Source organism: Aquila chrysaetos, chromosome 8 (genome assembly GCF_900496995.4).
Source record: "Aquila chrysaetos chrysaetos chromosome 8, bAquChr1.4, whole genome shotgun sequence".
In the NCBI taxonomy this organism is placed as follows: Eukaryota; Metazoa; Chordata; class Aves; order Accipitriformes; family Accipitridae; genus Aquila; species Aquila chrysaetos.
This window is the reverse complement of record NC_044011.1, coordinates 2852386-2967079: the sequence shown is the minus strand read 5'-3', so window position 1 is coordinate 2967079 and position 114694 is coordinate 2852386. Positions and strand designations below refer to the sequence as shown.

The following is a 114694-nucleotide window of genomic DNA, read 5'->3' as shown; positions in this document are numbered from 1 at the left end:
TTTATGTGCTAAGAACTTATGTACACAAGCACTGTAGTCAAAGGAGGCTCCCCGGGAACAGCAGTTGGTCTAGATGTTTGCAGACTGTCCTTTTATTTCATCGTATTGCTAAATATTTATTTCACCCATGTCTTACTGATCCCTCTAAGGTAGCATGAAAATGGATATGTGTGATATATGCTTGCATTTATAATTCTTACGCTGTTTTCCGCGGCCTAAGGCACTTTACTGTGTACTGCAGCATAAGAGCCTTATAATGCACAGTTTACACACATTTGAAAGTGAGAAACTACATAAAATTTTCCACCAAAAAGGAAACACAGCTTTTGTTTTAATTCCCTTTCCTGAAAAACCTGCTAATCTCCTGGGCAGAGTGCGAAAGCAGACTAAAAGTACCCTGTTGAAAGGATCTATTAATTATTATCTTTCACTTGGAGACCTCTGAACAGGGTTGTTACTGTTTATTTTAATCAACCCAGGCAGCAGTAGCATAGTTCCCTTAGATATTTTTAAACTTGTTTCTGCACAAAGGAGAAATTTGCAATAACCCTGACACTGATCAGTTGAGGATGTCTTTCCAAGAAACTACACATCTCACTTTTCCTGAGCTAGGTGCCTGGTTTCCCAAAGGGTCACTGAAGCTTTTTTAAGCTGAATTGACTGCTTGCAGAGTCTTGGCTTGAAGGTTAATAGGGAAGCACCCACCCTACTCCTTCAGGGACAGTAGAATTGATTGATTTTTCTGATATGCCACCAAACTAATGTGCTTTCCTAGGATAAGAAGAGGCATTGAGGGCAAGAATGAAAATCTGATGACCAGTTTAAAGATATGCATGCACATAGTCTGTTCAGAGTTAATGCTGTTAAAATTATTACCCCTAAAGAGAAGCCAGTTATTGATACTGCTGGACAGGTATACCAAGTTCATTAGAAGTACAGGAATAAATCATGGTATATCTCCGAGTAATACAGAAGGCTGCTGCTTCGAGGGGATTTTTTTTCATTCATGTATCACTTGAAAACAAGAAATATATAAAGATTTGATGGGAATTCTTGTCTGTAGGAAAGCAGGAGGTTCTTCAGGTGAGCTGCAAGAGAATTACTACATTTGTTTCCTACTTTAGAGTAGAAGGTATAGGAATGAAACCATCTTAAGAGCAGAGATTTTGTTTCTCCTTGCTGTTTACCATGGTCCAGCTGGAAAAAATGGCTAGCAGGCAGTGTTCAGAAAGCCACTTGGGTGTTTCCAGACACATGCAGGCTGTCTCAGGGTTTTTTTCCCCTAACACAACTTGCTGCTAATGTTGAGGTTACAGCCTTCATGCTGAGAGGGATTTGGTGATGTTGCACCTTTCATTCTTCAACCTGTAATTCCAAAATCAGTTGTGGAAAGATTTGGAGATTTGTTGTGTGTGTGGTTTGGGAGGGGGGTTGTTTGGGATTTTTGTTGTTGTTGGGGTTTTTTTTGTTTGTTTGTTTTTATGCAGCAATAACTAATTAGTAAAATTTCTTGAGTAGCATGGGAAGGTTATGAAAATTAGTTGTTGCTCCATTCGCAAGTTGTAATGCAGCGTGTTTCTCAGAAATGCGTACTAACGATTTTTCCCTACGTGAAAAGTTGGATAACATATTAAAAGAAAGGGGAAGGATGGGCATGTAGGGAGCTAAAATTTTCCAACTTTCAGCTTTCTCCTGAACCCCCATTGGAGTTAATACATTTAGATTTCTAATGAGGGCTGATACTAGCAAGAAGTAAAAGGAATTAACAAAGTGAAGTCAGGAGACAGCTGTAGCATAAACATCAAGTAGCCAAACTGCTGACAGCCCCCTGCCACCAGTAACATTGAAGTGAAAAAAATAGTGAGGATCCGTTATTGTTGCTTGTATCGGACTTCTTATTTGACCTGAACAAAAGCAAGTGTGTTATGGTTAAGTGCTGTTCCTGTTTACAATTTTAATTTTGCAATTTCATCTTCGGATTGCTTCAACTCTGTTTTGCCTGTAGTCTGAGAAAAATAATCAAGGGGCAACTGATAGTGGAACGTAACGTTGTCCTTCTCAGTCATTCACATGTGCTGCTACTGTGTGCTGCATGTTCAAGGGGGTATGCGAGTTAAAAACTATGAGATGTTGTGTTCATGTCTGTGAATTGTCAGCTGCAAAATAATTCCGCAACCGTGCATTGGCATGTCTGAGAGCTTGCAAAATGAAAGACTGAGCATATTGCAAAATAGTTTCCAGTTTTGCTTTTCAAACAGGAATTCAGCCTTCCTTCTTCCCTGAGTAACTTGATGCAGGGCAATGAATTGAAGTGTTGTTTGCGTACTTTCCCTATAAAATATTGGTATGCTTTCATCTCCTTGCTTAAAACTCTCGGCCTCCCTCCTACACCCTCTGAGAATTACTTAATATCTTTACGAGGAAGACAACTTTCTTAATAAGCTGTGATAAAACTAGGAAGCTTATTAGAAAAGAGCTGTTGTAAAAGAGAACGTACTATTTCAGGGTTTCCAGTGGTGGTTACTTGTGTGTCTACTTGAGCAGCCCGTGTGATTAAATTTAGTGTATTACTGTCAGATGAGTAAATATCCCTGTTCTGCAGATGTGGAACTGAGAGACCTGCCTGACATTATGTAAGCGAGTGACAGCTGGGGTAAGAGCTCTGTGTTATTTCTGATCCAGACTACTGCCCTAACCACAGGATCACAATTTCCCTTTTCAGTTCTTTTCAGATTTTCTACATAATATCCTCGCTAAGGTTTTTCAGACAGTGGATAGCGTATATTATAATAAAGGAGATAAGAATCACTTGCCTCTTACTTTGTGGTTATATTGAAGCTACTACGTACAGGCAAAAAGCTGTGAATGCAAAAAATAGCAATTGGGAAATCTTACTCATCTCACGATGTGTTTCTGATCGCATAAGCCATGCAGGGAACAGAACATAGCCAGTGTTTCAGCTGGAGATGTCTCAGAATAATGATACATAAAATTAGTTCAGACTGAAAAATGATTCCTTCCAAGACAGCCCAAGCATGAAGGTATCGGCTTTCTGTTAAGCCTTAGATATCATTAATAGTCCAAAGGTCTTACGACACTTAAAATGAAAGCCTGCATCCTTTTTGAAGGCTGGTTTGGTAACTGCGCTCTGATTCTTATGTAACCTCTGTAATTTCAGCAGGTTTTAAGGTATCTTGCACCTCCCTTTTGCAGAGCAGTTTCTGGAGGGTGCTAAAAGAAAATGCATCGCATGTCAACAGAGAGGTTGAATTTGATGTTAGCTGCACGATGACCTTGTTCCCAGGGGCCAGAAGGAGAACCAGTGCATTGAGAAATGAGAGCGTCAAGGAAGCATGTTACCTAACTGTCCATGCTAGTTGCGGGTTTGTAATGGAAGATGATTCATCAGCCATCACCAAGGAAACCGGGGAGTGTGTCAGAATATACTAGTTTACGAAGAGTTAGAGTTGTTATAGAATCATAGAATGGTTTGGGTTGGAAGGGACCTTAAAGATCATCTAGTTCCAACAAATCATATATTTGGTAATTTGGAGTTGTTAATTCATAGGAAAATTCCTGCTTGGCCTGAGATGCTGTCTTGTGTTCTGTGAAAATTTAAGCTTTTTTGTTACTCCCAGAAAACAACCGGATTATTATACAGTGTCTCATGGATTTTAATTAACTCATTTTAGGCATATATTTTCATTGATTACAGTAATCCATCCACTCTGCCTACTGTTTAAAAAAATAGAGAAATAATGTTAGATTGTCACCGAAGATAAATTCAGTGGTTTAAATTAATTTAAGCTAATGTAACTTGCGATACGTTATGTTGCTGTCATAGCTCTTGGCTTTTCCCATCCCACAGAGAAATCATTCCCCGGGGGGCTGAGATTTAATCTATGTCCTTTCTGTTGAGGAGGAGACAGACCTGCAGGAGGAACCGTTTGTGGAGGATTAGCCAGGAGATGGCAGCGGAGGGAATCACTGCCTGCTTCTGAAGAAGCAAATGAAGTGGATGAAGGAGGGCAGCTTGCTCCTCTGACGGTAGCAATGTTGGAATCTGTGCACGAAGTAACTTAGTGAATTAGAAAACATTTCCAATTTGCCGCTTGTTTCTAATTAATTGCTAATGTCCCTGATCTCTCAAATTTTCACATTGCTTAAGTTGTATTTCCCTAAATATGCTCAGCAACTTGAGGCTGCAGTGAGAGATTTGTCACCTCTGTCAGTCTCTTTAGAAACCATTGTGATGATTGGTGTCAGTTGTTATACTGGATGACTGGCAAGGAGTAGGAGGATTTTTAGACTTGGGTTTAAGGAGATAGAGATTGAACTGACTTCCATGTGAAAGAATAGGATTTCCAGCTGACTGAGTGCAATGTGTTTTACAAAGTGGGCTGCAGTTATTGAGAGCATCATCTTGCTCTGCTCACCAGCATGGTGGTGTGAGAGCAGCCGGAGTGGCTGATACCGCTGACCTGTAGTGTGTGGAGACAGTCGACATTATCTGTGCATCTCCTGCCACTTCAGCAGAAGCTTATCCACCTGATAAAAAGCCCTATCTTGTTGCCTGGGTTTCCTGATTTCTACATTCTACTGTTACATAGAACAGAACATATAAAATACTTTGACTCCTGATGGGTGGTGAGCTAACCGCTCCTCTAGGAAGTCCTTGTTTCTTCCTTAGTGACTTTTAGCATTAAATACAAAACTGAAGCCCACATCAACAGGAGAAAATTAGGGAGACCTCAGCTCGGACTGCTGTAGCCTGCACTAAGCAGAGTTGGCCACTCTTTGTCAAGTGTCCTCACTGCTGCACTGAGGGGGACTCGCAGAAGGAGATGCATGGGAAGGTCACCCCACATGGTGAAATGAAATGAATGGAGTTTGCTTTCTTCTTGCTTGATAGTTCTTGAGGTTTTTCCTGATTTTGGGGCATATAAATGTTATTTGGCCACCAAAAATTTAGTGCTATAAAAGAAATACTGTTTATTAGAGAATACTGTGTTGAGGATTGGAGTTTCCTTGTCCATGTGCCTTGAAGTCTGAGCTATAGTGATTAGCTCCCCTTGTAAGTAAAGGAAAGCTTCAGTTTTACTCAGAGCTTCCCCAAAATATGTATTGCAGACCATGGCCACCAAGGAGGTCTGACACAGGCAGCCAGATGGATTTCACAGCGGCTACCGAGCTAGTCTTAACCAAACTTCTTGTGTGTGCTGCAGGATGGAAATAAAGCGGGTGGGGTGGGACAGACAGACAGCTACATGGACGCTGTGGGCTCAGGGTTTGCTTATGTGCTTATGCAATCCACTTGTTGGTTAAAAAACAGGAGGACAAACTTGGAGAGAAGTGTGCATCAGTGTATTTCTTGTAGCGCGGGGATGTTACACCCATTGTGGGGAATCCGTGTGTTCATAAGAGTGTTGCCTGTCTGTTCAGGGGTTGCCAGGAGCCAGGTCAGCCCAATGCAGAAAGCGCTGTCCTCACTTGCTCTCCAGGGTTCTTAACAGTGGAAAATCACTGGGATACAGGATCACCCTTGCCAAACTCCTCCGTCTGTGATGTTTCTGGAATGATCTTTGCCCCGCTGCCTTTCAGTGGGAAGGAGACAGGAGGCAGCGGAGAATTTGCCCTTTTGAGTTTCCCACTTGCCTTGTACCCACTGACAAATCGCTTGAAGGTGGTCGGTCTCCTGTGTCAATAGGAGCTGGTGTAACTCCAAAGGGGGGGGGTAACGCAAAAGGAGAAACGGCAAAACCCACGCTGTGCAGAGGAAACGGGGTGTGCTCTGCATCAAAAAGCCAGAATGTCTCAGACTAAATAGGCAATAAAATATTTTCTTGATAACCAAGGCTGTTTCTCAGGAGAGGCTAGTGACTCAGGCTATCAGTAGGTAGAGGTTGCTGTCCTTTAACAACTGGGAGTAAGGGCTGTTAGGAAAGGGCTTGGAATAGCAACGGTTTGGCTGCAGAAATGCTCTGAGCTCTTCTCAGCTTGGGCTGGAACTGAATTTTGCCAAAATGGGGAAACTGTAGAGCATTGGGGGGTTACAGCTTGAGAGCTTGGGCAACGTGGCATTCCCCAGAGCAGCCAGCACAGGGGCAGACGGCTCTTGTCCAGCCCACGTAGGGAGCAGAAAACTGTGGTTTTTCCAGACCCTTTGAATTCTGTTTGCGTCCTTCCATTCTTAGACATTTTTAATTAAAAAGCAACACAAAACCCAACCTCTGGTGCTCTCTTTAACTACATGTTTTTAAGCCCATGCTGCTGCGTCCCCTCCCTGCCCACACCCTCTGCCTCCAGCCTTTGAACAAACTGGCCTTTTTTTTTTTATCACAGGCGACTTCAGTACAAATTAGACATGCTGCAAAACCGAAGATACCACTTAAACACCACGCCGGAGCCAAGGAGAGTATTTAGAGGTGTGGACCACGCTTGCTGGGGCTGCCCTGCTTCTGTGCCTGGCCAGACACCCTGCAATTCGGTGTCCCAGGGCAGAGCCAGCACCTAAAATTAGCCTCGGCTCCCCGCCCCGGGCTGTGGGCAGCACCTCGGCCCGGGGACGGTGCCTCTGGGTCCCCGGAGCTTGGGGGGGTGCCTTGTTTTTGGGGCAAATTTGTGCTTTTTTCTTTTCTTGGTCAGAGCCTCCACGCACCCCTTGGTCTTGGGGGTTGCCCCCTATGCTCACCCCTTGTTTTGGGGCCAAATGGCTAAATTCCAGAATTGCTCTATTGGCTATTTTTAGGAGGGGTTTTGTTCCTTGTTGCCGATTTTGCAACTTCGGGGAGCAAACCCTGCGCTAACGCGGTATTAGCGGGGAGGGCGGGGGGAAGAGCGCGCTCAGCGGCTCCCCCCTCCCTGCGGAGTTGGGGGCGTGGTTCTGGCGGGCACCGCCTCCTTTGATACGCGCCGCCGAGGCTGCCATTGGCTATCCGGGTAGTGACGTGAAGGGACTGCGGTTGTTCCGCGGAGGCGCGCCGCGGCTCCGTTTGCGTCGCTTTAAAGGGGCCGCGCTCGCTGCAGCCCCGGCAGCGGCGCCGGCCCCGCCGCACCGGACCGGACCGGACCGCGCTCCCCAACCACCGGTGCCCGGCCCCGTTCACGGCCGAGACGCCGGGCTGCCTGCACACCCACCGGCACCGGGACGAACCGGGTGCTCCCGGGAGGTTCCGACCCGGTAAGGAGGCTCCGGGGGCTGATCAGGCGTGAGTCTGCACCGGGGCGGCCGGTACCGGGAGGTGCCGACCCGGTTAGGAGGCTCCGAGGACCGGTGCGCCGGGTCTCGGCACCGGGAGATGCCGATCCGCTACGGCTGCTGCCGGTACCGGGAGGTGCCCAGTCGGTGGGGGTCTCCGTTGACCGGGAGCGGCTGGTGCCGGTACCGGGAGGTGCCGATCCGGTAGGACCCTGCGGTGACCGGGGCGGCTGATGCCGGTACCGGAGAGTCCCCACCCGGTTGGACTCTCGGAGGACCGGTGCGCGACTGGTGCTGGTGCCGGTACCGGGAGGTGCCGACCGGGCAGGATCCTCCAAGCACCGACCGTGCATGAGTCAGCCCCGTTACGGCTCTCACCGGTACCGGGAGGACCCGAGGAGCGGCCGTGCGTGAGTCGGCACTGCTCCCGCTTCCCGGGCAGCAGGCTGGCGGATGCCGGTACCGGAGCCGGAGCAGCAGCCGCTGTCCATTCCGGTACCACCGACCGCAGGGAGCTGACACCGGGCCGGTACCGGCACCGGTACCCGGGAGGGCGAAAAGCCGCAGGATACGTCTGCCCAGGTACGGCTCCGGCACCGCAGGCTGGGAATCCGGGATCCAGTTTTGGGACTCCCACAAAACCAGCCGTCAATCCAGCAGCCCGCCACCTGCTAACGGCAGCGTTTTGGGGCCAAAACCACCTGTTTCAGGGGTTTTTTTTGTTGCTGTTGCAGAGCAGAGAGCTCTGGTCCCGACGGCCGCAGCGGGAGCCTTTGGCTGCGGTAACGCCACGGCTTCCTGGCAGGCGGCAGGAAAAATAAACACCATTAAAAAAAAAAAAAAGGACCATCCCCATAACCCGAGGTGACCGGCCGCGGCGTCAGCCGTGTGGGCGAGCAGGGTGAGCCCTGGCCCCGGGGAAGGTGTTCCCATTCCCGTCCCTGTTCCCCTTCGCCCCTGCCAGGGGGATTTGGGATGAAGCAGGAGCCACGGAGCACAAGAAGGGGCGAGGTGGCACCTGGGTGCGTGGAGGGGGTCAGGGCTGGCTGAGAAACCCCTCCGAGCTCCGCTGTCCGGTGATTTGTTATTTATTTGCTCATTTGCTTCTGTTTCGGGAGCCGTGTGGATGGCTAGGGATGGGAACGGGTCGGGTTTTATTCCGGGAGCGGTGAACTTGTCTCATGATCCTGATGACACGCCTGGTGGTGCCCGGGAGGGAGGTTTTCCTCTCCTTTGCTTTTTGGGCAGCAGGACTCTGTCCTCTTGTTTTGCCATTAATACTGTCCTAGGGGGTGGACAAACGAGTTTGCTAAAGGTCAGTGCTTGGGTTTTGAGTTAAAACTAAAAAAACCCCATGTTTTACACACCAAAAACATCAAGTGGTTTTATAAGGTTAAAAACAGGCAAGAGCAGAGTATGCCAGGTGATTAAAACCAGCCCAGGGACTGTGCCCGCAATTGGGAAATGCCCCCGTGCCCCTTCGCTTTTGAGGCTCAGCAGTTCCCGGCTCCAAAATCAGGTGCTGATCCCCGTCCGCGCTCGTTTGGGTGCGATGGGGGCTCACGTAGGGCCTGATCCTGCGGCAAAGGGCGGGTGCGTAGCGCAGTGCTGCTCCTCTCCATGCAGCTCGTCCTGCGCTGAACCCATTACGGGATTAAGCCCGAAGTCGCACGGCGGTGCAGAGGTCTGCCGGGACGCGCAGCAAGAACTGATCTGCAGAGATGAGGAGGGGAGCAAATATTGCTGGGCTTCAACCTTTCCTCCCTGGCCCTCTTCGGGGCACAAAGATCCTGGGGATGGCTGGAGGTATTGCCAGAGGGGAAGAAAACATTGAGATTTTGGGGGATAAACTACCCTGGGAAATTATTTTTGCCGTGAGCCCAGCAGCTCACCGCTTTTATCAGGCTTATTTTGACCCTCATCCCAAATTCAGTTTGTTTAAACCTTTATGTTTGCTGTGATTAATGAGCAAATATCTGTTTTATTTTCTGTTCCAACATTCAGGCTTTGCATAATGTTAGGAAGCGCGGCCGCTTTTCTTTTATTTTGGAGGGAGTCCCTTTTTTGCAGAAGGTGGACGGACGCGCTCCCGGGAGGCAGCCGCCGGGTGAGTCATTTCCGCGCAGAAATAGCTCTGCTGGAAGCGGTGACATGGTCCTGCAGGGATTTCACTTCTTCCTTCCCCGCATGGAGCCGGCTGCTCCATCCCACGCCACTAGCGGTGTGCCCACGGGCACCGCCGGCTCCTGGCTGGATTTAACAGGGTAATTTAAGGCTGGGAGATTTGCAAAGTATTTTTTTTCTCATCTTTGCTCTCCTCCTGCGCGGGGCAGAGTCAGGGTTTGAGGTGGCCGCTGCCAGACCCCACAGCTCAGCCTGCTTGTCTTTAGCTGGAGAAGATGAGCGCTGGTTTATTAAGAGTCGCTCCTAACGCTGGTATCTCCTTTTTCGGTATGACAAGGGGAAAACAGCACACGGGGGAAGGATGTCATTTGCCCAACAGCCCCCTGAGGCCAGTGGTGAGAAATCCCATCCCCGGACCTTTATTCCCTAATTAACGCTGGCTTAGATTTCAGTTTCTCCTTTGCATAAAAGCAATGCGCATTTTGATACAATTAATAGCAGCGTTGGGGATGGCTGAGAGCAGAAGGCGGCTTTTGCAGAAGCGTGGCAGGAATGCTCCGATCTCCTGCCGGTAGATGGGGGCAGCAATTGTCCAAGCTGACTTCACGGATTATCGTTTTCCTTAGAAATCCTGTAGAAAATGGTCTGGTGGCTTCTTTCCTCGCCCACGACGGAGAAGCTGCTGTCAGGGTGCTTGGCTCAGAGCCCTGGGCTGGGAGAGGCTCTGGGCAGCAGCGGTGGCAGTGCCGGAGACACTGGGGCAAGGAGCCTGGTAGAGCAACTGATTTTGTTTTCCAGCTCTTGGGAGCAGCTGGATTTATCCCTGCTGGAGCTATTGGTGCCCACCGTGCTTCAGGGAGAGCAAAGTGATTCCGGGGAAGTGGGGAGGGGAGGCGAGAGCTCACAGGGAACTCTGCTGAGGACAAGTTAATGTGAGATCAGGGTGGCTGATGCTACTTCTGACCTCGTGCTGGTCAGCTCTAGAGGGAGGCAGAGCTAAAATAAGCCAGAAGAGACCAAACTGGCTTTTCCCCAGCTCGTAGGTCAGGTTTTTTTACGTACATAACAAAACGTTAATTCAGGAGAGGTGGCTAAATGGAAGGTGTTTGGGGAACCTCAGCTGAAAAGCGCTAAAGGAACGATAGATTGCATGGAGGTTGCTGCTGAGGTCTGTGTTTGACCTCATCTGCCCGAAATCCAAGGTGTGTGCTGTTATTCTTTACTGTTTTGCAAAATGCAAAACCTTTGGGCCCAGAAGAGCTTTTTTGGGGCGGGTTAGCTCCCTATGTCCACATCATCCCTTACAGCTGCCTGTAATGGTGTCCACGGGGTTAACCAGCCCTTCCAGCGCTCTTTCCCCGTGCCACTGCATTGGTACCGCAAAGTCTCCTTAAGGCTTAGACCCAAATTATTTTCTCACTGCTGGCAGCTCTTCAGAATATAATGACAAAAATTACAATTACTCTTTCATGTTTAATCTTTCTTTTTTTCTCTTTCCCTTGGTTTGGACCTGAAAATCATGGTGGCTAATCCCACCCCCAGGCTGGCTGTAGCATTATTTGGCTTTTGATGGGTGCTCCTACAAAGAAATAACTAGCGTTGGGTTTGAAGATTTCCCAAAAAGTTGCTTTTACAAGATTTCAACCCGGGGTTTAATTTTGAACGCCCGCTTCCTTTTGCAGTGTGCCACCTTTGAGTTGCAGTTGTGGTTTATTATTTTAGCAGAGTCATGAATCGCGTTTGTGCCCAAAATAGTTTGATGCTGGGCATCAAACCAGACAAATCCCACACAAATCACCTTCAGCTGAAAAACTCTTCCTGTTGTCATGCTGATGACAAAAAAAATCTTTGAAATCCTCCTAGCCTCAGCTAAGCCGAGCTACTGGTGCCCAGTTAAAATTTCCCGTGTCCCAGTGTGTTATTCCTCCCGCTAACCTCCCGGCTGAGTTTTCAGCCGGGTTTGGCTGCGAGGTTGGTTTTTGGAGGTTTCCCATCACTCTGCTTTGATCGCTGTGGACCACAAGAGGTCGGCAAAATTCAGGAGACGTAACTTGGGCTCTGCCTTTGCTCTGGGGCAGCAGACTGGCACATCCTCACCCGAGCTGTCTGGGCACCCAGTTTCATTCCAGGATAATTACTCCATTAAAAGAAACACCCCAAACTAATTATACTGGAAGAAAATCAGGGCAATTTTGGAACAGGGCATGCGTTGCCAGGGTTATTGCCGAGCCATTCTGCTGGCTGCTTTCATGTGCGGCAAAGCCCTGGCGCTCGGGGGAATTAAGAGGGATGAGAAGCATTAAACGGGGTCTGCCCGCTCGCCCTGCTCTCCGGAGACTCCTTTAATTCCTCCGTTCCTGGTACAAAAGGTCCTGAGCCTGGGAGTTTGCTGCGGGACGTAGAGCCCGGCTGTGCCGTGCCGTTTGGTGCTGTGCCCGAAGGTGGCAGCTGGGGAAAACCCAAGCCGTTAACCAAATTCCCCCTTCTTTATGGTTTGCAGTCAGGAGAGCAGCCCGGCGAGCCCTAAGCGCTGCCTTCAGCAACACGCTGCCTGCAGAGTGATGGTCTTAAAATGAAAAGGTGCTGTGAGGGCGTCGGGCTGCCATGCCTGTTTAAGGTCAGTGCCATTCTCACTCGTCTTGTCCTCTCTGAACGGGGTTGTTCCCTCTCTTCTCAGGGGCAGGGAGCAGGAATTGTGTCCCCATCCTGCAAATCTCTGGCCGCGGGCGGCACGGGAGCAGCCGGGAGGTGAGCGGGTGCTGCTGGGGCCATCGTGGCTTTAGCCGAGGGGAGCAGATGGGCACCGGGAGGCTGGGCTGGGGCTCACCAGCTTTGCACCCTTGTTGGCAGAGTGGGTTTATTTTGGTTTTAGAGCAGGGCAGGAGGTGGCTCCGAGTTATCCCGGGCTTCTCAGGAGCCTGCGGAGCCCAACCCAGGGAGAAACTGCATCTAGGTGATGGAGCAAAAATCAACCTGCAAAATGTTTTCATCTGTCGGGAAGAGCCAAACTTGTCCTGGCAGCAAGAGGGGTCTGCAGGGACACAAAACCCTTTTCAGAGGTGGGACGGGAGCAGGTTGGGGGGGTAAACCTCCCCCCTTCCCCACCGAGGACCCTCCCCGCACAAACCACCCCAAGGCACAGTCCGTCCTCGTCTCCCTTGGGAGGACGTGTGCGGCAGTTGCTCGGCCCAGTGACCGCCTTGACGGCAGGACCAGGATTAGCAGTGACAAAATGATCTCTTTATAGGCAGGATAAACGCCTTAGGGCTGGGGCTGAGGTATGTCAGCAGGGGATTAGCCCCCCCCGCAAGCCCAGCTGGGCTAATAAGCTGCCTGGGGGTAAGGTGGCCAAGGAGCATCATTCTGCGGCGCTGGCAGCCTCTTGCTACTGCGGTTGCCACCATCGCTGTGCCAGGGCCGAAGCAAAGTGCCTTGAACTAACGGCTGGGCGTTATCCTTCCACCTCGCAGGGTGTTGGTATGGCCAGCCCCCGGCCTCCCAAATACCTCCTCGTCTTCGATTTCGACGAGACCATCATCAACGAGAACAGCGATGACTCCATCGTCCGGGCGGCACCAGGGCAGGCGCTGCCGGAGCACATCCGACAGACCTTCCGCGAGGGCTTCTACAACGAGTACATGCAGCGCGTCCTGGCGTACATGGGGGACCAGGGGGTCAAGATGGGGGACTTCAAGACTGTCTACGAGAACATTCCTCTGTCCCCTGGCATGCCAGAGCTCTTCCAGTTCCTCTCCAAGAACCACGAGCTCTTCGAGATCATCCTCATCTCTGATGCCAACATGTTCGGCATCGAATGCAATCTGAGGGCAGCCGGTTTCTACTCCCTTTTCCGCAAGATCTTCAGCAACCCGTCTGGTTTTGACAAGAGGGGGTACTTCACCTTGGGGCCCTACCACAGCCATAAGTGCCTTGACTGCCCGGCCAACATGTGCAAACGCAAAATCCTAACAGAGTACCTGGCGGAGAGAGCCCAGGAGGAGGTAGAGTTCGAGAGGGTCTTCTACGTGGGAGACGGTGCCAATGACTTCTGCCCTTCCGTGACTTTGACTTCAGCTGACGTGGCTTTCCCGCGGAAGGGCTACCCCATGCACCGAATGACCCAAGAGATGGAGAAGCAGCAGCCTGGAGCCTTCCAGGCCACTGTTGTCCCCTGGGAGTCAGCTACAGAGGTCGCCCGCTATCTCCAGGAGGTCCTCAAGAAGAAGTGTTGAGGCTGGCTCAGAAGAGACTTGCATACTATAAGCAGCTGGGAAAGGAGAAGACTGGCGGGGGGGTCGCACCGTGTACCCCACGCTCACCGGCACTGCTCGCTCAGCCCCCGCTCCCGGGTTACTTTCCTGCCTTTCCTTCTCCAAGCTCCTTTCTCTCTGGCAATTAAAGCACTTTCTCTAGGTCCTCCCTTCTCCTTCCCCTGCCATGCTGAGATGATGCCTTCTCTATGCAGCTCGGACATCTACTCCACCGTGGGTGTTTGCCAACACTAATGGTGATTTTTTTGTTGTTGGTTGTGGTTTTTTTTTTCCTTTCTTTCCCTTTTGACTTTACAAGAGCAATTCCTAAAAGACCAGAAGCCGGCTGGGCCCTGCACATGCTCCCTCTTACCTTCATCCTCCTCGCCTGCCTGACCTCCACTGGCCACGCCAGAAGCTGCGTGCTGTTGCCTTGAACCTGACGCTTGAGGTCTCCTTGCCTCTTCGTGAGGCCACTGGAAATTTAATCTGGGAAATTCATGCTGCCTGAGCTCCCCAGTTTGCCCTTCATACCCTGCCTGAGCAGGGCAGCTCCTGGCTCAGCTGCTGAGCCTTGCGATGGAGTAAATTGTCCCTTGAGACTTTACGCTCTGAAAAAAAACATGACGTGAGGGACAGGAAACCTTTTGGAAAGGTGGTACCTTGGAAAAAACCTTTAGTGCCCATCCCCACCCACTTGCCCAGAGCATGGGCACAGCAACCGCATCCCGCTGCGGGGAGGAGGACCTGCCCTTGCCTTCCACTTCCATCCTCTGCTTCTGCTTGCAGGGTAAAACGTCCCCCATGTCCCCAGGGTGGACAGGTTCCTCCTCTCTCTAAGCCATTACCAGTCACGTCCTTGTGTTTGCTGGATCGTATCGAATTCCTCTTAACCCAGGGGTTGATTTCCCTCCTGACCTCGTCGAGAGGTGCCAAACCTCCCCGCGGGAGGTGCGGTGCTGTGAGCACTTCTCCTGCCATCGGGTCCCTGGAGGCCAAAACCCCTGTTCCCCTGCCCCGCTGCAGTATTAATTGCCCCTTCTAATTGCACTCTGCAGGGGGGGACCCACAGTATTCGCTGCTCTCTGGTGTTGGCTTCTCCTGGATTTATCCACAGCCTTACCGGCCCCCGAGGGTGGCTCGTAATTCCTCCAAAGCGTAGAAACCCTGACAGCAAATCTGAGCAGTAAGGAAATAACCAAAGCAGCCCTGAGTTGTTCCTCTATTTCATTTCCCCTGTCTTTGTTCTTCCTCCTCTGGACCCTCTTCAACTGTGTGGAACTTAAAGCCATGGAATTAAAAAAATACATATATATGTATATAGATATATATCTATATATTGCAGATACACATGTTGTTTGTATCCAGGACATAAACCTGGGTGTGAAACAGCTCTCTGAGTTGCACGTACATGTTGTTTCTCTTCCTTGGGCTGGTGAAAGTTGCGGGGGGGATGGCATTGGAGGGGGAGCAGCAGAGCAGGGCCAGGCTACAAGCGATGATCTGCAGGGGACCCTATGGGGACCCCTTTGGTGCAGGATTGGGCCCTGGCTCATCCCCCTCTGCGTCTCAAGCTGATGGGGACGGCAGGCAGGTTCCCTGGGGCCACAGCCGGGTGCTGCTCTTCTCCTTGTCCCTGCGGGTGTTCGTCCCCGTCTCCTCTATCTGGGCTTTGGTCCTGTGCCGCCCTCGCTCCGGGGCCGGGAGCATCACCAGGGTCAGCCCACGGGATCACCGTGCCGTCCGCCGCGTTTCCATCAGCTGAGAAAGCTGCTGCGTCCCGGTGCTAAACCTTCCAGGCACCGATAGCAGCCAGCGCTGCTGTCGTTAAAAACACAAAGAAAAGCAAGATGGGAAAGGGACCGGGCAGGGGGATGCTCTGGGTGCTGGTGGGTGCCGGCAGTGGCACCCGGTCCAGCTGCCCGTGCAAGGGCTGAGCTGTGCGGAACCCCAGCTGCGCAAAGCCGACATTGAAAGGCAAAGCAGAGCCCTGCTCGGGATGATCCGGATTGGGGGATTTGGGGGGGGGGGGGGACTGCCCGACCCCGGCGCTCAAAAGGGCTCCACGTAATTGCCGGGGAAGAAACCCACTTCCTCGCCCATGACGCCCTCGCACCAGCCGTCCGAGTACCGCCGCGTGACGAAGAGGAGGGTGCCGGGCTGGAAGGAGAGCTCGTTGTCCTTCTGCCGCGTGTAGGGGTAGAGGGCCACCACTGTGAGAGGAGGGAGAGGGGACAAGCCACCGCCGGGGAGGACGTGAGCAGACCACGGCATCGCTCGCCATCCCAGCCCCGGCCGATGCTGGGGCAGAGTTGGACCCTCAGTGCCATGGTTGTGGGCAGGGGTTCAACCAAAAGCACCGTGGCAAAGAGATCGGGGGGGGGGGGGGGGGGGGGGGATCCACCGTACCTTTCTCCAGGTAGCTCTCCGGGACCCAGGGGGGGTCCTCTGCGGCAGGGGGTGGTGGTGGTGGTGGGGCCAAATCCTCAAAGTCGGGCAAAGCTGGTGGCGGCGGCGGCGGCGGCGGCTCAAGGTCATCGGGGGCTGGCAAAACCCCGCCAAAATCGATGGGGGATGAAGGGCTCCATGGCGGGGGGGAGAGAAGCCACATACAGCCCCCCCACCTCCCCACTAACCCCCATCATGCTGAGCATCCCTGGACCACCGAGCACTCACCTGGGGGCATGAGGTCCAGTGGGGGCACAGCCAGGTCCCCCAGCGGTGGCGGGGGCAGGTCCCCGGGCAGAGGTGGGGGCGGCGGGATGGCGGCCGCAGGCGGTGGCGATGGCCCTGGCAGGGAGGGGAGCGGCGGCGGCGGCACGGGGATGCCTTCAGCGGGGGCCGCCGGGGCTCCGCTCGAGCTGGGGGGGGTGGAGGAGTGGGGGTGTCAAGGTGGGAGGCCAGGCTGGGGGGGGCTGGCTTTGCCCCCCCCACTCTTTGAATACAGACACTTGCTCCATGCCGGGATGGGGTGCCGCTCGCTGCGGTCACCGTGTGGGCAGGAGATCCCGGCATCCATGTACAAACCCTTTCCCCACCCTGTGCCTCAGTTTCCCCATTGGGGACCCTCTCTGTAAGGGATATTTTTGCTCTAAAGACAAGCACCGCCCAGGGTAGCAAATCTCCCGCTCCCCAAACCCCATCTTTTTCATCAAAACCCCTTTGCAGCAGGACCTCCCCTGAGCAGCGGGGTGACAGTGGGTGCTCTGGGCTCTCCCGACCCCCCCCCAGGCCCTCCCGACCCACCGGGCAGCGCCGGTACCTGATGGATATCAGCGAGGAGGTGGAAGAAGCTGCGGAGATCTTGCCCTCGGGAACCACGGGTGGCTGGATGGGCTCAGGGGCACGGGTGCTTCTCCTGCGGGCAAAGCGGCCGCTGACCCCCCCCAGCCCGGCTAGCGGGACCCCGGATGGGACCCCAACGGCTAGCCCCATGCCATGTGTCACCGCTCGGTGACACAGAAAAGCAAAGCCCCCGACCCCGCACCCATCCTCACCCCAGGGTGCCCGTAGCCTGCGTCGCCGATTTGATCCCCTTCCGAGCCAGGGTGCCCGTGCGGGACAGCTGGGTGCTGTGATCCTGCGGGCACAGGGAGACACGGAGACGTGACAGGCGATGGTGGCCGCAGCTTCCCCCGCAAACTCGTTGAGCCCCAGAGGGCTGTGACACCCCCATTCCCCCCCCCCCCCACACACACACACACCTCCAGGGGAAGCAGAACCCCAAGTTCTCTGCTGGGCCCCCGCCTCGATGGGAAAAGCCGAGCGGAAGGAGCCAGCGGCTCTGCGGTGCGGAGGCAGCCGAGAGGCGCCCGCCACCGTGGGAACCACGTCCCCAGTGCCACCACTTCCCTTCCAGCCCCACGGCGGCTTCGCTGGGGGCTCACGCCTGCGAGGGTGCCAAAACGACCCCCCCCACCGTGGGTGCCTTCCTGCACGGGCGGTTTCGGTGCTGGGAAAGGCACCGTGGGGGTGAGAGCGTCACGGGGCTCAGTACCGGCCCCAGCGGTGCTGATGGCTTTTGCTGAGCGTTGTGTGCCTCAGTTTCCCTTTGCTGTATTGGACCATGTCCCCCCCTTCCTTCCCTGCGCTGGGACCACCAAGCCTCAGCGGGATGAGTCCCGGAGTGGGCTGCAGGGCACAGAGAGACCTCGCTTCTCCATCGAGGAGGGGTTTGAGCCCATCTGTGCACCCATCAGCGCACACTGGGGACCAAGAAAGCCCATCCAAGCCCCCTCATCCCTGTGGGACATCTTCCTAGCCCCGGGCTGACCTTTATGCCGTGGCCGATGCCATCCAGGACACTGAAGTTGAGGGGTTTCCTGTAGTAGGGCTCCAGGCAGGGTGGGCTGGGGGGGGGCACGATCTTCTGGTAGGATGGGAACCTCTTGCTGACAGTCAACGAACCGATCTCCCGGCGAGACACCTTCTCTTTGTGCATGTCAACCCTCTGCAGAGATAACACTGTCCCCACTGTCCCATCCCAGGTTCTCCTCGCCTCCTGCTGCCTCCTCCAAGTCCCACCACCCTTCCCAGCCACATCTCCCTGCCTCTAAGGGAGGGGTTGCAGGGAAGGATCAGGATTGACCCTGAACCCCCCGGCCCAACCGAAGCCACAGGGGCAGATCCTGCTCTGCTCCACCACAGCAGGGCGAGTGATGCCCTTGATGCCACCACAGCGGATCTGGCCCTTCCTAAAGCAGGGGATGGGGGGACAAGGCAGTGGCGGGGGGGGGATGTGTGAGCCTCGGCCACCCATAAGCTGTTTTCCTGCTGCTTCCAGTGTGACCACGGGCTCCCGTCTCTTCCCGTGGCTGGAAAGGCTCCAGGTGGCTTCCAAGAGCCAGGAAGAGGGCGGGTGGCTATGGGACTCCGCATCGGTGTCCCTAAGCTCCGGGAGGACAAGGCCAGGCCCCAGCAAGGGGAAAGCGTGGCAGCCAGCCCAACGGTCCGAGCCCCATCACTCCACTTTGGATCTCCTCTGAGATTTCCCGGGCAGATCCTACGGTCCCCTCCACTGGGATTTGCAAGTGCCCACACTGGGAGAACACCCCAGAGACCAGTTTCCCAGCCCCAGGTAGACTTGTCCCCCCATGACGCGTTGGGTGACCCCCCCACCACCACCCAAGGAGACGGTCTTGCATTTCCACTGCAAGGTGATGCTACGGCGGGGGGGGCTGACGGGCTCTTGAAGCTGCGGGGAAGGAGGGTCTTCAGCCCCTTCGAGCTGCCCAAATCCCTTTCCCAGAGCCCACCCCCTTCTCAGGACCCAAATCCCAGTATGCATCGGCACCGGTCGGAGGATGGTCCCACCTGGGCCACGCAGGTGATGTCGGCTTCCACCTTCCGCACCTCGGCCGTCTGCAGGTCCAGCAACCGGAGGAAGGCGGTGGCCAGGCTGCTGACCTGGTAAGTCACGCTGGCCAGGGACTGCGTGCTCAGCGCCATCGTTTCTTCCAGCGCCTTCCGCTTGTCGCTCGCCTGGAGGGGGAAAACCAGTCGGTGGGATGAGCCCACCCTGTGCAGCCACCGCTACCCTCCGTCTTCACACGCTGGAGTCACACGGTAGCAAAGATGCTTCCTTCTGCTTTCCAAATGCATCAAACTTCCTCCGGCTCCGCCAGGACACACGGGCACCTGTCAGGCAGCGGTGCTCGGCTTTTCCAGCACCAGGGATTCACCGTGATTCCTCCCTGGGATGCTGCCGTTTCGGCAGGTGCCAGAGCCAAGAGCCGGGCTCAGTCTCCGGCCACCCTTGGGGACAGCCGGCCATGCCACCAGCTGTGCTGGGGACAGCGTCTCAGTTCTCTGAATAGTTCAGCACGTTTCCCCTTCAGCTCCGCTCCGGCGGGTCCAATCCCTTGGGAGCAGCCTTGGGTCTGGCTTGAGCCAGCGAAGCCGCTGACACAGATTCTGCAAAGCACACAGGGAACGCTCCCGGCCAAGACACTCTCCCCAGCAAAGAGGGCCAGAATGAGCCTTTTCCCTCCTATTTCATCCCAAAAGCTCCTGCCCCCCCCCCTTCCCTCAGTGGGGGCCAGGCAGGGAGGAGGAGGGACACCGACAGCAGCAGAGCTTCACGCTTGCTCTGCGTGTGCAGGCACCCAGCTCGCCTCTGCCCTGCCAGGAGGCACCTCTGAAACCCTGGGGACAGCCTGGGGACAGCCCAGGGGGGGACTGGTGTCCCTGGTCCCCTCCCAGGGCTTCTCTGGAGGCATCAAAGCCCCGGAAGACTCTCCTTTCATCCCAAACCCACCCTGAGAGCTGAGCAGAAAAGCTGCTGTGCAGCAAGGGGGGAAACTGAGGCAGGAAGGAAAAAAAAACCCGAACAGCGGCACGCAACGCTCGGTAGGAAGCTACCAGGGATGCTCAGGCTCCCATCTCCGAGTGCAGAGCCTTCACCATCACCCACCAGCCACCCCTCCAGGACCACCATCTCACCAGGGCTCCCGGCTGTCCCCAGCATCACGCCCAACCCCAAATCCGCAGCTCGTCCCGCGACGTCCCCGTCCCCCTTACCTGTAGGTAGTTGCTCTCGCAGTAGTCGGCGACCCTGTGGAGGTTGCAGTGGTGGTCGCGCAGGACCTGCCGGCCTGCCGGGATGTCACGCTGCTGCAGCTGCTCCAGCTCCGACATGATGCCGGGCTCGGTTCCCACTTCCTCCCCGGCCGCCTCGGCGCTGGGTTTTGAAGCTCGCGGCCGTGCTGACGCAGGGCCTGCGGGCGCCGCGGCGTCCCCGTTCCCCCCAAGGGACACCCCGCAGGGATGGAGACCACCCTGGCCACCTTTACTGGGGGTGGCGAGGAAAACCAGCGTGGCCCCAGCTCCATGAGGGATGCGTTGGGGGGGGGGCAGCCCCCGGCCACGGCCGGTGGTCGCCCCACCGGGGCAGGGGCTGAGAGCAGCTGCGACGGCGGAGGATGTGAGTCACGGAGGAACCGGCAGCGCGGGGTGGGGGTGAGCGACTGAAAAAGATCCCGACCCCCCATCTCTGCCACCGGCGCCCACCCTCCATGAGCCGCTGCCGCCCTCCCGGTGGGTTTGGGGCCGAGCCAGGAGGGCGATTCCCTTCCCTTTGCCTTTATCAGCCAGGCAAGAGATACGGCCAAGGGCAGTGCTTCAACTGCCAGGTCCTCCTCCCTGGAAAAGCCCTGCGCACCCTACGCAGCATCGCTCCGGTCACCCGGACCTCGCTCAGCTCAGGGCACCAAGGGATGTGACAAGTGACCCCACGGAGGCACCCGTCCTTCCTTTGTCCGGGACGGCGTGTCCTTCTCCGTGCTTTGCTAACAACGTTTCACATCCCCACGGGTGAGGCTGTGTGGAGGGCAGGAAATTCCCACTTTCCCAGTGCTTGGAAATCCCCCTCCACCCTCTCCTCCTCCTCCTCCTCCTCCCGCAGGTGCTTCCTTGGGGTCTCTGGGGCTCTGTCCTCAGCCCCACCGACTTTGCTCTGGCCAGACAGGAGCAAAACCCACGTTAAGGGCTCAGCCCTTCCTGAGCCCGCAGCCCCACCAGCACAAGGACAAGGGAAATGATGAATTTCCTCCAGCACCGGCCCAGCTCCTCACACCCTGAAGGACCGAGAGCCGCCCGAGCTGCTCCCGGCCCTCGACGAGGCTGCGCCAGCCCCCCGACGTCCCCTCGCCCCAGCTCCCCTCCTCTCCATCCCCTCCGAAACTCAATGAAAGCTGCTCCGATTCTCACAGGGGTCAGTCCCTCTGCCCCAGCTGGGGCAGGACCCAGACACCCATAGCAGGGGCTCAAGGGCTTCCCGGGTGCCCCAGCCACCCAGTCCCACAAAGCACTTCTCCACCTCACCCTTCCTCCCCCATCCTCACCACCAATTAGCCCGGGCTTTGAGGCTAATTCCCAACACCTGACCAGCTTATTCTCCTGAGTCTATTATCAGCTTAAGGACCAAAGACATCTGCTCTCCACTACCCTCCCAGAGAGCTGAAAGAGTCTTCAAGCCTGGAGCAAGAGAGCAAGGGCTCAGTCAAAGCCTGGAGCAAGAGAGCAAGGGCTCAGTTGACAGTGTCTCCTCTCGGATGGATCTCTGAACGTCTCTACTGCTGAGAGGGGCAGCCCCTTGTCCCCAGAGGTAAGTGGCTTTGCTCCCTCCAGGTACAAATGGCATCGTGGGGTCCACCTAGTTTAGGAGCCACCTTCTCTGTGGGTCGGTATTATAGCTGTAACACAGCTTTCGGCTCCTCGCGCTCTGCCACCAGCATCTCCCGGGGTTGGCTGTGCCCCAAGGGCATCGATAGAGAGAGGAGCACTCAGCACACATGCCATGAGAGGAGCTGCAGAAAACCAGCAGGGTTTGGGACACACAAGCCTGATGCCTTCCAAAGCAGGGCCAAGGTACATTTCAGCTTAATCACATTTACTTTTTTTATTTAAAAGGTTGCGGCCAGGCTTTTAAACCCAAGTTTTAAGACAGGAACAAATCTCAGCAGCACAGGCCAGCTGTGCAGGAATCTCACATAACTCTTGGATGGGCTTTCATGAAAAAAGAGCTGGGCTTTTCCAACCCAGGTGGCCCCAAAAACTTTCAGTCCCAACAAGCAATGCCTCTGCATTCAAATAGGCGAGTTCACAGCAATGAAGGGGACGTAATCCATGTTATCGCTTACCTGGGGGGGAAGGGACAAGAAGAAAAAAAAAAAAAAAAAAAAAAAAAAAAGCTATTTAGTTCCTTAGAAAACCTGCAAAGACGCTTTTGCCCAGGCACAGGACCCTGATCAGGAAGGTCTAGTTTGCAGACCTGGGCATCCAGGCTGTCCTACAAGGCTGCTGCGCTGATGGCCCCAAGGCAGCGGCTTTTCTCAAGGCTCAGCTGGCCCCACTCAGCTGGCCACCTCATGTCTTGAGGAAACGGCCTCCGTGGTAGCAAAGTCCTCTTTAAAAACCACGCTGGATCCTCCTCTGCTGCCCTCAAAGTGCATCTGTCACTCAATGTGCCTGCTGAGAACAAGCAAACAAAAATCTGGTTACAGCAGATGTTACAAGAAGGATTTTGAAAGGTGCCTCCTGCCTCGCTTTTCTTTTAGCATCAGCCCATCTCTCACCATGGGGGTAGCTGAGACGTTAGCAGTGTTTGCAACACTATTAGGGCTGAAGCAATAGTCCTAATGTGCCTTAGGAAAAGCCCAGCTATACGCTAATAACGAGCCATTTCCCTGCGGTTACAGGGCAAAATGGCTCAGGACATGACAGAGAAGGAGCTGCTCAAGATGGAGCTGGATCAGCTGAAGAAGGAAGTGAAGAACGAGAGGCAAATGGTGAGTCTTCCACCCAAAACGCAAAGGGGCCATTCCCCAGGGTAACTTTTCTGACCTGATCAGCACGATTGCTGCAAAGGAAAAGCTTTGCCCATGTCCCAGAGCCCAGGGGCTGCAGCCCCGCACCTGGTGAGGCGCCCATAGCACCCTGGGGACATCCCATGCTGGGTGGGATGTTCATGGCCATGGTTCCCCTCTCTTGGCTGCACAAATGGGTCTGTAGGCAGCTGACGAGCAGGAGCACAGCTCTGCAGTGAGGATTCGATCCCATAAACCACACGGAGTGTTTCTTTCCTTGGCAGGTCTCCAAGACTGGCAAAGAGATCAAGGAGTACATCGAGTCCATGGCGGGCGAGGACCCGCTGCTGAAAGGAGTCCCCGAGGACAAGAACCCCTTTAAGGAGAAGGGGGGCTGTACGATAAGCTGACCCCCTGCTGCTGTCACCACCGGGCACAGGGATGTTCCCATGTGTGAGCCAAGACTGTCAGAAACCTGCTTTCCCTGTAGTCTGACCTCGGCACTGGGGAATCCAGAACCAAAGCATAGCGCATCTAAAGGACAGCAAAAGGAAGAAAAAAGAGGGGGGGAAAAAAAGAAAACAAAAGAAAAAAAGAAAAAAAGGGAAAAAAAAATTACCCCACTGCCACCGGAGATGAGGTTCAGCAGCCAGTGCAGTGTGTGCTTTTGTGCTCTCATGGCTGATCTACATTTGGTTTCCTGCAAGCAAAACTTCTGCATTTTTTAGCAGCCAGCAGCAAATGGGGCTTTAATGAAACCACGGAGCTCTGTCTGGTCTCAGACTTCTCCAAGCAGCCCAACCCTGGAGCCGAGCCCCCGCTTGCAGCAGAAAAGCCTCCCAAGCAGGACCTTGCTCACATCAGTTTCCCTCGGTGCCTCAGTTTTCCCATCTGGCACAGGAGGCCAATACCCACCCCACTGCTTTGAGGCTTCCAGGGGTCTGAAGCTTTAGTCTCTTCATTCCCATGCATCCCCCCAGCTGGTGACCGCCGCTGCCCACCACTCCGCTTCGCACCCACCATGCACCTCACATCAAGAACCAAGGAACGGCTAGAGCAGGGCTGGGTGGGCTTCACCCAACACAGGGTAGGGCGTGTGAAGAAGCGAGGCCCCAGGCAGCTTGTTTAAACCCTCACCCAGCCTCTCGGTCTAGCTTCCTTCCCTGGAAACCCCCTGGCAGCCGTGGGAAAGCAAGCCCAGGACTGCCAGGTCCTGCCTGTGACTGGGGTAGCTCCAAGCACTGCCTCTGCTTCGTCAGCTCCCGTCTGCTGCTACAACCAGGCCCCATATGGGCAGAAGGGCTGCAAAGTCTCATCCCACCATGTACCATTAGTGATGGAGATGACTCGGAGCAGGCAGTTTGGGGGGCAGCAGCTCCTTGGAACAAGACAGGACTCCCCAAGCTGTAAGCTAGCAATGCCAGGCCATGATCCTCCTGCTCCCAAGGACAGCTTTTTTCCTAGGACAAATTTCATCCCCTGCTTGATAGAAAAAAGCACATCAGCTGGTGCACAGCCAGCTTCTGAGTTCAGTAGGGTGATACTTCAAGGAAGATTTGTGGGGTTTGTTGTTTGGGGGTTTTTTGAGGGATGTTTGGGGTTTTTTGTTCTTGTTTGTTTTTTAAATCCATTACAGCTACATATTATCTTTGGGAAAACTTTTCAAAACTTCCCCAGACAATCAACCCCAAACAGAAGCAGCAGCTCTTTTTATTTCTCAGGTCCTGTCCCTGCCGCAGGCTGTCCCTGCCGCAGGCTGTCCCCATCCCGCTTCTGCTTCATGCTCACCCACCTCTGACATCGCAGCAACCCTCGGGACCCACGGTGAAACACTCCCCTGAGGCTCACAGAGCCTCTGCTTGGAGGTTACACGTGTCCTATGGCAGATTTAGACATGGAGAAGATGATGGCTGCAAACTCAAGGCAGGAACAAACCTATTCCAGCCAGTGTTTGGGAAGAGGCCAGAGTGTAGCAGATACCTGCTGCATGGTGGGAAGGGTGCAGGGTCTACGGCAATGCTGGTGGCTGCTGCTGGAGCTCCAGGAACGTGTGGAGATGGGCCTGGGACTAGTCTAAATGCTATGCTTGCAGGGAAATTGCTTTTGACCCCACCTGGAGTGGCATTTTCCTGCTTGCCAGGCCACTGCTTGATCTCATCGATGGACCGGCCCTGCTCAGCGCTGCGTCCGTGGGGCCGAGGGCGTCCCGTGGCACTTCAACCCCAGAGACACCCCAAGCCGGGGGGTTCCCTGGCAGAGCACAGACACAAGGAAAAGAGGCTTTTCCCCACCGCTCCCCTCCGCAATACCTCCCTAGCCAAAAAAAAAAAAAAAAGACCAAAAAAATAAAGGTGGTTTTGTTCTCTCTTACAGATGCTAAATAAACCTGCCAGCTCGAGCGCGGCCTCTGTCTTTCTTGCAGCAGCGAGGGGCAGGGTTGCAGGGGCCGGTGGCCCTGAGGAAAGCAGCTTCACCGGGGTCCGGCTCCTAGGCCAAAGCAGAGCACCGGAGCTCGGGCTGCCCCTAATCTGGGGCCGATAACCCGGATGCGGCCCGGTTTCCTGCGCTCCGAGGGGATTGACCCCGTTAATCGATGTTAAACGGCTGGAAACCTGCGTCAGAGCCGGCTAAGCCGCTGCTGAAGGGATTCGGGACGCTTCTGGCCCAACAGAGGCTTAAACCAGGGCCGGGCCTTTGGGGTCGGTCCCCGCCCCGAGGCCTCTCAGGCCGCCCACCCGCGTTCGCGAAACGCGCGACGGCCTCCACACGGTGTCGCGACACTCTAACGCGGTGGGAGGCGGAGCGGAGCGCCCTTCCAGCCAATAGCAGCGCTGGGAAGTAAGAGTGTCAGCCCGCTCGCCCAATCGAAGCTAAGAGAGCTCCCGCCGTCCTCTGCTCCGCCCCGCCGCTCCCGCGCATGCGCCTTGAAGAGCCGGCGCCCCCGCACAAAATGGAGCCCGGCGGGGACCGGGAGGCCGTAGGGATGGGGGGGACACACACACACCCCCGGTGTTTCCCCCGCCCCCGTTCCCGGTTGCCGCCGGACCTCCCGCCGCGTTACCGGCACGGCGTCGTAGGAGGTGCAAAAAGAACACGAGGTCCCACCGAGATTTGAACTCGGATCGCTGGATTCAAAGTCCAGAGTGCTAACCATTACACCATGGGACCGCTACGTCCACAGCCCGGCCCCGCGCCCTCAGTCTACCCCACCGTTCACGGGTGGACCCCCCCCCCCCCCCCGCCGCGTCTCACCCCGGGCCGGGTCCGGGCCGGTGTCCCCCCCCCCCCGTGTCTCACCGTGGCGATGGGGCTCTGCTTCCCACCCACCCCCCCTCACCACCTCCGGTACCGCCCGTGCCGGTGTGGCGCGTCCGTGTTGCCTCCGCTCCGTGCCCGGTTTGGGGGGGGGGGAGGACACACACACGCGCGACTTTCCCGTGTCCCACCGCCCCCCCCCACGTCCACCGGCAGCCTCCCGGGAGGGTCCGGAGGCTGCAGGGCGGTTGGGGAGCAGCACCAGTTTGGGGGGGGGGGGGGGATTGCAGAGACTCCATCCCACCTCTCCCAGCACCCCCATTAAAGCACCACACCGGCCCCGTTTGGGTGCTACCGGCCCCGAGGACAAGCCGTAACATTTTCGGGGATGGCCCCAAGCTTCACCGCTGCCACCCCCCTCCTTGTCCCCAACCCTCAACGCCCATTTCCTCCCTTTATTTCTCTATTTTTTCTCTATTCCTCACTTTATTTCTCTATTTTTCCCTCATTTTATCTCTTTATTTCTCTATTTACCCCTTTATTTCTCTATTTTTTCTCTATTCCCCCTTTTTTTCTCTATTTTTTCCTCATTTCACCTCTTTTTTTCTCTATTTTTTCTCTTTATTTCACTATTTTTCTCTATTTCCCCTTTATTTCTCTTTTTTCCTCATTTCACCTCTTTTTTCCTCTATTTTTTCTCTATTCCCCCTTTTTTTCTCTATTTTTTCCTCATTTCACCTCTTTTTTTCTCTATTTTTTCTCTTTATTTTCAATATTTTTCCTCATTTCTCCCTTATTCTCTTTTTTCCTCATTTCACCTCTTTTTTTCTCTATTTTTTCTCTATTCCCCCTTTATTTCTCTATTTCCCCCTTTATTTCTCTATTTTTTCCCCCATTTCAACTCTTTCTCTATTTTTTCTCACTTCCCTCTTTCTGTTTTTTCTCAATTCCCCCTTTATTTCTCTATTTCCCTCTAGTCCCCCTCTATTTCTCTATTTCCCTCTAGTCCCCCTCTATTTCTCTATTTTTCTCTAGTCCCCCTCTATTTCTCCTCTTTATTTCTATATTTTTTCCTCCCCCCCCAACTCCATAAAAACACACACACACTTTTTTTTTTTGCTTGTTTGTTTTTTTTTTTTCTCTTTATTTTTTAAAATGAAACAGTGGAGTAAAGCGGTTTGTGGCAAAAAAAAAAAAAAAAAAAAAACCAAAACACAACCTCGCTGGAAGAGAAATGGAGCCCACGTCCATCCGTAATCCCAACTCCACATCCAAGCCAACAAACTGCCTCACGCGAGGGGACAAGGGAAGAACACGGATTAGAAGAGGCAAGGAGGAGAGGGAGGGGGAAAAAGGTGAAAAGAAACAAATCAGCTGAAAAGAGGAAAAACAATATCTTTACAGGAAAGTACAATTTTTTTTTTCTGAATAGCCTGAAATTGTATCGGGGCGGCTGCCGGCAGGAGCAGCACCCTTGGGTGCACCCGGTCGGTGGATGAGGAGGTGCTGGGTGCTCCTGGCGTTGGGGCGCAGAGTGATGCAGCACCCCAAATTCAGCTCGATCACCCCTCTCGTGCTGCCATCAACCGGCTGCCGCCATCCTGCCCCAAAAAGCCGCTGGAAAAAAAAAATAATAATCAAGCATCGCCTGCGATTCCCCCAGCAAAAAACGGGGTTCAGCCCCCGCCGGGCTGGGGAAGCGAGGAGGATGGAGGTGTACTGCTGATGGAAGAAGTAAATATCCAAGTTCAAAAGGAAAAAAAAAAAAAAAAGTAATGGAAGATTGAGCATTAAAAAAAAAAAATAATCAGTCACAACCAAACATTTCGGACTGCTGAGGTCTGGAGCTTTTACAACTAATGGCCACTTTAAAGTGAAAAGAAAGCCCATAAATTCTATTTTTAAAGAACATTTTTCTTTGGAAAAAGAGAGTAATTTTTATTTTTTTTTCCCCTAAACTACAGCATGTGGAGTTGCCACTACCTAGTTTTTAATCTATTGTCGCTAAGAGGTAGATAAACAAAAATGAATTGGTTATATATAAGGTCGTGCCCCCGGGTTTGATGTGCAGTGAAGCTGAGGGACTCCACGGGCACCGGCCACTCGGGGCTCCCAGGAAAATCTCGGGCTTCGGGGGGGGGGTTCGCCTCCTCTGGAGCCATCCTAAAATTTGCTGGGTTCCAATTCGGCCGCAGAGGCCGACGGAGGAGGCAGTGGCACTGGGGGGCGGCCGGGGGGGTCACAGTTTAGAGCCTGATTTCCTCCTGAAGTCAAGGAATTTGATCCCGAGATAAATCCAGAAGCGCTTCAAACGAACCAACGCAATTAACTGCTGCGTAACGAACACTCACACCAATTACGGCCATTTTAAGGATTAACTTTCTGCCCTGATTCCGGTCAATCCCATCGATTTCCCGGGATGATCCACTAACAGCGATGGGAGAGCCCGGCGAGCCCAGCGCCGTTCCTTGCCTCCCGTCCCTGCCGCCGGCAGCTCTGCCGGGGCCGTGCTCCGGATCAGCTCTTCCCCGCCCCGAAACATCGGCAAACTCCTTCCCGCTGGACTTAGTGTTGCTTTGCAGAGACCATTTCCCAAACTGGTCCAAAAAAAAAAAAAAAAAAAAAAAAAAAGCTTCAGTTCTGTCGTACATCCCGACTCCTGGCGCTTAAATTATTAATTACTTTTTTTTTTTTTTTTAAGCAAAAAAACCCTTTTCGGTGTTAGCTCGTGCTGATCTGCAGCACCCAAACACTTTCCACAGTTCATAACCCACCGCTCTGCCGCACCGGCGGGGACGCAGGGCATCCCACCGCCGCCACGGTCCGGCAGAGCATCCCACCGCCACCGCGGTCCGGCAGAGCATCCCACTGCCGTGGTCCGGCGGAGCATCCCACCGCCACCGCGGTCCGGCAGAGCATCCCACTGCCGTGGTCCGGCGGAGCATCCCACCGCCACCGCGGTCCGGCAGAGCATCCCATGACCACCGCAGCCGGCAGAGCATCCCACCGCCGCCGCGGTTTGGCAGAGCATCCCACTGCCGTGGTCCGGCGGAGCATCCCACCGCCACCGCGCCCCACCGCCGCTCAGAGAGGTATTCGTCTGCAACAAAAAAACTCAAGAATTCTGTAACGTACAGTAAAGCAGCAGGGATCAAACACACCCCCGAGTCAGCCCGGGGCTGACTTTTCAAGGGGTCCGACTCGGTTGCTATCCCATCCCTGCTGCCCTCCCGGCATCCTCCAGAGCCTTCCTCGTCGGCTCTCCTCTTCCTCCTCCATCGCGCAGCTCTCCCTAACAGCTGGGCGTAAAGCCGGGATGCCAAAACTGCCTCCCCAGCAGTCGGGGAGGGTCTCTGCTGAGCTCGGGGGTGCCGGAGGCCGGATCCTGCCGCGGGGGTCGGTGAGGGACCCCCCCGTCCATCCCTCGGGGCTCCCGGTCAGCTCTGAGGTAGTTTGCACATGTACGTTTCCAGCTCGCAGCACCTGCACGGTCTCCAAAAAAATTCATGATTTAAGAGCCTCTGGCTGGTTTCGCTCTGCTCTGGATCTCATCCACGATTACAAATGAGTTAAAAAAGAAATAAAATCCAAAAAAAACCCCAAACCAAACAAAAATAAGAAGAAAGGCTGATTCAACCGAATGGGGACACATCTCTCTCCTCCCCACGCGCTGCCGATGCGGAGCCGCCGTCAGGCATCCCGAATTAATTCTAACCTTGAAGAGTTATTGCCAAACACCCGCTCCCGAGGCTGCATCCCAAGCATCGGATACCCGGCACGTGGCCGCGCACCTCCGACCAGCAGATCGAAGCCTCCCCGAGCTCAAGCTCCGCTTGTTCCCGCTGCCCCATCCACCGTTCCCGGCTCCGAAAGCAAATCCGTAGCCAAATCCTGCACCCTCCGGCTGGGAAAGACCGTAGCTGGACTTGGCACGGCACAGCCCGAGCGGCTGCCGGGAGCCAGCGCGTTATGAGGATGCTTAAATATTTCCGTGCCCTCTCAGGAGAATACGCATTTCACAGGATCACACCGATTTCATCCAAACAAAACAAAAAACTACAACGGAAAAAAGAAATTAGAAACGACTGAAAAAAAAAAAATAAAATCAGAATCCCCCCTAAAAAAAACCAACCCTCGGTTACTAAATTCTCCGAAAATAAGAAAGTTCCAAAAATATCAAAAGCCTATGTTGCGTGGACCAGCAGGGGACAGGGAGGGAAGACCTACACTGATAAAAAGAAATTAAATTAAAGAAATGTCTTCAACTGTCTTATAGCAAGTCTGCGTTTCTGATCTTTTTTTCAGAGTCTAGAAAATACTCAGAATAGTTGGAGCTAGAAATTAAAAAAGTTTTTTTTTTCTGGCACTGATTACTATCTGACTAACTTTTACTGCTTTCTTCTTTTTCTTTTTTTTTTTTTTTTTTTTTTTATGCACTAAAAAAATAAAAACAAACCCAAAACCTAATGCCCAGGAAACATAAAATGTAGCTTAGAGGCAGTTTCTTTTCAATATTTACAACAGATTTTCCTCTAGTTTGACTCCGCAAAACCATTCCACGCTTGTCAGCCGGGTCAGGCTGCAGGGAAGGAGCACGGCCCCGGCATCGCTGCTGAGCCCATGGATGCTCTTAGTGGCAGAGAAAGCATTCAGAGCTTAGAAGAGAAGAAACATTAGCTGGGATTTTGGGATTTGTTTTTTCCTTTTTCTCTCTTTTTCTCCAGCTGAATGGCAAAAGAAGACTCTGATAGCATTAAAATGAGGCGAACCCCCAAATCCAAGTCTCTCCGTAGCGCAGCGGCGGCTCGTTCCGGCGATGCTTTGCACGGGACACGGCACCGAGAAGCACCAAGTGCTTCCGAGACGTGAATTTGTTCATCCTCATAGGATGAGGTAGGACAGCAGCATCACCCCCGGGAAGGGGAAACTGAGGCACGGGGAAATGCTTTGCTTGCTTTCCTTTTTGCCCCACGGCAGGAAAAGCAGCCAGCGGCACAAGCTCTGCCTACTCGCTGCCTGCAACTCCTCCCCGGCACGACCCAGCGAGTAGAAACCCATTTTACCCTGTTCCCCAATCCTGCCTGGAGATTCCCTATGTCCCCCCTGCCCCAACTTAAAAACTCCACATCTTGCTTCACCCCACCGACAAGGATGTTTCAGGACAGCAGCGGACACCACCCCCCCCCCTGCTCCCCGCACGCCCCAGGACTGGGGCTGCTCCTTGCGCATGGGGGGAATAAAAAAAAAAAAAAAAAAAAAAAAAAAAAAAAAAAACACCAAAAAAAAAAAAAAAAAGAAAAAAAGAAAACCAAATTATTTCTGCTAGGATAAAAACAAGGCAGAAAGGAGCTGACGGCGTCACTCACCCCTCCGTGCGGAGGTTTCCCCTAAATTACCTTTTATTCTGGCACAAAGAGAGCAGCTAGAGGAGCTACCGCGGGGCCGGGGATCCTTCCTGCTTGCTTTTGGGGTTCACTAGAGCTTTTTTTTTTCCTGCTTATTCATTCCAGGCCTGATCCAGGACTCGCTTGCGTCTCCTGGCACCCATCTCACCGGCCAGCCGCGCCGGGGATCCCGGTTTATCCCGCTTTATCCCGCTTTCACTCTTCCCAGCTCAGCTTGGCTCCGGAGAAAGATGGGAGATGCTTGGAGGCGTCTTCCTTACTGCAAATCACTTTATATAAATAAATTCCCTTGGGAAAACAAAGAGATTCCCCCCCCCCCCGCCAAAAAAAAAAAGCACCGATCGCTCCTACGTTACGGCAGTGGGACCGGCTTGGGGGTGGGAAAAAGCATCAAAGGTTTCCCTGAATCATCAGATTTTAGGTCAAGATCTTCTCACTGCAACAACCAGATCAACAGGACTGGGGGTGCTTAGGGTGGGATTTGGGGTTTGTTTTTTTTTTATCCCTCAATGATACAGTTTGAACCAGTTCTCAAAAACGCTTGCTGTTGGAAAAGACAATTATAATCACCGATGTCTGAATACACTGTTCTGTGCAAGGCTGGAAAAAAAAAAAAGTAGAGAGCCAGAGATTTCAAGTAATAAGAAACCGTTTTTCCTAGGACAAATGCCAGTCTTCCTAAAAAAAAAAAAAAATAAAAAAAAAAAAAAAAAGAGGAAAACCCCACGGAAGCCCCTCTCCCACCACCCCGAGGGGCAGGAGCTGCCAGCCAGGCACTGCCAAGCCTTAATTTTGCTCCTTGGACCCCAAATTTTTGGGAAAAAAAAAAAAAAAAAGGGTCAGTGCTTCCCTTCCGCCAGTGAGGGGTCGGATCCCACGCTCCTCACCCACCCCAAATATTTTGGGGGGGTGAGGCGCAGGGTGGCGGGATGGGGACAGCAGCACCCGCCACTCCCAAATTCACTTTACCACCACCGAATTCTTTATAATTTTTAACTACCATTCAAGCAAGGGTCGTTTTCCTGCGGGTACAGTGAAAAATAGCAAGATGGGACTTAAAAAAAAAAACAACCCCGTGAACCTTTTAGAATGGGCAGAGATGCTCAAGCCCATCGGTCCTCAGGGTTGGATTCATCCTCTCTCTCCTTGATGTGCGTTTATAGAAAAAAAATTGGCTCCCATTAATTTCTCTCTCTCTCCTTCTCACTTTTTTTTTTTTTTTTTTTTTTTTTTAAATTGCTTATCCTCGGTAAAACGGAGGCAAATCTCTGTAAAATATTTAACAGCATCATAGTGGAGAAGATGGTTCGACGCTGCCTCCGTGGCAACACAGGAGGCCGATTCGTTTGGGTTCTGGGATATATATAAATATATATATCTATATATATATATGGCTTCCAAGTGTTTGAAAAAAAATCGCCTGAGCTGGTGTGGTTTAAATACCAGCAAACCCCGTGTACCCCACTTTGCATAGTCAACACTGCCTAGGAGTCCGTCCTCGCATCCCCGGGAGTGGAAGATTTCTGATCCCAAAGCTCTTTGATAATTTGATTTCTCGATGGAGTTGGATTGAGAAAGGCCTTTCAGCCAGTGGCAGGTTTTGGTTGGTTTTTTTGTAAATTTAATTTAAAAAAAAAAAAAAAAAAAAAAAGAAAAAAAGAAAGAAATTAAGTTTTTCGAATTGAAAAAGTTGGTGGGCTCCAATTTGTCCAAGGTCTCGAAGAGTCGCGACATCTGACAGCTCTTGTGTTGTGGTGAAATTCATTAACTGGCTTGAAAAGGCCAAAAAAAAAAGAAGCTGCTGCCATCTTTTCCACTATGTCTGAAATTCCTGTCGTTCTCCATAGAGAGCTCATAACACTTGGTTACCTGCACATAACTCCTGGCTCATAAGAAATTATGAAACTTAACTTCTCTTTTCATTAAAAAAATAAAATATTCAAGACTATCAGCTTTTATATAAAATATCAGCAAGCCCAAAAAAAAAAAAAAAAAAAAAAATCAATTGCTGAGGTAACTTCATACCTTGAGGTAGCTTTTTTTTTTTCTTTTCTCTTCTTTTTTTTTTTTTTTCTTTTTTTTTTTTCTCTCTCATTGCTCAAACACACAGCAATACCTGGCCTTCCCCCACATCTTCCTGTTGTTGCAATGGTTTAAAGGACAGTAACTGCTGCCGTGTTCCCTTATCAATGAACCACCCGCCTTCCTGATGCTGCATGAGCTGAATTTCAAGCCGGGTTTGGCTTTGGAGGCTGCACCCAGGAAAATGCCTGCTCGGAGCGAGAGGGCTGGTCTCCACTTCAGAAAATAAACAGATAAAAGCATCAGTGCGAGGTTTGCTCCAAATTCCCTCCTTTTAGCCCCAAATTGCCTCACCTGGGGGTTGCTCCCGGGTCTCCTCCCACCCGGAGAGTGCAGGATCTGGCAACATCCCTCTCCCCCAAAATTAACCCCAATTTTGTTTTTCCACCCTCCCACCCCAATTTGCAGGAAAATTAGCGTAAATCCACATTTCGGCTGGATTTGCAGCAAAAAAACGCTGCGCGGGGGCTGCCCCAGCCCCGCCGTGGAGACAAGACCTTCCCCTGCCTGGAAGAGGCGATGGCGGCAGTTACTGTCCCTTCCAAATACTCAATATTAAAAACAAATCATTAAAATATATCTAAAATATAAAATCCACATAAGAGTGACGGGAATCAGTAACCATATTACATTCGTTTGATGTATATATTTGGTATCGTCTCATGAGAACAGTTATTCTTACTGCAGAAAGGAGGGTGGTGGTTGCGGTTTTCTTTTTTTAAATAATGAAAAAAATACCTTTATGAACTAATAAAAATGTGCCAAATTTCAAGAATATTTTTTCCCCACCTAGAGAGATTTGGAAGGGGGGAATAAGACACAAATAGCCCCAGGGGAGTTCACGTGAGCTGGCACCTCCCCAGTTTGCTAATAAAAATATTCCCTGGGTGTTTTCCGAAAAAAAAAAAAAACCCTGTATTCCCCCGCGGCTGAGCCCCCGGAGGCTCCGACAGGATTTCGGGGCGCAAACCTCCCACTCCGGGTGGGGAAACTGAGGCTGAGGGCGGCTGGCAGAGGACGTGGCAATGGAGTCAGGCACAAAAGCGGCCCCGGCTCAGCGGCAAAGCCGAGCGCCCTGCGGCTGAGCATCTCTCCGCTGCACCCCTTCACCCCTCCGGCTCCCTCCCCACCTCCCAAACCATTCTGCACACGTTTAGTTCCCATAATCTGATTACTAAAGAGATGAAGATTAATTCAATGTTTCCTACCAAGCAGGGGTTTCTTTGCCTTTTTTTTTTTTTTTTTTTTTTTTTTTTTTTTTTTTTTTTTTTTTTGGTGGTGGTTTATTGCTGTTGCTTGAAGGGAGGAGTGAAAAGCAAAAGCCCTTCCCCTCGCCCCTTCCCTTCCCCGGACAGTTTGCCTCGTCTCTAGGACGGGTTGTCACCTCCGCAGCGGAGATCACTGAGAAAAATGGTCGCGTGTCCCGCTTCTGCCATAATTTCATAGGCTTCAAAAAAAAAAAAAAAAAAAAAAAAAAAAAATTTTCTTTCTTTAAACTAACTTAAAATGAAAAGAAACATTCAAACAACTGAAAGAAAAAAATCATCCTGGAAAATAGAGGTGCTCTCCTGGCTTCTAAGGCTTTACAAGGCACTGCACTGCAGGCAGCACAGGCAGGAGGAATCCTGCCCTCCCGCACGCCTGCTGGTGGTTCTGAGGCTGGAGCGGTGCAGAGCTCCCAAGGGACCCAAATCCATTTGGTGCTAAGGTGGGGGGTTTATTTTCTTTTTTTTTTTTTTTTTTTTTTTTTTGCCCACAAGGGATCTCATTACCAACAGGGGTTGGTAAGAATCCACTGGAATTTCTCTTAAAAAAAAAAAAAAAATTAAAATAGGGGGGGAAAAAAAAAAAAAAAAAGATCAAAATTAAACGCTCCAAAAGGCTTAACGTCGCTCTGGGAATATCCACCAGCCGCGGGGAAGGAGGGAGCGAGGGGTCGGGGAGACGCAGCCGCCGGGCGCCCCGGCTGGGACGGGACCTCCAGAGGCTACTTAAATGAGAGGGCAAATGCTGCACCCGCGAGAGGGGGACCCAGCACCGCGGTGCCCGCGGCTTCGCCACGCCGTCGTCCCCCGGCACCCAGCGCCGCGCCGGCCTCGGCGGAGCAGCCGGCTGGCCCGGCGCGTTGCAGCACCTCTCGCTTCATTTAAGTAGCTGTCCTGGCACGTGGAGCTAAAAACGGACCCAATTTTCTTTTTTACCCTAGCCATCTACCTTGGAAGCCAATCAAACTGCCTTTTAATCTCGATCGGTTAATGAAAAAATTAGCGTCTGTCTACGGTAACTGATTCCCAGCCACTCTTAAGCCCGGCATTGGCTTGTTCCGCTTTTCACGTTGGTGTCGGTGCTGCTCTTATTTCCTCCGCGCTTGCGTCTGGCCGCTCTGTCCCTTCTGGTGCTGCTGCTTCACCTGGGCCAGGATGTCTCGGATCTTGCGCTGAGCCATCTGCGGATGAGGAGAGCAAAGGGAGGAGCTGGGAGGGAACCCCAGGGCCGGCGAAAAAGCTTTGCGTGTCGTGAAAGGTGCAACGGCTGGGTGAAATGGCTCCTGGAAATCCATTCCCGCCCTATTTTTAGCCTGCTTTCCCCCAGAAGTAGGGTTTGGGAGGTCACGCTCCGCGTGCGCACACACTCCCACAGCTCTCCGCGCTTCTCCCACCATCACCCGCTTCTGCAAACACCACCAGCCAGGCACGGGAAAAACTTCCACAGGAGGCTACACGCATGGACGCAACCCCATACGAGCCATCAGAGAATCCACCGGCGCTAGCGCGGGAGCTGCCGGAGCCGTACCTGGCTGGCGTAGAAGTGCCCGATGATCTTCACGATGACCTGTTCGTTCTCGTCGGGGGTCTGGTCCCGCGGCACCACCACCTCTGCCGCCGTCAGGTTCTGCAGCTCATTGACCTGCGGGGAAGGGGCAGAGACCACCCCATCGCATCGTGCGGGAAGCACAAGCTCCTCCGGGATGTCCCAGCCAGTCGCTTGGGAAATCTGTCCCTGGGATGTCCCCAGGCACTGGTATGAAGTAGCCACCCTCCCAGGGATGTCGTGTCCCCCCCCCAACTCCCGTCCAAGCATCGCTTCTGCTTACGGTTTTGCCCCCTTTGCCGATGACCCTGCCCGCGGCCGAGGCGGGGACACGGATGTGCGTCTCCAGCTTCACTTCTTCCTTCGGTCCAAAGAAGTTCTCCTCCTTCAGCTTCCCGTAAATCCTGCCTTGCGCCTGCGGAGGGGAGGGAGGACGGAATCAGGCATCACCCGAGATGTCCTACCCCAAACACGTCCCCACCACGGCACGGGCACGCAGCCGGCTCGGGGGTCTCCATCCCTGGGACCCCGGGATGGGCCAGCATCCCATGAAATCCCAATTCCTCAGGGTTTTAAACCAGTTCAGCCCCTGGGAGAGCCAATGTTGGGTTAACCCAGTCACAGACTGGGCTTAAAATTGGGGTCACCGCCCTGCTCCTCCCTTCCCGGCTCCATGGGGCGGCGGAGAGGGGCACCCCGAATCCCCCGCGGTGACGGCAGCGCAGGGGGAACCTTAAACTGAGCTTCTGGAGGGCCCGTGATGACGACCATGCGCACTTTGGAGTCCGGCGTCTCCGGAGGGGCAATCTGGAGGGGGGAGAGAGACGGCGGCTGCGGCGGAGAGCGGCACGGCCAGGGTGGCAGCCGTGCCCTCCCTCCCCTGCGCCGCAGGATTGGGCCCCCAGCCCGACTGCCTGGGCTTTTTGGGTGGTTTTCCCAGCCAGAAAGGTCCCCGCTCAGGGAGGTGCTGGCAGAGGTGTGTGTGTGGGGGGGTCCGGGGTCTGTCCCCACTGGGGCAACACTACCTTGATAGAGGCACTTGCGAACCGGGAGAGCTGCTTGATGTGTTGGCCCTTCTTGCCGATGATGGCACCGACCGCCTGCGCGGGGATGAAGACGTGCACCGTCTCCTGCTCCGGAGGCTGCGGGTACAGCGTCACCGTTCAGGGCTCAGCGTCACCGTTCAGGGCTCAGCGTCACCGTTCAGGGCTCAGCGTCACCACGGGGATCGAGGCTCTAAGTCCCCTCCCAAGTGATGCCCACGCCTCTCCCAAGGGTGCAGGGCTGAGCCACCCAAACCCTGTGGGGTCTGAGCCCCTTCTCCACCCAGTTTGCAATAATTTACAAAGACCAGATCCTGCACCCACGCTGGACCTGACCTGCCTGCTGACAGCAGGGGATGCTGAAGGCATAACCCTGACCATCGCAAGGGTCTTCTCCACGCAGGGGACAGCCCCGAGGTGGAAGCAGGAGCGGTTTGAGCTGCCCGGCGTTCACCTACCATGAAGGAGCTGTACGGCGCAGCCCCGGAGACGCTGCTCGGCGGAGGAGGTACTGCGTTGGAGGAGGCAGGGAAGAGGCCAACTGCAGCCAGGTTAAGGCCAGGGATGAGGTGAGATTGCAACTGAGGGTGAGAGGAAAGAAATGCTCATTGCTTTTATCAGGGCAACCTCCTAGAGAGCTCCCATCAGCCGAGACACAGGGCAGGACCAAACCCCACTCACGCTCATGGCAGCCACGTCGTTCTCGTAGGCTTCCCTCACTTTCTTCATGATCTCCTGCTCCGCTTTGCAGCAGTTCTCGATGGAGCCTTTCACCGTGATGGTTCTTTCGGGGTTGTATAGAGTCAGGTCCTGCAAGCTGATGGGAAAACCAGCGTCAGCACCGAGACCCCACACAACCAGCGCTACGCCGGGTCCTCTGGTCCTTCTGATGGGTGCCATTGGGGTGCTGGGGACACGGGGTGCCACTGCCACTGTCCACTGGGACTGCCTGGTCCCAGTCAGAGCAGGGACTAGCACCATGGTTTCCACGGGGAAGTCCACTCTGCCTTCCCCAAAAACATGGCTTAAGAGTAAAACCCCAGTCCTGGCCATCAAACCAGCCGGTCCTGAGTTCTGCAGCCCTGAAGGGACCCGGAGGGGACACAAAGGGACAGGGAGGGGACACCGAAGGGACGGGGAAGGGAACACAAAAAATATAAAGCCAAGATTCTTCAAGAGAGCTTTAGGGAGTAAAGCACCCACACCACCAGCTGGCTTCCCAGCTGACAGACAGGCATCTCTGCCCACTCTCACCACATCACCCATCTCCTCCTCATCCTCCCCACCCGCCCCGGGCTGAGGAAGATCTGCCCTGGTTTCCCCAAAGGAAGAGAGGATCCTTACGACGAGATGGTGATTTTTGTCTCCGTGTCCTGCTCCACTTTCTTCAAGTTTCGCCCTTCTTTGCCGATCAGGCGCCCCACAAAGTTGTTATGGGCCAAGATTTTCAGAGGCACTTCGTCAGCTCTTGAGAGAGGAATGGGGGAATAAAACAACATGAAGGATTACCGCAGCCAGAAGAGAAGGGATTTGGTACAGAGGGATGGGGGAAGCTCAAGCCCCCTTGCTTGGAGTCCCTGGGTCCCCCAAACGAAAGCTCCTGCACGCACGGGAGCATCACCCGGCTTCGGGCGTTAGGACGGTACCACAGCCCAGCGAAGAGCCGCGGACGGGATACGCATGCACAGAAAGGCAGGGGGAAACCTTACGTCTTGGTGTCCTTTGCCTCCTTCTGCATGATCTCCAAAATCATCTTGCAGGCAGCGGAGCAGCCCTCGGGGGTGGAGTGGATGCTAATGGCTTTTTCTGCGGCTCCCGCATTTTCTTTCCGGTGCACGTCGATCCTGCAAGCACGGGATGGGCGCTGGGGAAGGGGAGCAGCTCTGCGGCTTCCCGGCAGCGCGAGCGCCGGCTGCTCCGCTCCCCACGAACCACCTGGAGCTCACACTCGACTGTAAGGTTATATGCACCCAGGGAAGGTGAGAGGAGTTAATTCTGGTCTCGATACTCGACATGGATGCAGTGGCTAGAAGCTCAAGTCACAGAAATCCAAATAAGGCATCAGCATCTATTTATTTTAAGCAACAGGAGCGATTAAGTGGTGGAACAAGCACAAGCCTGGGAGGACGGGATGGGCTGTCCATCACCTCATGTCTTAGATAAAGCCTTCCTTGGGGGACAAGAGCCGTAGCCAACATAAGCTCAGGGGCCAAATGCAAGAGCAGGCAGGTGAAGCTCAACAAGCTCGTGCTAAATGAGACCGGCTGAAGCAGCGACATCCCCACGCGCCTGCCCGGGTCCCATCCCAGCCAGGGCAGCCCCGGCAAAGGGAGACACGTAGGGAAGCGCAGCCAGAGAACCTGGCTGGGGCAGGGCATGGGAAAGTGGCTCTTGGACACACTGCCCTGCACAGCAGGAGAGCCGGAGGGGCCTCAAATAGCCCTTTCTCAAAAAAAAAAAAAAAAAAAAAAAAAAAAAAAAATCCAGCCTCAGAAATCACTGCAAACCACAAGGCGCAAACCAGCTCACGGGAGAACGGACTCACTTGGACTGCGTCTGCTTGGTGATGTTCCTGATGGTGGCCCCTTCCTTGCCGATGATGGCACCCACATACTGGGTGGGCACCAGGAGACGGAGGGGGATATCCACCGGCTGCTGCTTGACCGGTGCCCCGGCGGTGACGGGGGAGCCCTGCCTGGGAGCACCGCGTGCCCCGAAGCCGCCTCGCCGCCCGTTCTCCGGCCCTTGCATGGACTGCTCGTCAGGGATGTAGGAGACCTTCAGCGCGTGGTTCTCCAGCTGGTGCCCGTTCAGCTTCATGATGGCTCTGGAAGGAGAGAAGGAATTGCGGGTGAGGGTTCCTCCTGTCACGCTCCCACGCCGAGCGGCAGCGCATCAGTTCGGCTCAAAACGGGCCAAGCCCTCCCTGGCGTAACGCCTAGCAAGGGAAGCACCGGGAGCGGGGAAAGGAGACGTCACCGATGCCACGGGAACCTGGCAGGACTTTCCACCCAGCCTGGATGAGCCCAAGTATTTTAAGGGGAACCTCTCCGAGCACCCAGGGCAAGGACGGGATCGTGCAGGGAGCGATACCCCCATCTCCTCCGCCTTATGATTTTTGTCCAATATCTCAAATCCCTCTCCCGGCAGGACTTCAAGGACTGCAAGAACTGAAAGCTGTCGATAGATGGGGCTGGCAGCAAGAGCAAAGCAACAGCTTTGGCCACCGCTCTCGACAGCTCCTTCAAACCTCCCCAGCTTTCTGCGGAGACAACCCAAACTGCAGCTCTCCAGAAAGTGGTCAGTGACTCAACTCTTGCAAAAAAAATAACAAAACAAAACCAAAAAAACCCTAAAACTGGCTGAACAGAGACTTTCCCTGCTAGCAGCCTCATCCCTGCAGGATGCAAAGGGACCAGAGAAAGATGCTCGATGAAGCCCACGCATTCCCGGAGGAGGAAAAAGCAGGGGAGAAGGGCTGCAGATCTGAGAGCAAAACTACTTGCACAAAATTCTTTTGCTCGGTACTTTCTGGTAAAAGAAACTCAAAATATTTCACTTTATGGGGTGCAAAGAGCAGGGTTGGTGCGGATGGACAAGGGACGGGAGGACAAAGCAGGAGCGTTCCTCTCGCTGGGCTCCACAGCCGGACCCTGCCCTGTGTTATTACAGAACGTAAAACAAGACAGCGGTTCCCCCATGAAGGTTTGCTGCGGCCGCGCATGCAACCACAGCAAAGTTGGGTTTGACAGCTGAAGTATTATCGGCCGGGCGGCCCTTTGGAACCCGGCGCTTTGGCAGTGACCACAGGGGATGTCCCCGGGGACGGTGGCGTGGCCGCAGTGGCCACATTTGACACGTTCCCACCTTGGTGACAGAAACCTTCCCGGATAAAAACCTATGAATCAATCCCCACGCTCCTCCAGGCTGCTCTCCAAGGAAAGCGCTGATCCTGTCCCTTTCCAAAGCCTTTTGACAGGGCAAAAGGAAAAAGAAATAAACAGCGATGAAAACCCAATTAATTTTCCATTTGCATTTAGTGCAAAGTCTGATCTTCCCCGGGCAGGATGGAGAAGGGAGTTGCAAGTCTCTCGATGACACGGCCATCAGCCAGAAAGGACACGTGCTGCCTGACGCCTACCAGCTCCTATGATATTTGATCTCATTATTACTTTTTCTGGAGACCTTACTCCCAAAATCATGCAAATACAAGAAAATCTCCACTTTTCCTTGAGCAAAAAGTTAGGTTTTTACTCTCTGAACTGCCGAGAAAAGCCTAAAAACTTAAATGTCCATCTGAAGGTGAAGGAAAAGAAATCAGAGCTTGGGGAGGGTGTCCTCAAAGACTTGCTGCATTTTTATCCAAAATTCAGGAATTCTGAGGTCATCGGACTCCCAGCACTGCAAATCGTGTTTTCTGCAAGCGGGGAAGGGGCCGGAGCCGCAGCAGGGAGGACAGCCCGAGCTGCCGGGGGTCCACGGGGCACTCACTGCCTGGTCTGCTCCCGGTTGGCGTAGGTGACGTTGACAACGGCCGTCTCGCTGTCCGTGTTCACTGAGAGCAAACGAAGCAGAAATCAGAGAGGCAGCACGAGCGCCTCAGACCAAAGCCCCCCCACCCCGAAAAGCTGAGAGACCCCCTCGGACAAGTCCCTGCTCAGACGAGTCCCCTCCGGGGTTTCCCAGGGATTTGTAAGCATTTTTCTCCTGCAAGGGAGAAGAGTGTCCGAGGGCTCAGGCCACGGTGGGACTCATCCTGGGCAGCACAGTCCCTCCTGCCTTATCGAAAGGATCCCGATACGCCATCGTGCTCTGCACCAAAGCCAACCCCATCCTGCCATCCCTCGCCAGAGCCCGGGGACGGTCCCAGGAGCTCCTCTGAGCCCTCCTTTCCATTTCTAGGAGGGTTATGGTAACTCTACTCTCATTAAACATCCCGGGGGCAATATTAAACCTCCTGTCTCAACTGATCACCATTAGAGGCTGAGATAAAATCTGCCAAGCGGAGACAGATAGTCCCCGGCCAGCCTCGGGAGAGCATCCTGCAGCTTCCCCCAAAGCGGCTGCCGGTGGGTACCCACGGGTGCGGTGGGAACGATGCCGACCTGGCACCCGATGCGGGGACACCCACGTGCGCTGCCCAAAGCCACCGCATGGGATTCGTCTTTTAGCAACGGGGAACAATAAAAAAAAGCCCCAGCGACCAGGCTGAGACCTCTTGACATCTTTAGCTGCGGCTTCTGCTGACAAAGCAAAATCGCGTGTCCGTCCTCACCCTCCTCCCCCCCCAAAAACAGCTGGGGCAGAAAATATCTTCAATAACAGCAAGTTGGCATCTTTTTTCAGTCCTACCTTGCTCGCAGTTTTCTACGGTGCCATACTGGGCTAGCAAACCATCCAGAACCTGGAAAAGGGAGAAAAAAACCCCCACTTTACGCTGGGATTGTCAGGACAGACCAGAGAAATACAATCAATCAATAAAGGCAGCTTTCTAGTCATTAAGATTTCACAAGCAATTAGATGAAGGAAGCTCCTGCCTGCCCCAGGACGCTAGACCACGGGACCTCGGAGCCAACTGAGGGGGGGAAAAGTGTCGGGGAAAAGTCCCGGCAGCCAGCAGGAAGAAAGGATCCATTTTGTTCCTTATACAATAGATAAATCATATAACCCTGTTATTAATGGGGATTTTTGTTGGTGTGGCTTACGTTGCTTCTACCGCTTGAATTTACTCCTGTAACAGAAGAAGAATAACCTACGTGGACACAAAAGTCTAGTATAATTAGACCCAATTAATAACAAAGAAAAGGATAAATCAATTTTAACCCCAAGTACAGAAACTGGGGAGGGGGGGGATTAGTCCTTAAATCTGATCTACCCTTCTCCGCTTGCTCCTCTTACCTCCCATCGCAGCTGGGGTGGGATGTTTCGGATTTGAATTTTCCGGCTCCTGAAATAAATGAAAAGCGATTAAAAAGCAAATTTGGTGTCCAAAACACTGCCGTCTTGCATTGAACTGTTGCACGTTGACGTATCTAATCAAGCTTTGCATTTCCATACGCTATCAGGGTTTCTGATGGCTTTTGGCTAATTACACCCAGCCTGGTCGGTGCTGGATTTACGCCAGGAGCTTCACCAAGAACAAGATGCCAAAATCCCCCCAAGCCTTTGGCACTGGTTGGAGCCCTAACGCAGGCACGGCTGGAAAGGCAGAGACTTTTGCCAGATTAAATAGAAGGTTTCAAAAGCAAAAAGGGAGCCGTGTGTTCATGTAACCTGCCCTCCTGCACTGGAGGCACGAAGAGACAACCCTTGGGATGCCACCGACCGCTGGCGGGAGCTCCCGGAGCATCACTGCCTCATCCAAAATCCCGGCTAAATATTAACCGGGGAGATCAAGGCACGGGCATCCCAGCTCCACCAACAGAGATGGTCTCAGGCTACTTCTCCACTCACATTTTTGGCTCTTCCTAACCTTACTTTTCCCAAAATAGAAACTCTTTTTTTAATTCCGAAGCCAAATTTGCCCCGGGGGTGCTGTCCCCCCCCATCCCACCCCTCGCCGTGCAGCTGCTGCAGACAGCTGAGAGCAGCCGTGGGCTCGGCCGGCAGCTCCGGCACCGGCACACAACCACGCTGCCGGGGCTGCCGGCACCCTGACACGCTGCCAGACACCCCAAGACCCCCCACCTAAAGGCAATGACACCTTTAGGTGCCCAAGGCTTTGAAGGACGCAGCTTTGTGGGTGCAACCCGCATGCAAACAGTGCCAAACCCCCACGGATGGCTGGTCCCCCCCATTGGCCTCTGTTTTTCAGGAATAACCAAAACCACTGAATTTTAAGATGCCTAAAGAAAAGGAAAATAAATGCCGCAACCGTGGCAGGCAGCTCAGCACTATATCGGGTAAATATCCTCGAACCGGCTCATCACAGACCCGGGCTTCAAATTCAAAGTATTTGTGAATGCATGAAATAATCCAAAAAAGGAGAGAAAATGAGATTCCAGATCCTTATCTTCTAATTACACAACTTCAGAAGGTGGCTCAGCTCATTTGTCAATGAGAAGAAATCATCTCGGCATGAAATGGCCCAAAGCCATCGGTACGATTTAGCCACACAGGTAAGGATTCCTCCTCAGCCCCTTCATCCTGCAAGGTAAAAGCAGCTGCCTCGAGCATCCCCTCTGATCCGTGCTGCTGATGCAAACCCCCACACATCAAAATCCCCAAAAGAGCTGGCGTGGTTGGGTGGTTTCAAACAAAACCAGAACTGACGTTTCCCAAAGTCACCAAAGATTTCTCAAAGATTCAGACCGGAGGAATGGGATGGCCAGATTTGGGGCTGCTCTCCCATCTGAAAGTCAAAATGAAGCACAAAAAATAAGATTTTCAGAGCTCCTGCCAGCTCAGCCACCGGGAAGGCTCCGAAACACCAAATTTTGTCACTACTACAGATGCAAGCCAGGTGGATGAGGAAAAAGAAACCAACCCAACCCTTAAAATCACAGCATGTTGTGGGGGGCTGCAGGAAGCAAAGTGGGGGGAGCACGCTCTGAAACCAGATCTCTCGTTTACGTGCTAATCCGCATCCCAAAATGAATGGGAGAGAGATTAAGAAATTCAGAATGCGAAGAATGTCACAGTCCAGGGAGGGTCAAAAGGATTTGAAGTGATAGAGGAAACCCCGTAGGTCTCCCACCGCCCACCCCTGCCACGGAAACTTGTCCAGATAGCTACAAGCATCTGCACGGGCAGAGCATGTGTTCTGCACATACGTGACCAGAATCAAATGTGCTATGGAGAGAAAAGAGCCATTTATGTCCTCACACCGTAATTCTGCTGGTGGCATCTAGTTTTCTCTCCCCCCCCCCCCCCCAAAAAAAAAAAAAAATTAATTAAAATAAGAATCGGATCTCCTTTTCTGAGCTTGCTGGAGCGCCTGCCCAGGCAGAGCATCGCCTGCATCCGTGCTGGCTGGGCAAGGTGAAGGGGCTGCTCTGCGCCTCACCGGGGCCACTGTGCTTTTATTAATATGTTAATTAACCAATAATTCCTCCCATCGCGACCACGCCACCGGGATTATTTGCCGCTCCTAACACCCTCCATCACTGACGAGGCCACGCTCGGAGGGAGAGATGGGTCTTTTATCAGCCCAGCCAGGTGAGCTGCACAAAGGAGAGCAAGATCCCGCAAAATCCCGGGATGAGCCGGCATCCCGAATTCTCGACTCCTGGCCCATCTCCACGGGCACCCATCCTGCCCCAGGGAGGGCAGAATCGGAGCCGCATCCATCACCCTTCAGTGAGGACTGGCTCGACATGGAATTGTCCCACAGCGGGTGGAAACCTCCCCTTCCGATGAACAGCTCTTGCTCGAATCCGGCTCCGTCCGAGCACTCGGCAGCAGCTGTGGTTAGAATTACAGAGGAAGTCATGAATAAATAAACCCCGTTATTTGCTTTGCTAGAAGCAGGTCCTGCTGTATTTAAATCCTCATCGCGAAATGCCGCTTTTCACACCACCGAATGCGACAGCCCGGTTCTGCCCGCTCCCACCTCCACGCCAAGCGGAGCTCGACTCCAAATAAATAATTCCGCGAGACTGCGATTCCCCGGCTTTTTATTCACAATATGCCAAAAGCAGGATCTCCTCCCTCCCGTGCCGCTGAAGGGCTCTCGCAACCTCCGCTCGCCCGACCTCGGCTGCCAGCCAGGACCGGTGCTCGTGCCCCTCGGACCAGCCCCGGCATCTCCAGCCCGCGGGAGAAGGTGAGAGCTCTGCCGGACGCTGCTCGTCTTACGCCGAAGGCAAGAGCCTCCCAGATCCTTGGGGTGAGCCGGAGCGGACCGATCGACTTGGTAAATAAATGTCTATTTGCAAATCTGGCCAGTTCCTGTGCATGCTGGTGGCTTTTTTTTATTTTTACAAATAAATAAATAAATAAAAGGGGGAGGAAAGAGGAGGGCGAACAGCTGCAGGGCTGTAAGGGGAGAGGAACCGCGAGTCCCAGGGACGGATCCCAGCGTTGCCCTCCTCCTGCTCCACACCGACGGTGCTATTTGCGATAATGGGATTTTAGCATCCCACTATGTCCATTGTTCAGTCCTGGAAAACCTGCCAACGTGCCTGGCAGCCCCACGCGGATCTGCTGGCTCTCCTGCAGAGCCAGGAGTCAAAGTGAGACATTTGAAATCTCTTGACGCTCTCAGAAAACCCTCCCTGGCCATGGGTTGGGCTCACTGGGAAAAAAAAAAAAAAACCACCCACCCACCCTGACGCAACCGGACTGCAACAGGAGGCTGTGATGGGACCCACATCATGGAGCCACACCACAGATGAGCATCTTGGGTCAGTCCTTCGTTACCCCCAAGCACTGGAAGCACCAAGATCTGCTCCATCAAAGGCTTTCCTCGGGTTTTCCTTCAGCCAGCTCTTTAAAGAGCTCAACACACCAACAGGTTAAACCTCACTGGGGAGGAAAAGCAAAGAGACAGAGCAAAGTGTCATGGAGCAACCTGGAATGTCCACGTACCATGGAGATATCTCGCCCTCTCACACTGTGCCCATCAATACCGCGTGGGTTAAACCCAAAGTGCACCAGGAGGGACCTCTTCTCCAAAAGGGAGAAACTGAGGATAAAACAGGAGAAAGTGGCAGCAAAGGAAAGCCCTGTTCGCTCAGAAAACACCCGCTGCCGGTCAGCCAGACAGCCTTGGAGCCAGCTGGAAACCACTCCGTGTCCCTGATGCACCCAGAGCCCTCCCAGCCCGCACAGCATCGCCGGCTCTCGGTGCCGCGTCGGCAGCCGCATCCTCGGGTCCCCACGGCACATCGGCAGCACGAACGGACTGGTACCCGCGGCAACCTTCGCAGAAAATCCTGATCACCCAGGGAGGCAGAATCGTCATTAAGAATCCCAAATTAGGTTTGGGATTTTTTTTTTTTGGTTTGGTTTTTAGTTTTTAAATCTCGCTGGGAAACATCCAAGCACAGATTCAGCCATCAGGATCCCCCTTCTCTCACCCCTGGATGCATCCCCAGAGATCGCCTTCAAAAGGGTGGCCAGAGCCTCCCACTTAATTAAGAATCTGCTGGTAATTCCCCGGAGTGGACTGGCACGGTGGCGGCAGTGGCAGGGACCCAAGAAAGGGGCACTAGCTAGTTAGGAGCAGGCAGCCTGGCCGGGGGCCAGCGGGAGGCTGGGACTGGCCGTCGCGAGCCGAAGGCAACGGCAAAGCAGCGCCGGCACAGCCCAGCCTCGCTCGAGGGTTCCCCTCCCTTGTGCACGAACCCCGCGCGGTGTTTTCGAGGCAACGTTTTGGACGGGGGGGCAGAGCCGATCCCCGCTGCGTCACCAGTATGGGTGCATCCCTGCCTCCGGTGAGGAGCCCGAGCGAGACTTGCTGTCACCTCCTCCCAATAAGGTTTTGGCCACAGGTCCCAGCTGAGACGAGAGCTGCTCTTTCCCAGCGCAAAAACCTGGAGAGACGTTCGGAGAGGAGCATCGCCGCATCCACAGCCACTGAGCGGGTTGGCGGCGGAGCTCGGGATAAAACCTCTGTCTCTCCATCGCGTCCCGCGGATGTGCCTCCTTCCCTTGCCCCGCAGCACACGGAGCCTCACGGAGCAGGCAGGGGCTCGCCGATGGACTGGGATTATTTTGCCAAAAGGGATTTGTCCCCAAGCATCACCTGTGCTGGCAGCGCGGAGGCAGCCGGAGGGATCGGCGCAGTGGGCGCAGGGAGGAGAGGAGTACGGAAGGCGCAGGATGCTCAGGTTACCCCGACTATTGCCTTCTGAGTGTTTAGCCCCAAACGACATTCCCTGTGATCCGCAGGGAACGGACACCCACAACCGCCCGTGTTACTGCCGCACGATGCTCTACAAGGCTCGTCTTTAGGGAGCACCAACAATCCCCATGCACAGGGGTGACCCCAACGAGGGAAACGGCCCCACGGCGTGGCTATCTCCAGCACAGCCAGCCCCACAGATTTCCTTCCTCTTCCCTCACTGGTCCAGTTTTAGTCAGGACAACTTGATTTCTCTTTAGCCCCAAAGCAAAGGGCTGGTTTAGTGAACGTCTGCTAGAGGAAGGGCCAAGCCCGAGCATGCCGGCAGGAGCTGCTGGTCCTCTGTCCCCCATCGCTCTGCGTTACGGTGTCAGCAATAGCTCTGCAGTCACCCCGGAGCCGTACACACCCCAGACATGCTTTCCGTGGGATGTTGGCTACAGCATCACCCTTACATCCAATATCTCCTGGACCTTCTCCGTCCCCCACCGTGGATTTGTCAAAGCAGAGGTGACTAACGGCACCAAGACGCCGAAGGACCAAGCTCTGGGCTCTTCCCGACCCCAAGCACTGACCCCATCCTGGCCATCTCCTACCAAAACCATTTAGGCAGCTCCTCGGGGCAGGAGGAGGACGGCCAAAGCCAGAGACATGGGGGGACCTACTAGAACTGAACAACATTAATGATGGCTTTTCAATCAAATGCAAATGTTATGCAAATTTGGGGGCTGAAAACACAGTGCATCCCTGATTCAATTAACAGCATTTCATTTATCTAGTTAGGCTTTGATTCAGGAAAGCACTTAATCCTGTGCTTAATGTGTTGTTGTTGTTGTTGTTTTTTAATGTTTTAAACATTTTTAAATAGGAAAATGTGGTTGCTAAGACACAAACGTTGCCAGGGGGACTCGGAGAAAAGTTGTAGCAGAAATAACTTGCTTTTCCTTTATAAACTGATAGGCTTTCAATTTGCCGGCATCTCCGCAAAGCAGGAATATTATCCCTAAACATTGACAAAGCAACAAAAGCAGAAAAAATGGAGGTACCTGCTGGAAGCCCACAGCAGATCCCTACCACACCTCCAAGCACAACCCAACACCGTCCGTCCGCTCGGACGGCATCTGCCTCCAGGCTTTAGCCACTTCACCTGTGATTTGCCATCTTTTGCGTTGCCCTCCAAGTCAACGCACCTCTCGGCTTCCCCGCGTGCCGGTCGGTTGTTGTACTATTAAACCCACTGACACACGAACATCCCAGCAGGACCAGACACGCGAGGTCCTCGCTGGAAGCGCTCACACACTGGCAAGGCAGGAAAAAAAACCACATACCGAATTCACCGGATGATGCTCAAGCAAAGCCAGCGATCCTAATTCCCTCCCCTCAAATGCAGCATTACTAAGGTTTGAGTCATACTTAAGCAGAGACAGATATTTGAATTTGTTTCTGACTCCAGACCTCCTGACCCAGTTCCTCACAGAGGTGCAGCAGGTCCAGGCTGAACTTTTGGAGCCTTCGTGGTTTGGAAGAAAAACCTCAATGTGGGAATGGGGAGGAACCACGGAAAAGTCTTCCCCTGAGTTTGCAAAGAGCCTAAACCCAGAGCTCTGCGATTTGGAGGCATCACATTTGTTTTGAGCATTAGCGCCGCAGTGTTAAACATCAAGGATATTCAATTTGAGCACATAAGTAAAAAAACACAGATCTGAGCTAGCATTTCCTAAAGGTTGGGGGGTGAGCCCCAAATTAAGGGCATTTTTTACAGCACTGAATTTTTCTGCCAGAGTTAAGGTCATCACTGCCCTCTCCTGGCCATGCTGCTCCCCATCACCAGTCCCCCCACCACAGCATTGCCCAGGCCCCCCGTACCCCTCTTGTGCCCCTTGCTTCAAAGCCTGGCTTCACCGCTGAAGCTGCTGATTGAGGTAGATTTGGACTACGACCTGGGCTGTGATATGGGGCAGGTTAGGTATAGTCCCATGGAGCGTGAAAAAAAAGTGGGAGAACCCCATCAAAAAGCCCCCAGATGTGCTACAGTTGAGCAGGATCCAGGAGGGTGGAATGGGAAAGGAGAAGAGCATCCCTTTTCTTGTCCTGAAAAGGGATCCAGCTTGCAGCCTGCCTAGGAAACACCGATTTAAACAATCATTTTTCTGTATCTCCCATAAAGAAAAAGCACAGGTCTCCCAGAGAACCACCCCCTGCCTCCAAAACACCTTCTCTCACCAGACCTCCACTTAATGTCATCAGTGCAACAAGCTCTTAAACTCTAACACCCTTTCTTCTAAAAGCATCTTGTGTTATTTTGAGCTGCTGCCCTCTTTCCTTGCAACCCCAGTGACCTGCTTGCCCTCCTATCCCAAATCTTCACGAAGAAACAACTTCTCTATAACCGCACACCAGTGAAAAGCCTCCATGGCCAGTGGTTGCCACCACTGGGGGACCTGGCCAAGGCGAGAGAGGAGAGTCCCAGCTGCGCCTGTGCGACAGCAAAGCCAGAGCTGCAGGGTGGCTGATGGGAAAGAGATTTGGGGGTGGAATAAAAGGAAGAGGAGGTTGAGAAAGAAATATGCAAATATGTATAATGACAAGATTAAAGCAGCAGTAGCAGAAAGAAAGGCAGAGAGAAAACCCGGCTCATCCCTTGAAGAGAAATGATCCAAGAGGAGATCAGGCCAAGCCAACAAAGGCATTTGGCTTCTTGCAGTTGGAGGGACGCAGAAGTGAACTGGCCATGGGATTTCGGAGAAACACATCATCTACGCAAGAGTCTCATACGGACCCACTCGCCTTGGCTAGCAGTTATCTCTGGCAAGCAAGCACGACGTGATTAATCCTTTCCATCAATCATCTCAGCAACCAGAACTTGATCTTGGGCTAATAAATCTGTCTAATTGGTTTCTCCCCATTAGCTCTTTTTCGGAACCGCTTTGTACACGGAGAATCACGCCTAATAATTGATGAGATTTTTTCAGGAAGCTGCCAAGAATGAGTTGTCCATGAGCATCCCTTTGAAAGCCTTGGAGAACTCATTCCTGCTTTTAGAAGAGCTGCTGCATTTCAGGTGCAGAGGGAAGGGACTGGTTGCTGCCCAGAGCCCGGAAAAACGCTCTGTCTTATATCCCCTCCTCTATTAAACTGCTGTTCTGCCTCTCCACTCCTCATTTTCCCCAGTGATCCCACGTAGATGGTGCTGGCATGGAGCACACGCCACATCCACCCAGTTAAGTGCCAACCTCTGAGAGGAGCCAATACCTCGGTGCTTCAAAAGATGCAGGAAATCGCAAAGAAATCTCAAAAACCCTTATCTTCAACTTGCCCAGAGGAAGCCTCTAGTCATCCCCCAGACTTCTGCAGTTAGTCCTTGCCAAAGCCAATACATCAAATATCTGCGGACAGGACAAGTTTAACAGTAAGTAATAGAGAGGAAAGATGGATGAGTTTTATACAATGCATCCATTTTGCATTATCTTTCCATTCCAATTTGCTGGCGAGTTGCCACGTATCGAAAGGTTCTTTCTGATGCTCTGAACATGCCCCAAAGCCAAGCCCAGCTAAACTCGGTGAGTTCCCACAGCCAGCAACCCAACCCCAAACCTCAGCGGGACACGCTGCCTCTGACAAATGGGTGGCAAGTGACACACCAGTTCCCTCCCAGCCAGCTCCGGCAACGGGTCAGCTCGGTCCCACTGTGACCCAACAGCCAGTGAGACACATTGAGGAATTTTCTTCCCTTAAGAAAAATCTAAAATTTCAACTCTCAAACTGCCCTTAATCAAACCTGACCCCCAAGCTGGCACTGGCTGGACTATGAACACACCAACAAATGTGATGTTTAAAGGCAAATTTTCTTGCAGATCATTACACGTGGAGGGGTGGCAGAAGTGGGACTCGTTCCTCGCCCCATCTTTTACCCATGGACCTCAAAGCACTTCTGAGACCATCACTTCAGAGCACAGCACAACGCAACAAACTCAAAGATAACTGGGCGAGGGAGCACACAGCATCATCTGCGTGTCCGCAAAGCGTCGAAGGGAGCACTACCAACTCCGCATGGCTATTAGCTTCCCTCTATCCCCGATGCTGATATAAAAACCTGAATAAAAGCACACACAAGATAAAGCATATTCTGCATTTTGGTGCATTCTGCACATTTCCGAGCATCTCCCTTCACCCACCGGAGCTGACTTTGAATAGAAAAGGTCCTAAGCGTGGATTCTCACTCAGCCACCGATACAGGAGATGTCTCGGTCCACCAGGTCTCCTGCCATCCTCGCCCAAAGCCGACAATGCACAAAATAAAAGCTCAGATCATGTGAAACCCACAGCATGGCTACACCGACTCCTGCCCTTCATTACTGCCTTCGTTAGGGTGCCGGGAATGGGGTTTCAGCAAGCAGCTGGGTGCCACCCATGAACTTCCCACCCACTTCTCCTTGCCACGAGAGGGCACCTCTGTCCTCCTCCAGTGCCCAGGACACATTTCTAACTGGTTTCCAGTGGTTCTTGATGGTGCTACGGGCTTGGGGATGCTTTGAGATGAGTTCAGGCTTGGCAAAGCAGCCAAGTGAAGCTTCGGGCAGGTCCCACGCAGCTGGCGTCAGCGAGAACCCCAAACCCTGTCAGCACATGCTCTCGGGTGGGTCTTAGACTGCTCTAATTTCTCAATAATTAAGCGGCATTACCAGGGTGATTGACAGGTGCCACTCAGATATGTTTCATAAAATTTTGCCTACAGAAAGTGGCCGGGGACATCTTTTTATTCTGTATTTCCAGCCCCTCCAGACAGCGGGGTATTGGTCTCTTACTGGAGACCTTACAAACCCCACAGGCTCGGAGCGCTTTGAGCAGGGGAAATAAGGAGGGACTCGTTAAAGCCGAGGGGAGCTGCAAGGATTCAGGGCCCTGACAACTTCAGATGCACAAGCACATGCCAGCGCAAGAAAGGAAGAGGAAACAAAACCGCTTGTGACTTCTGAGGGTTTCTCTGATCGAGGTCTGTGTCGGGAGGAGGAGGAGGAGGAGGAGGTGGACGAGGCAGCACGGGGACCGGCGGCTTTGAAAGCTGCTCCGCTGTGACGTTACAGTGCCATTACGGTGCCACGGACCCTCGCACCTGGCAGGTACAGATTTGTCAGAAAAGACCGGATCAAAAATCGATATAAGAGAGTCTCCGTGCAGGGCTCTGTGCCAGTGGCACCCAGCCTGTCTGAAGCCAAATCAGGTTGAACCAGTGCAGCGATTGCATGCAGACAAGCCCTCCGAGATCAAAGCGGACTCGTAAAGGGAGAATCCAGAAGTTACAACACAGATTATGCTATCTTCTGAGCTTAATTCAAGGGTGGAGACCCTTTTGCCAAAACTCAAGTTAAAACCCGTGATGCTGTACTCAGACCTGCCAGTCCTCCCAGTTTGGGTGGGGAGGTGGCAGAGGGGGTTTCAGACCTCCAGCAGCCCAGGTTGCGAGCAGCAGGCTTGTCCCCATCGTGTCGGGCACAAATCCCAGCCCAGATCCCAGAGAGGATCTCCCAAAAGCCCCTTCCAGCCCTGGCAGCAGCATTGGCGGGTCCAGGCAAGGACAACACAAAGATCTGCTGCAGGTTTGGTGTCGCAGCCGGGGCTGGTAAAGAGAAGAGACTAACTAAGATGAAAAAGTACAAGTGAGGCTTTTTTTTTCTTCTTCATTTCGAGCATAAATTTTAAATAGAACCACCGAGGTTCTTCACCAAATCTGGTTGAAGCCAGACTCGCTTTCCTCTTGCATTTCCTCTTCAGAAAGGAGGTGAGGGCAAAGCAAAACTCTTCTACGGAAATGCGATCTAGCATTTTCATTGAAAAATGAAAAATTAAAAGTTCCTCACGCAGAGCCCACAAAATCACATTTTGGGGGCAGAAGGAAAGATGCCAACGAACCCACCTCGGCCAGCCCAACCGAGAAAGCCAGCGGTGCCCGCGCGGATGCGGCCGTGCTCCTCCTCAGGCATTTACTCGGGTTTGGGAGAGGGTTAAACCCCCCGGCTGCTTCCTTCGTCCCACGGGTGCTGGACCAGCACCAGGGGAGATGTAAAGTTTCCAGATGGAGGAAGACGTCCTACATTTGTTAGTTTGGGCTTGGGTTTTTTTTAGCAAGGGGGTCGTGAATAAGAGAAGAAAAGGAAAAGGTTGAGGCTCAGGTAGGACAGGGCAGGAGCTGGAAAACAGCAAAGATGGGGCTTTTCTACTCCACTGCCATTCACCTCGTTACAGAGTAAATAGCGGTGCCGAAGCAAAGCCATTTAAAGCCCACTACTACTTTGGCACAGGCAACATGAAAAGCCAACCCGACAAACACACACCAAATAAATTCAATGCACCGTTAGGGAAATCCAGCATAAAGCTGTCTGAATATCTGATCTGGATTTTTTCCTAAGTGAATTCCCCTCAGTCATGTTCGTGCCCTCTCTCCTGTCTGCCTTCCATAAACATTCACATCGCCAAGTTTTACTGGCGCAAACAGCGGCAGAAAGTAGCTTTCAAAGTTGCATGAGCAAGTATTTGGGGAAACTAAATATAAAATTTGCGCTGTGCAAATATTCATGCCAGGCATGCAGGGGTGTGCAGACAGTAAGGCACAGGAACAATATCATGGGGCGCATAAAGGCTCACCAGGGGAAGCTCTTCATTCAAGCCATAGCTTTTGAAGTCACAAATATTCTCTCCCCCCAATACGTATCACATATAAAAGTCACAGCCACTTTGCGTCTCTGCCATAAGCAAGAAGAGGCTGCAGATGTCAGAGAAATTTGTTGCATTATTAGTTCAGCTGTAACTGAACGCTAAACAATGACTATATAAAGTTCATATAAAGTCGTATATTTAGGCTCAAATTCAGCATATGCCTCATTTTACCATTGAAGCAGCCCCATTAACTTCAAAAGGATGGCTCCCCTGTTTAAAAGCACATCCTTAGGAACCTTGTGAATCCGAGCCCAAAAGCACAACATTTATACGAGGTTCTTGGCTTCTCATGAAATTACACCCCGACAAACAACTCCATAAAAGCCTATAGCAGCCACAAGCTCTTCTTCCTCTGAGAAATCACAATTTTCTTTTAGTCTTTGATCAATTTGTTTGTAAATACTTTTATGCCAGAGGCTTGAACCGCAGGAGATCACAAGACACGCATGAATGTCTTCACAGCAAAGAAGACATATACACTCACATATATATATGTGTGTATATACATACACACATGACTACCCACTCGGGTGATCAAGTCTACTCGGACGTGACCAGTAATAACCAAGGAATAATTTAGGTAAGATTGATAGTGCTGGTTATAAGGCAGAACCGCAGAGCTCACCCCACCCCAGCAGCATCGCTGTTGAGGACGCAGCATTTCCCAACACCTCGCAGGTAAACGCTGCTACTGCTTGTGATACCTTAATACAGATAGCTTTTCATTACAGGTAGTTTTCTGCATGCAACACACTCAGAAGGTCCGAACCCCCAGCTTCGGATCGTGCAGGAGTTTAAGCAAAGCCAGTGCTTCGCCAGTGATAAACGCTGGAGAAAACGTAGAGCTAAAAGGGAGAACGGAGCATCTCGGGCATCGCTCCGTCCCCCCCTCGCCGTGCAGCAGCTCCGTGCCCCTTATTCTGCACCTCACCCGCAGCTCCCGACCCCTTGTCCACGCGCACTCCCAAAATTCCCAAATAGTTTGACAAACCTTTTGCCGCCACGAGCACCAAACGCAACGGCTCTCAACGCAGCTGAGAGCTAAAAAGTAGAGGGACAAGTAACTCCTCCGGACCTGCCAGCCTGTGCCCCCCCAGCATCCACCCCCTCCTTCGGGGCAGCAGCCGCCTCCGTGGCATCGTGGGGGCAAAGGGGCAGGACCCGGGGGGGGGGTCAGTAACTGCTGAAACCTCCCGGGCGTGAGCTGGCGGATCCAAATCTCAAGAAATAAGAAGGAATCCCGACAGTCAGATTTTTCAAGAGCGCTCAGCACATCAGGCGCTAATCGCTTCTGAAAACGGAGCTTTTATTTAGACGCTTAAATGCAAGTTGGAAAAATCTGGCTCCAATTGTGGGTGAAAATCTGGCCCTGAGAGCCTTTTTTTTTTTTTTTATTCTCTTCCCTTTTATTTGGCTCTAGATCACAATTCTCGTGTCTCTTTTACACTCCAGTCCGGGAGGCTGCTCCCCCAGGATCTCTGCTTTTAACCTTGTAAAAAAGGAAACTGCAGCAGGACCTTCGTCGGAGTCAAAACTTTCTCCTTTTTGTGCAAATCAATTTCCCTGTAATCTCAAGTGCTGTTTACACGTCGCAATACCCCCGGACCGTGCGGGATTTGCATCTCGCCGCGCGCTGCATGGAGCCCTGCCAGCTCCCAGCGGTTCCTGGTGCACGGGGCTGCTGCTGCTTTTATTATAGGTGGACCGTGTTCATAGCATCTTAAACTCAACCTGGTGGATTACTCTTAAAAATAAAGCACGGACCTAGTTCTGCTGGGGATGCCCCATGGATTAGAGTTTTGTTTTCTCAAACTGGTTTGCTCCGTACGGACCAGACAATTACAGTAGCCAGAAAAGTGTGAAATTTCAGCTCTGACCATGTCAGGGCTCCCAAGTGTCAGTTACAATAAAATAAATGACCCATTTCCTGATGGATCACGAGGGCTCCTCCGAGACAGACGGACAGATTTTTTTATGTTTGTTTATTTTCTCTCTCTTTTTTTTTTTTTTTTTTTTTTTTTTTTTTTTCCTGACGGGAAGGCTGCGCTGCCCTGCTCTTTCACATCAGGAGATGGGAGCGGAGTAGGGATGCTCTTGCCCCCGTACCGCTGCCCTGGCAGTGCCCTCCCGGCTGTTCCCATCCCCAACGCCATCCCCACCGACGTCCTCCGCTTCCTCCCCGCCGAGCTTCGCCAGCTCCCGGCCCCTCGCCTCCAGCCAGAATCTCAATAAACTGTCCCCCCCGGTTCTTCGGGTTTTATTAGCCTCCTTGGGGAAGCTCCCATGCAGGAGCTGTAAAGGCAGCCGGAGCAGGCTCAACCCAAGACAACAGCGCAGGCAGGATGAACGGTTTCCCAAAAGCACTTCCCGATGCACGCAGACCACCCGCGTACCCCAAAGCCTCCACTCTGAAACAGGCACCGGCACCCAAAAGTTGCAGCGATACCAAAAGACAGCTCGCTTCGCTTCAGACGCTCCTAAAACTAAGCTAAACCCCAGGGAAGGGGACAAGAGTCGGGCAGTGTCCCCTATGGGAAGGGCTGGCAGGAGCCAGAAACGGGCTGCAGGACCCCAACCCTCGTGAGACCCTTTCCAGAAAGCTCCATCCATTGCTAACTCTGTCCAGAGGAGAAAAACGAGTGGCTTTCAATTAAAGCCTCGTTTTTCTTTTAAATCTAGGTACTTAGAACCATGAAGACCGCTCCAGCATCTTCAAGAGCGAGCTATGGACACTGGATATAAACCAATGTGGAACTGGTTTCCGCTCCCCTTCGGTGGGTTACTCCATCAGAAGCAGAAAACGCACGCTCGTTTTAAGAAAACCAGCTTAAAACAACACCTTACATTAACTTTCCCACTGCTTCCCCGGGGCAGTACCAACGCACGAGTGGTGTAAAACCTCCAGCCTGCTTTGGTCCGAGGCATCTGCCCTCGGCTCAGGGCAGGACTCGGGTGGGGAAGGACCTCCCGAGGTCACCTTGGCCAACCCCAACATTCCCCCAGCCCGTCCTCTCTGCGGGGACACAGGTCTTGATGCTGCCTGGGTAGAACATCTCACGGTTCACCAAAAAACACGCAAGGACGGGGACGGATGGACGGACGGAGATGCACGGACACCCTCCCCAGCACCTCTTGCAGAAACAAGGCAAACCTTCCAGCCGAGACCCCTGCAACCCTGCCGGCTCCGCGACTTCCAGGATAAACTTGAAATTTTCAGGTAAACCCCAGCAAAGATTTCTGAGCTCAATTCCCCACAGGGTTTCCACATTTACTGGTAAAGAGCAGACGACCTGGGAAGGCAGCCGGGCTAAACCACCACACACATCTCTGGAGTGGGCAAACCCTGCCGTGGGTCTGGGCTTCTCGTTTCATAAAATATATGTTAAGAAAAACTTTCCTGGTGAGTGGACTATTCCCTAACTGCCTCTGCAATGCTTCTCGTGCTTCTCCCTGCAGCAGCTAAAAGCCATCCCAAGCAGATGCAGGACATCAGCCCCATCACTGATGCATTTTTCTCCTGTGCAGCTTCTTTTCTTAAATTTTTTTAAACTTTGCTGGGCACGTGCATTTTTACCCCCTCCCAGGTACTCAGTGCAGGACCCTCCCAGTTCATTTCCACGTTTCAAACTGGCCAGAACAAGAATTTAAAGGTGCACAAAGGCTCAAACCCATCAGTCAGCGAGGAGCCTGGCACCAAGGCACCTTGCAAACTAATTCTTCTGCCAGTTCCTCCCCACTATCCCCTGGTTTATTGGGGTCTGTCCAGCGGCTGGGAACCCCTCTCACCCACAAACCCAAAGAGGCAGCTGGCAATGTTGTTCAGAAGCAGAAGATTTCGGAGCGCACATCCTCACTTAAACTTTTAAATGCCTCCGGTCATGGTGAAAATGAGAGTTTTCACCTAAAACTTTTCAAAAGTTCCTCTCTGGCGAAAAAAAACAAAAACAAAACAGAACACAAAAAAACCCCAGAAAAGTCTCCAAGACCTCTTTAAAAGGTTTTTTTTTTTTCAGAAGAAACCTGCAACGTCCACATTTCAGGCTCTTCAATTTTTCTGTTTCCTCCTACTCCCCTCCTTAATTTTTGGGAAGGAGGAGACACAAACATCCCTACCCATTTGCTTTAGGCTCCCACTTCTCCCCATCAAAACTGTTCTATAAAACCAGTGGCATCATTAAAAGAAGCAGAAAAAAAAAAAAAAAACCACCTTCCACCTGTATCGACGGAGGCACCTTCCATTCCTAAATCCAGCAAATCTGGAAGGCAGCAGAAAGGCAGGTGCTGGAGCCGGTGACCCCGGCAGAGGAAAAGGGGCTGGAGATGTTTCCTCCTGCTCCAACCTGAAGCTGCAAACCCTTGGGTCAACCTTAGGCCATCCCAAGGAGCCTGAACTCTCCCCAAAACCCTCCTGGTAATTCTGGAAAACATTAACATCACTGGGGGTTTGGGCTGGGGGGACAGGAATCTCCTTTTTTTTTTTTTTCCCCCCTTTTTTTTTTTCTTTTTTTTTTTTTTTTTTTTTTTTTTTTTTTTAATTCTGAAAGTTCTCAATTTTCAAAGCGAGTACTTTAACCCCAACTTCCCTTAGCCATATCTCTGTTTGCTTGGTTTTTTAGCCTAAAAGGCAAAGACAGACACAAAGTCAACTGGAGAAGCGGATTCAGTCCTTGCAATTGCCACCGAGGTTCTCCAGGGAACTCAATTTATTCTTTACTTCTGAATTTAAAAATCCTCAAACTCTCAACAAAGGGCATCTCCTCGGGTTGGGCTCCACCTTCTATGGGTTCAAAACTTGAAGCTACAAAGTTTACTGTTACATTGCAATTTCTTGAACATATTTGCCAGTTACGGCTCCTGCATGGAAAGGGGGAAATAAAGGCATTTTCCTCACTTCAGGCTGTAAATTAAATATATTCTTCCTTCCAGATATGTTAAAATTGATTAAATTATCTCAGTTTTAAACCTCACGGATGAAATTTAGGGACAAATTATTAATGACTAATTTAATGACAAATTATTTCTAGTTTTTCTAGCTGGAAATCACCAAAATGTGTTAATTTTGAAATGACTACAGTTCTCAGAGGTGTAAAATCAGTAGCAGAGAGCTCTCAGCTCTAAGCTGGGGGCTCACAGAAATAAAGCAAAGAAGAACTCAAGTTTATTACCCTTTTTGGTAATCAAAAAAAGTAGTAACAAACCAAATCCCATTAAACTCGACATGCTCAGAAAGGAGCATTCATCCTGCCTTTCAATTTCCAAGCCCTGCTGTAAACAAGGGTGTTGCTAATTTTTTTTAATGATAATATAACTTGGAAACCAGACCTGTTTTAAGGTGAAGAGAATGGTCTTAAGGCTGGATTAAAAGCATATTTGATCTCAGCATTCAAGACAGTGTCTTTATTTTACATGGAAAAGAACTACCAAACTTTTTTCAGTTCAAGTTTTAGATAATCCAACCACCACGAGGGAGAAAGGCACATTTTTTGATTAATGCTGACAAACAAAGAAATCACACTCGCCCTTATCAAAAATTTTAAAATATTTCGTTACGAACAATTAATTGCACAATTATGCACATGCAGAGAGAGCATTTCTCTGGTGTGAAAACATTAATTTGAAACAAAGACTAGAAAAAAAGCACCAATTTTAAGATTTCTGCATCCATTCCTATGCACTACGCTAAATCCTCACATCATTAACAACATTTAATAATTCCCACCTCCGCTCGGGAGCACACGGACCCTCTAAACCTACCAGTTGCTTGTGAATGACCTCAACTTAAAAATACCCTTTTAGTTTTAAGTCTGTGGGCTGTTATCAACCCAACTGCCTCTTCCCCCCCCAGTTACTTGGTTTCATTCTCTCTGGTCGACTCACTTCCACATTCCTCATATTTGGAATGTCTGCTTGATGGATTCACTTTTTTTCCCCCTCACCCCTCCTCCTCTCTTCATTCATTCATTCTTTCGACCCCATCGACTTTGGGCTTTTCAGCTTCCCAGTTCCAACCCCCCCAAACCAATCCTTCATCTTAAGTAAGAAAACTGAATTATTTGTTTTCCTTAAAGAATCTTTTCTTTTTTAACCTTCTGAAGAATAAAGCATGCGATAATTTTTAAGATTTTTTTTTAAATCCTCTTAAGTTTCTCCAAGTTTTTCTATCAGCAAACTTAAAGAAAAAATAACTCCCAAGCAGCAATGAGATACTTTAAACAAATCTAAACTAACTTTAAAACTCAGTTTTTTTAATGAAACGACATATTTATCAACACTGACTTTTCTTTGCAGTCTAATACTTCTAAAGTATTTCGTTAAAATGGTTCCCCATGATCATTAACATAATTTGCAGCTTTAAGTGTGATTTGAAGAATCACTGTAATTAAACAACTCTAAATCAGTTTATCCTTCTTGGGTGTTTTGGTGCAGCAACTACACACACCAGTCGCTCTTTCTTGTGCCATATTAACACATTCAGTATTTTTTAATTAATTTCTATGATGGGTTTAGGGACAGCAGAGATTTTCAAGAAGGAAATACACCAGCAGGAAAGATTTATTTACAACACACGATTTTAAGGCACACCTTCATTTCTAAAAACACCCACATCAGTTTTCCTGAGCGTTCCTATTTGCACTTTCAAAGAGAAGAAAACACAACCAAAAACCCAACTTTTTTTTTGTTTTCTAAATTAGCTAGGAAGCACACCAATGCTCATGACTTGTTTTCCCACATTTCTAAAGGGAAAAAAAAAAAAAAATTAATATCAGGTTGGGGGGGGAGAGGGGGAGGTTGTTTGGTTTAGATCCCACCAAACCCATCTGATTTTGTCCTCACTGCTCACACTTAATTAACCATTTCCTGTTCTATGTGCCTTTAAACTGGAAAATCCAGTCTTAAAAACAAGCAGAAAGGAAAGAAGAAAAAACTAAGTCGCCTTTGAGGCACATCCCCCCCCCCAAATCATCTCAGCCCTTACCAGAGCGGGGAGGGGGGGGGGGAAGCAAAATACACCGAATTACCCCCAAAACCTCTTTTGGGGGGAACAACCTGCCAAGTTTACAAGCAGCTGCCAAAAAGTTGCCTTTTTCCGACCCAGAAACACGAACTACTTCCCCAAAGTGAGACAAAGTAACCGCAGCCGCTACGAGGGCAGACGGGGACCCCCCCCGACCCCCCCCAGACCACCCCCCCACCCCCGCAGCCCCCACAACGACCAACAGCCAAAGCGGCTCCTGTCGCTTTAAAAGCAGAACCCGGGGGGGGGGGGGGGCCTCATTTTACCCCCCCAGCCCCCCCAAAAAAGGGGTTTAGCAGCTAAATGCAAGGCGCAGCACATTTTTAGGAGATCCAGGAGCAACGCAAACCAACCTTCCCCCCCCCCACCCCTCAGCATTTCTTTGAATTACAGCCGCCAAAGAAATATTCCCATTTTCAGTGAATTTCTCCCCGCGCGCTCTTAGGGGACGAGATCTGCTCCCCCCAACCTATTGATTATCCAACAGCACGACGAAAAAAAAATAATAATAAAGAGGATTTTTTGAGTGTTATGATGTTACCCTTCATAGGGTAATTTTCTTTCCAATACCACCCCTTCGCTCATTGAGATTTAAGGCACAGCGAGTCCCCCAGCGCGGGGACTATCGATCACCCCGCCACGAGGAGCTAAAAAATAAATACTACTACTACTAAACAACAAAATCTCAGCTAGGAAATTATTCAATGGATTTGGGGGTTGCCTTTGGGATCAACCCCCCTCCGCCATCGCCCCAGGGCTGCAAAGTTTTGGCAAGCCCCTCGAAGCGAGGAGAAAGGGGAGGGGGGGGGTGACCCCCAAAAATGGGTTCCCACCGTCCAACCGACGGTGGGGGGGGGGGGTTCGTCAAGAGACGAAGGAATTTGGGAGAGTTTGGGGAGGAAGAGTTGGCTTCGCCTCCTCCCTCCGCGCCCGGGCGTTGAAGTAACCGCCTCGTCACGTGGCCGACGCGGGTTTCGGGCTGCGCGATCCAACGTGGACTATTTGGGGTTGGGGACTAACTCGCCCTCAACCCAAGCGGCCTCTCCTTGAGCTGGGGAGGGGGGTTTTAGGGCAGGGGGGGGGGTGTGTGTCTCTGTAAAAAAAAAAAAAAAAAATAAATAATTAAAAAATACTCTTTATATTTCATCTATAACCCCCAACCGGGGCTGGGGAACGCGGTGGCCGGGGTTGCTCCGGCGTCCTGCACGCCAGCCCAGCGCGCAACAACAAAGGGCCAAGAAGATGGAGAGGGCCGGGCTGGGTAAGGCCGGCGGCGGCGGGCGAAGCCGCTTGGCAGGTAGATGGAAACAGCCAAAAAAGGCAGTTCTTGCCCCAAAATAAAAGTTGCCGGTGGGTAGGAGGTAGGCCAGCGCCCCGCGCTCGCCGGGTTTTAAATCCCTCCCCGGCATGGCACGGTGAGATCAGCTCCATGTTGGTTTGTTGTTTTTTGTTTTTTGGTTTTTTTTTTTTCTTTTCTTTAAGTCCTCACCATCAAATCCCAACAAATTTCACCTTTTTTTTTTTTTATTTTCTTTGGTTTGTTTTTTTTTTCTTTTTTTCATTTTACGGTTCTCTTGGAAAACAAAAGATTTTGCCCATTTCGCAGCAGAGGAGCCGAGCGAGGCTGGGAAATTCTTCCAGTGCCACAAGTTTGAAAATCCCAACCCAAAATGCTTCAGCCATCCATCACCTTGGATAATTGTTTAACCATTTCTTTTAAAAAACCAAAAAACCCCCAAACTTGCTCACAGAGAAAGTTTTCTTTTGAAAAAAAAAAAAAAGAAATTAAACATTGATCCTCAAAACTGCCTCTCACCTCGCTGGGGACGTATCTAAAGCCAAATCACCAACATCTCTAATTTTACATGCACATATTTGGGTATAATTTTTTTGCCTCCTTTATCTTAGGTTAATCTTTTTTCCCCCAACAGAAATTAAAAAAAAAAAAATTAAAAAAAAGAAATTAAAACACTGTATTACCTTTGCTTTTTAGGTACTGAATGTTCAATCTCTAGCTGTTTTCCATGAAGCTCCACTTTCCCTAAAAACAAAATGTGTCTGTTTTTTAAAATCTGGGTGGAGTGGTCAGAAAGCTTTGGATAACATACTATCACGTGAAACCTCACAATTTAATTCAAATTACGACGAACTACGCACAAATACATTTTCCGATTCCTTTACAAGTGCATTTTATTAAATATAAGACTGGCTTCAAATGGGAAGCGGTGGGAGGGAGTGGTGAGTTAGCTGTCTGGACAATGTTCCTTAGGAATATTTAATTCCTTAGTTCATCCTGCTTTGAGCGAAAGAAAATGAGGAATAATATTTTGAGACCCATTCTTCGCCTTTATTTAATTCCACCTTGGTTAATCCCTGCAAGAAGTCTTTCGGGCAGATTTCTTCCCCCCCATTAAAAGGCTCAAAAATTGTAACTCCATGGCAGAAATGGATTTCTCTTGGAAAATGGAGTGGGTTTCTTTGCTGCTGGGTTATTATGATGATTTGGGGGGGGGGGGGGGGGGGGAGAAGAGGGGAAGAGCCCGGCGGGAGGAGCCCGGCCCGAGAGGGAGAGGGGGAGGGAAAAAAAAAAAAAAAAAAAAAGAAAAAAAAATTTAAAAATTCAAATATTTTTCAAATTCTCTGCTTCCCGGGGAGCTTTTTTTCCTCTCCCTGCGAGCAGCATGGCGACCTTCGCGCTACTCCACACATCACATGCCCCAGGAAACCCAGTTTCAAATCAAAATGGCCAAAGTCCCAACCCACCCGCCCCTACCGCGACGGGACCCCCGCGCCCAGCCCCGCCGGGGCGGCCGCCGTGATGGGGTGGGGGGGGGGCGGAAAGGTTTGGGTGGGGGGCAACCCACGGAGGGTGGGGGGGGGGGTGTGGGGCCGTTGTTTCTCTCTTTTTCTCCCCCACCACCACGCTGCTGCGCTTTTTTTTTTGGGGGGGGGGGGGGCAGGGAGGGAAAGCGGGGTCCCACCCCGGCGCCCGCTGATGCAAGCCCCGACGGGGCGCAACGGAGCGGGAAAGGGGGTGAGGGGAGGGAGGGGGGGGGGGGCTGTTTTTAGGGGTGAGGGGGGGGGTGTTGAGCGCCGAGATGGGGTGAGGAGGAAGACAAGGGGGGTCCTTAGCTCTTGGGGAAGAGGAAGAGGAGGAAGAAGGAGGGAAGGGAAAGGGAGATAAGGGGGCGCTTACCCGAAAAAGTTTCGATGGCTTTCATGGCCCACTGCTCGTCGGGGCAGTCCACAAAGGCATAACCGGACTTGACGAGGAACTGCCCGCTGAAGGAGATCTTGTGGTCGTTGAAGACTTTCTCCAAGTCGGCCGGAGTCACGTTCTCGTTTAGGTTCCCGATGTATAGCTTGTTCATGGTGGCGGTGGCGGCGGTGGTGGGAAGGGGGGGCGGTGGTGGTGGTGGTGGGCGGGGGGGGGGGGGAGCGCTGGGGCTCGGAGCGCGGCTCCCGGGGGGGCTCCACCGTGCGCCCGCGCCGTCGGGCTCCGGCCGCGCTCTACCACCCCACAGCCGGGCCTGGGGGCTTTTTGGATTTGGGGTTTTTTTTTTTCCTTTTTTTTTTTTTTTTTTTAACCCCCCCCCTCTTCTTTTTTTATTTTTTTTTTTTTTGGCCTTTTCTTGGTGGATTTTTTTTTTTTTTTTCCCTTTGGAGAAGGGGAAAGGGAAGGGGGGGGGGGGGGGGAAAAAAAGGGATTGGGGGGGGGGGGGGTTCTTAGGGGGGGGGGCGGCTCCGGTGGCTGGTGGCGACGGGCAGGGCGGTGGCGCCGGTTGCGGGGGCCCCCAGAGTCGGTAGAGTGGCACTGGAAGTGTCACCGGACGCCTCTTAGGCAGGCGGGCACCGCCTCTAAATAAAACCCGACCTGGAAAATGAGTGAAAATGTTTGCTGGAGGAAGCCACGTGGTGATGCGGGAGGGCCCGGCCCCCGGGGGGGAGGGGCCGCGAGAGGAGGAGGAGGAGGAGGAGGGGGGGGGGAAGGGGGGGGGGCGGCCGCCACTTATTTATTTATTTTAATTTAAATACTACGTTATTTACCTCCACGCACATCCCGCTTTCTGAGCGCTGGGGAGGAGTGTTCATCCCCCCCCACCCTTATCCCGTGGAGGGGGGGGGGGGGTCCCGTGTGGGTTTCCCCCCCCCCCCTCCGCCCAACCCCGTCCCGTCGGAGGCACTTTCCCATCTGCTGCAGCCCCCCGCCCCCACCGCGCCCCTCCCCCCACCGCGCCCCTCCCCCCCCCCCTTTCCCCCCCGGTGCCTCAATGGGGATTTTTTTTTTTTCCCTTTTTTTTTTTTTTTTTTTTTGCTGGGTGTAAAAAACTTCAGCATCAAAGGGGCCGGGAGGTCCCCTGGCGCCAGGGGATTGAGAATTGGGGGGGGGGGGAACAACCCGTTCGCCCCCCCCCCCCCCCGGGGCTAGCCCCGCCCGGGGGGTTGGGGGGGCCCCCCCCCCCGGGGGGAAAAGGGGGGGGGGGTATTGTCCCCGGCATTGTTTTAAGCCCTTCATGTGCAGCCCCGTGGAAGCCTTCGGGGAATGGAGGGGAGGGGGGGCCAAGGGGGGGGGGGCTTCTCCCGGCACAAAAGGGCCCCACGGTGGAGGAGGGCCGTTCCCCGACGGGGCCGGGCTGGGAAAGGGAGGGGGGGGGGCGCCCCGTCGGCAAAGCGGCGTGTGCGGAGCAGCCCCCCCCCCCCCCCCCCCCCCCCGGCCCTTCCCTCCCGGCCTGCCTTTTCTGGAGACTTTTTATTTTTAGGCTCAAGATGGGTTGAAAATAGCAGCGAGCCCCCCCCCCCACCCCCCCCAAACCTTCCTGCCTCCCCGACGGGGCGGGCGGGGGGAGCCCCGGGACGCCGGGGGGGGGACACACACACTCAGCCCGGGATGCTGCCGGGCGGGGAGGGGCGGCTCCGTGTGTCTGTGTGTGTGTCCCCCCCTTGTGTCCCGGTGTCCCCGTCCCCCCCCCCCCTCCCCGGTCCCTCCCGCTGCGCTGCAAGTAGAGGCACGGTCCGGCCCCTCCGCGCCTGTAATTAAATGTAACGCTCCCCAGGAAAACTCGCTCCCACCCGCCGGGCCGGGGGCTCCTCTCTACACCCCCCCCCCCCCCCCCCCAGGGAAAAATTTAAAAAAAAAAAAAAAAAAAAATTCCCCAACAGAGAATTTTTTTTTTTTTTTTTTTTTTTTTTTGCCCAGGGAGGGAAAGGCTCGGCTGAGGGCTTGCCGGGTGCGGCTCTCCCGGGTAGCTCCGCGCTCCCTGCGCGGGTGCGCAGCCCGTTCCGCGCCCCCCCCCTTCCCCCGCAGCCTTTTGGGGTGACCGCGCTGCGGGACCCCGGGCTGAGGAGGGGGGGGGCGTCGGCCGGGCCCCCCAGCACTGCTGGTAGATTTGGTTGTTCCCTCGGTGCTACACAGCTGTGCTGTGTTGCTAAATATTTTTTATTAGTAGCTAAATATTTTTTTAGTTTGTTTTTTGTTTTTTTTTCCTGCCTGCTGAGGAAGAGCCACGCGGAGAATTTGTTAGTAAATAAATTGGATATTAGTCAGGAATCAGAAGTTGTGTAAACCTTTAGAAATAGATGCACATGCCCGAGGACATTTGTACGTGCTCTGTGCTACAGCCTCCTAGGAAACTCATTAAAATGAATAATAAAAATCCTGGGAAATGGTCATTTCAAGCAAAAAGCCTTTAGCTTTCCCTCCTGTATCCGATCCATTCTGTTATCCCGGGATCTTTGCCTTAAAAACATGTAGATGCTGCTCACCAGGGAAAGTTTGGTTCCCATCCTTCCAGCTGCATTACTTGGCTCTCCTGAAAGTACCAAACCAAATTAGCCAGAGGAGTCTTTGTAGGAGCACTGCTGCGTCCATGTGCGTGTTTTGGAGGTTTCCAGGGTGTAATCCAAGCTCAAAATTCACAGGTGAAAAGAAGAGAGCAATGAAATTGAGAAATAAATTTCCTGCAGCTCACAAAGTGCACTTCAAGCCTCCCCTGGCTGAAAACTTGAGCATGCACCTTCCTCCACTGATACGTGTCACCCACAAACACAGCGAAAATAAATGATCCACTATCTGCTTCGGATCTATTTCTAATCTTGACCAGAATACTTTTGTTGTTGCTTTTATTGGTTTACCCAGTACCTTCCCCATGTAACATAATCCTTTGCAATAATGAAATGAAGGAAACCAACCTAAAAAAAAAAAAAAAAAAAAAAAAGGAAAAAAAAAAGAAAAAAATCCAAACAAAGAGGGAAGTCTTCAATTTAGATCTGAAACAAGAAAGGCTATCAGTCAACCTCCTTCCCCTCGCTGCAGCATTCCAGATGCAAGGTATTTAGAGAATGCAAACAGCAGAGACTAAATCATTGATCTGCTGGGGGGTAATAGAGCTGCACTCGCCCCTGTGCAGGAGCTGGGGGCAGAGGGCTGCCCCCCCCCCAACCCCAAACTGCCCCTGCCCAGGCTGAGCCAGGGCAAAATCAGCTCTGCAAATTCTCCCCCCAAAGGGAAACAGTTCTCCCCTCGCTGATTTAAATGTTACCAGCAACTGCAACAGAAATCCAGTGGGATTGCTGGAGCCAGGGAAGGGCAGAGCAACAGTTTGCACCCGGGCACTGTCACTTCTCTGTGGCCTTTTTCCTCCCCCAGGATTTTCTTAAATTGGGTTGTAGTTTTAAAAAGCACTCTGAGGAGTTGATTTTTTTTTTTTTCTCATGTGAGTTTACAAACATTTTCAAATTTTACTGCCCCGCTCTCCCATCAACGTAAAGCTGCCTCCGATTTAATACATAAAATCTGATGTGGGCAAAAGTTGGGGTTTTTTTCAAGATTTAAATCTTTAAATCAGGCAGAAATGGTCTTAATGAATTTTTACAATTTATCTACAAGTTCAAATAGTTATTGGTGCCTCTTAGAAGTTTGGGGGAATTTCTTAAGGGCGAAGGTTGAAGCTGGCTGGTAAATAATGCAGCTAAGATTTCACTGAAATGGGGGTTTGATACGAAAGGGTGTAATTACTGCAATCTGCTGAAGCGTTGTTGATCTGAGGCAGAAAATAACTAAAATAGAAATAATTTTTTATGACAGATTAGCAGTAAACAAGAACAGATTATATTCTGTTCTTTTTCTGCCAGTTACCATTTGAATCTTTCTTTAATTTGGTTTTTTTTTTTTGTGTGGTTTTTTTTTTTTAATCTCTGGTGCTATCACTAGTATTAGATTTGGACAATATCAAAGATGCGCTTAGAAACCCCAAAAACTTTGAAAAAATCTTCATTTTTGAAAGTTTGAAAATATGTATTACTTACTATCTAATAAATATGGGCTAAAAGTTTTCAGTAAAATACACAGGTCACAAAGGAAAAAAAATAAGAATTTTGTTTTCGTAGAATCTGTTTCAATCAAATCTCAACTAGCAGAAATAATCTGAATATGGAGCAAGCCTGTCCTTAAAACATAGGTGAGAATTCAACAGAATAAGAGGAGTGAGGGCTACAGTTGGGAAATATTTCCTTTTACTTAAGTGGAATCCCAGTTTAAACCACCTTTTGTTCAGTTTTTATTATGTGGAAAATATTCATGACTGGAAAAAGCAGCTCATATCTAAGAAGATCCAGTTGATTAAAGCTCACGTTGATAAATTTGTTAAGAATCAAACTTGCTGTGAAATTAATAGTTTGCTTTAAAACAAAGTTGAGGTTTGAAGTAGATGATTAGTAATCCCCTGGTTCTCTGTGCATTTGAAACACCATCTTGGCATTTAAAGGATGTTTTGTTCAAGCTCAGGAGCAGAGGAGCATCCCCAGCCCCAAGGAAGGGGCTGAGCGATGGGAAATGCCCCTCTGCTCCCTGAAGGGTGGGAGGTTCAGAAGCAGCAGTGTTGAAGATGGAAATGGTTAAACCTGCAATTTGCTCGAAGATCTGCCTATTCCCTAAACATTTTAGTGCTTCAGTTAAAAACAAAGCAAATACTGCAATAAACTCTGGCTTCAAAATCAACTCCCATCCTGAAAAATCCTTTAGTTCTGGTACTAAAGAGCTGGAGTCTCTTTAAAACAAACCCAACAGAAAACCACAACCAAACAACTATTTGCTTCTCCTCTACATCTGCTGCTTTGCAGTTTCTGGGCTCCCACCAGGGCAGGGTGCTCAGCTCCGCTCAGGGCTGGGGCTGGTTGCGCTTCCCAGGTCTCCTGGAGCGACAACCTGAACTCTCCATTGGGATTTGCGAACACACAGAGAAATGTTCAGATTGCAACCAAAGCAAGCTGCTTTGCATGATTCGTTCCCCCCCCCCCCGCACCCCCCAAATGGAAACGGTTCAGTTTGGGGGTTTCTGTCCTTTTCTTTGGGTAAGTGGTAAACCCTTAACTGCGAGGAAAGGAAAATACTTATTGGAAGGAGCCCCGAAACGTTGTTTAGGTAGTCCCTTTAATTTTCAACTTTCCCCCCAAATGAATGTGCCACCACTTCTTTATAGCAGACCTTTCTAACCTGTCAATTTAGTTTTTCTTCCTCAAAAATCACCGTGAGCAGCTGGACAGATAGCTGGGGCAGCCATTTCTCCTACAGATGGCTGGAGCGGTGGGGGAAAGTTTTGGTCTTGGTACAGCGATAAACTAAACTAACGTAGTTGAGACAGCATCGTGGGGGATGAATCCTGCCGTTGCTGAACTCCCCCTGACCTTATTTCAAGTAGGAGCTGCTCTTTTGAACCCCCCTCCAAACATTTGCAGCACTTACAAAGCACAGATTAAATGTTTTCCTTTCAGTAACTGTAGGTATTTGTATCAGATTTCCTCCAGTCTGAAATAAATGCATTTATATCAGATTTATGCTCCGTGAGTACAAATTTGGGGGCCCTATAATTTCGAGTCACCGTTTAAATCCCCCAAAGAACAGCGGGCTCTCCAGCACTCACTGCTTTTCATCCCTCCACTTTTTAAACTCCCTGTAGCAGGAGGCAACGAAAGGCTCAGCCACTAATACCGTTGCATTTATGCCTAATTCTTTATACCCAAAACAAGTGTAACCCGGGAGGTGGGAAGCTGCGCAGCAACACTTTCTGTTGTGGGTCACTTTAAAAAATATAGGTCATTTCACAATCGAAACCTTGACCCATACCCCACCGCCTGTGCCGGGGCACCCGCACCGCTGGGCTGCCGGAAGGGTGATGTTAGGAGAGCAGCAAGGGCACGAGATAGAAATAATTTCACGTTACTGAACCAGCCACTTGGGCAGGCGCCTTGCCGTGGACCGGGTTGTCTAGTTTCTCGTCCTGCTGGTACATACTTGGGATTTAGCGGGACTGATTATTTCCTCTCCTTTCCTGCAGCTCCACCGCTCTAATCTCCCCAGCTGGTTAGTTCTGGCTCTATCTTTGCTCGAAGGGGGAATAAAGGATGGTTTTCACATTAAGATAGCTGCTGCAAGGTAAAGTGCTAACAGGGTAAAGCACAGGTACTTTTAATGCTAGAGTGAGTCCGGATCATCTCTCCAGCCTCTGGAAGCAGTGACAGTGCTCGCTACGCAGGGGTAAAAGTTGCAGTTGTGAGATTTTTATACGCAGCTCGGTGGTCCAAATAAATCTTCCCCACACGGATGTTACAGGTGCTGTCGTGGGCTTTTTGTTACAGCACTTAGTGTCCTGGAGGTCCCTGCTCCTGGGGGTTGCAACAAGCATTTAAGAGAAAAGAAATGAGCAGAGCATGCAACCAGGAGAAGTCCACGCTCTCCACGTTTTGTGGTTCCCATTTTTAGTTGTTGTGGGGGGGGGGGTTCCCCCCAGAGAACTAGCGATCAGGAAGGCTCCGAGACAGCCATCCCAGTGAGCTGAATTAGTCAAGAACAACCGCTGGAGCCTTAAAAGGCCCTGGGGTTTGTTTGCAGTTAAAAGGGAGTATTGGCATTTAAAAACATATCTGGTATTTTGCCATTGTGAAAAAACCTGTTCCGTTCCCGCAAGCACTGGAGGAGGAGGCAGGTCTGAACCCAGAAGAAAGGACAAAGCGGTGTTTGGCGCTCCAAAGATGCCCTATAAATCCACCGAGCCCGTCACTCGCGTCCCCAGCACAGCTCGACGTGAACGCTGGGCAGGGTTAAGCACAAGGGATGGGATGAGGAGCCAGGCAAACCCTCGCCGCCTTCAGCTGGAGCCAAAGCTGCTTTTGCCGCGTTTTGCCAAGTCTGAGCTCCCTGGCAGAGTCCTGGCACCCGGGATCGGGCGTGCGGTTTCCCCTCCCGACAGCACCAGCCTTTGCTGCACGAGATATAGAAGATGCCGCACGGTAGCCAAGGTTGTAAGCGGGACCCCAGGCAGCCCTGGGAAGGGAGGGGAAAGCTGGACACAGGCTGTGGGGTCAGGGTTTGGGGGAAAGAAGCTCATATTTAGGACTTGTGCTCTGCCAAGGTATAACAGGATGAGCGGGAGTAGAGCACGTAAGAGTTTCTGCCTCTGCGAGACTTCAGCAGACCTCCGATGCTGGTATTCTAGGGAGAGAAATGAGCTCCTGAGAAAAGCTTTGAGCCTCCATGCCTTTGACTGCAGCAAAGCTGAGTTCAGAACAGAATGGGTCCTGAATCAGGACCGGAGTTTGTACGATACTCCAATGCCTGTGATTTTGGGGAGAGGATGGGGATGAAAAACGTAAAAATCCCTCCTTCCTCTCTCCCTGTGATTTGAGGAGCAGAGCAAACGCCAATACTGAGCTATCAGAGCCGGATACAATTAGGAATCTCAGATCAGCCTAACGTTTCCACGCAAAATGGAGCAGAAAGTGTTATTTTCACCTGGGACATGCAACACCTGAAATCTGTCTCTGGCAGAGCAGAGGTGCCCTGCGCGGTGCCACACCAAACAGCAGCTGAAGAGCGCTGCTCCAGAGGGAAAAGGAAAATCTTACTCACCACATCCACTGGGAATAGGAGAGAGGTGTAAACTGTGCCACTGAAGCTGAGATGTTAGAGCTAAACACTAAGAAGTTTCTTGGGAAGTTTGCAGCATTTCCATCTCTGAAAACTTTTGGGAACGGATCAGACTCGTCCTTTCAGAGAGATTTAAGCAGAGCTGAGGCTGTCTGGGAGCAGGGGAGGGAATGGATGACCTCTTAAGGTCACTTCAAGCCCTATTTTCCATGATTACAGGGACATTTAATACTTGAAATGCTTTGTAATCAAAGTTGCCCTTGACATGTTTCGGTGTCTCAAAGCAGAGCAGAAGGACCGTTTCAGTAACGCAGCTGTGATCTTCCCAACACATTCCCGAATTCCTGAAACACCAACTCCTCGAGTCAGGTCTGCTGCGGAGAAGAGCAGAGTTCGCTCACTAAGCACTGTGTGGATGAACCAGGGCAGCCCCAGCTCTCCTGTTTAATTTGCAGGGAGACAAATGCCACGGCTGGGTGAAACCTAAGCTAAAAGAGTCCTCTGTCCCAAGCTGGGACCCAGCTGAAGATTGTGAAATGACTTGTTTTATCAGCGAAGGCAGCAGACCACAGATAACGCTACAAGGGTAGCTGAAGCTAAAGAAGAGCAAGGTGTGCATCGTTAATTAGACCCCCTGTTACCCTCACGAAAGCAGATGCAGGCACTTGGTCCTTCTCTAGGTCAGCACTTCACTCCTTGCCTCTGCACTTTCCCAGACCTGAACCAGCACGCAGAGGTTCAGCATTTTAGGCATCGATATCACACAGACAGAATGAAATGCAGACAGTGCCCACCTGTCCTTGGAAATAACTTCTGCATATCTGGGGGTTTTTTGTTCAAAAGATTGCGAGAAATTTCAGAGTGATGCTGCTGTCCAGACTGCAGCACGAGCAGATGCCCTGAAATAACCAGAACTGTGAACCCTGGGTCAACATTTAATGTTGCTGGATATTTATTTCACTCTATTAACTTTATATCCTACAGAGGCACTTAATGAGAGGAAAACAAATAGGTTGCACTTTGGAGAAACAAGATATCTGAGTTGGCTGGGAGTGAAGTACCCAGAATACATATAATAAAGACACCAGGATAAACTATTCCATTTTATTGATTAGCAACTGTGCTAGGAGTGTAAATTGGTTACTTGTAACTATTATAGTGCACCATTTATTACAGCAGGCACGATGCTCCTGCATGAGTGAAAAGCTTTTGGAGACCCTAGCATGCTTGTGTGCTGCTAGCTAAAGGACTAAGCCACGTGTTAAGTAGTTCCTGTGAAAGTAGTAATTACTCCCTAATAGCACTGAACTCTTAATCTACCCTAACAATGTCCTCCTGAGCCTTTACCTTAATGCAATATAGACGCAACACTTTTTGCTGGAGAGGCTGGTTGTGCCAGGGAGTTGTATAACTACAGAGCAGCAAGAGCTCGCTTCTGCCAGCGCCGGGGTAAGCTAGATGCAGTTCATTCTGCGCTCTGTGGTCTCCTGGTGCAGGAATACAGGTAGCGGTTGGAACCAGCCTGTATCTGACAGCGTATCCCAGCAGCACTCCTCAGAAGAGCAGAAAACCCACTTTTTAGAAAGGAACTGCAAAATGGATAGCCTTTACGCGGAGACACGTACCTCATCACGCTGGATTTCTGCACGTGTTTGGGACAAGATATGCTGGGGGCACTGTGCCAGCACAGCGAAACCCTCTCCCACGCCGAAACCACCGACACTTCAATTTTGCCATTATTACTGCAATTCCACTAAAGGCTGCTTCTTGCTCAGCTCTGTCAACCAGAAATCCTACTTCGTTCCCACACAAATCCCTGATGTAGCTGAGCCAGCACAAACCTGGGAGAATACACACAGACACACACATCCCTCCTACATCCAGGTGTGCAGGGTTACTGCTCCGAGCAGCTCAGCTGAACTCCACAAAACAAAAAAACAAACAAAAGAAAGGCTGGCAGACCTGAGGGGAAGGTTGTAACTTGGATAACCTTCTGCAAAAGTTCAGGCTGCTCGGGGGAACCGAGTCACGGACGGGACTACGCTCCGCAAGCCAGCACAGTCAGCCACGGGCATGGCTTCGCTTTGGTAACGATGTGAGCAGAGCTCAGCTTGTGGGTTAGGCTAGCACAAACGCAATCCTGCTCTGCTTCTTCAACAGATTGAAGCTGGGTGTGACGGGGATCCTAGAGCAGCAGGTACACGCCTAGTAGCAGTCCCTAAACAGGATTTACATGTTAAAATGTAATGAGTCCAGTTCTCCCAGAGAGGCTCAGGGGACGCGGGGCAGGTCAGCCACCAGCGAGAATGAATATCTTACCGGGCACGCAGTCACAGCAGAGCTGATGGGAAGTGGCTTTACCCCTTGTACTCTGATGGCACAGTTAACATCTGCAGAACATCTGCTCTCCTGGATCCAGCTGTGCAAGGGCAGGGCGAGGTGGTGGCCTCACTGACCCACGTCCCCAGCAGCTGCAGAGCCACAGGGAAACACTCCATCACTCAGGACAGAAAAAGCCCAAATGGGTGCTCAGGTCCAGCTGCTATCCCTCACCCCACAGAGGTGGCTGCTGTGCCAACACCCTCCACCTCGTTAACCAATGCTGCCTCACCATTTCCTACTAGTTTCCCGTCTGCCACTCTCCATCCCGAGTTTTCTCCTCTTAGAGTGCACGTTTTGGGGGACAGGTGCTGGTTTTGGTATTTGGAGTTTGCGCAAGGGGGTTGCAGACCACAGTTGGGATGCTCAGACTCGATGGTGATGAAAACAACAGTGACGGGAGCTATTGATTTTGGCAAAGTTATTCCTCCTGTAAGAAACAGAAGGAGTAGATTGGATCTCTCTAAGATAGCACTTACACTTGGCAAAAGAAAAGATGGAAATTAAGGAAGTTTTTACTGTGGGAGGAGGTGCTACGTGGAATTAAGCTTTAGACCAATGCCGTATGTATTATGCCCACAATCCATGTTCATTCTTGATTTTGTGATACAGTAATGTTTAATTGCCATTAATGTAAACATATTTTAAAAGGTTATTTTCCTGCTCTGTAGGTCAATGGACCTAATGAAGCAGCTCTAAGTGGGTTTGAATTGCTTCGATTAGGTGCTTGATTTCCTGTTTACCTCATGGCAGTGGGTTTGGTCCTGCACAGCTAACGTATATAAAAGCCCTGAAGGGTCTCTCCTCAGCACCAGAACTAGCTGAAATCCTCCGGGCAGTTTCAGAGAAGGAGAAAGGTAAGAAGCTCTATGTCAGTCTCTCTTTTTAACTTTTTTAACTCTTTTTCTTTCCCCCTAAGTTAACAGTGGGAGTGAACAGTGTTTGAGAGTGCCAGGCAGTAGCTGTAGCAGAGCAGGAACAGCCTGGACCTTTGGCTGAGTTTTTCCCAAAGTGGTACAAAACCGGCCGTTTTCTCGGTAGCTTTGGCAGAAAGGACCTGCGGCAGCGTACGTGTTGGGTTGTAAAGGGAAAGACCGTTGTTTCAGAGGAGGATTCAGTACTTGGCAAATATCAGGATGGGATCTGCACCTACGCAGGGAAATGAGGAGAAATTGGTTCTTAGTTGCTTTTTGGGACCTCCCAGCTAGGGATAAAACCCTATATTATCCTTCTAATGCTTTTTCCAAAGCAGACAGTATTGCACAGGGGACTGGAAGACCTTCATGTTGCAAAGATCTCACCAGTTGCTTCTCCTTTTGTGAAGAAGTCAAATCATAGGATCAAAACAATGTAGGTATCACAGCAAACTCTGTGCCAGACTCGACTACTCCACTTCAGTGTCACACAGGCAAAGGGGTCTTGTATTAATTCAAAATGGTTTTTCAACAGTCTCTGAAAATGTGGACTGCTTTTCTTCCCTGTTTGGGTAAATTCTGCAGAGAAGGAGTACTGCCCTTTCTTAAAATTAAGGCTACAATGCCTTTCCTCTCCTAGCATCACAAATAATTACCTTAAGCAGAACAATATTCTTGCACAACTTAGCTGTTTTCAGATCCATCATCGTACCCACAGTTATATCACCAATATATGAAATGAAAAGCAAATAAGAGGGAAAACTTCAGTTATTTAATCATGACATTTTCTTCTGTTCCTATTTAAAATACTCTTCAGCATTTTGTATAATGGAATTTACTTCTGCTGTTAACACTCTGTAACTATTTGTCTTTTATTGTTTTCGGTCTAAGTATTTTAGGGATTTTGCCAGTGTTCAGAATATTACACCTTTGCTTTTAAGAGCATTACACCTTTGCTTTTAAGAGCATTCCTCAGAACTTGATATATCTGAGGTAATGTAACACATTTAGTATTTTTTCTCACTTAATAGGAAGGGCTGAAAACATTTGTAAAAGATGTGACAATTTTCCGGAAATAAAAAACACCACAACTACGAACAACATCCAAACTTGCAAATTCTTGCTCTCTCCAAAACAATAATTGGGCTGTTGTAAGAGTACAAGTAACTACTTAGAGGAGTAAAGGTCTATCAATGTATAAATAAATTTTTGAAGGATGTGATACCTGAGTCCTGATCTAGACCTTTTCTTTTTGTTACTGTGTTATTCTTGTTAACAGCAGCTCTCCATTGTAATGCAGTTTCCAGAAATAGCTATAACAAAGAGTGAGATGAGGGACAACAAAATATATCTCTGAGCCACGATCAAAACCATTTTTGTACGGAGTTTGCAGAGCTGGAATAGTAATTAAAAGAGCTCAAATGTCCAAGGGCTATTGAGCTGAACTGTGGACGTGAGCACTAGGAACAGCTTGAAAGTAATAAATCTTGGAATCCGATCCTGTCACTGTCCATGGGATATTTTTCATAACTGATATTCACTGACTCTGGCTCCAGTCCCTACATAAGGCATTATCCATCCCAACAGAAAATATCCCAGAAATTAGATCAGGCTCCTAAACCACGCAGAACCGCAGTGTGGGATAAGCAGGATGCCATTGCTACTGAATTGCCTGATCCAACGTACGTTGCCGTTCACATACTCAAGATTGAATCGACCCTTAAAGCACAATGAGGTACCCACAGGGTCAGCTTGTAAACATGGAGGAAGACAAAGCCCTTGCCTCCGGGAATGCGCAACCCACAATGAATTTGATGGTTACAATAAAAGTATAGGGAACCAACATTAAAAGACACCACGGTGGGAAAGAGCGTTGGCATTGAAAAAGTAATTTAACTGGGAACGGCAGAAGAGGGCTTTGTAGGATGGAGAAGGCTGCTCGAAGCACAAGGACTGAAGAAACACATTTACAAGCACAGGCACGTGCCCAGCCACTGCACATCTCGCTGGGTTCGCTGTCCTGTCACTTATGCGTCCCATGTTTTATAGGGGACGGACATCTGGATTGCCCTCTGCTCTCAAACAGAGAAACAAGCCAAGAAAATGATGTCTTTCAAAGTTCTCTCTCTGCTCCTCGCTTCTCTGGGCTTTGTTTTGATGGAAGAAAACGTCTCAGGGTAAGTGTTTTGGAAAGCTCATGGTGTATTTTGAGCCTTTTCCAGCTCCCCACTGGAGGCAAATGGACTTTTTCCATTGGCATCTCGGTAAGTAGGTGAGAACATGAGTCCTGAGGTAGATCTCAGATAATAGAGACACCCAGGCGTACAGAGATGAGCAAATGATAAGAGAGAGATCAAACTAAAGCCCTGAGCCTTTGAGCCAGAGCCAGGAACTCCCAAGTTTTCCCTACAAACTTCATGGCTCTGGGTTAGGAGGAACAAGCTGGAAGTCAACCAGGAAGAGAAAAAGGTTGGCTGAGAACTAGAAACGAGATGTAATCATCTCACACGAATGAGGCTAGGGGGCATCCAGTATTTGGAAGCTTCTGAAAATATGACTGGTTACATCAAGCAGGTATATAATAAAGACTTTCCCTCTCTTTCCCTGACTCCTGCTACAAAATTTCCAACTACCACCCGAGAAGACCCAAAAGAACCCTTATTAGAGCAGTAGGAGTTGCTGCAATCCCAGATAGTAGTACTAAAAAAGGTTCAGCCTTGAAATCCTTTGCTAACTTAGGCCACCAACTATGTCTACACTGTCAGATCAGCACTGGGGTCCAGGTCAGCCCTTGTCTCCTGCCGTCCACCCCTGAGTCTCTCGAGGACACAGGAGAAGGTTCCCTTGGCCGTAGATGTGCAGCTCACTGGAGGAGGGAGCCTGAGCACACTTGGTGTGTTCGCTGGGAGCCAAAGTCCATGTGAACCAGGCTACGGCAGGGAAAACGACATGACTCCAGACTATCAGCAAAGATCCTGAGCTCACCTCCTCCCAAGTTCTCAAATCGGAATTGTGCTAGTAGCCAGCAAAACGGATGAGGAGCCTGCTAGCCCCTTCTGTGGCCACCTCCTCACTTTACACTGCAGGAATGGTCACCTGTACCCGGAGACGTTAAAAGTGACCGCGAAAACCTTGCTGACTGTAGGGACCGCATGGGCCACCGCGTGCAGCCCAAGCAAAAATCTGCACGGCGTGTGCTGCTCCTGGTCTGTGCAGCACTCACTCTGTCTCTGTGCTCTTACCCCAGCGTAAGTATAAGGACTCCCAGTGCCAGACCAGTGCAAAGACGCTACTCTGAGGCCACCCTGGCAAGCGATTACAGCCGCACGATGGATAACATGCTGAAGAAGAACTTTGTGGAATGGTTGCTAGCCAGACGGGAGAAGAAAAGCGAGTAAGTGTGTAGACTTTCAATGCTCCTACAATCCAAACTTACAGCTGTCGTCAGCCAACTGATGGCTACAGAAGAATGCAGAGCCGAGGTTATTTTTCTTGGACTGCAGCAGCGATTCTCTAGGGAGTTGGTTTTCTTTTTTTCTTTTATTTTTCTAAGTCCTAGAAATGTTTCTGGTCTGTCGGCACACAGCACAACTATCCCTCTCCCTGTCCAAGACCGCCGCCTTCTCTGGCTGCTGGTAGATGGAGTGGGAGGGAGCTGGGGTTTGTGGAAAAGCAGCATTTTGGCACCCTCTTGTGGCATCTCGGGCTGGTATCTTCCCATTTCGCCTTTCCAGCAACATCATTGAGCCGTACAAGAGGGAAGCTGAGCCCCAAGTATCGGCTGCGAATGGCCAAAGATTGGACCTGGGCACCCAGGAAGCCAAAGACTTCTTCACCTGGCTTCTAAAAGCCAAGAAAAAGCAGAGGTGAGATGGGAGAATAGAAAGTCTGGTGGCAGGGAGGGATGAAGTCCCCAAGTGTTTAACTTTCAAAGGAGTATTTTGGGGCAGGAATCTATGGTAACGGCTTCACATAGGAAAACAAGAGGACTTTAATTTCAAAAGGAAATTTCGCATTTTGCAGTTCTGTCTCAGGAGCGAGGAAAAGAACAAAGACAAAAAAAGCCTCTCTCATTTTGAAATTTCTCACGAAATACAAATTTCAAAAATATAGACGATTGGGGTCTTTTTTGGTTTTGCAAATGTCAGCACAGCCTCATCAAAATCCAGCGCTTTGATAAGGTCAAAGCACAGACTTTTGACAGGGCTGAAGTGCATCCGTTCCTCTAACATCCCACCATCACCATAATGGAGAAGTCGAAATGCTTTGACCTAATCAAAACAAAGCCCTCTCAAAAGAAAACTCTCCAGCGAAAATGAGATTAAATTGATACATTTCTGCAAAACATTTTGATTTGATCCAATCAACCCACACGGGGGGGGGGGGGGAGAAAAAATCCCACTCATTCACACTCTCAGCATGTTGACTGGTTCATTTTTAAAAAAAGAAACAAAACGGTTCTTTCCTTGTATCACTGCTACAAGCTCTTATTATGAAAAGCCTGTCATCTAAACGTGAAACCATGCAGGAGAGATGCCTGCCTGACCCAGGAGGAATTTCCCAGTTTGTTTCTGATCTGTCTGAGTGTCCCCAGTAAAGGGCACAGATTTTTTTTTAAGATGAAATCATCTTAAAATTGTCATGATCACGGTAATGATGGCGATAGGAGCTCGCCCAGAACAGGTACCTCTGGGCAAGGTAACCGAGTCCATATGGAGTGCTCTGTTGCTGCAGCTCATGCCTTCGTTTCCCAAGCCATCTGGCTGAGAGCACACTTGTGTATCTCAGCGCTGCGCAGCTTTGTGCTGTGTCAGCACATCCACAGCCTGTCAATAGCCTGTTTCACCTCCCCCAATCTTAGCTGATGTCACAAATGTTCAAAAAGCAAATTAGACGCATGAGTCCAAAGAAAAATCTGTTCTCGGGCACTTTCTATATTTAAAAAAAAAAAAAAAAACCAAACCACCAACAAATGAATGAAGGATACATTTTCTTTCTTTAACATGAAGGGGATTTTACAAAACCTAACAGGTTGCTACTGCTTAGTCCTAAAATGGTGGCAAGAAGGAAAAAAAGCACTTACCGCACACAGCCCGCATCCCTCAGGCACAATCCTAGTGTCTTCTGGCAAAAAAATGGAATTTCTAACTACAGGGAGTCATGGGACAGTCACCCAGAACAAGAATCTGGGGGCATTTGTTGTCTTTTACAGCCTTTGCATGAAAACTGCTTTAGAAACCAGGGTGCGGGGGATGACCCGTGGTGGGAGAAATGAGCACAGTTATGGTTCACAGAGGTGTCTCAGGCCAAGCACTCGGAAAATCAGACACCGAGAATTACTAGTCATACTGAAAATACAAAATCAAAGAAACGAGGGCTTTGAGGGATCTCAAGAGGTCATTTAGTCTGACCTCTGCTCCAAAGCAGGATCAATGCACCCTAAACTGTTCCTGACAGATGTTTGTCTAACCTGTTCTGGGGGTGGGGATGGAGGGGGGAAGGGAAACCTTTGATGCTAGAGATTAATCAGCTTGATTAACTTCATTTCTTTTTAAATTGTTTTCTAGTGTCTCCCTTAATCGCCTTAATTGCAAATAAAAAATGCGACTTGCAGGGGAAAGTCCTTCTTGGAAACAAAGACTTTCCTTTGTGAGTTTGGAGCGTAGATGCTGTTTCACTCATTCACCCACGCTCTGCCTTTGTTTTGATGCCTGCTGGGTCTAAGAGGAGGTGGGGTGCAGGGGGGTCACGGGACCGTTCCTTCTCGCCCCCCAAGGCTGACAGACATGTTCACTGCTGGGCAGCTCAAACATGCCAAGATCAAGGCGCTGTTGTGTGCAGGGAGCTCACCATGTCAAAAAGAGGTTAAAGCTTTTTTTGTGGGTTTATCCAAGTCAAAGATATTAGAAGGAAAATAAAACTCCCCTGTGAACTTGAAGGGATTGGGATACGAGGCTGTTATATACTGCATCTGGATTGTTGCCTCTCCTCTGTCTTTATGGCATGGGCACATTTCTTGCAGTTTTACTTCTCTGGAAAGTTCAGAAGGTTTGAAGGATGTTTTGAACCCGGAGTTTCTGACATGGCTGATGTCGACTGATCTCTGCAGACCAACGTGAGTGGCTGTTCTACCTATTCCTGTTGTTACAAGCATCCCTACAGATCCTTTCGCAGCCCTTGTCCCCAAACGTACTTGCTGCAGTGCTCAGTCCATGAATTTAGGATTTCTTTAGATAACCACTGAGTGCTTACATGGCACAGCTCAGCTGGATTTGACTGGAGAGTTAAGAGCTCTGGCCAGAGTTTGTTTTGGTTCTGCAAAAGTATCGTCAGATCACTGATACAACAAAGATGGGGGAAGACAAATTTCAGAAAAATCACTGTCTAGAGAAGGGAGGTTAGTAAATCCTTTTCCCCTTTTTTTAATAAGAAAAGGAGGCGTTCATCAGACCACTTACAGGAAATATTTTTTCTGTGCATTGTACACTGCTATGAAAGGCATTCAGAGAGAAACACAAGAAACTGGGATGGAAAAGGTGCAGGGGAGGGCCCCGGGCGGCTCAAAGGAATGGCAAGCCCATCCTATGCTTAGTTGAGTAAAATGAAGGCTGAGAGAGACAAAGTCACCATCTATTAAAAAAACAGAGCGAGAAAAGAGCTGTTTATGCTAATGGCAAAAGTTGGCACAAGAACAAAAAGGGATGAACTGGCCATGAATAAATGTAGGTTGGAAATAAGAGGCAGCTCTGTGCTACAGACAATTCCGTGCAGCTTGGTCAGACAATGTGAGCTGAGTGGCCAGCCAGCAGGCCAGAGAAAACAAATAACTGTTGAGCTCATACTGCAGCCTTTCCTGCAGAGAAACACTTATTTGTATCTCTCTCCTCTAACCAGTTGCTGGTTTTTCTCGAAACTTGTAGGTACTTACTATTAGATACTAACTTTGAAACATGTCTTGCTATCAAAATGGATTTGCAAGATATCAGAGGGGGCTGGTGGGTAGAGAAGGCAATAACTTATGCCTCGTTTCCTATAGGAATCAAACGAAAATGGGTTAAGTGCAGTACCACAGGAATTCATGTTTTTCTCTCCCACTTCTGCTTTGTTAGGGACTATGTAACTCCAGGACCCTCCCAAGGAGCTCTCTCTTCATCCTACCAAGACATGTGAGAAGGAGGAAGACGTCTTATTTTCTCTCTGTTCTGTGCATATTGTCTATTTTGCTAACGCAAGCAATAAACAGTTTACTCTGAAGCTGAAATAAGATTCAGATAATACCCGATTTGGGGATGGGCTATAAAACGCTACTAAATTGCTAAAAAATAAGTGTCCTTCCAAACAAGGCTCATAAGGGTCACAACACACCTTGCGAGTGTCAGTGAATCCGCCTACAGCTGACTGAACCATACCACGGGCCGATCCCCGTTAGCAGGTTTTTGGGGGGTTTAGGACCTGCCGCTGGGCCGTGACTTCAAAACCGACGTTGTTGGCGTCGCCGTCGGCGGGTGGTGAAGTTCAGCCTGGGCTGCAGGAGAACGGACCCTGGCTGGGGGCTGGCCCTGCTGAAACCTGCCTGGGAGCCAGCCTGCCCTTCCAAAGGAGTCCTCAGGACTTGCCCCCCCCCCGCTGGCACCCCTACCCCACACCCCCAAAACCGGGGTTCCCCTGCACCCCATGGAAGACACCCTCCCTCAGAGGGCACCCAGCCCCACAGATAGGGACTTACCTCCATCTGGGGGGGGGGGGGGGGTGTCACCCTTACCTAAAGCGGGGCTTCCCCCCCACACCCCGGGGGAGACCGAAACCCGGGCTACCCCCCACGCCGGGGGGGGACACCCTCCCACAGAGAGCACCCAAACCCCCCAAAAAGGGCCTCTCCCCCACACCCCGGGGGGGGGACACCCTCCCACAGAGAGCACCCAAACCCCCCAAAAAGGGCCTCTCCCCCACCCTGGGGGGGACGACACCCTCCCACAGAGAGCACCCAACCCCCCCCAAAAAGGGCCTCTCCCCCACACCCCGGGGGGGGACACCCTCCCACAGAGAGCACCCAAACCCCCCCCCCCCCAAAAAGGGCCTCTCCCCCACACCCCGGGGGGGACACCCTCCCACAGAGCACCCAAACCCCCCCCCCCCAAAAAGGGCCTCTCCCCCACACCCCGGGGGGGGACACCCTCCCACAGAGAGCACCCAACCCCCCCCCCCCCAAAAAAGGGCCTCTCCCCCACACCCTGGGGGGACACACCCTCCCACGAGAGCACCCAAACCCCCCCCCCCCAAAAAGGGCCCCTCCCCCACACCCCGGGGGGGCACCCCTCCCACAGAGAGCACCCAAACCCCCCCCCCCCCCCCCCCCCCAAAAAGGGCCTCTCCCCCACACCCCGGGGGGGACCACCCTCCCACAGAGAGCACCCAAACCCCCCCCCCCCCCCCCAAAAAGGGCCTCTCCCCCACACCCCGGGGGGGGACACCCTCCCACAGAGAGCACCCAAACCCCCCCCCCCCCAAAAAGGGCCTCTCCCCCACCCGGGGGGCACCCACCCCCCCATACACACACACAAAGACCCCCCGGGGGGGGTCTGAGACCCTCAGTGCCCCCCCCCCAGGCCCTCAGGGGGGGGGTTCTCTCAGCCGTGGGTGCCCGGGAGTGAGACACACCCCCACCCCCCCGGCGTACGTCATCACCGCCGGTCGCGGGGAGATGACGTCAGACGGAGCGCGGCGCGGGCAGAGGGGCCGGGATGCACCGGCGGGGGGTGGGCGCGGGCGCCATCGCCAAGAAGAAGCTAGCGGAGGTGAGGGGCGCCGGGACCCCGCTGTGGGGGGGGGGGGGGGGGGGGTCGGGGGTCGGTGCCAGGCCCGTGGGCGGCGGGGTCGGCCCGTGGGAGGGTGTCAGGCCCGTGGGAGGGGGGGGACACCAGCACCCAGCGGGTCCGTGGGAAGGGTGTCAGGATCCAATGGCCACGGGGGGGTTGCGAGGATCCGGAGGGGTGCCAGACCCCACCGGTCTCGGGTGGGGAGCTGCCAAGCTCCATTGGTACCGGGCGGGGGGGGGGGGCAGGCCCCTTCGGCCCTGTGGCGGGGGGTGTGGGGGCCATCCTCCTCCTCCTCCTTCTCCTTCTCCTCCTCCTCTTTCTCCTCCTCCTCCTCCTTCTCCTTCTCCTCCTCCTTCTCCTCCTCCTTCTCCTTCTCCTCCTCCTCCTCCTCCTCCTTCTCCTCCTCCTTCTCCTTCTCCTTCTCCTCCTCCTCCTCCTCCTCCTCCTCCTCCTCCTTCTCCTTCTCCTTCTCCTTCTCCCCTCCTCCTCCTCCTTCTCCTTCTCCTTCTCCTTCTCCTTCTCTCCTCCTCCTCTCCTTCTCCTCCTCCTCCTCCTTCTCCTTCTCCTCCTCCTCTTTCTCCTCCTCCTCCTCCTCCTCCTCCTCCTCCTCACAGCTGCCATCCCAGCCTGCACCAGCCCTGCTCCCAGCCCAGGGTGCCCTGAGCTCCCTGGCAGGCTCCCCGCTTGCCCAGGGCAGCGGGGCCGCACGTTCTCCTGGTTTGTCCATCCCGAAAGGAGCATCTCCCTCATCCAGTTTTGGTTTCTGGTCCATCTGTCCTTCAGCGCTGTCTCCATCATCCTGTTTTCCTCCTGCAGGCAAAGTACAAGGAGCGAGGGACGGTCCTGGCCGAAGACCAGCTGGCTCAGGTGGGAGATCCACCCTCGCCCTGGCAGTGGGAAAAACCGTGGTTGTGAGCCCAGCCGCAAACCTGGGCTTCGTTTCCCCCTCTGCTTTGGTGTCCAGAGCATTTTCCGTGAGCAGCGTGGATAATGATGGCATCCATCTCCATCAGAGAGCTGTGATGTTTGCTACAGGTCTCGCTCTGCCTCCCTTCTCGAGACCTCAGCAACATCTCATTTCTGTAGAACTGTTTCTGCTCCACGTACATCACAGAATAACTGCTGCCCCCCCTTCTGAGCCTGTCTCTTGGTTCAGAACAGCCCTTTGCCTTGTCATATCTCCACTGTGGTCTGATATTGATATGAATTCAGTGTTAAAAGCGTGGAGAATTCTGATTTCATCGAGTGATTTTTATCTTGTTTCCTTCCTTTAAGACCACTGGGTCCATCTGCACTGGGTAGGCAGCACATCAGAGACCTGTCCTCAGTGTTTCTGGAGGACTCTGCTGACTTAGGGCCTGTTGGGGGCTGTGTTTATGCAAAAACTGCATTAAGTAAGTGTTAAGACAGAAACACTTCTCTGCAATTCTCTTTCAGATGTCTAAGCAGCTGGACATGTTTAAGACCAACTTAGAAGAGTTTGCCAGCAAACACAAGCAAGAGATCCGTAAAAACCCTGAGTTCCGGGTCCAGTTCCAGGATATGTGTGCAACAATTGGAGTGGATCCTTTGGCATGTGAGGAACAGGCACCGGGGTTAATGACTAAGGATTCATCTCACTGTTCTCATACTGGAAACAGCTCGCAGTGAAGCTGAAGTTTCCCTGGGGAGAGCTGATGCTGGTTTGATTCTTGGGGTTTGTGAATTGGTGTAATGTACCATTGGGTGTTATTTACTTAAAAGGGTGGGCGAAAACAGTAACCAAAATGGAGGCTCTTCAGTGACAGTTCTGAGAGTCCTCACAGCGAGGTTTGCAAGCAGCCTGCCTGGCACCAGTAACTGTTAAGGAAGGATATTTTTGCCAATGGTCCTATCGCTTTCCCCTTTCTCACTTCACAGCTGGTAAAGGATTCTGGTCAGAGATGTTGGGAGTTGGAGACTTTTACTATGAACTGGGTGTGCAGATCATTGAAGTTTGCCTGGCTCTGAAACACAGGAATGGAGGTGAGGATCCCATTGTGTGTGGTTTCTAGGAGATACAGCTAATAGGAGGATACCCTTTCCCTGTGGAAAATGAGTCGCATGGCTCAGTCTAGTGTTCCTTACTAGATTTCACAAATTACGGAGGTGGCAGTTTTGTTTTCCTTGTCGCCAAAAAGCCTTGTTTTGTTTCTATAACATGTATAAAGGCTACACCGCTGGTAATCACCCAGCTTTATTGATTCCTGCAGAAATCAAACCAGCTCTGTTTAGGTAACAAAACCATAACTCGCAGTATGGTGGGGAAGGAGCAGGCATCAATGACAATCTTGAAGGAGTATGAAACTGATAAGTTACTGCTTTGAGCCTGGCAGTAAGATTGTCTCTAAAGGATCACAGCAATATCCCAAAGAGTTGGAATACCAGTGATAAGTGCCTAATGAAAAGATTGTAGATGTTCTTCACTCCGAAAAAGGCAATCTGAGACCAGGAAAGGGCTGCAGCAAAGCCACCTGAAACCTGAGTCCAATACAGTTGTGGGAGAAGGCGACAGCTGACTGCTGCATGTTAGTTCTGGGAACAGAAGGGACTCAGTGCTTATCTCACCCAAGGCTGGATACTGGGAACAATGAACAGCCACTTGTAAAATGGAAGGCAGGGGTGAGCCGGTGGCAAATGGACAAAGGACCCTTGACTGCTCTTGCTGGAGTAATTTTGTTGCTATGCTGTAATGCTTTCCTGTCCCCTTTTGTTCACTCCTAGGTCTGATAACACTGGAAGAACTTCATCAGCAAGTGCTGAAGGGAAGGGGGAAGTTTGCTCAGGATGTCAGCCAGTGAGTGTCTGTGTATTGCAGGAAAGGGGACTCAAGTAGCATTTGGGGAAGAAAAGGGTGACCTCAGCAGCACTTCAAAGTGCTGCTGTTAATTGGACTCCAAATGTAACTTCTAGCAATGGAGCCACTTACACATGATCCACAATTAACGACTTAACCATTTCAGAAAGCAGCAGTGTGCTTTCTCTGGGAGCCCAAAGGCATAAAGGACTGTTACCTTGAGCTGGAGACAATTAGTACCCTGCAAATCCAGCTCTCTTACTGGCACAATCTGCTGAGGCTGCTGAGGTCTCCTGAGCTGTAAGGAAGGGACTGACACATGTCATTACAGAAGCAGATTTTAGGACACAACTCGCCATCATGATCGCTAATTGGGGCTGAATCTTAAAGTTTAGCACTTGCAGCTCAGGTACTACAAGCGTGTCTCTAATGCAAGTCTGCACTTCTGAAGGGGGCCACAGATATGCAAACTAATTCTAAATTGCTGTATAAAAATCTTTTTCAGCTGTTGATTACCTGAAACTGCAGCAAGCTCCAAAGAGCTATTATTGCTCATAGCTTCTGCACATCAGTTCTTCCTTATTTACAGAACATAGTGTGCAGCTTCAGAGAGGCTCTTGCTTTAAAGCCTTGCATTGACCTCTGCTTCTCAGGGATGATCTCCTTCGTGCAATCAAGAAACTGAAGGTCTTGGGGAATGGCTTTGGGATTATCCCTGTTGGTGGAACATATCTGATCCAGTCGGTGCCAGCTGAACTGAACATGGATCACACTGTCGTCTTGCAGCTGGCAGAGGTATTGAGCCAGGAGATTTTAAAATACAACCACCTTGAAAGAACCTTATTGCTTCCATGACAGGGAACTGTGATTAGACCAGGCCTGTAGGCAAAACTTCCCACACTCTCTTCTAAACTATGGACCTCAGTCTTGCCTGTAACCACACAATAATTTTCCTCTCGTTTCAGAAAAAGGGCTATGTAACAGTCAGTGAGATCAGGTCCAGTCTGAAGTGGGAGACGGAACGTGCAAAGCAAGTGCTGGTATGTATGAAGGTCTCATGTGCGCAGTGGAGTTCAGTGACAGTGTAGAGTAACTGCTCCTGCAGCCCTGCAGCAGACAGTTGGCTGGGGATGTGTTATCACGGCATGTACAGGGGATCCTAAGCTAGCTGGTAGACCAAAGGCAGTACACACTGCATAAACATAGAATGAGGAAAGCAGAGTCTCAGAAGCTGCAGATACTCCTGTGGCTTCACTAATCTCCGTTAAAACTTGAATCTTGTTAGCTCAGGTCCTACATAAAGACGCAGGGTGGGCACGGCTGGATGTCTGAACTATATTTCTCCCGGTCAAGTTGAGTAAAAGATTATTGTAGCCCAAGTGCGACACCCCCTCCCTTACCCTAAAATGAATGTGGGGCCAGGCCTCTATTGTGAATGGCTTCTCAGCCATTTAGTTAAGTTTCACTCACAGTTTCCGCTCTGTTTGTATAGGAACACTTGCTGAAAGAAGGAATGGCCTGGCTGGATACTCAGGCAGCAGGAGAACCTCAGTACTGGCTGCCTGCTCTCTTTACAGAGCTGTACTCTCAGGATATCACTCCAGAGGAAGCCAAGGAGGCAATACCTTGACCGATATGCGTTCTGTGCCTGTATATAATTCTTCTTGTGAGGTTATTTGCATATCACCTGAAACACAGGGACAGCGGACTTGAAATAAAGTTTTGTAAAAAGTGTCTAGCTTGAAAAGTTTAATAGGACTAATTCATACTTGCTTACCTCTGAATCTTCTCTGTTGTGCGTGGAAATGCCACTTACCGTTACAGACAACTAATTACCTTGTCACAGCAAGAGGAAAATTATCTAAGCTGCTATTGCAACTGCAGTCTCGGAGGACGCAAGTGTGACTCTGCCTAAAGAATCTTGGGAGCCAGCAGTGACACTGAGAAACTGTTCTGCAGTCCTCTCTGCTCTGTGAATGAGTCGTTGTTCCACTAAGGAGTACCACAGTCTAGATTCTGCCAAAACAAACTTTATTGCACAAAAAAAATCTTATGTACAATAGTATATAAACAAGGTATCTTAGAGTGACTCTTGTGCATATATTTTCAACTCAATTAGGTCTAAAAATCTGTTGCTAAAACATCTCTGCCTAGAGCAGTCATTTGAGGATTGTCACTTTGAAATGGAAACATTCAGAAATGGTAGGACAGACAACATTAGAGCTATAAAACTAATACTTTTCTTTTACAGCCACATGCTAGTTATGTGAATAGTGTCCACAATAAGGCATTTTCTTGTTTCGTTGTATCGGTGGATGGTAACGCCACATGCATCACAAACAGATTTCAGAACCAGCTCTGCCTTGGGAAGGCAGCAGAGTCACAGCTCTACCCACAATGCTACTGAATGGTGAAAAACAACGTGACATTTACAATGGGATTAAAGAGGCGGTGAAGTAGCACACAGCTCATGACTTCTCGGGAGACTCCACTGCCTCCCTGAGACCTCACTTCAAGGTGAACACCGCATTATTTACTCTCATCTGGTGTATGTATTGAGTGAGTCCTGTGTAAGTTCAGCTTTCCCTCAAGGGAAGACAGGGTTTAAGTCTAAATCAAGCCAATGACAGACCCAGGGGAGTTTGCTTGCTAAAGGGAAAAAAGGTTCCCAAGTTGTTAAACGGCACCTTAACAATTCAGAAATGTTTCCACCTTTCAGCTTTTCAGAGCTGCTGAAGCAGCAGTGTGCAGGCTTCTGAGTTCTGCAAGAGTTGATATAAATCACAGAGACTGAAAATAATTTAGTGACGCATGGGGCATTGCCTTTCTGTACAGCACACGGCAGGGGTCTTTTGGCCCCTCTTTCTGCGCTTTTTTTAGAACGAAGATGACTGCATTGGAAGTTCTCCCACCACCATCAGGAGTCTGAAACAGGGCCGAGCTGGTGGGAAGGTGTTTAAGGAAACTGGGAGAGGGCCCAGGACAATGTGCAACTTTGTGCTTAGCTTTCTATCAAAGCTCCCATAAAAATACTTAAAAAAAAATTAGATTAAGCTCTTTATCAACAAAACATTATACTGCTCCAATCAATCATCACCAGGGTCATTTACCTGGAGAAACTGGGTATTTCACCTCCACCCAAGTTACACCGAATACATCTTTTGATGTAATGGCACTCGCAGCCAGCAGACACCTCTCCAAGAGGCCGGCCTTCGCTCACAGTAAAAAGCTGCTGTTTAAAACGGTCAATGCACTGAAGTGTTAAACTTTATGACACTCAGCTAGCTTGCGCTCGGCCAAGTTTGGCAAAGGAATTTGTCAGTAACAAGGCGTACACCTCCGAAGAACTCCAGCCAGAAACAGTGGCTTCCTTAGCTAGAACTGCCCCTTACTCTAGCGTTTCAATCTGATGGATCAAGGTAGCAGCAGGGAGTGAGGTGACAGGAGGAAGAAGGGAGGAAAATAAAATATTACACTGAGTAGAGAGGTGGAAAGCAAAGAGTACTTCAGTTAAGGAAACAAAACAGCTCCGTTCAGAGCAGCCAGAATAAAGTATGTCTAGAATGCTAAATTCAAATCAACACTTGGAAAAAAAAAAAAAAATACACAAACTATATTTTTAAGTGCTCCCCCCATCTCTGACCAATGGTTTTCTCACCCTCCCATCCCCAAAATGCCAGGATGAACACACCTGCACTCAATTTATGGATTCTTGCAGTTTCCACTTTTCATCTGCCCCTTTGCGCCTGAAGTCTCAGTGGACGAAGTCACCCAGGGCGTGAGTAAAGCTTTCAGAAAGGAGCCCAGATTCCACCACTGCTCTTTATCTTTGGTCTGTCTAGAACAGTGTCTAGAAGAAAGACATCAGGTAAATGGGCTCCATAGAGCAGAGAGGCTCCATCTCTCCCAACCCGCACAAAAAAGGTTTCGCCTGGGCACACGGTGCATGGGCCCTGTCATACCCTGGACTCATCAAAGCGCTCCCACAGCTACAGCTCCACATTCAGCATGGCCCCAGGGAAGGGCTCACTGTCTAGGAACAGAAAAGCTGTAAAGAGGATTCGCAGTCTAGATCTCATTCTTTAATCAAATGGAGAGAAAGAAAAAAAAAAAAAACAACCAGTGTAGGTGTTTCCAAAAAATAACCTGATGCCACATGCTCCGGCTTTCTAGCATAGTAAGTACCTTTTAAGAGTAGCCTGCCACAAGCTTGGCTTTGTCTAGCATGAAGTCTTCTTGTTCAGCGTTATCCACCAGAGCAGTAAAAGGAGACAGAAGATATCCCGCAGTTTTCTCTGCTCTGGCATTGGTTTGGTTGTCGAGTCTGTCAGGGGTACTCTAGAGTGTGAAGACAGAACATCCCCACGGCTTGGCCTCTCCACTGTTAACACAGCTCTAAGCTTTAGAGCAACCTTGAGTGTCTGTCTCTGTCTCAGAGGAGCTGCTCTCAGAGTCTATTTCTGTATTCTCCTGCTGGTGTTTCTCTTGCACCTTCTGCCGAATTCCTTGCAAACGCACTAATAGGGACTGATAGTCAAAGTGGCCTCGTTTTTCACCAAAAGGATCCTGGAAGAAAGCCATAGATAAGCCTATTAATATAGACCATTATCCTTCTGGCAAGAGGCAGAAAGAAGAAAGGTACATAGTAATTGGGCAACAAATGGCTAAAGACTTAAGGGTTAAATCCCATCTTATGATGGAGAGGCCCCTTAACTTCCCACTGTCGTGGCCAAGGTTGAAGACTGATAATAATTTCTGTTTGGAGTCTATTTTTGGGAAACCTTACAAACCCAAGCAAACTTGAAAAACAGATGAAAGGCCAAGCAGACACGGGTTGGATTTCTACTACCACCTTTGAGGAAGTAAACTATTTCAAGGATTTGGTCTCAGGACCACTCCAGGGAGGCAGGGAAAACATTACAAATGAAAGTCTCTAAATCCAGAGGCCAAAGACTTGACCACACTTTATATTAGTGCCACAGACCCCATCCAAATGAAAGCATTGCTATTCTGATTTTAAATCAAGGCCCTCAGCTGAGATGTAGCCAAGTCAGAGGCAGAAAATCTTTGGAGACTATTTAACATTTGCTGCTTTTATCCCCGTCCCAGGTCGAAAACACATTGCCAGGGCTATATAAGGTGGTGGTGGTGTTTACGCTGTCCCATCTGATGGGAGTCTTAGGTACAAGCCAACATGTGGCCCCAGAGTTAACAAGACAGCACATCTGGCAAGCACTCAACTGATACTGAGCCTGGAGTGACTTCATTTTAAATACAAGGTCATGAAGACAACAACTACCATCTCCCCAGCACGCCGTGTTCGTGCTTCCTGCGCTACTATTTACAAGTAAGCAGAAAACCAACTATGGCAGTCACTACCTCTGGAAACTGAGGACAACACAGTGATCTTCATAAGCCCTGAAGAAAGCAACTGAGCCCTGGTGCCTTGAAGAAGAAACAAGAGTGGGCCTCACCTGACAATCCTCACCAAACTTCACTACACAGCCTTCAGTTCAGTACTCTCTGAAGCTGTAAGTCAGGCACAGACCTTCCTTATGGGAATTTCTCACTCCAAACACGAAATCTCCTGCTTCGGGAGTGCTTTCAATTTATGAATTACACAGCCAGTGACGGCACTGACGGGAAGAAAGGGCTCAGAGACACAAGATCATTAAATCAACCACCTCCAACTTTTCTTAGCAGTGGAATTTCTCAATGACTCAGACAAGAGGTGGCTGATGAGGGAGGAAGACACATCTGTTCATATGCAAATAGCTTGGCAATCTATTCTTTAAAGTCTACTTTCCTGCAGAAACAAGCTCCTGTATTCAACCTGTCTAGATGTGTCTGCCATATTGTCACTCTTCCTCCACCCCTTCCTCCCCCAGTAACTTTTGACTCAGTCAGCCACTTTCAATCTCATCTGACAGAATAGGGAGTGTCAGAGAAGTTCCTATCTGCTGTATGAGCAAAGGAACCTCAGAAAAAGAGAAACTCTAGCAGTGACCCCACAGGAAAATACTGCAATAGAGTACAGTTGCCACCAGCATTGGATAACCTGCATGTGCCCTCCCTGCTTAATACCAAATCCACATGACAGCAAACTGTACTGGTTCCACTGCTGAAAGTGCCACCTGCTTGCCTGGAGAGTGTCTCAGGCCCAGTACTCAGAAATCGTAACAGCCTTAAAAACATTGTATGCATACTCTGAACTTGGGGGTGGTAGCGTTTTACCCACAGGAACGTCGCAGGTCTCAGTTTTCTGATTCAGAGTTGGAATATAAAGTTCATAGAAAAGATCCAGATCCACTCCATGTACCTCTACGTGCTGCACCTTGTTGTTTGTCACTAAGGACACACCCTTATCTAAGGCAGCATGTTATCAACAAGAAAATTGTCTGCCACCCACCTGCATTGTCTGTCCTTGGAGATAAAGTCTCTCTTTACACACCCCTTCATAGAAGTCGTAGTATTCCATGAAGGACTTCTCCATTACGCCCCTGAATGCAATGAGAGAGCAAACAATCAACACAAAACAACAGTGTTACAACAGTGACATCATCCAGGGTCACCGCATCCCACTGAACTCCAGTTCATGTAGTCAGCATGGACACCCATACAGGGTGCCCCAGACAACTAACAGGGCACAACGAGGAAGGACACAGAGCGAAACGAACTGCAGCATCACTGCTGCTGAAGAGATTCTGCACGTGCTTCCACAACAGCTGTGCTCCCCTCCCTCCGAGATTTTTTTTTCCCCGTAAGACAAGGCAAATTTATTCTCAAACACAAGTCAGAGGATGCAGCCGTTGTGCATATTAACACAGCCTTTGTCAATGCACAGCTCCTGGGCACCACACAGATGCAGCCATCCACTTCAGGGGAAACAAAATGACTCTTCACCGGACTAGGCAGAGATAAAGACTTGCTCTTCCCTGCAGCAACTCTCAAGATCTCAGGAAGAGCAGCCAAAGGAGTTTATCCTGCTTCCCCCCACCCACTTTCTTATGCTCCCTCCATGCCTCTTTTCCATACCGTAATGGCTCAGGACAGGGACACTTTCCTTCCAGCATGTCGCACACTGCTACTCGGATGGTCTCATGCCGAATGCACTCATTATAGTTCTTGCTGTCCCCGGGGTGCCTCTCCTGGAAACAGAATTTGGGGCCAGTCAGTCCACACAACTGCAATGGCTCTTCAACTCTCCCTCCTGGGCCTGATGAATTTCACTGGTGCATGAACCCACTACAGCTTTGTCTGTTCTGTGTATGCTGAGCTAATTTATATTGCAAATGAAAAGCTGGCAAGATTTTACACGTCTCCAGAGTCTTGGACTCACACAGCTGTGGAGACAGGTCAACTGATAAAGTTAGCACAGAAACCTGCCTCTCCGAGATGCTGGAGACCATGAAGACCTGAGCAGTTTGGTTCCTGCATGACAGTACATCCCAAGGAAGCCATTTCAGGAGTCACGTAGCAGAGAAATGAAGAGCCATCCCATCTCCCCGGCAACTTCTCAAATGCCTCATGTTCTTCTGTTACTTTACACATACGTGAGCTAAGCAGCCTCTGGTTCAGAGCTGGCTTGCAACTCCCCCTCAAGCTCTGACTAGAGGCAGAGCAAGCTGCAAAAGAGCCAAGCGACAAAATCTACTTTTGTCCCCATTTCCAGAACGGGATTTGCCACCAGGAGCAAGGTGTGGAGGGAAGAGACAAACAGCTGCAGAACCAGAGATGGTCCACCTCAAACTCTCACCTGCTCAAAGCCGGGTTCATTGTGATAGGGGTTCTCAGTCATCAGAGACTGGATGGAGATGAGGACTGAAGAGATACTCTGTGCTGGGCTCCACGCAGGCCCGGTCCAAGTGCTGAGGCATCAAAACAGAAAAGCATCAATTAACAACGCAGGACTGGCTCAGCGAGCACCATCCCTCCAACTACCAAAGATCAGAAAGCCTGGGAAAACCGCATCTATACCTTACAGAAATGCGACAGGAAAAGAAACAGCTGCTACAGATATAGAAAGCACTGGACATAGAGAAAGTTTTCAGGGTCAAAGTAGTTTGTTCTCTCAACCAAGTGAGTACTTTAGCCTGAGCAAGACAAGGGAGTCTGGTAAACCTCACTCCACTGCTAACACACACAGAGCATCACACATGAGTTCAGGAAAAGTAACATTTCCGAGCATTTTACAGGGAATTTTAAAGCTATGGCTATCATCTCGCACAGCAGCCTGGAGCAACACAAGCTACCAGCACTACCGTAAGTCAAAAACAACTCTTAAGAACTGAAATCTGATTTTTGAGACTCAAACAAGACCATCACTTGTGCAGTCTGTAATGCAGACACTCAGCACAAGGACTGCCATCAAAAGCACTAACGGATGCTCTGCTATAGGAATAAGGTGCCCATTTCATACACACAGGGTAGCAAAAACGTTTGCACAGAACAGCATAAGCAGAAAAAGCTGTTCTGCTTCTTGCCCTTAATATCCTAGTTCCAGATACAGACCTGTCTCCCTGTGAGCTGAACAAGGATGTGCTGACCCACATATGCTCTTCCTAAATCCTTTCATTTGCAGCTCCCTCTGCGCTTCCCATTTCTGCTAAGGCCGAGGCTCTTTGTTCACTCTTCAATAATTTAGCTTCCATGCCAGGGCTACAACTGCATGAGCAACAAGGCAGCTTGTGTGGGACCTACTGGGCATTCAGACCCCCAAGATATGGACGTGCCCTACACATCTCAGCGCTTTGCAGGCACTGGCATCCAGCTCGCTGGATCAGGAAAACTCCTACGCTGAGGAAGGTGTTTCCCAGTACAATGCATCTCTCTACCAGCCCTGGGCCAGTATCTATCAGCTAATGGGTATCAGCTACTTGGACCAATTTTGGTGTAAGTGGCACATGCACAGCACTGCAGAAACCATCCCAGCAAAGGCAGTCTTATAACCACATCAGTGCTCAAGCTCCTGCTGGTTGGTCAAATCCCTACAGCAATTCAAGCCATCACTGCCCTTTCCTCACCTTGCTGCCGCTACTACCTCTCTGCAGCAGAAGGAACCACGTACTATCAGCCCAGCTGCACCAGTCCAGTCTCAGCAAAAGCCTTTCTTTACTGGCAACTGAAACTGTCACAGCTGGGGCTGGGAATATCACTCCATGGCCAGGGTTCCTCTGGCAGAGCCATAAGAGCCATTCAGTCAATCAGGACTTTCACATGTTTAAAAATCAAGCAGGTGAATAACAAGCATTTGCAGCAGTGGAGCCTGTTTGAACAGGCAGCATGGGAGCAGTGCTTGTAAATCATCACACCCACCGCTCAGCCCCACATACTATGTGTAGGTGGAAGCCCAGAGCAGTCAAATGGCTCTCAAGGAAGTTCTTAGCGGCTTTTAATTTTATTTATTTATTTTTAAACCCACATAGAGAGAGGAAATTAAAACCACAAAAACCTACATTCAAACAACATTAAGGATCAGGCTGCAAAGCGCAAAAGCAGAAGAAATGCAGTGCTCGGGCTGAGGCTTTGCAAGGGGAAGCAGGAGAAAAGCGGCAGCGTCCACTGAACTTCGTGCTGCCTCTGCTCCGTTCTCAGGTGCTTTTAAAGACAAGTCAGACTCTTATTTCAGTAGAGGAATTTGTGCTGCTTTATGACTCCGATTCTGCACATGACTTCACAGAAGCACAAAGGTGCATCCAAGCACATGTCTGGGGCAAGATCAGGGCACAATGCGCTGAGAAGGATGCGTGAGGCAGGATACAGCCTGCAGCCACCTCCTGATTTCCCATCAAAACAGCCAAAGTCTCCTCTTACCCTAGGATACTCAGGCAGACTTTCCCATTGCGGTAGAAGTTGGGGTTAAACCTCACTGTGTTATTTCCCGTTGTCATCAGTTTGACCCTTGGTGGGTGGATGGGATAATCTGGAGGACAGCGAAACAGGAACAAGAAGAAACCCCCTTCATAAGGCGTGTCAAATGGGCCTGTGATCAATGCATGAATCTGGAAAACAAAAGCCCGTCTTGCGCACCACTTCAAAATTGTGCAGCACCATCAAATCCTCAACAAAGCCAACCAAAGGCAAGAAATCTCCACCCAGGCAGCAGCACAGAGGCAGCGTCTTCCACAAGCACACGCCATGTGCAGGCCATACTTAACCCTCCCTCATTCCCTCGTTAGCCAGAGTCACTGCTGCACACTTCTCTCCCCTCTGCCACACTCAATGTGCAAAGCAGGTTTCCAACGCAAGGTTTGGCCAGAGTCCACAACAGCTGCCTCCCATACATCTCTATACAGTCCAAACCAGACTGAATCACAGTTCAGCTGGTAAGCTATGCTTAAAAAAAAAAAAAAAAAGATTTCGAATATGAAAAAAAAAATCTAATTTTAGAAAGAAGAAGATTCAGAATTTCTGCCAAAACTAAAGCATTCCTCAATTTTATGGTCTCATGCTGATTTGGTCTTATTAAAACCAATCACTCAATTTCCTCTGCCAGGATCCGAAATTAAGACCCTATTCTCTCCATGCTAATTACCCTCAAAGATCCCAATTGTATACCAGGAAATCTACTCCCTTTGGGCTATTAAGGAAGCTTACTCCCCAAGTGATCCAAGCAGTCTCCTTTAACGATCCTCTTACCTCTCCAGGATTTCAGTTAAAAGCCCCAAGGCTGGTGTTCTACAAACCTGCATTTCCGTTGAAGGGCATTTTGGCACTTGCAGCTACCAACGCTGAGGGAAGCCAGAGCTGCAGCTAAAAGTGCCCCAGGTGGGAGTTGGCTGTGCAGAGACACTCCCTTTGTGCCACCTCCAAAAACCCAGGGGCCCCAAGCCAGGCAGGCACTTACATGGCAGGAATTTGGGGGAATCTGGGGGTTGCCACGTTTGTCAGGGGGGTAGGAGAAGTGTGCAGCAGAGAAAAAACCAAAGCAACCTCACACACACGCAACTCTCAGAAACCAGCACAGCCAGACCAGGTGACACCGGCTGGAGAAAGGGCAGCACCAGCCAAGAAACACGTCGGATCAAGAACACCATTTGAGCAACCTCTGCCTCCCAGCTCACTCCATTCTCTCTGACATAATCTGAAATTCCCAGTCCTGGAAAACCCTGAGAGCCAGGAGGGGAAGAACCAGGGCAGGAGAGGCCGTAGCCGTGCCAGTGTCCCTAGGGAGCGGGTCTGCTGGAGGCGATGTGGGAGCAGCTGCGTGGGTCAGACCTGCACGCGACCCTGGTACCTGTGAGAACCCGGCGGGCAGCTCCGCAGCAGGCCAGAGCCCAGGTACAGGGACGCATCTCTCTACCAGCTCACAACAATTAAACATCTCCAAGTCCCACAGGCAGATTATAGATAGTCCAGCACAGCTTGTGGCTAACGGACGTTTCTCATTTCCAGCCTCCAAGGCGGCCCCCATGGCCAACGGCTTTCCATGGAGCTCGCTCTTCTCTGAGCTGCTCTATTGATTGTTTTCAAGCCTCAATAGGATAAAATGAGCTGGATCAGCACCTCACTGGTTCACGGGGCAAGTAAAGCAGAGCTGGCTTTATCTGTGGAGGCTCCTCAGATCCCTGTGATAATATCTCTCCACAGAGCCAGTTTCCTTGAGAGCCTCCTCCCATTTTAAATGCAGCCCATCTCAATGTCACCAAGAAAGCTGGAGCCTCATTATGCATTTGCAAGACTCACCCTGACTTCTCTCAAAACATTAAGGGAATGCTCCATTTGGGCAAACCCTTAAAGCAGCCATCAACAGCAACATACAGAGAAGCAGTAAGTTGAACCAGCTCCAAATCTTCTCTTACCTTGGTCATGTCGTGGGGATCAGGCACAACAAACATTCCCGGGGGCGGTTCCTTGTAAATGGACATGATATCCCTGAACAAAGGAAACAGGAATTAGTCAAGATCTCCCTTGGCGTTCATCAGCTCTCGAAGCATGGGAACGTTCTAGATGACAAATCTGTGCACGGATGCAAAGGGACAGACTTTTAAGATGGAAACTTGCAACTCGTAAATTGCTAGACATTTTTCTTTTGCCTCTGACTGTTTTCTGGCTGAGCTCTTTCAACTTATCCCCAAAAATAGTTGAGGCATTTCAAGAGCACAAGCACTGTTCAATGAATCAATACATGAGGCACCAGACCAAACGCACCTTGACTACCTGCTGCCTCATATTTTCCCATAGATCGGCTTCAGTACATAAAACTTCAACCATAAACTTCCCCTAAGGTAGTCGTTTAAAAGTTCTCTTAGGTGAGTTTTGTTGTTTACAGGATGACTTTCCCTCCCCATGTTTTCCTTCTTCACACTCAGACTATTTACAGAATCCCTTTGGTATACCCAGTCATTTGTTTTCACCAAACATACCGTGACTCAACTGCCTTTGAGAAGATTACTGCTCTGACAAATTTGGGTTTAATCAGACAGCAGGTTCAAGAGTAGTTAGGATGCACATACACACACAACTTGATCACAATGGCCTCGTTTCTCTAGGAACTCTGACCAAATGAACTGAAAAACAACAAATCACCTACAACTTGGTGCAGTTTACAGACAAACCGACTGGCACCTGTAACCTTTCATAGCCCAAAACCTCCCTCCCATAATCAGAGCTGCACTGAGCTCCAGGACAAGCTCCCACTCGACCTTCCCAGCTGGGAAGCAACCAGAGCTCAGAGAGGTTTCAAGGCGAGAGCAAGTGCAAGAGCAAGAGGAGAGACTCGCCTTCCTGCCTACCTTTACGAGGTTAGTGTTTTTGGCATTTAGATTGGAAATTGCCCAAATATCTGGTGCCATCTTTGGAAGACATTATACAGCTCTAGAACAAGGATGAGCAAGAGCCTGGCAGGCAGTGATACTTGCTCCGAAGGAAGAGGAAGAACTTGTTGAAACAGCGCCAGCATTTCTAACAATACAAGACCATATTGCTCATTATATCAAAGGCTATCAACATGCCAAGTTTAACCAGATGATCCTTTAAAGAGTCAGAGCAGCCAAATGGGTGGGCACCGGCAGGAAGGAGGATCGCTACAGGCAGGTTTAGGATAAACATCTTAACTCGACCGTTGATGGGGACTGAGAAGCCTGCTCCCCTCCCCATTTAACAGCACCTCTGAGGAGCACCCAGTGATCCTGAGGGCAGGCTGAGAGCCGTGCACCGAGAAGCTCTGCTGCCAAACGCCCCAGCAACAACAGATGGAGAAAGAGACCCCGGATGGTGGTACAGGGGTCCACGGCTCCAGGGCAGGCGAGGTGTGAGACTCCATCCTCGCCCAAGCACCTGGGTAAGGAGAGTCCTGGGGCATGGTGGGAACCGGGGTCTGGCCCCAGGAAAGCCCCAGGACGCAGGGAAGGACCAGAGGCTGTCCCCAGGCCTGAACCCAGGTCTCCAGGGCCTCTTGTGAAGGGATGGTGAGGCCCAGAGGACAGCTACCGCCTCGAGGGTACCGGCGACGAGCCAAGCATCTCTGCCGCCTTATGACCCTCAGGGCTCCGTGCCCGCTTTCCACCCGGGCAGCCCCCGCAACAGCCACCGGGGCAGGGCGGCGGGGGTTCCCCGGCCCGCAGCTGGCTAGGCCCGGGAGAGCCCGGCGAGGCCGGCAGAGGCGAGGACCGGAGCCACCCTCCCCCCAGGTCGTTAAGGGAGCCGGCACCCGGCAGCACCGCTCGGCCACCGGGCCCGGGAGGCTCCGCCGCTGACGGGCAGGGCGGCTTATCTCACCGTTTGATCCGCAGGAGACAGGCCGGGCTGGGCCGTTCGCTGTCCCAATCGCCGCTGACGGTGGGGTCCCAAAAGGCGGAGTGCGTGAGGAGCGCGGCCCCCGCGGCCGCCGCCGCCGCCGCGATGGGGGCCCCGCCGCTCCCCGGGGCGACGCCGGCTCCCGGCGTCGCAGCACCGAAACCCGCCGCCGCCCATAGTTCGGCGGGGATGAAAACACCGGGGCTTCCCGCACCGCCTCCCGGGCCGGCCGAGTTACCGCCGCTACCCGCCGCCGCCGCCGCCAGCACCGCGGCCGGGGCCGCCTCCTCGGCGGCCGGACTCTCCGCCATTCCGCGCCCGGCCTCGGAGGAACGCCGCTTCCGGGACTCCGCACCAGCGAGTCCGCCGGCCAGAGCGGCCCCCGCCTCTCGACTCCACCACCGATGGCCGGCCAGAGCGGCACCCCCCCCGCTCCCCCCCCCCCCCCCCTCACCCCCCAACTCCCCACCGGCGCCAGAGCGCCCCTTCCACAGAGACGCCTCGTGGTAGGCTAGAGTGTACCGCTGGGAAGAGCGCGCCCCCTATTGGCGGGGGTGTCCCCCGCTGGAGGCAGCACAACGACCAGTTTGGGGGCTTTTTGGGTGGAAAAAAAAAACCAACCTCTTTTTTCCCTCTATTGGGAAGCGGCTGCTGCAACAAACTCGCTAACAGCGCGCCTCAGCCTGCAGAGACACGGCAGGGCAGCGTTTCAGCCCGGACCGAGGCAAGGCCGTGTCCTCAGGCAGCACCCAAAGCCCTCCCCAGGGTGCACAGCCTGAGGAAAGGGCCAGGAAGGAAAACAGCCTGCCCGGAGAGGTGTGAGGGGGGATGGAGGCCTTTACTCTGGCTCCCAGGAAAGCAGCAGCTCTGCTTCTGGCCTACAAGGCCCACCTCACCCCTACAACACCCGCTAGAACTGCCCAGAAGCGCCTTCCAGTAACAGCATGCAACGGAGAGCGAGCGATTTTCGTTGCAAGGTCGCTTTTGCTTTACCAGGGATACAACAACAAAAGTTATTTATGCACAGTTTCGTATGCATAAGGGAGAATTACTATAACCAGCTTAGAGACAGGTAAGAGTGTTGTTTTCCCAAGACAGACAGCGTTGAGTGCCTGACATGCTGATCGCTACAACCTGCCATCAACACCCAGAGAAGATTCCCAAAGCACAGTATTACTGTTGTAGGGTTACACATTTGTCCCCAGAAGCCAGCCTGGCTGCAGATGGAGTATTTTGCCTCTTGAGTTCTTTTTGGTTTCTCCAAGAAGTCTCAGGGACAGTTTTTTTGAGTCAAATTCTTCTCAGCCCACCTTCCGCTCAACAGGGTATAAGCAGCTATTGCAAATGAACAGAGCAGTTCCCGCACCCAGTTCATATCCCCGGGGAGGTCACAACCATGCTTCAGAGGCTTTAAGCACACACAGTAGCTGCATTAATTCAATTACCTAAAGCAGATAACTCTCACCCAGTGCTCACCTTCCTATCTTCCTTAAAGGCACAGCTGTCTTACCACAAGGTCCAAGATGCAGGTTAGATTTTAGCATTTCTCCTCCCTAGTATACTCCAATCTCTAACACAGCTGAAGCATGTAACTGTTGGGGGGGGAAAAGAAGAAATGTAACTAGGCTGTGGTCCTTCATGTAAATTGATGCTTCGAGGAGGCACATGAATCATGTGACCTTGAAACCAGCTCTTCTTTGTGAAAGAACATTCAGCTGATACAGCAGTGCCTACCCATGTGTACTTACTGGCAATTTAGTTATGCAAACACCATTAATACACTCCTAAGCACACTCACCTGTACCCATCACCTTTTCTACAGACTGTCTTTCAGATTAAAAAAACAAAGGCACAGCATTCTCAACAACAGTGTGTGGAAAAAAACACTCCTTCTCAGCTCATCTAGAAGTATTTGCTTTACTAGGGCAATGCTTATTGGGATTTTTGCGAAGATTTGAGCTGTTCAAAGACATCCTCTCTTACCTAGCTGAATTCACATTAGTTTTCCTCCCTTTTCACCACCTTTTCATATTTCCCTTCTGCTTTATCAGTGAGTGCCCCCATACCTGGGATATCACTCTCTTCAACCAATACATCAACTCACCCACAGAATTCCCCACAACTGGACCAGGACATAAGAAAGAAAAAGAAAAAAAAAAAAATAAAACCACCAGTTTATTTAGAGAAATCTTTTCTTTAATTGTCAGTCTGGAACGCTCTGATGGAAGCAGACTCAAACCGCAGAGGACAGAGTGATGGAAGCCGCAGCCAGGACCAGAAGTTGTCACATAGCAAAGAGGATAAGGAATGCCACCATCAAACAGAAGAGACCCATGGCCTCAGACAGAGCGAAGCCCAGGATGGCATAGGAGAAGAGCTGCTGCTTGAGAGATGGATTCCTGTATGTTGTACAAGGAGAGGAACAAACCAGAAAGAAAAGGAAAAATACAAAAAAGGATCCACACTGAGAAAAAAAAAACCCACAAACAAACCCCAAACCAGAGCCCGTATCACAGAAAGCCAGGATTATGTCACATAAGCAATGGATTTTGGGGCACAAACCAGTTTTATGGCAGGCAACCACTGGCTGGAATGAGAAAGCCATGATTTTTCCCTGGTTTTAGCAACATAGACATGTTGAACCCTGAAGGCTAGTGTCACCTGCCCTGGCGGCACCAAGCAATGGTTCCTGCTAATAACTAGTGCTTCATTTCTTCTAGAGGCAGGCAGAGCTCCACAGAGCAGCTGCATCGTTCAGAAGCAAGTATGGGATGGATTCAAACAATTTAGGCACTTTCTTATTTATTTTAATAGAATCATGATTATAACAACCATTTTATATTCTGAGGAGGACTGCTTCAGTTAAACACATTTATCTCCTTATATACACTACACATGTGGAGCTGGACATATATTCCAGAGAAAGCTCTACTGATCTACCAAATTTAGTGCTGGAAGAAGGGAATAAATTCAAGCGAGCCTGGCATCTTACTTACCTGGCATAGCCAATGATCAAGCTGCCAAACACTGTCCCAATACCTGCTCCTGAACCAGCCACCCCAACCGTGGCAGCACCAGCACCAATGAACTTAGCAGCAGTGTCAATATCCCTGGAAACAGCACTGGTTTGGAACTCGCGGTGGGTCAGCTGTGGATGGGAAACACCAGCTGGCTGCAGGATACAGGAAAAAAAAAGATGCTAATGACACTTTTAATCATAAATATAAATTTTTTTTTAAAATAAAACATTATCAACATTTACCCTCTACCCAAGGCAGAGCAAAATCAGCCAAGCTTGCAAAGCCATCACCAATCTGGGCTAGAAGCTATGTCCTCGTATTAGCCATCCTCTTGATATACAAACTTACTCCTCCATCTCAGGAGAAACCATCACGTATCACAGGCAGCAAGCACAGAAATACAGGACCCAAGGTGCCACGTAAGAGTCTCACCTGTACAGTCTGAACCTCAGGCCTGCTGAAAACAGAGACTGAAACTGGTCTGGCCAGAGCCCTGGAACAGCACCGCAACTGGAGTGAAACACAGACAATTAACTCCTATAATTGGATGTGTCCACACTAACCCTCAAAAAAGAGCAGTTATTTTATGAAGAACAGCCTTAGAATTATTATAAAACATCTCAAGAATGAAACAAGACTAAAAAGCAAAGGCATATGCAAATCTAGGATATTTCTAGTTCAGCCAGTTGTATTAAGTCCATGAGTAATGGACCACACACTGCAGCACAACGAGTGTCTTATCTGCTACAGCAGTTCAGTCATTACTACAATTCCACACATTTTCCTCCCAATGCACACCTTGAGAGAAAGAGGTGAAGGAGTGTCTCTGTGATAGTTAACTAATCTTTGGAGAAGCCCTTGGGCCTGCAGTTCAGTGCACATCTACTAAGATGGTAGGTATCACCCTCCGGTCACCAGAGGTCACCTTGTTTCCCCTCCTTGTCAAATCCACAGTAAAATAAACCCACACGATCCCACCTCAGCTGAGGGTGTCCAGGACAGCATTTTGAACCAAGCATCACACAGAAAGACTTCACAATCATGTATCCCCGCTAAGTATTACTATACTCCTCTGAAGAAAGGAGACTTACCACAGCTGGAGAGCTGAGGAGAGCCAGAGGAGCCTGCATTTTGCTTAACCTATTACAAATAAAGACAAAAAGAAAAAGGAAGTGGGAATCCCAACGCTATTGCCGCCAGCCAACACCCCCCTGTCGGGACTGACACACAACACGTCTATCTGCAGCCCCATCCCTCCGCTGTGCCCGAGGCTTTTCCCCACCGCCCCCACGCACGGCTCCGCGTCCTCCCCCCCCGCCGCCGCCCTCCCTCCGTTAATCCTTCTTTGGGCCGTTCCCCAGGGCTGCACATTTTTGCCTTCCCCGACACGGTCGAAACCCCCACCCAAGAGCCAACCGAGCCCACCAGAACCCCGGGGGGGGGGATGCGTGGGGACAGCGGAGGCGCCGACGCTTGTCGCACTCTCCTCAGCTGCCTCCTCCCAGCGAAGGGCACCGGCACGGCCGGGTACCGACCCCACCGGCCGCCGGGGCCCAGCGATACCCCGCGGCCGGTAGAGCCTCCCCCGCTAACCGGCGAGGGCAGGGAGGAGACCGCGGTGGCCCGGAGGGAGGTGAGGGGAAGGCAAAGCCGGGCCGAGAGCGGGGCCCACCTCCGCGGGGTCCGCTCGGGCCTGAGGCGGCGGCGGCTGTGAGAGAAACTCGGCGCCCCCGCCCCCGCTCACCTTGCGGTGTCCCTCCAGCGTCCTCCGCGCTCATTGGCTGCCGCCGCGCAGGGCGCGCGGCATCCTGGGACAACATCCGCGCTTCCCATTGGCCGCGGACGAAGGAAGCACCTCACACTAGCTTCCGGGAGAGCGCAAAAGGGGCGGGAGGGCGGTGTCGCCACGCGGGGCCGTCATTGGTTAGGTATTTACGCGGCGTGCTTGCTGATTGGCTGGAGGCCGGGGGGGCGTGTCTGCCAGTGGACCATGAGGCGCTCCTTGCAACCATAGAGGTTACCATAGAGGCGGGGGAGTGATGGCGGAGGGGTGGGCCCGGCCGCCCCGGCACCCACCCCCGGCCCCGTTCCGAGTCTCTCCTAAAAGATCATTTTGAACGTTTAAACGTTTTCCCGTGGTTTATTAAAGCGCCCGGTTCAGCCGTGGCCGAACGTCGCTGGAATCGAGGTTTAGTGCCACCGCCCCATCCCCGGGGGAGGGGGATCGCCGCCCGGCCGTGGTGCAGGGCCAAGGCCCGGCTCCCTGCCCCGTTACCGGCAGCCTCAACCGCTGGGGACCACCGTTGCGTGAGCCGAGGGGAGGTGAGCCCTCCCGAGGCCTCCGGTGTCCCGGAGGAGGACAGCGGTCCGTTACCGGGACTTTTGCCAAATTCCCTGAGCTTTTACCCACCTCCCTCCCCAGGACAATCGGCCTCTGCATCCCCGGTTTCTCCTCACCCCCGCAACCGGAGCGCCGGTACGGAAAGGCGGTACCGGGGCTGGGGCGGGGGGAGACACACACAAAGAACGACACCCCCGCACCGAACTACAAGTCCCAGCAGCGCGGCCGGGGCCGCCCAGGGGAGGTATCCCGGGAATGGGGGGGGGGGGGGGGGCTCCGCCTTTTCCTGGTCCTCCGTCTCCTTCTCGCAGCCCCGGAGGTTTGCAGCCGTGCTTTTCGGTGAGTGAGGCGGGGGGCGGTGGTGATGGGGTCCCGTATACCCCCCTACCGGGGCTGTACGGGGGGGGGGGGGGGGGCGGGGCTGCCCCGCAGCGAAGCAGCGGCGACACTTTCGCTTTCGTTTTTTGATGGCGGAGCCCGGGGTGCCTGGCCTGGGGTGGGGGGGGGAACGGGGGGGACGGGGACAGCCCGGTCCGCTCCCCGCCCTCCGCCGGGACCCCACGTACGGGGATGCTAAGGGGGACCCCCCGTGGCACACGCTGCCGGCGGCGAGGGGGGGCTGCCCGGTTCATCCAGTGTCCAACGGCGGCTGGAAGTTGGTCTCGCTTGGGAAGGGGGAATTCCTGTTTTTCTACATCATCGGGACGCTGCAGGTTAATGCAAGAAGAAGACAGCAACGGCGAAAGAAAAGGAAAAAAAACCAGAGAGTCCCCGGAGAGAGCCTGGGCCGTGAACACCGGAGGAAGCGTTATTTATTCCGCTCTGCTCCCTGTGAGCCGCAATTATCCCTCGTTAGCTCAGCCCCGGGCTGGGACTGCCCGGTAAGCATTAACACCCCGAAGGTGTGGCTGTCCCCGTCCCCTCGGGCGGCAGCAGCCTGGCAGGGCCCCTCCTGATGACTTAAGAGCTTTTGGCGCAACAAAAATATGAACGTTAATAAAATGTCCTCGCCCCTCTACTTCCTGTTGTCTTTTCCTGGACGTGAACTGCAGACTGTCCTATCAGCACAACTTGGCACTGCCTCTGCATTTGTTTTCCTTCAAGATCACATGTATTTTCACCAAAGCCAACGGTTTTTTTTTTTTTTAGCAGAATGCATTGTTTTGCTGCATCCAGACACTGACTCTTCATTTTCTTTGCAAGTTAATTTTAACCCTTGTGGCAGCAAGGGCTCATGTCCTGTCCCAAAGCGATGCAATAATATGATTAACGTGCTGTCCTTAGATTTATTTTCTTTTTTTTTTTTTTTTTTTTTTCCTGTCTGGTGGCTGTCAAGTGGTCCCTGGTGTTCAGGAACTGCAAATCATAAGGCTTATAAGGCACATCAGGGTAGGAAAGTTTGACGTCAGCCAGATAAAGACTGAGGCTTAGGTGAGTCGCATGCCATTTCCTACACTTTACTGAGATAACTAAAAGTGAAACTGCAACCCTGGATGTCCTGGAGGATTGCACCACATCCATTTCCAGGGTCTGACCTGCCTTCCGCTCCCAGCAGGATGAATTATGAATCCTCCCAAGGCAGCCTGTGTCAGTGCAGTTATTGCTGCTCTTTCCAGCTGTGGATGCCTTTTCCTTTGCAAGCACAGCTCCGCAATCCCCATCTAAACTTCTGCTTGATTTTAAGGCTATTCTTTGGCACAGAATACAGACAATCTCCTGGGTGACACCAAAAAAATAAAGCAGGGTTCCAGAGAGTTCATTTCCATGTGAAACTTCTGGGTTGGAGATGACCTGAAATGCTCCAGTGGGATGGTTGTTCACGATGAACTTTCCCTCTGTTCTGAGGTCAATCCTCGCTCACTGCTGCTGTCACTAAGATCAGCTGAGAAGGTTCTGCTTTGGATTCCTGGAATTGAATTGTCCGGGACTGGCAGCAGGGTTTTCTCAGCAGTGATCTGCCCCTTGACAGATTGCCAGGGCTGAAGCCTGGCTGCCTGCAAGATGTAGTGGCAAAGAGGGTAATTTAGTGTTCTGTTTCCAGTCCTGCCTAGGCTCCTGGCAGTTTAGATACTGTTTTGATCGATGCACCCACTACATATTTATGTTGTGTGATTTGTAGTGTCACAATGCAGTGCAAAGTTTTCTGTATAGATAACTCATGCAAAAGCTTTAATGCTATTTTTTGACCCTGCTGTCATGCAACATATTCATTTCGATACTGAGAATCATCTTGCAGTTTCAGCGTAGCAGTCATGAGTAGCAAGGCTATAATAGCCTCATGACACAGGCTTGTGAGACAGAACTACGACGACCTGCCTAACCAGGATCTCCTCCGTTTGTGCTCTTCCATGGGAGCTGAGCTTAGCAAGGTACCTCTCTTCCCATGGAGCCAGGAAGTTGAAGATGAAAGATACTGTATTTGGAGGTCAAGTCGTTGCGTTGGATTTGAATGCAGAAAGCAAGCAGGCTGCTGAGTTTGCTTATCACCAGCATGAGTGTGTCTTTGTCTCGCCACAGTCAGCCCGTGAAGGTGGAGTGTGTTAGGGCTGGGAGTGCACGAGTCTTGGAGCTCCTAGCATGATAGATTGTAAGCTGCTGTTTTCATCTTGTACTACTGTCGGAGCATTTCACTGATGGAGTGAAACCTCTGTTCTTCTCAAGCAATGTGCTAGTCTCCAGATTTCAGAAGAGCTAGATATGGTGGGGATGTGCCTGGAGTGTCAAATCACATTAAAAACTTGATGTGAGGCTGCATGTGGGGACAGCGGCATTCCAGCAGGGTCTTCAAGCATGGGATCCCACCAGCAGGCACACGTGCTCCTGCTGCTACAAGGCACCACTGCAGATCTGTAGGATAGTCAGCGGGTCTGGTTCCTGGGGTCCCACGCAGGAGAGGGGCTGCCGTGACACACTGGCAGCCTCAGAGCACCAGGCACCGTGGCTGGGAAGCAGCAGTCAAGCTGCCGTGGATGGCAGGAGCAGCCTGGCCACGGTGGCAGGGACACCAATGAGCTCCTGTGCCTTGCTGAGAAACCTTGGTGTGTGCGTAGGGGGTTTTGGACCTCACAGCTACGTCATTCCCAAGCTGTGCCTCTTCATACCCTTCACGGACACAACTATGTTGGCAGCATCTGAAGATGAGATAATCCCCTCATTCTTTCATCTTGTAGACTTCCACAATGGACGAGACCGCAGACGAGCCTCCCACCTCCGCCGTCCTCTTAGACAACTGCCACTTCTCCCAGGTCATCTTTAACGATGTGGAGAAGTTTTATGTTCCCGGAGCAGATGTAACATGTTATTATACCCTCACACAGAACATCATTCCTCGCGGGAAGGACTGGGTGGGCATCTTCCGGGTGAGTGAATGCTGTGAAAACAGATGTGCCAAGTACGAGAAAGCAGCAGCAGGCAGAAACAAACAGCTTGGGCTTTGATAGAACAGGGTTGGGGAATTTTTTTCAGTAATAACCTTGTGTAATAGAACATCTTTATTGTGCCTAGGGACAAAGTGCCAGACCTGTTGTGACCCAAACAGCTTCAAGGCTAATCAAACACTCTGAGTATCCTTTTGTGCATAGACCACAACTCTTAGAAGTTAGGATATCAATGCAAAAGTCCTCCCAGTAACTGATCTATGTGGAAATACAGTCCCAGTACCATAGGATAAACATGAACTTTGTGATGCCATATAACAATTTTGCTGTTGCAGGTGGGATGGAAAACAACCCGGGAATATTACACATTCATGTGGGCTCCTCTGCCCGATGATGTCCACAGTGACACCGCTGTGCAGCAACAGATCCAGTTCAAAGGTGAGTTGGGAGCTTGCATCACTTTGGGGAATGTATGTGCATGTGCCTACACAGGCACACACACACAGACTCCCATTTTGCTACCACTAATGAGCGCTACATTTGGAATTACAGAATATCTGTAGGACCATGCTTCGGGACACTTATTTCAAATCCCATAATAAATCACAAAATTTTGAACATGTTAAATTCTGCCATCCTGACTGAGTGATATGGTTTGTGTTCCTATCGCTGGCACAAGGGATTACTAAAGGTGCAGGAACAATACTGAACTAGGATGTCTCAGTTTTCTGAGGTTCTCACTTTCTGTGCTATGTAGTTAAGAGTCTTCAGTAATTAGAAGCTGCATATGATGGGGTTGTTGTGTTTGTCTGAAGCTTACTACCTACCAAAAGATGATGAATACTACCAGTTCTGCTACATCGACCAGGATGGCGTGGTCCGTGGAGCCAGTGTGCCTTTCCAGTTCAGAGCAGAGACTGAGGATGATATCCTGGTGGTTACCACACAGGTATGTGTCCTCTCTTCCCCTGCTTTTTACTGCTTCTGCTTTTATTGGCATATGCTCACTGCTAACATGGAGTGATCCAGTAGACTGGATGCCAAGCTAGAACTCAGCAGACTTGGATTCTGTTCTTGGCTTTGCTACTGATCTGTCACACAAATTTGGGCAGCCTTTGTTTCTCTACCTGCCGTTTATCACTTAGATTGTGAGCTCTTTGTAACAGGGAGTGACTTAGACATAGTGCTTCAGGGCATTTTGAATATCTTTAAATGAAAATGTCGTTTTCATGGAAACAGCCTGCCATTAGATGGGAGTAAGAGCACGCACATGGACAATAATTGCAGTGCTGTGAAGTCAAGCACTCTTATTTTGCAGTGTCTTGTGTGCAGCCCTTTTGTTAATGACTAAACTGCACACGTGGTCCTAACCTAACAAACTGGAAAAAGCCTCAAAGCTCTGCCTCTGCTGACTTCTGCGGTCACAGAGGGCATTGAGCATCTCCAAAGATCAGGGGTAGTATATGCTCAGTATTCAAGAACTGCGTGGATGGTCAGCTTTGGACACACTGGGGAGAGTGAAGTAGCAGTCTGGTCTCTGCTAGCAGTGAAAGCACGGGGAGGTACACAGTGTTCCCTTTTGCAGAGCTCATCTTTCTTTGCTCTTCACACTGTGCCATTTGGAATGTAGCTTTTCAGTGCTTCTGTTATGACCAAACAACTTTGTGGCTTGCCAGGGAGAAGTAGAAGAGATTGAACTACAAAACAAAAATTTGCGTAAAGAAAACGAGGAGCTGAAAGCAAGCTGTGCAAGTCTCCAGAAACAAAACATGGATCTGCAGGAAGACCTCAAGAAGACACAGGTAAACAAAAAAGTTAATATATTAAGTCAGAAGCTTTAAGTCTGAAAGATGAAGAGGGACTGAGTCAGGTCTTGTTCCACTGTGTGCTTCCAGGAGAAAATTAAAGAGGTTTCTCCCCACGTTATCTGTTTAATCCTTTACCAAATTGTACCACACCTTTACTGTGATAAGAACAATAATGATGAACGAGAGACATCTTCAGACGCAGGAGTCAGGAACTTACGGGGAGTGTTCAAAAATGTTCTATAGGCTGTCCTGAAATCTCATTATCATTATCTTTTCCTCCTTCAGTTTTGCTCGGGACTTAATATAAATGAAATGGGGTCTGAAAGAGTAGTCAGGATGCAAAGGAGAGAGTTTCCTCCTTCAGATGGGCTGTCTGGAAGTGTTGCATTTGAGGGTTTTTGCAGCTCCAGTGCAGAGCAGGACTATTGCTTTGGCCCTGTTTACCTCTCGTCGACCTCACTGTGATTTTCAGGAGCTGCAGAATAGTTTAGAGTCTCTAAGGAGCAACACAGAGACACTGGAGCTGGAGCTGAATTCCCTGAAAAAGGAGAATAAACGCCTAAAGGAGCTGGATGACGGCAGAGAGGCAGAAGTGCACCAGTAAGTGTATTTACAGCATATCTCAAACCAGGATTTCATGTAAGCACCTTGCCTCTATGGATTAAATTTCCATCAGTGAAAGTATGGTGTGTTTTGATTTGTTCTGAGTAGACTCAAAGAACAAATTCAGAATGTGACCTCTGACAAGGAACGCGTGGAAACCGTACTGAAAACAGCCCTGGATCACATGGACCAGCTGCAGGTAGCAAACATGTAGCTGCCCTCCTTTGCTTTTATGAACTGTCTCTGGTGGAATCAGTTTCCCTCTGACAGAGAACTGAGCTGTCTTGAGCAAGTATGTGGTATATGACTTTCTTTTTTGATTATGTGAGTTCTTTAAGAAAATGTCAACCTTTGATAACGATTTGACCTCCAGGAAACCTCAAAAAAGCTGTATTCTGGAAGGAAGGGTAGAGGGGGATGTGCTAAGAGAAACTGTAAGGATTTTATTTCCTAAAAACATCCCCTTCGCCTGCTCATTAAGTTGGCCAAAATCAGACTGTTGTTTACCTCCTGCTAGCTAAGGATCCAGGCAGAAAACACTTGTGTTTTGAAAAACATTCTAAAATTATGTTCAGTACTTGGGTGAAAACAAGACTTCTAGCTGGGAGATATGTGAAGAGAGAAGGTAGGCTGAAAATAGCTTGATTGTTAGGTCTGGGACATGGGAAACCCAGAACAATGAGCTAACCATCTGGCTATAGAGTCTCTGTTTTTCTCTTTGTTCTCTGACTTTCCAGACTAGAAGTGTCATGTTGAAACTTAGAAAGCTGTTCAGAGAACGTAGGAATGAATACTGTGTTCTGACAAATACATCAGCTCCAGTATATCCCCATGTAACTATCCTCAGTTTCTACAAAGGTTTTAATGGAAAAACGTTTACAGAAAAAAAAATTTAAGCAGCCACGGGTTCTGGAGCTTTGCCTTCTGCAACAAAAGGTGCCTGTGCTCCTCACTCAGAGCTGTTCGATTTTCACTTCTTGCACACTCTTCTTTCTCCCTAGTCTCAAGTGTTGAGTTATGAGAAAGAAGTGGAAAACCTATCTCATATCGACCATGACAAGACAGAGCAGCTTGAAAGTTTAAAGGAAGAGAATCGCCAGTTACGCATGACTAGAACTCAACAGGTAAGGCCTTCCCTGAGCATCACAGTGCTTGGGGGAGCCAGGGCAGAGAGGCTGAGGTGTCCTTGGCAGTGAGCACGTTCAAATATTGCTCAACCTTACGAGAATTTAAGGGAATGCATGACAGAAAGAGAAATGTCCATGGTGGCATGGGTGTCCACATAGATGGTTCTGTGAACACACCATCTGACAGATTCTTATAATATACATACATTCTTATAGTATGCACATATGTTTTAGTTTTGGAAGAAACATCTGTATAACTAGACATTGTAATTCTGATTCTCTGTAGCGGGAAAATTCAGTCTCGATCTCTTTTGAGTCAGCTCCAGGGATAAAGTAAATCAGTGGGGAATTCAGGATTCATATTTGTCTAATTGCAAATCGTTGCATCCCAGCAAAATTGTTTCAGGACTAGGCCTTATGGGTAAATAAAACAAGTTACCCTAAATCTGCCCAAACTATATGCTGTTGATTTTACCTCCAGCATGAAGCTGACTAGTAACTGGTGTGAGGCAGCAACCTTGCTGGTCTTGTCTCTGTTGATGTTTTTGTCTCTTTCTCATCTTTAATATCTCAAATTTGGCATTTTATAATCAATAAAATAGATGCAATATGCTCAGAATGCACGAAAAAAAAGCTGTAAACAATACAAAGTTTCTGTTCTGTAGTTTGGTGCTCTGCCCCACATCCTTCTCCAACGCCTCTTTGCAGCTCTGCTTGTGAAAAGCTGGGATTTCTGTGCAGGAGGAGCAAAATAAGGAGCTTGAACATTGCAAGGAAAACTTGAAGGGGTCGGGAGGCCAAACTCTCACTTTGTCTGTCCCACTGTCTGCAGAATGAGCAGGTGCCCA

The 114694-nt window shown here is 50.9% G+C and overlaps 9 protein-coding genes, 1 long non-coding RNA gene and 1 other non-coding gene across 26 annotated transcripts in view; 5 read left to right on the top strand and 6 right to left on the bottom strand.

The window, feature by feature from the left end:
* Positions 1-7014: 7014 nt before the first annotated feature.
* PHOSPHO1 (phosphoethanolamine/phosphocholine phosphatase 1) lies at positions 7015-14965 on the top strand. 10 transcript variants are annotated; one of them, XM_030022102.2, is made up of 4 exons: positions 7015-7180; positions 9203-9305; positions 12000-12070; positions 12793-14965. In XM_030022102.2, exon 4 carries the CDS (start codon positions 12802-12804, stop codon positions 13552-13554), a length of 753 nt encoding a protein of 250 aa, XP_029877962.1. In that variant the 5' UTR covers positions 7015-7180; positions 9203-9305; positions 12000-12070; positions 12793-12801; the 3' UTR covers positions 13555-14965. The 10 variants fall into 10 exon arrangements, with proteins under 10 accessions (XP_029877962.1, XP_029877960.1, XP_029877956.1 ...); XM_041125272.1 differs by lacking the exons at positions 7015-7180; positions 12000-12070 and adding exons at positions 7187-7780; positions 7933-9004; XM_041125274.1 differs by lacking the exon at positions 7015-7180 and adding an exon at positions 8106-8274.
* On the bottom strand, positions 14886-21121 carry ABI3 (ABI family member 3). The gene is made up of 8 exons (XM_030022103.2): positions 20092-21121; positions 18886-19053; positions 17846-18022; positions 17070-17152; positions 16835-16930; positions 16249-16433; positions 15982-16116; positions 14886-15785 (listed from the first exon to the last, which is right to left on the bottom strand). The coding sequence occupies exons 1-8, from the start codon at positions 20206-20208 to the stop codon at positions 15625-15627; spliced, it is 1122 nt and encodes a 373-aa protein (XP_029877963.1). The 5' UTR covers positions 20209-21121; the 3' UTR covers positions 14886-15624.
* A 391-nt stretch (positions 21122-21512) lies between these two features.
* On the top strand, positions 21513-23428 carry GNGT2 (G protein subunit gamma transducin 2). The gene is made up of 3 exons (XM_030022104.2): positions 21513-21676; positions 22770-22859; positions 23162-23428. Exons 2-3 carry the CDS (start codon positions 22776-22778, stop codon positions 23285-23287), a joined length of 210 nt encoding a protein of 69 aa, XP_029877964.1. The 5' UTR covers positions 21513-21676; positions 22770-22775; the 3' UTR covers positions 23288-23428.
* LOC115344573 lies at positions 21956-22774 on the bottom strand. The gene is made up of 2 exons (XR_003924560.2): positions 22343-22774; positions 21956-22211 (listed from the first exon to the last, which is right to left on the bottom strand). It is a non-coding gene; the product is annotated as an uncharacterized LOC115344573 (long non-coding RNA).
* Positions 23429-25973: 2545 nt separating the features above from the next.
* Positions 25974-26045, bottom strand: TRNAQ-UUG. Its single transcript has one exon. It is a non-coding gene; the product is annotated as a tRNA-Gln (tRNA).
* A 9287-nt stretch (positions 26046-35332) lies between these two features.
* Positions 35333-65487, bottom strand: IGF2BP1 (insulin like growth factor 2 mRNA binding protein 1). Its single transcript, XM_030021148.2, has 15 exons — positions 65185-65487; positions 63969-64029; positions 43372-43420; positions 42826-42877; positions 41965-42028; positions 40019-40300; positions 39183-39317; positions 38818-38940; positions 38155-38290; positions 37932-38054; positions 37456-37572; positions 37163-37237; positions 36714-36845; positions 36413-36526; positions 35333-36065 (listed from the first exon to the last, which is right to left on the bottom strand). Exons 1-15 carry the CDS (start codon positions 65357-65359, stop codon positions 35973-35975), a joined length of 1731 nt encoding a protein of 576 aa, XP_029877008.1. The 5' UTR covers positions 65360-65487; the 3' UTR covers positions 35333-35972.
* A 12818-nt stretch (positions 65488-78305) lies between these two features.
* Positions 78306-83877, top strand: LOC115344218 (gastric inhibitory polypeptide). Its single transcript, XM_030021162.2, has 5 exons — positions 78306-78379; positions 79450-79596; positions 79937-80068; positions 82225-82317; positions 83313-83877. Exons 1-5 carry the CDS (start codon positions 78306-78308, stop codon positions 83320-83322), a joined length of 456 nt encoding a protein of 151 aa, XP_029877022.2. The 3' UTR covers positions 83323-83877.
* Positions 83878-84889: 1012 nt separating this feature from the next.
* Positions 84890-89567, top strand: SNF8 (SNF8 subunit of ESCRT-II). The gene is made up of 8 exons (XM_030021157.2): positions 84890-84997; positions 85835-85885; positions 86456-86594; positions 86918-87022; positions 87761-87833; positions 88487-88628; positions 88799-88873; positions 89326-89567. The coding sequence occupies exons 1-8, from the start codon at positions 84944-84946 to the stop codon at positions 89461-89463; spliced, it is 777 nt and encodes a 258-aa protein (XP_029877017.1). The 5' UTR covers positions 84890-84943; the 3' UTR covers positions 89464-89567.
* Positions 89568-89847: 280 nt separating this feature from the next.
* On the bottom strand, positions 89848-101964 carry UBE2Z (ubiquitin conjugating enzyme E2 Z). Of its 2 annotated transcripts, XR_003924482.2 has the most exons (8): positions 101553-101964; positions 99635-99707; positions 97647-97834; positions 95590-95701; positions 94869-94981; positions 94243-94333; positions 92019-92399; positions 89848-91683 (listed from the first exon to the last, which is right to left on the bottom strand). XR_003924482.2 is itself a non-coding variant. In XM_030021154.2 (7 exons), exons 1-7 carry the CDS (start codon positions 101879-101881, stop codon positions 92229-92231), a joined length of 1077 nt encoding a protein of 358 aa, XP_029877014.1. In that variant the 5' UTR covers positions 101882-101964; the 3' UTR covers positions 89848-92228. The 2 variants fall into 2 exon arrangements, 1 of the variants encoding a protein (XP_029877014.1); XM_030021154.2 differs by having other exon boundaries at positions 89848-92399.
* Positions 101965-103744: 1780 nt separating this feature from the next.
* On the bottom strand, positions 103745-106438 carry ATP5MC1 (ATP synthase membrane subunit c locus 1). Of its 2 annotated transcripts, none has more exons than XM_030021160.2 (5): positions 106335-106438; positions 105682-105730; positions 105023-105100; positions 104567-104742; positions 103745-103969 (listed from the first exon to the last, which is right to left on the bottom strand). In XM_030021160.2, exons 1-5 carry the CDS (start codon positions 106421-106423, stop codon positions 103855-103857), a joined length of 507 nt encoding a protein of 168 aa, XP_029877020.1. In that variant the 5' UTR covers positions 106424-106438; the 3' UTR covers positions 103745-103854. The 2 variants fall into 2 exon arrangements, with proteins under 2 accessions (XP_029877020.1, XP_029877021.1); XM_030021161.2 differs by having other exon boundaries at positions 106263-106347.
* A 712-nt stretch (positions 106439-107150) lies between these two features.
* Positions 107151-114694, top strand: part of CALCOCO2 (calcium binding and coiled-coil domain 2) — an 11978-nt gene continuing 4434 nt past the window's right edge. Inside the window, exons 1-9 of one of the 5 annotated variants that reach the window (XM_030021149.2) lie at positions 107198-107270; positions 107645-107812; positions 110102-110290; positions 110644-110746; positions 111124-111257; positions 111985-112110; positions 112589-112716; positions 112828-112918; positions 113721-113843. In XM_030021149.2, coding sequence (XP_029877009.1) covers positions 110111-110290; positions 110644-110746; positions 111124-111257; positions 111985-112110; positions 112589-112716; positions 112828-112918; positions 113721-113843 — 885 coding nt within the window. In that variant the 5' untranslated portion in view covers positions 107198-107270; positions 107645-107812; positions 110102-110110. Of the gene's footprint in view, positions 107271-107644; positions 107813-108267; positions 108363-109276; positions 109301-110101; positions 110291-110643; positions 110747-111123; positions 111258-111984; positions 112111-112588; positions 112717-112827; positions 112919-113720; positions 113844-114694 lie in introns of those variants that run through there. The other 4 variants (XM_030021153.2, XM_041125388.1, XM_030021151.2 and 1 more) reach the window with 4 other exon arrangements.

Excerpts from the sequence above, each read along its gene's own strand:
- PHOSPHO1 (XM_041125272.1), top strand. The coding sequence starts at position 8,553 with ATGTTTTACACACCAAAAACATCAAGTGGTTTTATAAGGTTAAAAACA. Across the intron at positions 9,005-9,202 it reads GATCCTGGGGATGGCTGGAG|GCTTTGCATAATGTTAGGAA; the intron begins GTATTGCCAGAG and ends TCCAACATTCAG. Across the intron at positions 9,306-12,792 it reads TCCCGGGAGGCAGCCGCCGG|GGTGTTGGTATGGCCAGCCC; the intron begins GTGAGTCATTTC and ends TCCACCTCGCAG.
- ABI3 (XM_030022103.2), bottom strand. The coding sequence starts at position 20,208 with ATGTCGGAGCTGGAGCAGCTGCAGCAGCGTGACATCCCGGCAGGCCGG. Across the intron at positions 19,054-20,091 it reads GCGAGAGCAACTACCTACAG|GCGAGCGACAAGCGGAAGGC; the intron begins GTAAGGGGGACG and ends TTCCCCCTCCAG. Across the intron at positions 18,023-18,885 it reads ACATCACCTGCGTGGCCCAG|AGGGTTGACATGCACAAAGA; the intron begins GTGGGACCATCC and ends TTATCTCTGCAG.
- GNGT2 (XM_030022104.2), top strand. The coding sequence starts at position 22,776 with ATGGCTCAGGACATGACAGAGAAGGAGCTGCTCAAGATGGAGCTGGAT. Across the intron at positions 22,860-23,161 it reads TGAAGAACGAGAGGCAAATG|GTCTCCAAGACTGGCAAAGA; the intron begins GTGAGTCTTCCA and ends TTTCCTTGGCAG.
- IGF2BP1 (XM_030021148.2), bottom strand. The coding sequence starts at position 65,359 with ATGAACAAGCTATACATCGGGAACCTAAACGAGAACGTGACTCCGGCC. Across the intron at positions 64,030-65,184 it reads AGCCATCGAAACTTTTTCGG|GGAAAGTGGAGCTTCATGGA; the intron begins GTAAGCGCCCCC and ends TTTTGTTTTTAG. Across the intron at positions 39,318-40,018 it reads ACCAAGCAGACGCAGTCCAA|GATCGACGTGCACCGGAAAG; the intron begins GTGAGTCCGTTC and ends CCGTGCTTGCAG.
- LOC115344218 (XM_030021162.2), top strand. The coding sequence starts at position 78,306 with ATGATGTCTTTCAAAGTTCTCTCTCTGCTCCTCGCTTCTCTGGGCTTT. Across the intron at positions 78,380-79,449 it reads ATGGAAGAAAACGTCTCAGG|CGTAAGTATAAGGACTCCCA; the intron begins GTAAGTGTTTTG and ends CTCTTACCCCAG. Across the intron at positions 79,597-79,936 it reads AGACGGGAGAAGAAAAGCGA|CAACATCATTGAGCCGTACA; the intron begins GTAAGTGTGTAG and ends TCGCCTTTCCAG.
- SNF8 (XM_030021157.2), top strand. The coding sequence starts at position 84,944 with ATGCACCGGCGGGGGGTGGGCGCGGGCGCCATCGCCAAGAAGAAGCTA. Across the intron at positions 84,998-85,834 it reads CCAAGAAGAAGCTAGCGGAG|GCAAAGTACAAGGAGCGAGG; the intron begins GTGAGGGGCGCC and ends TTCCTCCTGCAG. Across the intron at positions 86,595-86,917 it reads TGGAGTGGATCCTTTGGCAT|CTGGTAAAGGATTCTGGTCA; the intron begins GTGAGGAACAGG and ends CTCACTTCACAG.
- UBE2Z (XM_030021154.2), bottom strand. The coding sequence starts at position 101,881 with ATGGCGGAGAGTCCGGCCGCCGAGGAGGCGGCCCCGGCCGCGGTGCTG. Across the intron at positions 94,982-95,589 it reads ATGAACCCGGCTTTGAGCAG|GAGAGGCACCCCGGGGACAG; the intron begins GTGAGAGTTTGA and ends TTCTGTTTCCAG. Across the intron at positions 94,334-94,868 it reads CCCTGTCCTGAGCCATTACG|GGGCGTAATGGAGAAGTCCT; the intron begins GTATGGAAAAGA and ends CATTGCATTCAG.
- ATP5MC1 (XM_030021160.2), bottom strand. The coding sequence starts at position 106,423 with ATGGGAAGCGCGGATGTTGTCCCAGGATGCCGCGCGCCCTGCGCGGCG. Across the intron at positions 104,743-105,022 it reads CTGAGGTTCAGACTGTACAG|CCAGCTGGTGTTTCCCATCC; the intron begins GTGAGACTCTTA and ends TGTATCCTGCAG. Across the intron at positions 103,970-104,566 it reads TTGATCATTGGCTATGCCAG|GAATCCATCTCTCAAGCAGC; the intron begins GTAAGTAAGATG and ends TACAACATACAG.